The sequence below is a fragment of the Capra hircus genome, chromosome 11, assembly GCF_001704415.2.
Source record: "Capra hircus breed San Clemente chromosome 11, ASM170441v1, whole genome shotgun sequence".
In the NCBI taxonomy this organism is placed as follows: domain Eukaryota; kingdom Metazoa; phylum Chordata; class Mammalia; order Artiodactyla; family Bovidae; genus Capra; species Capra hircus.
The window spans coordinates 14,150,464-14,294,642 of record NC_030818.1 but is presented as its reverse complement, the minus strand read 5'-3'; the positions used below and the strand labels follow the sequence as shown (position 1 = coordinate 14,294,642).

At 40.3% G+C, this 144,179-nt stretch overlaps 1 protein-coding gene across 4 annotated transcripts; it reads left to right on the top strand.

Moving 5' to 3' along the window:
• Nucleotides 78,871–128,408, top strand: SRD5A2 (steroid 5 alpha-reductase 2). 4 transcript variants are annotated; one of them, XM_018055086.1, is made up of 6 exons: nt 78,896–79,195; nt 106,421–106,584; nt 116,184–116,285; nt 120,368–120,406; nt 126,213–126,367; nt 127,687–128,408. In XM_018055086.1, exons 1-5 carry the CDS (start codon nt 78,915–78,917, stop codon nt 126,347–126,349), a joined length of 723 nt encoding a protein of 240 aa, XP_017910575.1. In that variant the 5' UTR covers nt 78,896–78,914; the 3' UTR covers nt 126,350–126,367; nt 127,687–128,408. The 4 variants fall into 4 exon arrangements, with proteins under 4 accessions (XP_005686445.1, XP_017910575.1, XP_017910572.1 ...); XM_018055083.1 differs by having other exon boundaries at nt 127,568–128,408; XM_005686388.3 differs by lacking the exon at nt 127,687–128,408 and having other exon boundaries at nt 78,871–79,195; nt 120,368–120,518; nt 126,213–126,359.

Genomic DNA, 144,179 nt, shown 5'->3' with positions numbered 1-144,179 from the left:
TCTCCTCTGTCCATGGGATTCTCCAGGCAAGAATACTGGAGTGGGTTGCCATGCCCTCCTGCAGGGGATCTTCCCAATCCCAGGGTTTGAACCTGCATCTCTTATGTCTCCTGCATCACCAAGCAGATTCTTTACCCTCAGCGCCACTTTGGAAGCCCTTTCTTTCCTATAGCAAGCGGCAGTCCTGAGCTACTCTTCTTACAGCTTCTCTAACTGGAGGGGCTCTGCTCTGTTTATGACAAATGGAACCTGGAGCCAGTTTTCTCATTGTTCTGAAGGGAGACACGCAACCCTTTTCATCTGAAGGGCTTTGATGCCGTTCATTATGCAAACATGGAAAATCATGCAATTTAAGGAAATTTACTTCTGTTGTTGTGCCTGGTGCACAGCTTTGAATTCTCTTTCTGAGGTGGCTACTGGAAGGGACTTTCTGCTCCTGTGTTTCCCTGGAGGAAGATGTTTCATCAGCCCCTCCCCTCCTTTGGTCAACACCAGCAAGTAAACCCTCCAGTGTGATGCTCCATGTCCTGAAAGGGTCTCCTGTGTTTCAACTGCTTAAATCCGGATTACTGAACCTGTGTCCTGCTCAGGAAGGATTATTTGTGATGTTTCCTCTCAAAAGTCTTTCCTGCTTGTTTCTTCCTGGGATGAACTCCTCAACTTTTAGGTCAAAGACCAACTAAGTTTAAGTGCTTCAGTTTAAAATTATGCCACTATAATAAATTAAGATGGTGTAACAATAAATAAATAAAAGGGAAATTTAACTAAACAAATTAATTTAATTGAAAAGAAATACAATTAAATTCTGTAAAATTAAAATCCTGACTCTTCCCCTGAAAAGAAGAGAAGTAGAGGAAAGGTTTAATGAAGCCATATCAGGGCTCATGGTCAAGCCATTGTGTCCTCTTTCTCCACAAGAGCAGGACAATAGATATCTCTCAAGGCAGGAAAAGGAGGAAACCTGCTACTGTTCTTCTGTGGAGGTTAGTCAGTGATGTGAGGCAGAGAAATCCTGGGGAAGATGGAGAGGGCTATGGCAGGCACCATGGTATTTGGAATCAAAATGAGCCTGGTTTGAGTCCAGCTGTCCCACTTACCAGCTGTGGAAACTAAGTGTGAGCAAGTTAATGAGCTGCTGTGTCTCAGGACTCTTTTCTGGCAAAGGATAATAATCGTACCTTCTTTGTAGGGTTGTAGGAAGACAAAGACAGTGCTTGGAATATAGGAAGTGCAATATATGTTTTAGCTATCTAAAGGCCACGTGACCACACACGCATGTGTGCACACACACGTGTACACACGCGCGCGCGCACACACACACACACACAGAGTGAGAGAGAGTACATTTGACGTTTACCAAGAAGTTTGGGAAACAGCTCTCTTTCAGTGCTGCACTAGTCAGGAGACAGATAAATTATCCGTGGATCTTGTTAAAGTGAAGATTCCGAAGGACTGAGGTGGGCCTGAGATTTCTGCATTTCTAATAAGCTCCCACGTGAGGCTGCTACACCTCACCAGGGTCTGAGGACCACATTTTGAATAGCAAGATTGAGACAAGACACCAAAGTCCAAGGAAAATACGGGGAAGTTCTGGAATAGTTGCAAGAGGAGATGAGGAGTGGGAGAGTTGGAAAGAGCTATATCTGCTGCTTTCCTCTGCCTTACCTCCAGGCAGCTTAACTTAATGAAGAATCCCCAGAGACACAGACAGTTATGAAGTTTTGGGTTCCATCCTAGAGTTACTGAATCAGAATCTCCAGTGGAGGGTTTTGGTTGTCTGGATTTTTTTTTAACAAGCACCCTAAGTGCTTGTCTGTATCATAAGGCAAGCTTAAGAAACACTGACAAGAGTGTCAAGAACAAAGTCAACTTGCAACTAAAATCTAAAAGCTAGATGAAGACTTTGATTTGCAATGGAAAACTGAAAGTTACATGTGATATCAGCGAGGTTTTCCCAGGCATCTGTTTCTGTTTCATTGATTGCTTGAAGAAATTTTCCATTTTACTGAGTATTTAGTTAATGTTTTACAAGCGAATTTTACGATATTATGTTTTATGGCTTCAAGTCCAGAAGACAATAGGAAAACTTTGGAGATGAGAGAAAGTGGCAACAAAGAACTGGAAAGAGTTACCTGGAAAAATTTGAGTTCCTGAAAAGTGAGAGTTCCAGAAAGAAGAGTGCCATTAACAAAGGAAACATTAAATGCCTGCCACATGCATTGTGAAATTACTGAAACCTGGGTTAGCTCTGGGATTTAGTTGTAGTCTTTGAAAGTCAATGTTAAACTTTCAACACCAGAAAAGTGGCTCCAGGCATGCTTTGCAGTTAAAAATCCTGATTAATGGGGTTACCGATTTTATTGGGCCCATTTAGGGCCCACAGAGATGTTTTCAGTGTGATCCTGAGAACAACAGTAAGGTGAAGTATGTTTTCTACTTCAGAGATTGAAGAAGAGAGCTTGGAGCTCTTCTCCAAGCTCAGAATGGAGAGTTGGTCGCACAGGGAAACTCATCTTTGGATCTTTTGAGGATATTTGGTTTAAGCTCATTAAAGCTCAGCTGGTAGTAGATTCAACCTTAAGGTTTCCAAACATAGTTGTCATCTTCTGCTTTTCCCTAAATTTTTTTTTTTTACTGGGTAAAATACATAGCAAAATTTACAGTCTTAACCATTTTCAAGCAGGCAGTTCAACGGTATTAAATGCATTCATATTGTTGTGTAACCATTACTACCATCTGTCTCCAGACCTCTTTTCATCTTGCAAAACTGAAACTTTGGACCCATTAAACAATACCTTCTCTCCTCCTCCCAGCCCTTGGCATCCACCTCTGATCTTCTGTCTCTGTGATTTTGACTACACTTAAGTAACTCATTGGAGAAGACAATGGCACCCCACTCCAGTACTCTTGCCTGGAAAATCCAATGGATGGAGGAGCCTGGTGGGCTGCAGTCCATGGGGTTGCTAAGAGTCGGACACGTCTGAGTGACTTCACTTTCACTTTTCACTTTCATGTATTGGAGAAGGAAATGGCAACCCACTCCAATGTTCTTGCCTGGAGAATCTCAGGGACAGGGGAGCCTGCTGGGCTACTGTCTATGGGGTCGCACAGAGTCGGACATGACTGAAGCGACTTAGCAGCAGCAGCAGCAGCAGCAAGTAACTCATATAAGTGGAATCATACAGTATTTGTCTTTGTACGCCATCTTCTGCTTTTAAAGCAGGGAAAATTCATCTTGTACTTTCTCTCTATCGAGGTTTGCCCTTTTTCTCTTCCTCTCTTATCTCTATCTATATCAGTATATAATATATCATGCCCTCCTGAACTCTTTCCCTTGTCACTTTTTTTCTCTTTCCCCATATGCAAAACTTTTCAGATTGTTGGTGCAAAAGACAGATTAATCACATTTTTGCTTTCACAAACCTTAGTGTATATTTTTAGGGATTGCAAATCTTAGCGTATATTTTTTTTTGGTGGGGTGTTAATATTTTAAGAGAAGCATATTCTTGGCAAAGAGGTAAATCTCAGACAACAGTGAATAAATGAAAGATATTTATGTTTAGTGGATAGGGAGGGGTAGAGATAAACATTCCACTGCCCATGTCACAGCCTAGACCAACTAAATCAGAAATTTAGGGGGTAGGCTTTAGGCATCAGTGTTTTTTATAACTGACTCTAAAGTGTGACTAGGGTTGAGAGTCACTGTCTGAAGTAGGCAATAAGACAGTAACTCTAAGTTATGCCTGCTCATTAGAATCAACTGGGGGAGCTTTAAAAAATACCAGTACCATTTGCAGATGACATGATCCTCTACATAGAAAACTCTAAAGACTCCACCAGAAAATTACTAGAGCTAATCAATGAATATAGTAAAGTTGCAGGATATAATATTAACACACAAAAATCCCTTGCATTCCTATACACTAACAATGAGAAAACAGAAAGAGAAATTAAGGAAACAATTTCATTCATCATTGCAATGAAAAGAATAAAATACTTAGGAATAAATATACCTAAGGAAACAAAAGACCTATATATAGAAAACTATGAAATATTGATGAAAGAAAACAAAGATGACACAAATAGATGGAGAAATAGACCATGTTCATGGATAGGAAGAATCAATATAGTGAAAATGAGTATACTACCCAAAGCAATCTATAGATTCAATGCAATCCCTATCAAGCTACCAACAGTATTTTTCAGAGAACTAAAACAAATAATTTCACAATTTGTATGGAAATACAAAAAACCTCGAATAGCCAAAGCAATCTTGAGAAAGAAGAATGGAACTGGAAGAATCAACCTGCCTGACTTCAGACTATACTACAAAGCCACAGTCATCGAGATAGTATGGTACTGGCACGAAGACAGAAATATAGATCAATGGAACAAAATAGAAAACCCAGAGATAAGTCCACGCACTTATGCACACCTTATCTTTGACAAAGGAGGCAAGAATATACAATGGAGAAAAGCCGATCTCTTTAACAAGTGGTGCTGGGAAAACTGGTCAACCACTTTTGTAAAAGAATGAAACTAGAACGCTTTATAACACCATACACAAAACTAAACTCAAAATGGTTTAAAGATCTAAATGTAAGACCAGAAGGTATACAACTCTGAGAGGAAAACATAGGCAACTCTCTGACATAAATCACAGCAGGATTCTCTATGACCCACCTCCCACAGTAATGGAAATAAAAGCAAAAATCAACAAGTGAGACCTAATTAAACTTAAAAGCTTCTGCACAACAAAGGAAACTATAAGCAAGGTGAAAAGACAGCCTTTTGAATGGGAGAAAATAACAGCAAATGAAGCAACTGACAAATAATTAATCTCAAAAATATACAAGCAGCTCCTGCAGCTCAATTCCAGAAAAATAAATGACCCAATCAAAAAATGGGCCAAAGAACTAAATAGACATTTCTCCAAAGAAGATATACAGATGGTTAACAAACACATGAAAAGATGCTCAACATCACTCATTATCAGAGAAAGGCAAATCAAAACCACAGTGAGGTACCATCTCATGCTGGTCAGAATGGCTGCTATCCAAAAGTCTGCAAGCAATAAATGCTGGAGAGGGTGTGGAGAAAAGGGAACCCTCTTACACTGTTGGTGGGAATGCAAACTAGTACAGCCACTATGGAGAACAGTGTGGAGATTCCTTAAAACACTGGAACTAGAACTACCATACGACCCAGCAATCCCACTGCTAGGCATACACACGGAGGAAACCAGAATTGAGAGACAGTGTACCCCAATGTTCATTGCAGCACAGTTTACAATAGCCAGGACATGGAAGCAACCTAGATGTCCACTGGCAGATGAATGGATAAGAAAGCTGTGGTACATATACACAATACATATACACAGCTATTAAAAAGAATGCATTTGAATCAGTTCTAATGAGATAGATGAAAGTGAAAGTGAAGTCGCTCAGTCATGTCTGACTCTTTGCGACCCCATGGAAACTGGAGCCTATTATACAGAGTGAAATAAGTCAGAAAGAAAAACACTGATACAGTATATTAACACATATATATGGAATTTAGAAAGATGGTAACGATGACCCTATATGCGAGACAGCAAAAGAAACACAGAAATAAAGAACAGACTTTTGGACTCTGTGGGAGAAGGTGAGGGTGGGATGATTTGAGAGAATAGCATTGAAACATGTATATTATCATATGTGAAATAGATTGCCAGTCCAGGTTCGATGCAAAAGACAGAGTGCTCAGGGCTGGTGTGCTGGGATGACCCTGAGGGAAGGGATGGGGAGGGAGGTGGGAGGGGGGTTCAGGATGGGGATTCAGGATGTTGTACATGTACAACACATGTACACCCATGGATGATTCATGTCAATGTATGGCAAAAACCAGTATAATATTGTAAAGTAATTAGCCTCCAATTAAAATAAATAATTAATTTAAAAAAATCACAGTGTCTGAGCCCTGTCTCAGACCAATTAAATGAGAACCTTGGTGGAACAGAGGCTGGGCAATGGTGTTGTTTTGAAAATCCCAGGTAATTCTAATGTATTAATATAGCCAGCCAGGGTGCAGAACCACTGAACTAAAAGGTAGACATTCTGAGAAATTAGCAATAAGTTCACCATTGTAATCTAAAACAAGCTCTGTATCTGAATGCATGGATGAATTTTTTTCAAACATAAAATGCAATTTTGGTGTTTCATATATGTAGTTTCTGCTAACGGAAAAAAATTGGAATGCTATTATAAAACAAAGTTGTGAAAACAATATGACACTTGATTCTAAAGGACTATGGATGAGTAGTAGAGCAGGCCGTACTTATGTTGGAGTTTTAGAAATTCTTATTACAAAAATAATTCACTTTCAGTGTAGATCACTTAAAGACTAGACATAAGCAAATGATAATAAAAGTAAGCAGATATGACCATCCAACTTTTGGTGTGTATCTTTTATCTTTTTTCATTTTCATATTTAAATGCACATATATTGTACAGAGTTATAAAGTACTTTACTGTGGAGAATTTTGAAAATATATAAAAGCAGGCTTATTACAATAATGATCTTCCATTTCCCAATTATTTCATTTCTATAATTATCAAACCATGGTCCAACTTGTTTTATCTAAATCCTCTATCACTTCCCTTTATTCTGAATTGTTTCTTGAGCAAATCCAAGATATGATTTCATCCATAAATGGTTCATTTTTTCAGCTAACAAATTATGAATATTTTCTATATCAATAAATATTTCCCAATTGTTTCATTTCATCATGGGCTTCCCAGGTGACGCTAGTGGTAAAGAACCCACCTACCAATGCAGGACGCATAAAAGATGCAGGTTCGATCCCTGGGTTGGAAAGATCCCCTGGAGAAGGAAATGGCAACACCCTTTAGTATTCTTGCCTGGAGAATCCCATGGACAGAGGAGCCTGGTGGGCTACAGCCCATAAGGTAGCAAAGAGTCAGACACAACTGAAGCAACTTAGCACACATGCACGCATAGTATTTCATCACATGATTGCATCATTATTTATTTGTTGGACATGTATTATTGGACATTAAAGCTGTTCCTAATATTCATTATTAAAACAAACTTTTTATGAATATACTAGTCTTGGTGTACACTCTTGATTATTTAACAGACTCTTAGAAGTGGAACTGGTGGCTCAGAGGTTTTGCATGTTTAAAAAATTTTTTGACCCATTATATCAAATTGTCCTTCAGGAAGTTTTTACCAATGTATAGTATTTACTACTGGAACTCTATGAAATGTCCTTGCCCCCACCTCTTTGCCAATACCAAGTATTATTTCAAGAAGCCTTTGTGCCAATTTATTAAGTAAGAATAGTATTTTATTACTGCTTTAATTTGCAATAAGAATAAACCATTTTAGAGAAAAATTAAAAATGTTTTCAGAGTAATACATGCGTATGGTTACACGTGAAAGTCCCTATGCCTGACTTCCCCCAACCCACAAGCTTGCAGAGGCAATGAATTATTTTTGCTATTTCTTCCAGTGGCTACTCACATCTCCAAATGATTCAGTTTCTATTTCTTATTAATTATAGACATTTTCCGTTGGCTTTCTGTTACGTTAGTTGAGGATTTACATTTCATTCTCCATCTTGAGTATTTGTAACAGTATTTTTAAATTGTTTCTCTATCAATTACAAACCAAATTTTTAATTTCTTGTCTCATTAACCAGAGATCATTTATTTCATATTTGCTTGGTTCTAGAATTTGCTGTTTTTCTAGGAATTGTTTTCTCTCAGAACTTTATATGCGTTACTCCAATACTCTTGGCATTTGATGTTGCTTGTGAAAAATCCAGTATCATTTAAAATTTTGTGCCCTTTTTGGTGACATGTTTTGTTTTCTTTTCCTCACATTCTGGAAACATTTAGGATAAAATCTTTACCATTAGTAGAATTTTTTTTTTTTTAAATGAAGTGCCCTGAAGTTGATTTTTTCCTTTCAAATTGTTGGGCACTTGGTGGTCCTTAGAGTTCTGTGGAATGTGTAAGTTACATTTTCTCTGTAACTTTACTTCAGTTCTCTCATATTTTCCTTATTTGAACATGTGCCCCTAATACCTGCTTCTTCCTTTACCTTCAGCCTTTCTTAGGCATGAATGAGGCAAACAATCAGTATTTATAAATTGCCTCCTGGGAGGAATATAAAGCAGGAGAGACACATAATCTCTATCTAAACAAGTTGTACATTGTAACTATGTTATTTGGAGAAGTGCTTCAAAATTATCAAATGGCCATGATAAAGTAGAAAATTTCTTTTACTTGGGATAAAGGATTATATCATGTGAAGGTGCCATCTGAGTTGGAATATAAATATTAGGATGTACTGTTAGTGTGGTAAGATGAATAATATTTGGTACATGTATTTTCTCTTGCCCCAGTGAGTGATCCTGTGATAAAACAGAGGCCAAGGTTAACCATAACTAAAATATAATTAAATTCTCACAGGGATTCAGTAGATGTGGTTTTTGTATTATTTCCTGATGATCTGGCTTAGTTTGGAACAGAATGTAATGAGAGGGTGGTTGCCAATGCCAATAAATTTCTCAAATATTAGATGTCTTACATGAGCTTTGAAAGTGGCTGCTTCTTACTCTATTTGAAACTAACTGAGGTATGGCTGCATGTAATCAACTTTGATTTGCTAAAAGTAGACAAGAGGACATAACCAGCAGTCCCATGGTTATCATAAACATAACTTACCAGGAGGAGAAGGGGACAACAGAGGATGAGGTGGTTGAATGGCATCACTGATTCAATGGACATGAGTTTGAGCAAGCTCTGGGAGATGGGGAAGGACAGGGAAACCTGGCGTGCTGCAGTCCATGGTGTCACAAAGAGTCGGACATGACTGAGCAACTGAACAACAGCAACTTACCAAACTCAAGCTTCTGCAGAGTAAAAAGATAGGATCTGAATGCAAATGAAATGACACAAAATAAGCTGAATCTTCACTCATTTCCTTGTAAAATTTTAATCTATAATGATGTTTATTTTTATTATAAAATGTTTGATACCTAGGAAAATCTGTGTAACATATATGTAAACTATAACGTATGTTATTAAAGTGAGCAGCAATGAATCCAATTCAAGACCTAGAGCATTACCTGTACCTTGAAGCTTTCCATGTCCTTTTTCCTCTTGCCTCGTGTCCTGTCTCTCCCCACAAAAGTGAAAATGAATCTAGATTTTTATTTATCATGTTAATTAAATTTTTGGGTATGGAAAATAACACTAATACAGGACCATGTGTCTATCATAAGTATACCGCTTAAAAACTTATAAAATAAATGTCCATGTGATCATCACGTGGGTCAAGAAACAGAATATTGGAAGAACCTCAGAAGGCTTTCTGGGGCCCTCATTTTTGGTCTCATTTTGGTCTCATTTTTGGGTATTACATAAAATATGTAAGAAGCACATGAGAGACATGGGTAGAAATTTCTTTAGCACATGTGTGAAGCTTGACTAGCTCCATGCACATAGTAAACATAGTCATTTTACATTCTACGGTGATAGTTATTTGGAATTTCTGCTGTCTCTATATGTGGTCTATTATTTCTTTTTTTTTTTTTTTTAACCAAGTTAGATTTACTCCAGGAAGCAAGTATGGTTTAACAATAGAAAAATCACTGAATCTACTACATCATCTCAATAGCAGCAGCATAAGCGTTTGCTTAAGTTTGACATGCATTCATGATTTTAAAAAAAACTTTCAGCAAATTAAGAAAAAAAAAAAGAGAACTTTAAAAATCTGATAAATGTTATCTACATAAAACCTTCCTCTAAACTTGAGAAGATGACATCGATGTTCATGACTATCTGTTCAGCATAGGTGTGGGGTATTATTTCTACTGGTTCCATCTCATGACATCTTTTGACTATCTGATTATCTTTTATCCTGTGACTTATCCTGCAATTAAAAAAATTTGTAGAAATAATTTGAGACCCAGGAAGATGCTGTCTTCCTCTAAAGAGGATTCTGAAAGACTGATTTTGTTAGATTATGTTGGTATGGAGGAGAAGTAGCAATTTGGACTCACCTTAAACCTATAGGATTCAGAGTTTGAGACTGTATTACCCAGGACATTTAAAGTTGGTTTGCAGTCCATGTAAGGGCTTATCTGTTTCTAGTTTATTCTTCCTCCTGAGATGAGGACTTTGAAGATTTCATTCCAAGATAAGGGGTTGTTTCCCAAAGTTCTCACTCTTTGCATTCTTGGATTCTGACATCTGTACTTGACTCTTTTTTTTTTTTTTCCCCCCCTTTGGCTGCACTGCGTGGTATGCAAGATCTTAGTTCCCCCACCAGGGATGGAAGCCATACCTCCTACAGTGGAAGTGCAGAATCTAAGCCTTTGGACTGTCAGGGAAGTCCCTGTACTCTGCTCTTTCAAGGCTTCTTCAAACAGGACCATGTCTTTCACTTGTCACTTCCAGATTGATAAATGTTCCTAGGATGAAAGCAGCCCCAACTGGAGACCTCAATTTTCTGGGTTTCTGTTTTCTTCCTACATCTTGGTCCAGTAATTTTTTTTACTATCTTGTTAGCTCTCTAAAAAAGTTTTAAAAATATTTCACCACTTCTTTCTATCTGTTTTTGGTAGGAGGGATGGTCTGAATAACCCAGTCCATAATTCAAAAGCTGAAGTCCTAGTTTGCCTTTCTTTGTATTGTACCAGACAGGTTTGTATTTCTAAACAATGTAACTTTTAAAGTTCCATATAAAAACTTTTCTTGTGGTATATATTGTTCTAAAATGTGATTTTACACTCAACATTGCTTCTTGGTGTCATCCATGTTGATGGGCATAGCTCTAGTTTATTCACTTCCACTCTGATATAGAATTTTATTGTAAATATATCATTCTTTTTTTAAAATTTTTATTTTTACTTTATTTTACTTTACAATACTGTATTGGTTTTGCCATACATTGACATGAATCCACCACGGGTGTACATGCATTCCCAAACATGAACCCCCCTCCCACCTCCCTCCCCATAACATCTCTCTGGGTCATCCTCGTGCACCAGCCCCAAGCATCCTGTATCCTGCTTTGGACATAGACTGGCGATTCGTTTCTTACATGATAGTATACATGTTTCAATGCCATTCTCCCAAATCATCCCACCCTCTCCCTCTCCCACAGAGTCCAAAAGTCCGCTCTACACATCTGTGTCTCTTTTGCTGTCTCACATACAGGGTCATCATTGCCATCTTTCTAAATTCCATATATATGTGTTAGTATACTGTATTGGTGTTTTTCTTTCTGGCTTACTTCACTCTGTATAATCGGCTCCAGTTTCATCCACCTCATTAGAACTGATTCAAATGTATTCTTTTTAATGGCTGAGTAATACTCCATTGTGTATATGTACCACAGCTTTCTTATCCATTCATCTGCTGATGGACATCTAGGTTGTTTCCATGTCCTGGCTATTATAAACAGTGCTGCAATGAACAATGGGGTGCATGTGTCTCTTTCTATTCTGGTTTCCTTGGTGTGTATGCCCAGCAGTGGGATTGCTGGGTCACAAAGCAGTTCTATTTGCAATTTTTTAAGGAATCTCCACAGTGTTCTCCATAGTGGCTGGACTAGTTTGCATTCCCACCAACAGTGTAGGAGGGTTCCCTTTTCTCCACACCCTCTCCAGCATTTATTGCTTGCAGATTTTTGGATCGCAGACATTGACTGGTGTGAAGTGGTACCTCATTGTGGTTTTGATTTGCATTTCTCTGATAATGAGTGATGTTGAGCATCTTTTCACGTGTTTGTTAGCCATCCATATGTCTTCTTTGGAGAAATGTCTATTTAGTTCTTTGGCCCATTTTATGATTGGGTCGTTTATTTTTCTGGACTTGAGCTGCATAAGTTGCTTGTATATTTTCGAGATTAGTTGTTTGTCAGTTGCTTCATTTGCTATTATTTTCTCCCATTCAGAAGGCTGTCTTTTCACCTTGCTTATAGTTTTATTTGTTGTGCAGAAGCTTTTAATTTTAATTAGGTCCCATTTGTTTATTTTTGCTTTTATTTCCAGAATTCTGGGAGGTTGATCATAGAGGATCCTGCTGTGGTTTATGTTGGAGAGTGTTTTGCCTATGTTCTCCTCTGGGAGTTTTATAGTTTCTGGTCTTACATTTAGATCTTTAATCCATTTTGAGTTTATTTTTGTGTGTGGAGTTACAAAGTGATCTAGTTTCATTCTTTTACAAGTGGTTGACCGGTTTTCCCAGCACCACTTGTTAAAGAGATTGTCTTTACTCCATTGGAAATATATCGTTCTTTATTGGTTCTCCTATCAGTGAATATTTGGGGCTTCTACAACTTTTGCTATTATGAACAATGTTGTTATTAAATTTATATTTAATGAAACTATTTAAAAGAATTTATAAGTAAATGGAGAGATATGGCATGTTCTCCTATGGATAGTTCAGTTTAGTTCAGTTGCTCAGTCGTGTCCAACTCTTTGCGACCCCATGAATTGCAGCACAATTGGAAACATATCAGTTTTCCTCGAAATGATTTATAGAATCAATTTATTTCTAAAAAAAAACTCTCTAATGAAGTAATTTTTGCATTTAGTCAAAGATTATTGGTGGATATAAAACCGCTAGGTGAAAGTTTCTTCTTGTTTAGTTGCTAAGTCGTGTCTGACTCTTTGCAAACCCAGGGATGGCAGCTCGCCAGGCTCCTCTGTCCATGGGATTTCCCAGGCAAGAATACTGGAGTGGGTTGCCATTTCTTTCTTCAGGGTATCTTTCTGGCCCAAGGATTGAACCCAAGTCTCCTGCAGTGGCAGGTGAATTCTTTACCACTGAGCCACTAGGGATGACCAGAAAGTTGTTCAGGAACAGGATATTTACACAGTTGTCAAGGTATCATGCCACATCTTACTTGCTAATTGCAAACAATGGAGAGAACTGGCAGTCACTCTCCTAACCAGGAGAAAACTCATATTCATAATTATGAGATGATTTGTCATGAAGTGACTTGTGATGGGATGCAGTGTAAAGTACCCACCATTAACTGCAAAATATTTGTGCCAAAAGTTTTTAACCTGAATTTTAACCAAATTTTTAATCAAACCAAGTTTTTAACCAAATTTTTGAGCCAAATTTCTTATTTACAGGAAATATAGGAGATTGAGGAAAATGGGAAGCAACATTCTCCAGAAGTAATCAGACAAATCCAGAATTTGTGGGACAGTCTATTGGACAGCTAACCTGATAGCTATAAGAAGTCAATGTCATGAAAAAAATATTGGTGAGGAGTCTCTTCTGGAATACAAAAGACTTAAGAGATGTAACAGTCAAATAGGATGTGTACACCTTAACCGGACCTGGTCCAAAAAATACTAAAGTATAAACACATTTTTGGATAATGGTGGAAATTTAAATGTGGACCGCATATGAGATGACTGCAGGGAATTGTTAATTTTCCTAAATATTTATGGAGGAGGAGGCTCTTGTTTTTAGAAAATTAACACAAATACTTAAAACACATAATGCATGTTATTTTCAAATGTTTAGAAATGCAAATAATCTCTAAGAATATATCCACATATATAAGGAAAGCAAATATGGCTTATATTAAAAATCATTGAAATGAAATTGAATTCCTATGTCACATTACTTATACAAATCAATTCCAAATAGATTGAAAGTTTAAATGTGAAGGGCAAACTTATAGCAGGGTACAGGAGGATATATGACTTTAGGATAGGAAAGGTTTTCTTTGAAAAGATACAAAATCATTAACAAACAAAAGACTGAAATAAAGCTATGCTATTTAAGAATCTCTGTACATAAATCATTTAAGAATGAAGAGATAAAACATTAACTGGGTAAACTTATTTCCATATATATATCAAAATTAAAGGATAACAAAAACAAAATTTTAAACATTCTAAAAATCAGTTCAACAATCAACAAGAAAAGCAGCTGAAAGATGTGACTATTTGATAGATAGAGAGATGGAAAGAAGTTGAATGAACACTTACTTATTCCACAAATTTTTATTGAGTGTCTCTGTTCGGAGCCAAGTATGAGGTCATAGTAGTAAACAAAACAGATGAATAGCCTTGCCCTTGAGTGACTAATGTTCCAGTGGGTAGCTCTGTAAAGAGAAATAAGAATTCAAAACTGAAAAGGAAACTATGAGTCAATGCAGTTTGGTGGAATGAGTGTGGGCTCTATAGTCAACCCCCTGAATAGGATACCAGATTTTCCTCCAGCCAGCTTTTCCTCTGGCACCTTGTGCACATTTCTTTGATTCTATAACTTCTGTTACCTCTTCTGGAAAATGGGAATAATAATGGTACCCACCCTATCTATAGAGATAGGGTGAGAAACTTAGTGAGAAAAGAAAAGTTAGAACTTAGCATGAAGCCTGGTTGTAAAACAACCAGCAACTCAGTTTTTTTCTTTCTAGGGCAGGAAAAAAATCAGCTCTTCCCAACTGTGTGTCTCCTTTATTTTTACATGGAACACTTCATTTCTGGTCACCAAGCATGTGGAAGTTTGTGGGAGATGTGGAAGTTTGTCTCCACATCAAGTAAATCTCTGTGACAGCAGCTGGGTGTCCTGCAATTTAGCTCAATTCTGACACTGTCTACCTGGATGCAGCTTCAGATCCCACCGGTTAAGGGCTCATTCCAAGACTACCCCTCCCCCTCCACCACCATTCACCTGGAACCCTTCTTCAGACATCAGTTGCAAGCGCAGAAGCTCAGGTTATCACCTGAGCTGATTTACTACCTATAGAACTTTCCTCGGCTTTGACTAATTTGCTAGAGTGGCTCACAGAACTCAGGGATATGCTTACATTTACCAGTTTATAAGGAATATGATAATCCAGATAAAGAGGGTCCTGAGCTTCTGTCCTTGAGGAGTTCAGGAGCATCTCCCTACTGGTGTGGCTGTGTGCCCAGCCTGGAAGGTCTCTGATACCCCTACTATTGGGATGTTATAGAGGCTTCCTCGAGTGGGCATGATCAATTATTAACTCCCATTTCCAGTCCCTTGCCACTCTCTGGAGGAGGCAGTGTGGAGCTCAAAATTCCAAGCTTCTAACTGTGGCTTGGTCTCTCTGGTGACCAGCCCCTAGGCAGGAGCCATCCAAGAGCCCACCCAGGTCACCTCATAAGTGCCAAAGATGCTCCTACTGCTCTTAACATTTTGGAATTTACAAGCGTTTTGGGAGCCCTGTGTCAGGGATGGGATGAAAGATGGGTATTAGAACTATAGATGTTCCTAGTGTTTTAATCATTTAGGAAATTTCAAAGATTTTAGGAGCTCTGTGCAGCAATGGGGCACAAGACTGATATATATATAGTCTATTATTTCCCACCTGGTATATAATAGTCACTCAGTGCATATTAGATCTTCTTCTTAATCTTCTATTATTATTAATAATCCAACTAGAGATTATACCTCAATGAAATTCTGAAACCACACCTTCAGAACACTGGATCACACTTTGTACCACCAGTGCTGGCTACTCTGAACCTTGGATCCCACAGTTGCTCTGTCCCTGGAAACTCAACTGGTACTATGCCAACTTCAGCTACTTGGGAAAAAACCAACCATCCACTGATAGGGAAGGAAATTAATGAGCTCACTAATGAGGATATATAGAGTGAGAAGAAAATGTAGAGGAAAAAATATCTCCAAGAATGTCAACCTTTAAAGTGTGAGCAGAGGCAGTGAACCCCCCAAAAGACAATGAAAAGCAGCAGCAAAGAGCTGGGGAGACAACTCATAGAGTACTGATTTGGAGCAAAAGAGAAGAAAGAGCTTCAAGGAGGGGGCGGTTAACAGTACCCGAGGACACACACATGTCTTCTGGGTTTAGCAAGAAGGAGGTTGTTGGCAACCCTCCTGAAAATAGTTTGCAAGGTCGAGATGTGGAGAAGAAGGGGAACAGAAGCCAGATGACCATGGGCTGTGGAAACAGTGGGAGGCAGGATGGAGGCAGTGAGTGTAGACAACTCTCTCTACAGTGCTGGTGGGGAGGGGAAGGTGAGAACCAGAAGGACACAAACTCAACATGCCCAAGAAGTTTGTTCTGTTTTGCTTAAAGATGGGAGACACTGGATGATATTTAAACGCAGATGTGAAAGAACCTGAAGTAATGGAAAATATGAGAAATGGGAACAAGAGAGGAGTTACTGAGAAAGACGATGGAATGTTTATAGAGAGTCTACTGTGCTTTAGACACCTAGAGACACACCTGAAAAGGAAAGATAGTCCCCGATGTATACGAAATATCGAGTCAAAGCAAGTTATTTTCTCTCTCTCTCCTTTATCACCCACTCTCTCCTCTTTGCCCAAAGTAGTAACTTTTTGTAATTGGAAAAAATAGGAACAAATTTAATATTTTCAACCTGAAGCAAGTGTTACACTATGAAATATAATGTGTTAAGAATGTTCTTTTAAAAATATTTATTTTAATTAATTTATTTGGTCGTGCTGAGTCTCAGCTGTAGCACATGGGATCTGTTATCCTCACTGTGGCGTATGGGATCATTTCTTCAGTTTCGGTATGTGAGATCTAGTTCCCTGACCTGGGACTGAACCCAGGCCCAGAGCATCAGAAGAGTGCTGTCCTAGCCACTGGACCACCTTGTAAGTCTCTAAAGTATTAAGAATGCTTTACATGTTCTAAATCCTGAACACTTTTACTGGGGACAAGTTCTGAAAATTACACCTCCAATGGTAGCAAATAGTCGTGAACAGAATTAGGGAGGGGCACACAGGACTGGGTGGTGCAATCGTAAAGAAATCAGTCTGCCAGTGTAGGAGATACAAGAGGCTAGGGTTCAATCCCTAGGTGGGAAAGTTCCTTGGAGGCAGAAATGGCAACCCGCTCCAGTATTCTTGCCTGGAGAATTCCATGGACAGAGGAGCCTGGTGGGTTATATCCAGGGAGTCACAAGAGTTGGACATGACCGAGAGCACACAGTCACTCACACAGGAGACTGCAAAGGTAGTAAGAATGCTGTTTTTCTGAGAGTGGATGATAGGCACAGAGAAGCTAATTATATCGTTTTTCATTGTAGTTATTCTACTGTATGTGCTAGTTATTTAAGGAAAGCAGTTTCAAAAACTACTTTATAACAGAGCAGAAGATACATCTAGCGGATTAGGTTGCAGTTCTTAGGTTGGATGGTGGACTCATGACTGTTTGTTTCATATGCATACACATTCTACACATTTTATGTGTATCAAGTCTTACAAAATTCATCATTTAAAAAGTCAAGAACAGAGAAGAGCATGTCTTCTATAAACCTGGTGAAGATTATCAATCTGGAAAGCCTAACTAGGAAATTCCTGGTCCCGTGTGGGGGTGGGTTTACAGAGATCAAGAGGAATGAGTGGGAGGTTTTTGCTTCTGAGTCAGAGTTAAGCAGCCTTCGCATTGGCCTTTGTGCTTCACCCTTGGTTGCAGTGTCAATCCCCAAATACACAGAACTGGCTGAGAAGCAGAAGCACTGATGTAAGAACCGAGCAAATTTCAGGCAGCACACAGGTGCCAGCGGCAGGCAGCACAGCCAGCAGTCACATCAGGGCCGGAACGAAGAAGTAGGTGGTTGGGAATTCAAGAGGAATTGTATCAAGTGCTGTTTCTCACTCTCGCCTGTTTGGGGTAACTACTTGCCCAGGGTGTAGGGATGGAGGTGCTAGTTAAATATTCAGATTCCCAGGTCTCCAGACTTTCCACTTCATAGTCTCCTGATGACTTGGGTGTTTTAATAAGCACATTTAGGAAACACTGGCAAAGAAGAAAGTGCATCCTAAATCAGGGGATTTGGCCTACTCGCCTAATCCTCTACTGGCCCTCTGCTGAAATTGTTCACTTTGGTTTGTGTCTGGTGATTTCCATCCATGCTATGATTGCAAACTCTTTGGTAACATGTGGAGACCTTACTTTGGGTGGAAACATAGACTATTATAACACAAAAGAATCCTTTCAAGAGTCAGGGAACAGGACATCAAGTACCAACTATTTTCTAGATAGTGTGCTGGGCTTTTTTACATGTATTATCTGACTGATTTTCTCACAGCAACCTTAGGTAGGTACTTTTTATTCCTTTGCTACAGGAGAAAACTAAGCTCACATAGGTTAAGTAATTTATCCCACATTATGCATTGAAAAGAGACAAAGCTAAGATTTATTTGAATACTCTTGTTGACCTAATCTTTCCTTGGGAAAAGAAAGGTCACATTGCCTTTGAGATCAGCAAGACACTTCATTTTGGGGAGGAGGACACTGGAACAGAGAGGCATGAGACGACGTGCTCAAAGTCAGAAGGAGAGTTACGGTGGAGCCAGGATGGTATTCCATGACCCCTTGGTCCTGGTCTGGGCCCTTTCTCTGAAGCCAGGCAGGTGCCTGACTGTGGTCGGAGACCTGGATCAGGTGAGACACACTGGTGTCTCCAGCACAGAGTTCAAACCAGTGGAAGTGGCCCCCGCGCCGCCCCCTCTCCCCCACCCACCAGGAGGCTTGCACTTTGGACTGTATTATGCACTTCTGGGTCTGGTTCACCAGCCAAACTCAAGCCTGTGTCTCTCTCTGCCAAGATCTCAGACCTTTGAATTCTCTCTCTCTCATTTGCTATTTCCCTTATATGAGAATAACTAAGAAAACTACAGCAAAGCACATGTTTGTCAGAGTCAGATCTTTCAGATGAGTTTTTTTAAAAAGTTTCCCTTGAAATAGAAGGCAGACTTTCTGTTTTAATGGTTGCCTGTGAAAACTCACCTTATACTCACTGATAAAGCAGGGGGAAGGTTGCCAGGTGGGGACAGAGAATGTGGGGCAGTGACCACAGGTGACAAAGGACTCAGTGGCCAGCAGACTGTGTTCTTTGACCTGCCAAACAAAGGCGACTCCCTCTGGGCCACAGTTTGTGCCCAGCGGCCTCAGGACATGGGGTTGGGGGCTGGGCAGCACGGACCTGTATAATCCCTGCCCCCCTCCTCCTTGGCCCGTTTCACAGCCTCTCAGTGTTCTGGAAATAATATGCTCTGAGCTTTCTTCTTTCCCCATCTTCTGTCATGAAGTCCCCTCTACCCAGAAAGCTCTTGATTTTCTCTCTGATCAATTTCTATCCCTTCTTTAGAGCCAAGTTCAAATTCTGTCTCCTTCATAAATAGTTTTGCATTCTTCACATGCTCTGCCACTTCAGACCTTCAGTGCTTGCCGTTGCATACTGTTCTCTAAATGTTGCCTGTTTTGCATGACTTCCATTTCTGTTTTTGCTGCAGGATCCATAAGGACAGGAAATCCTGTCTTTTTCATCTTGTCCTCCTTCAGTGCCTTGCACAGCGCCTTTCTTGGCAACATTAATGATTACAAAACACTGTACAGAGCTTCAAACACCTGGATGGGCTTCCACCACCTAATTTCTGAGTGCCTTCTATTGGAAGAATCCCACTGTTACTTTTCTCACAGCCCTCAACTTCTTCCCTTCTTTCTGTGCCTATGCTTGCGGGCGGAGGGGTGGGGGGGATCCTTTTCAGCTAGTGGTCATTTTAGAGCACATGCTGGGTGTGGGGGCAAAATGAAATTATTTCTTTCTTGGTGAAGATTCATCTGGAACTCTGGAAGTGTATTTTCTGTCCTCTGCTGATGTCAGGGTTCTCGGACTTGGATTTCAATGGGGTTGAAAAATATCAGAGCAGTTATCTTCATGTGAGGGATGCAAAACTGTTTATGTGTATTTCTGTGCCTGAAGTTGGGGAACTGGTGAACTTGAAGGGGAAGCAAAGGTAATACAAGGAAGCCCCAGGGAGAGGGGAGAGGGGCTTCCCCAGCTCTCCTCCCCTGAGAACATCAGAGCCTTTATGGGGTCTTTGGGGAGAGAGTGGCAACGGGCTGAGAAGAATCTGGAAGGGCTTTAAGAGACATCTTGGGGGCAGGCTAGGATGAAGGGGCTGACACTGTAGTGGTTTTCAGAGAAGGGATAGTTTGGAGCAACTGCAACTAGAGGCTCGTAATCAGAGATTTGCTAATTTTTAGAGTGGAAAGTGGCTCAACCACTGAGTTTATCTTCGAAGAGGGTCTCTGGGACCCAGGCAGAAAAGGCTTGACTGGAAAGAGACTGAGAGGACTAATGAGAACATATGGCTGTAGGTGAGACGCTGACCTGGAAAAGAGAAACACCATAGAATGGTTATAACCTTGAACTCTGAATTTCCCTAATTTAAAGTAGTTTTTGCACCTGTGATCTCCTAACAAAGCCATGAAGCAGCTTGCAGATTGCACAGCTGATTGCTGGAAAGAGCCTGGTGAAGGGAGAACTGAGGGAGACAAACACCTGCTCATCACTGAGGGAGACAAACGCACTGATGAAGCAGAATACCACCCACAGTGGAAGTGGAATGACTTCACGATTGTCTGCGTCTTGTCTCTGGGTGGCCAGCTGTGCTGCAATGAGGTGGGCTCTTGAGGACTTGAGTGGGAACTGTCACTGACCTTCCCCAACAAGGGTCCTTCTACCCAGTGTCATTAGAGCCAATAGAAGGAGGCATATTTGATTCGGAAGCAAAGGAGTTGTATTCTTTGATCAAAGAATCGAGAGATACAAGCACATGCTTTAGAGAGGCATGTCTCTAACTTTCTGGCACTAGGAACTGGCTTTGTGGAAGACAATTTTTCCACGGGCCAGGAGTGGGGGTAGAGAGAATGGTTTTGGGTTGATTCAAGTGCATCACATTTATTGTACACTTTATTTCTAATATTACTACATCAGCTCCGCCTCAGATCATCAGGCATTAGATCCCAGAGGCTGGGCACCCCTGCTCTTTGTGGGGGGAGGGGGCAGAGCTCTCCTGGGGTGGGCGCAGCTGCAGTACTCAAGGCTCCAAATCCCAGAGCCGATGCAGCATCTCGGCACCCGCCCCACCCCCACACCATCTTGCAGGGAGGTATAGTTCACAGCGCTTCTGGCCCCTTGGAGCTGAGGTTTCGGCGCAGCCATTTTGCACTAGGAGTGCGGGTCTGAAGTGTCAGTGCCAGGCCTTTGCACACGGTTCCCTGTAAGCAAGTGGTACCAGACTGAGCGCAAAGGGAAAAAAAGTAGGTTAGACTTTATTTTATTATCCAGATTCTATTTTTACTTTCTGTTAGCCACTGATGTGCTTTGCTGGTGACAGGACTGTGTGTTGTGGCCCCCCCCACATTCTTTCCCACCTCTGTACCTGCAAATCACCTGAAATTCTCAGTGGAAGGTGCAAATCAGGATTAAGGTCTCTGTTAGAGCTTTTCCTGTGGTTTTCAGTGGTTGGACCTGGCCTGGGCTTTCTTTCCCAGCAGTGCCTGGCAGAGCTCTGCACTTGTCTCAGACCCCACGGTGACTGGTGACAGTCCCCTCAGGTCAGATTAATGTCAGATTAGACCGTGGCTTTCCACAGGCTTCTGGAAGGAGGAAAGTGGGAAGCCCAGCTCTCCCTGTGAGTGGGGAGTGAAACCTAGAGGTAATGGTGGAGGTGGGGCATCAATGAGATTGTCTTATTAATTTACTAGATCTGAGACAGGTGTGCAGATGAAAAGTGAGCCCTAAAGCAAACTTTTGGATTCAGAAATATTTTCATGTTTATTTGAGCAATTAAAAGGAAAATGCCTATTTAGTTCTTTGGCCCATTTTTTGATTGGGTCGTTTATTTTTCTGGAATTGAGCTGCAGAAGTTGCTTGTATATTTTTGAGATTAATTGTTTGTCAGTTGCTTCATTTGCTATTATTTTCTCCCATTCAGAAAATAATGTCTTTTCACCTTGCTTATAGTTTCCTTTGTTGTGCAGAAGCTTTTAATTTTAATTAGATCCCATTTGTTTATTTTTGCTTTTATTTCCAGTATTCTGGGAGGTGGATCATAGAGGATCCTGCTGTGATTTATGTCGGAGAGTGTTTTGCCTATGCTCTCCTCTAGGAGTTTTATAGTTTCTGGTCTTACATTTAGATCTTTAATCCATTTTGAGTTTATTTTTGTGTGGGGTGTTAGAAAGTGATCTAGTTTCATTCTTTTACAAGTGGTTGACCAGTTTTCCCAGCACCACTTGTTAAAGAGATTGTCTTTACTCCATTGTATATTCTTGCCTCCTTTGTCAAAGATAAGGTGTCCATATGTGTGTGGATTTATCTCTGGGCTTTCTATTTTGTTCCATTGATCTATATGTCTGTCTTTGTGCCAGTACCATCCTGTCTTGATGACTGTGGCTTTGTAGTAGAGCCTGAAGTCAGGCAAGTTGATTCCTCCAGTTCCATTCTTCTTTCTCAAGATTGCTTTGGCTATTCGAGGTTTTTTGTATTTCCATACAAATCTTGAAATTATTTGTTCTAGTTCTGTGAAAAATATGGCTGGTAGCTTGATAGGGATTGCATTGAATTTGTAAATTGCTTTGGGTAGTATACTCATTTTCACTATATTGATTCTTCTGATCCATGAACATGGTATATTTCTCCATCTATTAGTGTCCTCTTTGATTTCTTTCATCAGTGTTTTATAGTTTTCTATATATAGGTCTTTAGTTTCTTTAGGTAGATATATTCCTAAGTATTTTATTCTTTTTGTTGCAATGGTGAATGGAATTGTTTCCTTAATTTCTTTTTCTACTTTCTCATTATTAGTGTATAGGAATGCAAGGGATTTCTGTGTGTTGATTTTATATCCTGCAACTTTACTATATTCATTGATTAGCTCTAGTAATTTTCTGATGGAGTCTTTAGGGTTTTCTATGTAGAGGATCATGTCATCTGCAAACAGTGAGAGTTTTACTTCTTCTTTTCTAATCTGGATTCCTTTCATTTCTTTTTCTGCTCTGATACATTTCTCCAAAGAAGACATATGGATGGCTAACAAACTCATGAAAAGATGCTCAGCATCACTCATTATTAGAGAAATGCAAATCAAAACTACAATGAGGTACCACTTCACACCAGTCAGAATGGCTGCGATCCAAAAATCTGCAAGCAATAAATGCTGGAGAGGGTGTGGAGAAAAGGGAACCCTCCTACACTGTTGGTGGGAATGCAAACTAGTACAGCCACTATGGAGAACAGTGTGGAGATTCCTTAAAAAATTGCAAATAGAACTACCTTATGACCCAGCAATCCCACTTCTGGGCATACACACCGAGGAAACCAGAATTGAAAGAGACACATGTACCCCAATGTTCATTGCAGCACTGTTTATAATAGCCAGGACATGGAAACAACCTAGATGTCCATCAGCAGATGAATGGATAAGAAAGCTGTGGTACATATACACAATAGAGTATTACTCAGCCGTTAAAAAGAATACATTTGAATCAGTTCTGATGAGATGGATGAAACTGGAGCCGATTATACAGAGTGAAGTAAGCCAGAAAGAAAAATACCAATACAGTATACTAACACATATATATGGAATTTAGAAAGATGGCAATGACGACCCTGTATGCAAGACAGCAAAAAAGACACAGATGTGTATAATGGACTTTTGGACTCAGAGGGAGAGGGAGAGGGTGGGATGATTTGGGAGAATGGCATTGTAACATGTATACTATCATGTAAGAATCGAATCGCCAGTCTATGCCTGACGCAGGATACAGCATGCTTGGGGCTGGTGCGTGGTAATGACCCAGAGAGATGTTATGGGGAGGGAGGTGGGAGGGGGGTTCATGTTTGGGAATGCATGTACACCCGTGGTGGATTCATGTCAATGTATGGCAAAACCAATACAGTATTGTAAAGTAAAATAAAGTAAAAATAAAAATTAAAAAAAAAAAGGAAAATGCCTTTTTTTTAAAACAGGGAATTCTAATCCTAAAATGGTACAAATTGCATTTTCTAAAGTGTTACTCAGGCTTCCCAGGTGGCATTAGTGGTAAAGAACCTGCCTGCCAATGCAGGAGATACAAGAGATGCGGGTTCAATCCCTGGGTCGGGAATATCACTTGGAGGAGGAAATGGCAAAAATCAGACACGAGGAGGGAAAATATGTCTTGATAAGCTAGCTATGATAACTGGAAGTCACAGCCTATGCATTTGATGATGAATGAAACAAACACATAGTGTTAGATACTGGTGGCCTGACTCCCTAGTGCTCCCATGGTGCCTTTCTTGGCATCCTGGAGAATGCTGTGAAAAGAAGGAATAATTGGACCTGCATACCTAAGGAAGGGCTTCCTTGGTGGCTCAGCAGTAAAGAATCAGCCTGCCAATGCAGGAGACACGGGTTTGATCCCTGGGTGGAGAATATCCCTGGAGAAGCAAATGGCAACCCACTCCAGTGTTCTTGTCTGGAAAATTCCATGGGCAGAGGAGCCTTGCAGGCTACAGTCCCTGGCGTAGCAAAAAAGTAGGACATCACTTAGTGACTAAACAACAACCACAAATGTAAGGAAACTAACTGATGGGGGTGTGCCAGTATAGCATGGCACCCTCCCTGGAGTTTTCTTTCTCTATTTCTATCAGATGTGTAGAATCAGTACAATATTACACAGGCACTCCTCCCCATGCATGGCTCTGGGAGGCACAAATTTCCCTGAAAGCGATTTAGTTAAATAACAGCAACTTCCAAACAAGAGTTCCAATTTCAGTATAGTATAGTAACTGAGAGTAATTACATAAATTACAAACTTCTGGGCTAAGCTGACAATCCTGAAATCATTACGTAGATAACAAATGCCCATTAGGAGCACTGACCAGTCACGTCACTTCTTTAAAATTCTGTCAAAGATTGGTCACTGGGCACCTGTCACTCTGGTTGTGCAAGGACAGGAGAGCCTTCTGTAGTTGTTCCCAGTAATAAACCCCTGCAACATTAAATTTTTTTAATTGAAAAATATTAGCAATTGAAATGGACTTGAATGAAAACTGAAAGACACAATTGTCTAACAAAGATGAAAATGCCAAAAAGAAGCAAGAAGAGTTAACACTGGAAGTGAAATTTGAATCAAATATAAACAGAGTTCTAGAAGAAATAGCTGACTGGGGCTGTTGACACTACCACCATTCCTTCTGGATATGAGTTATGTCTTCACCAAGGCATAGAAAAGAATCTTGCTCTGTATCAGAGTCATTCAACAAGAAGGCAAGCACTATTTGAATTACTCTTGATAACTTATTTTTAAAACACATTGAACATTTATTTTACTTTTGCAGAACAAGAGTCCTAGTTAGTTGCTACCATGGTTGCTTAATTTAGACAAAAATAACCACATGTATCCACATGTGGCATGAGGCACATGAGGCATCCACATGTATCCATGTCTAGATGTCCAGACTGAATGGGAAACCAGTCTAATTGGCAAAGGTTTTTTTTTTTTCCCCCCACTTTTCACTCAAGGAAAATAGGCATTCATGTGCTATTTCTAGATGTATGAGTTGAGTATGAACCTGTGCAGGGGGATGTTGTGGGTACCACATTGCAGAGGGCCACAGTGAGGGTGACGTTCTCACACTGATAACCTTTTTATTTTTATTTTTTTATTTCTTATTTTTTTATTTTTTATTTTTTTAAATTTTAAAATCTTTAATTCTTACATGCATTCCCAAACACGAACCCCCCTCCCACCTCCCTCCCCATAACATCTCTCTGGGTCATCCCCATGCACCAGCTCCAAGCATGCTGTATCCTGCATCAGACATAGACTGGCGATTCAATTCTTACATGATAGTATACATGTTAGAATGTCATTCTCCCAAATCATCCCACCCTCTCCCTCTCCCTCTGAGTCCAAAAGTCCATTATACACATCTGTGTATCTTTCCCTGTCTTGCATACAGGGTCGTCATTGCCATCTTCCTAAATTCCATATATATGTGTTAGTATACTGTATTGGTGTTTTTCTTTCTGGCTTACTTCACTCTGTATAATCGGCTCCAGTTTCATCCATCTCATCAGAACTGATTCAAATGAATTCTTTTTAACGGCTGAGTAATACTCCATTGTGTATATGTACCACAGCTTTCTTATCCATTCATCTGCTGATGGACATCTAGGTTGTTTCCATGTCCTAGGCTATTATAAACAGTGCTGCGATGAACATTGGGGTACATGTGTCTCTTTCAATTCTGGTTTCCTCGGTGTGTATGCCCAGCAGTGGGATTGCTGGGTCATAAGGTAGTTCTATTTGCAATTTTTTAAGGAATCTCCACACTGTTCTCCATAGTGGCTGTGCTAGTTTGCATTCCCACCAACAGTGTAGGAGGGTTCCCTTTTCTCCACACCCTCTCCAGCATTTATTGCTTGCAGATTTTTGGATCGCAGCCATTCTGACTGGTGTGAAGTGGTACCTCATTGTGGTTTTGATTTGCATTTCTCTAATAATGAGTGATGTTGAGCATCTTTTCATGTGTTTGTTAGCCATCCGTATGTCTTCTTTGGAGAAATGTCTATTTAGTTCTTTGGCCCATTTTTTGATTGGGTCGTTTATTTTTCTGGAATTGAGCTGCAGAAGTTGTTTGTATATTTTTGAGATTAGTTGTTTGTCAGTTGCTTCATTTGCTATTATTTTCTCCCATTCAGAAGGCTGTCTTTTCACCTTGCTTATATTTTCCTTTGTCTGTGCAGAAGCTTTTAATTTTAATTAGATCCCATTTGTTTATTTTTGCTTTTATTTCCAGTATTCTGGGAGGTGGATCATAGAGGATCCTGCTGTGATTTATGTCTGAGAGTGTTTTGCCTATATTCTCCTCTAGGAGTTTTATAGTTTCTGGTCTTACATTTAGATCTTTAATCCATTTTGAGTTTATTTTTGTGTGGGGTGTTAGAAAGTGATCTAGTTTCATTCTTTTACAAGTGGTTGACCAGTTTTCCCAGCACCACTTGTTAAAGAGATTGTCTTTACTCCATTGTATATTCTTGCCTCCTTTGTCAAAGATAAGGTGTCCATATGTGTGTGGATTTATCTCTGGGCTTTCTATTTTGTTCCATTGATCTATGTTTCTGTCTTTGTGCCAGTACCATCCTGTCTTGATGACTGTGGCTTTGTAGTAGAGCCTGAAGTCAGGCAAGTTGATTCCTCCAAGAAATAGCTGACTGGGGCTGTTGACACTACCACCATTCCTTCTGGATATGAGTTATGTCTTCACCAAGGCATAGAAAAGTAACTTGCTCTGTATCAGAGTCATTCAACAAGAAGGCAAGCACTATTTGAATTACTCTTGATAACTTATTTTTAAAACACATTGAACATTTATTTTACTTTTGCAGAACAAGAGTCCTAGTTAGTTGCTACCATGGTTGCTTAATTTAGACAAAAATAACCACATGTATCCACATGTGGCATGAGGCACATGAGGCATCCACATGTATCCATGTCTAGATGTCCAGACTGAATGGGAAACCAGTCTAATTGGCAAAGGTTTTTTTTTTTTTCCCTCCACTTTTCACTCAAGGAAAATAAGCATTCATGTGCTATTTCTAGATGTATGAGTTGAGTATGAACCTGTGCAGGGGGATGTTGTGGGTACCACATTGCAGAGGGCCACAGTGAGGGTGACGTTCTCACACTGATAACCTTTTTTAGACAGAGTTTTACCTCTCAAAATTTATAATGTGTTAAAGTGTACTAAATAAATATTAGTGTTACTATGTTTCATTTTCTTATACAGTTATAACCAACAGTAAAGAAGTTTTAATATTTTGACATTGTTTAAAGCTTGTGGAACAATTTTAATTTTCCCATTGATTATTAAAATCATGTTGCTTGGTTTCAGCTTGCATAGCAATTTTTAATGGCCTATACTATTGGGCAAAATGAGCACTGTTTATTCTCTCTCTCTCTCTCACACACACATACACACGGTTGTCTTTGATTTGCTAACATTTTTAAAGGGGATTTTTTGCATTTATGTATATGAGAGATTGGCTTGTAGGTTTCATTATTGTTATTGTTGCTGCTAAGTTGCTTCAGTCGTGTCCAACTCTGTGCAACCCCATAGATGGCAGCCCACAAGGCTCCCCCGTCCCTGGGATTCTCCAGGCAAGAACACTGGAGTGGGTTGCCATTTCCTCCTCCAATGCATGAAAGTGAAAAGTGAAAGTGAAGTCGCTCAGTTGTGTCCGACTCTTAGCGACCCCATGGACTGCAGCCTACCAGGCTCCTCCTTCCATGGGATTTTCCAGGCAAGAGTCCTGGAGTGGGGTGCCACTGCCTTCTCTGGTTGTTATTGTAGTGACCATATCAGATTTCATAACTCACAAGTTGGAAAATATCTCCCTCTTTTTTTCTGGAACTGATTGTGTCTAAGATTGGTATTATTTCTGAAATATTTGGAAGAATTTACCAGCAAGGTTATCTTGTCCTAGAGATTTCTTTGTGGGGAGGTTTGAAATTAACAGTTCAATTTCTTTAAGAGATACCAGATTTTTTTTTTCTCCCTGTTTCAATTGTAGTAAAAACTTTCAATTTGCTTTTCTAGGAGTTTTTAAATATTTGTTTATTTGGCTGTGCCAGGTCTTAGTTATGACATGTGGGATCTAGCTCACTGACCAGGGATTGAACCCAGGACCCTTCCCTTGGGAGAGCAAGGAAAACCACCCCCTAGGAGTTTTTCATGCCATCTAAAAATTTAAATTGCTGATATAAGCTTATTTATAATACCCTCCTACCATTATTTTGATATTTATAGGAACTTCAGTGATATCTCCTTTTATAGTCATGATATTGGTAATTTGTGTATTTTCCCCCCAAGTTGCTAGAGGTCTATAAATTTTATTAAATTTCTTTTAAAATGTTTCTTGCAAAAACATTTGTAAAATCCAGTAGATTTTAAAGATTGTATTTTATTAATATCTAGTCTTATTTGGGGAAATTTCTTTTTATTCTTTTGGTTTAAGTTTGCTCTGCTTTAGCTATATTTGCAAGTTTTGATGGTACTGTGAAACTCAAAATACTTTCTAATTTCATTTGTGATTTCCCCTTTCACCCATGGGTCATTCAAAGTATTGCTGTTTAAATTTCAAGCATTTGGAGATTTTCTAGTTTAATTTTACTTTGATTAGAGTGCCAGGTAATTTCTTCCCTTTCAAATTTGTTAAGGCTTGCTGTTATGCATTGAATTGTGCCTCCCCAAAGATTTTGAGTGCACTCATCTCACATGCTAGTAAAGTAATTCCCAAAATTCTCCAAGCCAGGCTTCAGCAATATACGAACCATGAACTTCCAGATGTTCAAGCTGGTTTTAGAAAAGGCAGAGGAACCAGACATCAAATTGCCAACACCCACTGGATCATGGAAAAAGCAAGAGAGTTCCAGAAAAAACATCTATTTCTGCTTTATTGACTATGCCAAAGCCTTTGACTGTGTGGATCACAATAAACTGGAAAATTCTGAAAGAGATAGGGATACCAGACCACCTGACCTGCCTCTTGAGAAACCTATATGCAGGTCAGAAAGCAACAGTTAGAACTGGATACAGAACAACAGACTGGTTCCAAATAGGAAAAGGAGTATGTCAAGACTGTGTATTGTCACCCTGCTTATTTAACTTGTATGCAGAGTACATCATGAGAAACACTGGGCTGGAAGAAGCACAAGCTGGAATCAATATTGCCAGAAGAAATATCAATAACCTCAGATATGCAGAGGACACCACTCTTATGGCAGAAAGTGAAGAGGAACTAAAAAGCCTCTTGATGAAAGTGAAAGAGGAGAGCGAAAAAGTTGGCTTAAAGCTCAGCATTCAGAAAATGAAGATCATGGCATCTGGTCCCATCAGTTCATGGGAAATAGATGGGGAAACAGTGGAAACAGTGGCTGACTTTATTTTTGGGGGCTCCAAAATCACTGCAGATGGTGATTGCAGCCATGAAATGAAAAGACGCTTACTCCTTGGAAGAAAAGTTATGACCAACCTAGATAGTATATTCAAAAGCAGAGACATTACTTTGCCAACAAAGGTTTGTCTAGTCAAGGCTATGGTTTTTCCAGTGGTCATGTATGGATGTGAGAGTTGGGCTGTGAAGAAAGCTGAGCACCAAAGAATTGATGCTTTTGAAGTGTGGTATTGGAGAAGACTCTTGAGAGTCCCTTGGACTGCAAGGAGATCCAACCAGTCCATTCTAAAGGAGATCAGTCCTGGGTGTTCTTCCGAAGGTGAAGGTGAAGTTGCTCAGTCGTGTCCGACTCTTTGAGATCCCACGGACTGTAGTCTACCAGGCTTCTCTGTCCATGGGATTTTCCAGGCAAGAGTGCTTGAGTGGGTTGCCATTTCCTTCTCCAGGGGATCTTCCTGACTCAGGGATCAATCCCAGGTCTCCTGCATTGCAGGCAGACTCTTTACCCTCTGAGCTACCAGGGAAGCTCTTTGGAAGGACTGTTGCTAAAACTGAAACTCCAATACTTTGGCCACCTCATGCAAAGAGTTGACTCACTGGAAAAGCCTCTGATGGTGGGAGGGATTGGGGGCAGGAGGAGAAGCGGACGACAGAGGATGAGATGGCTGGATCGCATCACCAACTTGATGGACGTGAGTTTGAGTGAACTCCGGGAGTTGGTGATGGACAGGGAGGCCTGGCGTGCTGCAATTCATGGGGTCGTAAAGAGTAGCAAATGACTGAGCGACTGAACTGAACTGAACTGAAAGATTTTTAAGTCCTAATCCTCAGTACCTATGAATGTGACTTTATTTGGAAATACCATCTTAGCAGATTGCCAAATTAATATGAGGTCACTGGGGGGCCCTAATCCAATATGACTGTGTCTTTATAAAAAGGGGAAATTTGAACACAGACACAGAAACAAACCAGCACAATCCCATGTGGAGATGAAGGCAGAGATTGGGGTAATGCATCTACAAGCCAAGAAACACAAAAGATGGCCAGCAAACCACTAAAGCTAGGAGAGGGAGATGGAACAAATTCTCCCACATCGATCACGTAAGGAATCAATCCTGCCAACACCTTTTTCTGGTCTCAGACTTCTAGCCTCCACAACTGTGAGATAGTAAATTTCCGTTGTTTAAGTCATCCAGTTTGTGATACTTTGTTATAGCAGCTCTAGAAAAATAATATACTTGCTTCACAGTTCAGCAAATGTTCAATTTTGCCAAGTATTCCATGTATACTTGAAAAAATTTTAATGCCATTGTTGGGTGTAATGTCCTGTATATTAGTGAGGTTAAATTTGTTAATTATGTTATATGAGTCTTTTATAACCTTATTGATTTCTTGTATGCTTATTCTGTCAGTTAGCAAGAGCTGCTACTGCTGCTGCTGCTAAGTTGCTTCAGTCTTGTTCTACTCCGTGTGACCCCGTAGATGGCAACCCACCAGGCTCCCCTGTCCCTGGGATTCTCAAGGCAAGAACACTGGAGTGGGTTGCCATTTCCTTCAATGCATGAAAGTGGAAAGTGAAAGTGAAATCGCTCAGTCATGTCTGACTCTTAGTGACCCCATGGACTGCAGCCTACCAGGCTCGCCTGTCCATGGGATTTTCCAGGCAAGAGTCCTGGAGTGGGTTGCCATTGCCTTCTCCAGTTAGCAAAAGAGGTATGTTGAAATATCTCTTTATGATTTTAAATCTGTGGGCTTCTGTAATTCTGCAAAATTTTGCCTCATATATTTTATGCTATTTTATTGCATACATATATATTTAAGATTGTTCTATCTTCTTGATTAATTGCTCTCCTTTCATTGCTAAGTGTTCCTTTTTTTCTTGACATATTTTTTTGCCTTCTAGTATATTGCATCTGATATATGTATACTGAGTGCTTACGTATGTATCTTTTTCCAACCTTCCATTTTCAATCTTTCTGTCACCCTATATTCAAGAAATGTCTCCTACAAGCAGCATGTAAATTAAAAAAAAATCCAATGTGATCTTTTTTTGGTCTTTTAATTAGAAATTTAGTCAATTTTCAGATAATGGCATAATGGGAAAATTTGGGTTTATGTCTATCATTTCACTATTTGTTTTATATTTGATCTATCTGTTTGTATGTTCTTTATTTCCTTTCTTATCTTTTGGATTAATAAAAATTATTATTTCACCCCCATTGTCTTTATTAACTTGTTTTGAGTTCTCTTACTATTCTTTTAGTGATTACCATAGAGATTATAATACACATCTTTGAGTTATTGCACTCTAATATAAGTGATTACTTTTACCATTTCCTCAAAAAAAATAGTCTTGGAATACTTACTTTGATATAACCCCTTCCTGCTTTTGCATTGTTGTTGTCACATACTTTATTTCTCTCTAAATTTTAAACCCTACAGATTTAAATCTTAGTTAGTAAGGAAGTGTTAGTTTTATGAACTGATATGTGCCTCTTCTAAGCTTCACCTAGACTGACTGTAGAAAACTCATTGGTAAGTTGGTTCTTTTCCATTTACACCTGAAAACTTACCCTATTCACAGAACTTTTATTTTTTTAATTTTAATTTGACTTTTAAAATATTTATTTATTTATTTGGTTGCTCTGGGTCTTAGTTGTGGCATTTGGGATCTTTAGTTGAAGCATGCAAACTCTTAGATGTGGCATGTGGGTCTAGTTCCCTGACCAGGGATTGAACCTGGGACCCCTGCACTGGGAGCATGAAATCTTGGTCACTGGACCACCAGGGAAGTTCTTGGACTTTATTCACTCTAGCTCCAGAAAGTCTAATTTAAGAATTAAAAGACATAGGCGTCATTTCCCTGGTTTCATATACCTTCATTGTCCTGAAAAGTGGCATATAACTTTAAAACAGAGCTTAGCAGAGGCAGGAATTGCTGGCATAGAAATGCAATATAAGCAGTCCAATGCTGTGAGTGCTTCTTTGCACTTCTCCTTACTGGTCATGATAAAGTCAGAATGTTGTGGGGCCTCGGCCGATATTTTGTTCTTGGGACACTTGAACTGCTAGCTTTTCCTAAGGAATGTCCTGGTTTCTGCCTATATCACAGAAGGGCCCATATCATTGAAGGAGTTTACTATTCTGAAATACCAAGAATTTCTCTAATATTCTAAAATTGGGGGGAATTAGCCAGTTTATACAAGTAGAGATTTTTTCAAGATCTGTGCATATCCTCTATTACAATATTGTCCATTTAGTATGTTTTACTGAGGATTGAGGTAATTGCCTTTTGTTAAGAAATAGTTTCAGCATCATGTTGATGTATGGCAAAACCAATATAATATTGTAAAGTAATTAACCTCCAATTAAAATAAATAAATTTATATTAAAAAAATATTTTCTGGCTTGTGTTTTTTGAATGATCCCCAAATTTAAGAAGCTCTTATTTGTGCTTCTTCAAGGTCTTCCATGATACAACTCTGTCATCCAGATAAACTAGTCCCTTCAGGTAATTTGTGTCTCTGTCATTTCTTTCATTAGCCTCTTGAATGTTATGTGCTCACAGAATGCCTATATACATTTGTTCACATTAGTACAACCACACTGGACAGATAAAATGCATTTTCTGTTTCAGCCAAAGGAATATGAATGTGTGCTCTCTCAAATTCAGAGTTAAAGACATCTGATACTCCACTAGGCATCCTGTGCACAAACATGTAGTGTTGGTTTAATTTAGCACATCTATTTAGAATCAAGAATTCTATGAATTTCTATTTTTTAGAGTTTTGTGATAAAAAGAGGGGAATTATGTGGGCTGTGGGATTCAGAGATCATGCCACTGACAACCAGTTTTTTGACGAAAGTTGAAAATGAAAGTTTCTCAGTCGTGTCCTACTCTTTGCAACCCTATGGACAGTACAGTCCATGGGATTCTCCAAGCCAGGATACTGGAGTGGGCAGCCGTTCCCTTCTTCAGGGGATCATCCCAACCCAGGGATCAAACTCAGGTCTCCCACATTGCAGGTGGATTCTTTACCAGATGAGCCACCAGGGAAACCCATGTTCTTTGATGTCTCCTATTAAATCATTAATCTTGCAAATGGAAGTCTTAGACTACTTTCTCAATGGTTTGGGGCCTGTGGATGTTTCTGACACTGCTCTCCCCTCCTGGAGGGTAAAGACTACAACTTCAGCTGCCTCTCCAACCTCTTCTCCCACTCTTTTTGAGAATTTCCAAAATGAAACTTTAAAGTCAGATTCTCCCACAGCACTCTCTTAATGAGGGAATGGGGCTCAGGGTTTTTCCCCTTTCCTCTGACTCTGTCTTCTTAAGACATTATGATATACATAGAATTACTGTGTGATCTGTCATCAGAACCAATTTTGAGAGTTAACAAAAGTCCTCTCAATCATCATTCCAGGACAATATATGTGAACTGGGGATTTGTTAGCATTTGGCCTCTCTAGGCACAAGGCACATGCTAAGCTCATAGCTTGAGGAATCATCTGAGCTTCTGGGTCAAAACTTGAAAGGGGCCAGACTTAGTTCTAAAAAAAATGAATATTCCTGACATGCCTATTCAATGAAGAGAGGCCCCATGTGGTATCCACTTCCTTCCTATATTCCTTAGAAACCGCAGAGACCCCAAGTCTATCATAGCAAACCAAAGTATGGCTAGAGCAAACTTTGTTATCAACGCTGCAGAGATTCAATCCTTTTAAATTGTTCAGGGGATTTGTATCAGATTTGGGGAAAATTAGAAAATTATAGTAATTTGATACCTACTGTCCAGAGCTATAGAATATGGTATTATTTTGATTACATATTTTTATTGAGGCTCTATTTATCACCAGATAAGAAATTTTAAGATGATGTTTAATACTTTTTTAAAAATTTATTTTAATTGAAAGTTAATTACTTTACAATATTGTGATGATTTTTGCCATACGTTGACATGAATCATCCATGGGTGTTCATGTGTTCCCCATCCTGACCCTCCTTCCCACCTCCCTCCCCATCCCTTCCCTCAGGGTTATCCAAGTGCACCAGCCCTGAGCACCCTGTCTCTTGCATTGAACCTGGACTGGTGATCTATTTCACATATGATAATATACATGTTTCAATGCTATTCTCTCAAATCATCCCACCCTCACCTTCTCCCACAGAGTCCAAAAGTCTGTTCTTTACATCTGTGTCTCTTTCACTGTCTCGCATATAGGGTCATTGTTACCATCTTTCTAAATTCCATATATATGCATTAATATACTGTATTGGTGTTTTTCTTTCTGACTAACTTTGCTCTGTATAATAGGCTCCAGTTTCACCCACCTCATTAGAACTGATTCAAATGCATTCTTTTTAATAGCCTAGTAATATTCCATTGTGTATATGTACCACAGCTTTCTTATCCATTCGTCTGCCAATGGACATTTAGGTTGCTTCCGTGTCCTGGCTATTGTAAACAGTGCTGTGATGAACATTGGGGTACACGTGTCTCTTTCAATTCTGGTTTCCTCGGTGTGTATGCCCAGCAGTGGGATTGCTGGGTCGTATGGCAGTTCTAGTTCCAGTGTTTTAAGGAATCTCCACACTGTTCTCTATAGTGGCTGTACTAGTTTGCATTCCCACAACAGTGTAAGAGGGTTCCCTTTTCTCCACACCCTCTCCAGCATTTATTGTTTATAGACTTTTGGATAGCAGCCATTCTGACCAGCGTGAGATGGTACTTCATTGTGGTTTTGATTTGCATTTCTCTGATAATGAGTGATGTTGAGCATCTTTTCATGTGTGTGTTAACCATCTGTATATCTTCTTTGGAGAAGTTCTTTGGCCCATTTTTTGATTGGGTCGTTTATTTTTCTGGAATTGAGCTGCAGGAGTTGCTTGTATATTTTTGAGATTCTTTGTCAGTTGCTTCATTTGCTATTATTTTCTCCCATTGTGAAGGCTCTCTGTCTTTTCACCTTGCTTATAGTTTCCTTTGTTGTGAAGAAGCTTTTAAGTTTAATTAGGTCCCATTTGTTTTTTTTGCTTTTATTTCCAGTATTCTGGGAGGTGGGTCATAGAGGATCCTGCTGTGATTTATGTCAGAGAGTTATTTGCCTATGTTTTCCTCTAGGAGTTGTATAGTTTCTGGTCTTACGTTTAGATCTTTAACCCATTTTGAGTTTATCTTTGTGTGTGGTGTTAGAAAATGTTCTAGATTCATTCTTTTACAAGTGGTTGACCAGTTTTCCCAGCACCACTTGTTAAAGAGATCGTCTTTTCTACATTGTATATTCTTGCCTCCTTTGTCAAAGATAAGGTGTCCATAGGTGTGTGGGTTTATCTCTGGGCTTTCTATTTTGTTCCATTGATCTATGTTTCTGTCTTTGTGCCAGTACCATACTGTCTTGATGACTGTGGCTTTGTAGTATAGTCTGAAGTCAGGCAGGTTGATTCTTCCAGTTCCATTCTTCTTTCTCAAGATTGCTTTGGCTATTCGAGGTTTTTTTGTATTTCCATACAAATTATGATAGGGATTACATTGAATCTATAGATTGCTTTGGGTAGTATACTCATTTTCACTATATTGATTCTTCCAATCCATGAACATGGTATATTTCTCCATCTATTTGTGTCCTCTTTGATTTCTTTCATCAGTGTTTCATAGTTTTCTATATATATATAGGTCTTTTGTTTCTTTAGGTAGATTTATTCCTAAGTATTTTATTCTTTTCATTGCAATGGTGAATGAAATTGTTTCCTTAATTTCTCTTTCTGTTTTCTCATTGTTAGTGTATAGGAATGCAAGGGATTTTTGTGTGTTAATTTTATATCCTGCAACTTTACTATATTCATTGATAAGCTCTAGTAATTTTCTGATGGAGTCTTTAGGGTTTTCTATGTAGAGGATCATGTCATCTGTAAACAGTGAGAGTTTTACTTCTTCTTTTCCAATCTGGATTCCTTTTATTTCTTTTTATTCTCTGATTGCTTTGGCTAAAATTTCCAAAACTATGTTGAATAGTAGTGGTGAGAGTGGGCATCATTGTCCTGTTCCTGACTTTAGGGAAATGCTTTCAATTTTTCACCATTGAGGATAATATTTGCTGTGGGTTTATCAAATATGGCTTTTATTATGTTGAGGTATATTCCTTCTATGCCTGCTTTCTGGAGGGTTTTTTTTTATCATGAATGGATGTTGAATTTTGTCAAAAGCTTTTTCTGCATAAGATGATGTTTAATTCTTATCCTCCCAGGAGTTAACGTGACTATTGTACAGTCTTAGAGCTGTTGCTTTTCCCCAGCCTGACTGTAGGGCTAGACTCTGGTCATCAGAGAATGTTTTTCCCAGTAGCTATACCTCAGCCCAAGTTCACAAGGTAATTTTTTTTTTTTTTTTTAGTTTGCAAAAGGAGCACTTATACCACTACTTCCCTGACCTCTTATTTCACTCTTGGTAGATTATCTCCCACCCCACAAGAGTAAAAAGCTCTAATCTCTGGAAAAATTGAATCAGAGAGTCTTTCTACTTGAATATGTATGGCAAAGTGGAAATGCCAAACAGAAAGAAGCATGAATAATGAGTATCTGATTCCTATGATGAGACTAACATTACCTTTTTTTTTTTTTTTTTAAGTTGGCTCACAGAAAGCATCTCTTAGGCAGGAGTTTTGAAGAGACCTCTCTGGAAATATTAACATTTTCAGAGGCAATATAGTGGGCTAGTTACATGATCACTTCACCAGGAAGCTTTCCAACAATCATGTCCTGCTCATGCACCCAAGAACTCTTACTTACATTTTATACTGTGCCTTTTTCATGTATAAATGGAAATAAAAGAATCACTAGACATTTAAAAAAAAGGCCTTACTATAAAGGAAATCAAAACATGAAAGCAACAACAACAGAAATAATGAGCAGAAAAAGGACCTAGAGGAAAAGCGATAATGCAAGGGACACAGTCAAACTTCAAAGAAACTGTAATAAATATTATTAAAGAGGTACCAGAATTTGTTGCAGCAATAAACAATAACAGGGTGCTACATAAAAGCATAATCAGAAATCATGAATAACTCCTGGAAGATAAAAATAGGATAACTAAAATAAAACGTTCAGTGAAAAGGTTGGAAGTTAAGACTGAGGAACTATCACAGAGATAGAAAACTGAGACAGAGAAGAAAAACAAGATAGAAAAACCAAGGAAATTAGAGGATTAAATTATGAGGTCCAACATCTGACATACAAGTTGAAGAAACTGAACTTCTAAATTAATTTGAGGGAGAAGAAATTATTTTAAAATGTGAGAAAAACTGTAACAATTGAGGAATATGTGTCCAGATTTAAATGACTAAATGTCCCTGCAAGCAATAAAAATGATGGACCATGAGAAACATCAGTTTGAAGTTTTAGAGTATCACTCTAGGTGATGATTCTAAAAACTTTCCAGAGAATATAAACAGTCACAAGCAAGAGACAATGAATAAGAATAGTATTTTATTCTTAACCTCTTATTCTGTTTCTTAACCTCAACATTTGGAAAAATGAAGATTTGAATGAAAACAGAATTTTCTATTTGATCAACGTGTGAGGCTAGACTGAAATAAAAATGTTTTAAATTTAATTTTATATGCCAGTTCTCAAAAATTTTATTTACCATGTACATTTTGGGGCTTTCCCAGTGTCTCAGCAGTAAAATCCCATGGATGGAGGATCCTGGTAGGCTGCAGTCCATGCTAAGGGTCGGACACGACTGAGAGACTTCCCTTTCACTTTTTACTTTCATGCACTGGAGAAGGAAACAGCAACCCACTCCAGTGTTCTTGCCTGGAGAAACCCAGGGGCAGGGGAGCCTGGTGGGCTGCCATCTATGGGGTTGCACAGAGTCAGACAGGACTGAAGTGACTTAGCAGCAGCAGCAGTAAAGAATCCACCTGCCATGCAGGAGCCATAGGAGACAGAGGTTCCATCCCTGGGTTTGGAAGATCCCTTGGAGGAGGAAATGGCAATACACTCCAGTATTCTTGCCTGGAGAATCTCCATGGACAGAGGAGCCTGGCAGGCTACCGTTCATAGTGTCACAGAGTTGGACACGACTGAAGTGACTTAGTACATGCACACGTATGTACATTTTATTAGTAACTTACCAGAGAATGTGCTGCTTCACTGAAACAAGGGAATAAACCAAGAAAGAGGAAAATATATAGTATCCAGGAACTAGAGGATCCATTTTAGAACAGCACTAATGGGAAGTCCCAAAAGATAATTATGGAGCAGTCCTAGAAAAGCAACCTCTGCAGAGAGAAAAAAAAGTTTGGGAGGCTCTGGAAGGGTGTGTGCATGCTAAGTCACTTCAGTCATCTTTGACTCTGTGACCCTCTGGACCATAACCTACCAGGCTCCTCTCTCCATGGGATTTTCCAAGCAAGAATACCGGAGTGGGTCGCCATGCCCTCCTCCAGGGGATTCTCCCAAATGAGAGATTGAACCAGCTCTCTTGGATCTCTTGCATTGGCAAGTGTGTTCTCTATCACTACCACTACCTGAGAGGCCCTCTGGAAGTGTAGGGTGAGCTTAAGAGAGACAGAAAATGATATATTTACAAGAAAAACAAAGACGATCCAACTTCTATAGAATTGGAGACCCTGAAAAAGGAAACCAAAAATCGAAGCAGAAAAGCAAAACTAATATGTAAAAATTATAATTCAAGAAAAATCTCCTGAAATAAAAGGAAACACATTTAGCTGTTGAAAGGAACACCATGCTCTTGGGAAAAATTTTCTACTATAACTATCTCTAGTCACCCTGCTTATTTAACTCCTATGCAGAGTACATCATGAGAAACGCTGGGCTGGAAGAAGCACAGGCTGGGATCAAGATTGCCGGGAGAAATATCAATAACCTCAGATATGCAGATGACACCACCCTTATGGCAGAAAGTGAAGAGGAACTAAAAAGCCTCTTGATGAAAGTGAAAGAGGAGAGTGAAAAAGCTGGCTTAAAGCTCAACATTCAGAAAACGAAGATCATGGCATCTGGTCCCATCACTTCATGGGAAATCGATGGGGAAACAGTGGAAACAGTGGCTGACTTTATTTTTCTGGGCTCCAAAATCACTGCAGATGGTGATTGCAGCCATGAAATTAAAAAACACTTGCTCCTTGGAAGAAAAGTTATGACCAGTCTAGACAGCATATTACAAAGCATAGACATTACTTTGCCAACAAAGGTCTGTTTAGTCAAAGCTATGGTTTTTCCAGTATTCATGTATAGATGTTAGAGTTGAACTATAAAGAAAGCTGAGTGCCAAAGAATTGATGCTTTTGAACTGTGGTGTTGGAGAAGACTCTTGAGAGTCCCTTGGACTGCAAGGAGATCCAACCAGTCCATCTTAAAGGAAATCAGTCCTGAATATTCATTGGAAGGACTGATGCTGAAGATGAAACTCAAATACTTTGGCCACCTATGCAAAGAATGGACTCATTGGAAAAGACTCTGATGCTGGGAAGGATTGAAGGCAGGAGGAGAAGGGGACGACAGAGGATGAGATGGTGGGATGGCATCACTGACCCAATGGACATGAGTTTGAGTAAACTATGGGAGTTGATGATGGACAGGGAGGCCTGGTGTACTGCAGTCCATGGGGTTGCAAAGAGTCAGACATGACTGAGAGACTGAACTGAACTGATATAATGACATCCTAGTAGCAGAGTACCCTCAGTAGCCAGATTTTGGTTTATCAATACCATTTTTCATAGAAAGGAATAGGACACCTAAAACTGGGTTATACCTACTTCATCTGTCTTCACTAATCAAAGTTGTTTTAAGACTTGCATGTCCTCTAAGTGTGACATAGCCTAAACAATGTTTCCCCAAGTTGTTTTTTGGAAACTTGGAGTCAGCTGTGTCTAGTGCAGCTGAGCTGGTTAAGACTGGATGGGACCACCAACTCTTCAACTGGACTAGTGTGAGTGTCTGATTGATCACCCTTTGAATATTCAGAGGCCTGCAGCTTAGTTACACCTGCAAAGAATGTTAATTATGTCACCTTTTTCCAATCACCTTTCTCACACTTCCCACACCTCAGACCACCCCACTTATCCTGTTATCCCATAAATACCCCTACTTGTCTGTCTTTAGAAGTAGACTTGAGATTCATTGTCCTGTGTACCCAGTTAGCTGCCTTGCAAATAAATCCTTTTTTTGATGCAAACCTTGGTATCTCAGTCTTTTGGTTTGCTGTGCATTTAGCAAAATGAACCTGGTTAGGTAACAAATCTTGAGAGATTCCTGGTTTCAAGTCTGGGCAACAGAATATGTAAGATGATCCCAGAATAACTTGTTTTGTAGAAAGCAAGTAAGCACCCAAAGAGGAGTGGGATCATGTCTAAAGGACTCAGGAACAAGCTTGGAGGGCTTCCACTGGCTAAATTTGGGATAACCTGAGCATCAAAAAAAAAAAAAAAGAATTACTATAAATGATTAAAACATATAAACATGTAAAAGTCAGTTAATCTCTAATCATATTGAGCAGAATCCTAAACAATATAAACCTTGTTTACTAATTATTGAGGGTCAACTGCTATAGCAACTTCTTACTCTCGATATTAGTAATTACTCTCGATATGAGTAATTAAAGGGAAAGAGTCAAGTACACCTGTGGGACTTAACTACATTGTTTTGGTTTTTAAGCAAATGCTCTACTAAAGAATGCCGCCTAAAAACAAAAAGAGTTGAAAACTGGATAGTCACATATATCACTGCCCAGACCCAGGGTTGGTCCCCAGGGGAAAAATAAGAATTTACAGTGGAGGGATCTGGTAATCACCACCTTACCCCAATAATCAAATCAATATCCCAGTGGTGGGATAACTGGATGTCATATGCTATCTCTGGATGCAGGCTGAAACACACAGCATCACCTATGAAGTATTCTTGCTTAAAATGTTTAACTAGAATCTGATTAAGCCATTTGATCTAACTAAGAAATACAGAGGACACAGGAAAAAAATTAAAACCAGCAACTAGACATACCCAGAATGCAGCTATTCTCACTTAGAAAAGATTTCAGAGACACATTTGCCAAATGTAGGGTATGAGACTCAATTGTAGACTGATTTGAATTGACCAGCTATAAAAGGTATTTTGGGGGAGGGAGTAACTAGGAAATTCAAATACAGATTAGATATTCAGTCATTCTAGACAATTATCATGAATTTTGTTAGGTGTGAAAAATACTATTATGATCACATAGAAGAAACAGGTCCTTACTTTTCAAAAAGTGAAAGTATTAGTCTCTTAGTCATGTCTGACTCTTTGCTACCCCATGGACTGTAGCCCACAATGGTTCCCTGCCAATGGAATTTTCCAGGCAAGAATACTGGAGTGGGTTGCCATTCCCTCCTCCAGGGGATCTTCCTGACCCAGGGATCAAACCCAGGTCTCTTGCACTGCAGGTAGATTCTTTACCATTTTTAGCCACCAGGGAAGCCCTACTTTTCAGAAATACATCCTAAAATATATAGGGGTGAGATATTATAATGTCTGGTATTTACTTTGGAATACTTTAGCATAAGAAAACTGAAGCAAATATGGCAAAATATTAGCAATGAAAAAATCTAGGTGGTGGATATGAGTGTTCATGATACAATTTTCTTTTTCTGCTCTTCCATATGTTTGAAATTCTCAATAATAAAAAACATTCTAAAGATGTTTGACAAATGAAACATCTGGCTGTCTTTGTGTTGCTGCTGGTTTGTCTTTGAGATGAGTGGGGAGGAAACTGGAAGTTAATGGTTAGAGTGATGGGATTGTTCCATCAGTGAGGTGTGCTTTGAGGCCTTTAATCACAAGGTTGGAAAGTGACCAACAGGAAAACTGGCCAGGATGCAGATCACAGGGTGTGACACATAGTCTGAGGGCTTCTACCTCAATTCTATTCTGCCCTGAGGCTTTGAGTTCTGTCTTCAGTTCAGTTCAGTTGCTCAGTCGTGTCCTCTTTGCAACCCTGTGAATTGCAGCATGCCAGGCCTCCCTGTCCATCACCAACTCCCAGAGTTCATTCAAACTAACATCCATTGAGTTGGTGATGCCATCCAGCCATCTCATTCTCTGTCGTCCCCTTCTCCTCCTGTCCCCAATCCCTCCCAGCATCAGAGTCTTTTCCAATGAGTCAACTCTTCACATGAGGTGGCCAAAGTACTGGAGTTTCAGCTTCAGCATCATTTCTTCCAAGGAATACCCAGGACTGATCTCCTTCAGAATGGACTGGTTGGATCTCCTTGCAGTTCAAGGGACTCTCAAGAGTCTCCTCCAATACCACACTTCAAAAGCATCAATTCTTTGCCACTCAGCTTTCTTCACAGTCCAACTCTCACATCCATACATGACCACAGGAAAAACCATAGCCTTGACTAGATGGACCTTTGTTGGCAAAGTAATGTCTCTGCTTTGTAATATGCTATCTAGGTTGGTCATAACTTTCCTTCCAAGGAGTAAGCGTCTTTTCATTTCATGGCTGCAATCACCATCTGCAGTGATTTTGGAGCCCCCCAAAATAAAGTCTGACACTGTTTCCACTGTTTCCCCATCTGTTTGCCATGAAGTGATGGGACCAGATGCCATGATCTTCATTTTCTGAATGCTGAGCTTTAAGTCAACTTTTTCACTCTCCTCTTTCACTTTCATCAAGAGTTCTGTCTTACTAGGGGTCAAACTGTCCTGGATAGTCCTTTAAGCAGCGGAGCAGTCATTCAGATTGACTTACTATGATCTTGGGTCTCCCCTATGACCCATTAGGGAAGTTCAGTTGGGATCAAGTATTGGTCCGCTACCTCTGTCTCTGAGAATCATTTATCCACATGTATTTGTGTCTCTGGCCCACTAGAAACTTGGGGCTAAAGAGAAGACATGAAGCTCCTTCCAGACCTGAATCATTCTGTCTCTCCTTGACACCAAATTTCAGGGAAATAGAGAAACAGTTATTTAAATAGTTGATATTCTAGTTTTTAACTTTAGTTTTAAAATACAGATTCACTATAGAGCCTAGGTCTCATCATTCTGAGTTCATACTCTTCTTTTCTGCTTTTTAATGTATTTTAATTTGATAAATTTGACATGTTATAGCTTATACATTTAAGGTGTACAGTGTGCTACTTTAACACATTTAGATATTGTAATATGATTGCCACTGAAGCAGTATTTATCACATCATTATAGCACAGTATTACTGTCTATATTCATTATACTGTGCTATGGTTTATTTACTATTTATTACTAGTTTGTACCCTTAAACACTGTCAGTCTTATCCCCCACACTTCCATCCCCAGGTAACCACCACTGTTTGTTTTTTAACAGGTTTGATTTTTTTGGAGCCACACATAAGTGATGTCTATAGTACTTGTCTTTTTCTGTCTGACTTATCTCACCTACATAACATGCTCAAGTTCATCTATGTTGCTGCAAATGGCAGGATATTTTCTTTTCCCATGACAGAATAATATTCTATTGTGTATGTATGTATCTATATCACATCTTTTTAATCTATTCATCCATTGATGGACATTTGGGTTGTTTCCATATCATAGTTATTGTGAATAAAGCTACAATGAACATGGACATACATATATCTTGTTGAAATCCTGTTTTTATTTCCTTAGAGCATATACCCAGAAGCAGAATTGCTATTTTGTGTATTATACCTATTTTTAATTTTTTGAGGAATCGCTATATTGTTTTCCAAAGTAAAACTATGGTGAACTAATTTATATTTCCATCAACAGTGGATAAAGGTTTCCTTTGCACAACATCCTCACTAGCACTTGTTGTCTCTTATCTTCTTGCTGATACCCATGCTAATGGGTGTGACGTGATACCTCATTGTGACTTTGACTTGCATTTCCATGATGATTAGAGATGTTGAGAATCTTTTCATGTGCCTCTTGGCACATGATTTTTGCTTTTGTCTGTGCCTTTAGTGTCTTGTCCAAAAAATTCTTGCCAAGACCAATATCAATAGGCTTCTTGTCTATGTTTTTTTCTAGGAATCTTATGGTATCAAGTACTTTTTTTTTTTAAAGAATTATTTATTTGGATGCATTGGAACTTAGTTGTGGCATGTTGCTCTGAGGCATGTGGGATCTTAGTTCCCTGACCAGGGATTGAACCTATGTCCCTTGCATTTCAAAGTGGATTCTTAACCACTGGATCACCAGGGAAGTCTGGGTATCAGGTCTTATGTTTAAGTTAGTGATCCATTTTGTAAATTCTTTTCAACTTATCATACATTCTATTCAGTTGCTACAAATTCTTTGCCTCCATCCAGATCCTTCCCTGGTGCTACAAGAAATTTTTTAGATGTTTTCACACTACCCACTGTGCAGCCTGATTCAAAAAACATTTAAAGGACAAGACTGTGTTTTACTTGGAAAGTGGGGGTTGTTACAGCATTAAACAGTTACATGGGGCAGCATATGCAGAGAGCAAATGGTTATGACTGCTGATATGAGAGGGTGCTTCTGAGAAAAGCTGAGGCTGGCTGAGCCTTCAGGTAGTTTCTTGGTGGGATCCTCACATTGTAGTCAGTATTCAGGTGCAAGAAACTGGTTTTGTCTGTGTTTCCAGAAAGCGCGAGACTTTCCAGGCCCAATTCACCCAAGTGAAAATCACAAGAGACTTCTGGAAAACCAGGATGCTTTTTTTTTTTTAACTTTCAGAGAAGGACATGCTTGTCCAGAGACCCAAATATTTGTGTCTGTATTGGGGGACATCCTCTCCCTGAAGGACAGAGAATCAAAGCCATCCAAGCATTTTGCCTGGTGAATTTTGAATCAGAGAAAAGGATGTTGGGTATGGGAGGGAAGATTACCTTAATGGGATCAAAGTATCCACCCACCCAGCCAGTTCAGTGTCTTCACTTATCTCCTTTGTATCAGGTAGGATTCTCTCTCTCTCTCTCTAGTCGCTAAGTCGTGTCCAACTCTTGCAACCCCATGGACTGTAGCCTGCCAGGCTCCTCCATCCATGGGATTCTCCAGGCAAGAATACTGGAGTGGGTTGCCATTTCCTTCTCCATAGGTGGAATTAACATTTTCCAAAGCTTGTTATTCAGTTCCTTTTGTTCACATATGTTATTACAATTGATTAGATAACAGGTTTTCTTTCCCCCTTCAGCTTACTATTACCTTGATTGGATTCCTAATTCATTCTTCCTTCTTTGATCAAGCATTCATCAAGGTAAAGACATCATTCATTTCATGAGACTTTCCCTAGTTCAACTTCTAGATGGTAACTTAGTTACCATCAGCCATGAAATTAAAAGACGCTTACTCCTTGGAAGGAAAGTTATGACCAAACTAGATAGTACATTGAAAAGCAGAGATATTACTTTGCCAACAAAGGTCCGTCTAGTCAAGGCTATGGTTTTTCCAGTGGTCACGTACGGATGCAAGAGTTGGACTGTGAAGAAAGCTGAGCGCCAAAGAATTGATGCTTTTGAACTGTGGTGTTGGAGAAGACTCTTGAGAGTCCCTTGGACTGCAAGGAGATACAACCAGTCGATTCTAAAGGAGATCAGTCCTGGGTGTTCCTTGGAAGGAATAATGCTGAAGCTGAAACTCCAATACTTTGGCCACCTGATGCAAAGAGTTGACTCATTGGAAAAGGCCTTGATGCTGGGAGAGATTGAGGGCAGGAGAAGAAGGGGCAAGAGAAGATGAGATGGTTGGATGTCATCATCAACTCAATGGACATGAGTTTGAGAAAACTCTGGGAATTAGTGAAGGACAGGGAAGCCTGGTGTGCTGCAGTCCATGGGGTTGCAAAGATTCGGACACGACTGAGTGACTGAACTGACTGATGTGGAGTAAGACTATCCATAGAAAGCACATATAATGGCATATGCCCTTGGAACAATAGCTAAGCGCAAGTGGGCATCTAGGGTCATTACTCCTGACTTGAGGCACATGGATGTGAAGTGAGGTGAGATAGTAGAAGGTGATAATACCCAATATATCATAAATTGGTGGAGGAGCTCACACTGGAATTTGGAAACGTATCCTAGCATCTTTTTGGCTCCAAACTACATTCCCAGAAGATGGAAATAGGTTAGGATTTCTCATGGTTAATTAATAGTCAGGAAAACCAAGATGAGGGCTAAAGGAGACCCATGTAAACTTAACTAAGCATGTGAGAAAGAGGTAAAACATCTTGACTATGGCTCTACAATGGGTCCCCTCAGCATCCTGGCACTCAGTACCATAGTCCACCTGGCCTCTCAGGTGTGCTGAAATCTCTGTTGGCCTGACATCAGGTACAATGAGATGCCAAAGGGTGTTTGAAACCCAGCATCAGCTTTTATCCTTCGTGTATGCTCTTCCTGACTCATCTCTGCCACCAGTCTACTGGCTTTGGTTAGAAATCTTGTTTTTTGAAAGAAAGACCCACATTATGAAACAGTAGCTGCCTTTGTGCTTTGAATGTGCATTTTCCCTGGGTCCAAGCCAGGCTCTGTCTTTAGACACAGAAGAGTGTGAGTTACTTTCTAGACAAGAACCATCTGACGTCAAGCCCTTCTCTGTCAAGTTCTGCTTGAGGTTTGAACTCAGCACCACAAGTTCTGATCAACATCAAAGGTAGAAAGGAGGTTCAAGGAAAGGTTTATTGGAGAAACAACAAGGCCCACTATCAGGGCCCCAAATAGCCACAGGCTTTTGTTGAAGAAGTCATAACGACCTTTTCTGATGAGAAAGCTTGTCCAGATTTCTGATGTCTGACATGGGCCTGGGACTATGAGCCCAGTGCTTGAACTTGATTTGGTTCAAGCCACTTACTTCTAGGATTCTGCCAGCCCACAACAACGTTTTCATTGGGGTTCATGTGGTGTCAGTGTTGGGTCATTAACTGTTCTTTGTAGAATGGGAAATACTTGCTTTTATTTTGTGATTATATCTATCTATTATTTTTATTTCATAATATTTTCTTGTATAAACCTTATGACCCAGCAATCCCACTGCTGGGCATACACACCGAGGAAACCAGAATTGAAAGAGACATGTGTACCCCAGTGTTCATCACAGCACTGTTTATAATAGCCAGGACATGGAAACAACATAGATGTCCATCAGCAGATGAATGGATAAGAAAGCTGTGGTACATATACACAATGGAGTATTACTCAGCCATTAAAAAGAATACATTTGAATCAGTTCTAATGAGGTGGATGAAACTGGAGCCTATTATATAGAGTGAAATAAGCCAGAAAGAAAAATACCAATACAGTATACTAATGTATATATATGGAATTTAGAAAGATGGTAACAATAACCCTGTATGTGAGACAGCAAAAGAGACACAGATGTATAGAACAGTCTTTTGAACTCTGTGGGAGAGGGAGAGGGTGGGATGATTTGGGAGAATGGCATTGAAACACATATAATATCATATAAGAAACGAATCGCCAGTCTAGGTTCGATGCAGGGTGCAGGATGCTTGGGGCTGATGTACTGGGATGACCCAGAGGGATGGTGTCGGTGGGGGTGGGGGGAGGGGGAAGGTGGGTTCGAGATTGGGAACACGTGTACAGCTGTGGTAGATTCATGTTGATGTGTGCAAAACCAATACAATATTGTAAAGTTAAAAAATATATATATATATATATAGTAATGGCAAATATTAGTTTAAAAATACTGTATTCAATCAGCAAAGTAAAAGGCAATTCTTGGGCCTTGATTTTCAAAAATTGAGTGTAATTGGTGAAATTTCAAAGTGTAGGAACCACTTTTTTTGGTGTTCCAAGGAAAGATAGATTTCCCAGAAGCATGGGACTGGGAAGAAATGTTGTTTAGAAGAGGTGTGTTTAGTAATTTTCTGGTATTACTAGAGCTAATCAATGAATATAGTAAAGTTGCAGGATATAAAATCAACACACAGAAATCCCTTGCATTCCTATACACGAATAATGAGAAAGTAGAAAAAGAAATTAAGGAAACAATTCCATTCACCATTGCAACGAAAAGAATAAAATACTTAGGAATATATCTACCTAAAGAAACTAAAGACCTATATATAGAAAACTATAAAACACTGATGAAAGAAATCAAAGAGGACACTAATAGATGGAGAAATATACCATGTTCATGGATCAGAAGAATCAATATAGTGAAAATGAGTATACTACCCAAAGCAATTTACAAATTCAATGCAATCCCTGTCAAGCTACCAGCCACATTTTTCACAGAACTAGAACAAATAATTTCAAGATTTGTATGGAAATACAAAAAACCTCGAATAGCCAAAGCAATCAATCTTGAGAAAGAAGAATGGAACTGGAGGAATCAACTTGCCTGACTTCAGGCTCTACTACAAAGCCACAGTCATCAAGACAGGATGGTACTGGCACAAAGACAGACATATAGATCAATGGAACAAAATAGAAAGCCCAGAGATAAATCCACACACATATGGACACCTTATCTTTGACAAAGGAGGCAAGAATATACAATGGAGTAAAGATAATCTCTTTAACAAGTGGTGCTGGGAAAACTGGTCAACCACTTGTAAAAGAATGAAACTAGATCACTTTCTAACACCGTACACAAAAATAAACTCAAAATGGATTAAAGATCTAAATGTAAGATCAGAAACTATAAAACTCCTAGAGGAGAACATAGGCAAAACACTCTCAGACATAAATCACAGCAGGATCCTCTATGATCCACCTCTCAGAATTCTGGAAATAAAAGCAAAAATAAACAAATGGGATCTAATTAAAATGAAAAGCTTCTGTACAACAAAGGAAAATATAAGCAAGGTGAAAAGACAGCCTTCTGAATGGGAGAAAATAATAGCAAATGAAACAACTGACAAACAACTAATCTCAAAAATATACAAGCAACTTCTGCAGCTCAATTCCAGAAAAATAAACGACCCAATCAAAAAATGGGCCAAAGAACTAAATAGACATTTCTCCAAAGAAGACATATGGATGGGTAACAAACACATGAAAAGATGCTCAACATCACTCATTATTAGAGAAATGCAAATCAAAACCACAATGAGGTACCACTTCACACCAGTCAGAATGGCTGCGATCCAAAAATCTGCAAGCAATAAATGCTGGAGAGGGTGTGGAGAAAAGGGAACCCTCCTACACTGTTGGTGGGAATGCAAACTAGTACAGCCACTATGGAGAACAGTGTGGAGATTCCTTAAAAAATTGCAAATAGAACTACCTTATGACCCAGCAATCCCACTTCTGGGCATACACACCAAGGAAACCAGAATTGAAAGAGACACATGTACCCCAATGTTCATCACAGCACTGTTTATAATAGCCAGGACATGGAAACAACCTAGATGTCCATCAGCAGATGAATGGATAAGAAAGCTGTGGTACATATACACAATGGAGTATTACTCAGCCGTTAAAAAGAATTCATTTGAATCAGTTCTGATGAGATGGATGAAACTGGAGCCAATTATACAGAGTGAAGTAAGCCAGAAAGAAAAACACCAATACAGTATACTAACACATATATATGGAATTTAGGAAGATGGCAATGACGACCCTGTATGCAAGACAGGAAAAAAGACACAGATGTGTATACCGGACTTTTGGACTCAGAGGGAGAGGGAGAGGGTGGGATGATTTGGGAGAATGGGAATTCTAACATGTATACTGTCATGTAAGAATCGAATCGCCAGTCCATGTCTGACGTAGGGTGCAGCTTGCTTGGGGCTGGTGCATGGGGATGACCCAGAGAGATGTTGTGGGGAGGGAGGTGGGAGGGGGGTTCATGTTTGGGAAGGCATGTAAGAATTAAAGATTTTAAAATTTAAAAAAAATAAAAAATTAAAAAAAAAAAAAAGAAGCCGGTCATAACAATCACGCAGGAAAAAAAAAAAAAAAAAGAAGAGGTGTGTTTAAAGCTCCTTGCTTCTAGATTCATTCAGCTCTTACTTCCCACATGCACTGTTTCTCTTTAGACCTCATCTGCCCTTAGATTGACCCAGTTTCCTTCTTGTGTGAATCTGCTTCTCCAAGAACACAGTGAACTTGGCCCAGCAGAGCTGTGGTCTGTGTCCACCCTCATAGCTTATGTCCTTTGATGTTTGCACTTCCGCCTGACTAATGGCCTGTCCATTCTCCTTCAAGACACAGAAGGGATGCCTCCTGTTCTTCCTAATGATATTTCTGGCTGAGCACTAGGGAGAAGGATCACATTAATACTTAATGTGTCCCATGGAACAGATTCTAATTTGGTGATATGATTCAACAGCACTGTGCAATCCTCAGATATCTTCCAGAAGGATCTATAACCATCCTCTAAAAATCCTAAGTTATTATTCAAGGGTTTCCAGAAAAGAAAAATTTTAGTTGAGGCTTGATATCACCTGGGAATGGTAACCCACTGGCATGGCTTAACAGAGTCAAATAGCCCCCTATCATAAAAGAATTTATTTGATCATCTTTATTATCTCATCAATCATATTAAAAGATCCTGAGGGGATGAGATAGTGGCAGGTAGTTTTTCATGTAGGAATGAGACGCAATTTACATTACAGTGTCCCCTTCTCAGTAGCTTTGGTTTGCATTCTGGGTACAGGAAGTTGCTGAAAAAAATCACGGAGTGTGTGTGTGTGTCTAAACACAAGGAGGCAATGTAATTTCTGAATAGAAGGACAGGATCTAAAATAAGACATTACATGTGTCAAAATGTATGTATTAAAGGCGTTAGCCACAAAATCTGGCCTGCTTCACAATTCTGTCCAGGGCTAGCTCTTAGGGTGTGGAGGCTGTGAGGCTGGGTAAGAGTCAAACTGAAGCCCCGATACCATATGTCTAAATATTTAAGAGTTATAAATCAAGCCAATGAACTATTAAATAAGATATTCTGTCTTTCTAGCTTGAAAAATACAGAGTTGATCTTCATTATTTGTGGATTCTGGGTTTTCAAATTTGCCTCCTCACTAAAATTTATTTGTAACCCCCAAATCAGTATTTCAGCACTGTCATGGTCATTCACATATATAGAGCTGTGAACATTTAAAGTTGCCCAAAGTGCATATTTCCAACTGAGGTTGAATAAGGCAACACTCTGCCTTCTTTTAAAAAAAACTGAGATATAATTGACATGTAACAAATTTGTTTATACGAAACAACTTCAGGCCTACAACATAAGGATGCAATATATTTGTATGTATTGTGAAATTATCACAATAAGTCAAGTTAATATCCATCTCAAATACAGCTATAGTTTTTTTCTTGAAAGATTGAAAAATCTACTCTCTTAGCAACTTTTGAATATACAATAAAGTATTATTAACTATAGTCACTATGCTGAACTCTATATTCACAGGAATTATCTATAACTGAAAGTCTGTGCCTTTTGACACTTTCACCCATTTTGCCAATCCCACACACCTAACTTCTGGCAACCACCAATCTATTCTCTGAATCTATGAACTCCTTTTTGGAAAAAAAATCCGTATATAAGTAAGATTAAATGTCATTTCTCTTTCTCTGACTTATTTCACTTACCATTATGCTTTCACATCCATCCATGTTATTGCAAGTTTTCCTTCTTTTTATGGCTGAATAATACTTCATTGTATATGTGTACCATATTTTCTTTACCCATCCATCTTTCAGTGAACACTTAGGTGTTGCCATATCTTCAGTTCAGTTCAGATCACTTCAGTCGCTCAGTCGTGTCCAATTCCTTGCGACCCCATGAATCGCAGCACGCCAGGCCTCCCTGTCCATCACCAACTCCCAGAGTTCACTCAGACTCACGTCCATCAAGTCGATGATGCCATCCAGCCATCTCATTCTCTGTTGTCCCCTTCTCCTCCTGCCCCCAATCCCTCCAGCATCAGAGGCTTTTCCAATGAGTCAGCTCTTCGCATGGGGTGGCCAAAGTACTGGAGCTTCAGCTTTAGCATCATTCCTTCCAAAGAACACCCAGGACTGATCTCTTTTAGATTGGACTGGTTGGATCTCTTTGCAGTCCAAGGGACTCTCAAGAGTCTTCTCAAACAACACAGTTCAAAAGCATCAATTCTTGGGTGCTCTGCCTTCTTCACAGTCCAACTGTCACATCCATACATGACCAGTGGAAAAACCATAGCCTTGACTAAACGGACCTTTGTTGGCAAAGTAATGTCTCTGCATTTGAATATGCTATCTAGGTTGGTCATAATTTTTCTTCCAAGGAGTAAGCAGCTTTTAATTTGATGGCTGCAATCACCAGCTGTAGATATTTTGGAGCCCCAAAATAAAATCTGACATTGTTTCCACTGTTTTCCCATCTATTTCCCAAGAAGTGATGGGACCAGATGCCATGATCTTCGTTTTCTGAATGTTGAGCTTTAAGCCAACTTTTTCGCTCTCCTCTTTCACTTTCATCAAGAGGCTTTTGAGTTCCTCTTCACTTTCTGCCATAAGGGTGGTGTCATCTGCATATCTGAGGTTATTGATATTTCTCCCGGCAATCTTGATTCCAGCTTGTGCTTCTTCCAGCCCAGTGTTTCTCATGATGTGCTCTGCATACAAGTTAAATAAGCAGGGTGACAATATACAGCCTTGATGTACTCCTTTTCCTATTTGGAACCAGTCTGTTGTTCCATGTCCAGTTCTAACTGTTGCTTCCTGACCTGCATACAGGTTTCTCAAGAGGCAGGTCAGGTGGTCTGGGATTCCCATCTCTTGAAGAATTTTCCACAGTTGATTGTGATCCACACAGTCAAAGGCTTTGGCATAGTCAATAAAGCAGAAGTAGATGTTTTTCTGGAACTCCCTTGCTTTTTCCATGATCCAGCGGATGTTGGTAATTTGATGTCTGGTTCCTCTGCCTTTTCTAAAACCAGCTTGAACAACTGGAAGTTCACAGTTCACATATTGCTGAAGCCTGGCTTGGAGAATTTTGAGCACTACTTTACTAGCGTGTGAGATGAGTGCAATTGTGTGGTAGTTTGAGCATTCTTTGGCATTGCCTTTCTTTGGAATTGCAATGAAAACTGACCTTTTCCTCTCCTGTGGCCACTGCTGAGTTTTCCAAATTTGCTGGCATATTGAGTGCAGCACTTTCACACATTATCTTTCAGGATTTGAAATAGCTCCACTGGAATTCCATCACCTCCGCTAGCTTTGTTCGTAGTGATGCTTTCTAAGGCCCACTTGACTTCACATTCCAGGATGTCTGGCTCTAGATGAGTGATCACACCATCATGATTATCTGGGTTGTGAAGATCTATTTTGTACAGTTCTTCCGTGTATTCTTGCCACCTCTTCTTAATATCTTCTGCTTCTGTTAGGTCCATACCATTTCTGTCCTTTATCGAGCCCATCTTTGCATGAAATGTTCCCTTGGTATCTCTAATTTTCTTGAAGAGATCTCTAGTCTTTCCCATTCTGTTGTTTTCCTCTATTTCTTTGCATTGATCACTGAGGAGGCTATCTTATCTCTCCTTGCTATTCTTTGTAACTCTGCATTCAGATGCTTATATCTTTCCTTTTCTCCTTTGCTTTTCACTTCTCTTCTTTTTACAGCTATTTGTAAGGCTTCCCCAGACAGCCATTTTGCTTTTTTGCATTTCTTTTCCATGGGGATGGTCTTGATCCCTGTCTCCTGTACAATGTCACGAACCTCCGTCCATAGATCATCAGGCACTCTATCTATCAGATCTAGGCCCTTAAATCTATTTCTCACTTCCACTATATAATCATAAGGGATTTGATTTAGGTCATACTTGAATGGTCTAGTGGTTTTCCCTACTTTCTTCAGTTTAAGTCTGAATGTGGCAATAAGAGTTCATGACCTGAGCCATAGTCCACTCCCAGTCTTGTTTTTGTTGACTGTGTAGAGCTTCTCCATCTTTGGCTGCAAAGAATATAATCAGTCTGATTTTGGTGTTGACCATCTGGTGATGTCCATGTGTAGAGTCTTCTCTTGTGTTGTTGGAAGAGGGTGTTTACTATGACCAGTGCGTTCTCTTGGCAAAACTCTATTAGCCTTTGCCCTGCTTCATTCCATATTCTAAGGCCAAATATGCCTGTTACTCTAGGTGTTTCTTGACTTCCTACTTTTGCATTCCAGTCCCCCATAATGAAAAGGACATCTTTTTGGGTGTTAGTTCTAAAAGGTCTTCCATATCTTAGCTATTGTAAATAATGCTGCAATGAATATATCTATCCTTTCAAACTGATGTTTTTGTGTTCTTTGGATAAATAACCACAGATGAAACAGCTTGGTTATATAGCAGTTCAATTCTTAATTTTTTGAAGAATTTTCATACTGCTTTCCATAGTGGCTGCATCAGTTTACATTCCTACCAATAGTGTACAGGGATTCCCTTCTGTCCAACATTTGCTATTCTTTCCAACATTTGTTAGTTCTTGTGTTTTTTATAATAACCATTCAAACAGGTATGAAATGAAGTCTCATTGTGGTTTTATCCTGTATTTCCTTGATGGATAATGATGCTGAACATCCTTTCATGTGCTTGTTGGCCACTTCATATGTTTTCTTTGAAAAAATGACCATTCAGATCCTCTGCCCAGTTTTTAATTGGCTACTTTTTGTTGTTGTTGTTATTTAGTTGTACAAGGTCTTTATATATTTTGGATTTTAACTGCTATTGGATATATGGTTGCATATATCTTCTCCCAGTCAGTAGGTTGCTGTCTTTGTTTTTTGCTTTTTTCCTTAAAATTTTTTTTATTGGAGTATATTTGCTTTAAAAGGTTGTGTTAGTTTTTGCTATACAGCAAAGTGGATCAGTTATACATATATCCATTCTTTCTTAGATTCTTTTTCCATATAGGTCATTACAGAGTATTGAGTAGAGTTCCCTGTGCTGTCCAGTAGGTCCTTGCCTGCATGCTAAGTCGTTTCAGTTGTGTCTGACTCTTTGCAACCCTATGGACTGTAGCCCACCAGGCTCCTCTGTCCATGTGGATTCTCCAGGCAAGAATACTGGAGTGGCTTGCCATTTCCTTCTCCAGGGGATCTTGCTGATCCAAGGATCAAACCCATGTCTCCCTCTCTTTTTTTTCTTTAATATTTATTTGGATCGAACCCATGTCTCCCTATCCCTTGCTTTTTTTTCTTTAATATTTATTTGGCTGCACCAGGCTTTAGTTGCAGCATGCGACTTCTTAGCTGGGGCATGTGGGATCTAGTTCCCTGACCAGGGATCAAACCCAGGTTCCCTGTAATGAGAGTGAGAAGTTTTAGCCATTGGACTACCAGGAAGTTCCAAACCCATGTTTTTATGTCACCTGCATTGGCAGGGGGATTCTTTACCACTAGTGCCACGTGTGAAGCCTTATTAGTTATCTATTTCATATATACTGCTGCTATTGCTAAGTCACTTCAGTCGTGTCCGACTCTGTGTGACCCCACAGACGGCAGCCCACCAGGCTTCCCCGTCCCTGGGATTCTCCAGGCAAGAACACTGGAGTGGGTTGCCATTTCCTTCTCCAATGCATGAAAGTGAAAAGTGAAAGGGAAGTCACTCAGTCATGTCTGACTCTTAGGGACCCCACGGACTGCAGCCCACCAGGCTCCCCCGTCCCTGGGATTCTCCAGGCAGGAACGCTGGAGTGGGTTGCCATTTCCTTCTCCATATATAGTAATGTGCATATGTCAATCTCAATCACTCAATTTATCCCTCCCTCTCTTCCCCCCCGGTGACTATATGTTTGTTTTCTACATTATAACTATTTCTATTTTGTAAATAAGTAATCTGTTTCATTTTTTTAGGTTCCAAATATAAGCAATATCATATATTTGTCTTTCTCTGCCTGACTTCATTTAGTATGATAATCTCTAGGTCCATCCATGTTGCTGCAAATGGCATTATTTTATTCATTTTTATGGCTGTGTAATATTCCATTGTATATAAGTATCGCATCTTCTTTATCCATTCATTTGTCAATGGACATGGTTCCTTTTTCATTTTGATTATTGTTTCCTTTGCTGTGTAGAAACCTTTTACTTTATACGGTTCTAATTTTTTTAAATTGTTGCTTTTGTTTCCCTTACTTATGAGTCAGATCTAAAAGATATTGCTAAGAATGATGTAATTGAAGTTATCACTGATGTTCTCTTCAAAGAATTTTATGGTATCAAGTCTTTCATCCTAGCCTTTTATTCATTTTGAGTTTTTTTTTGTGTTTGCTGTAAGATGTTGGCCTAGTTTTATTCTTTTGCATGCGACTGTTCAGTTTTCTAAACTCCATTTTTTTTTGAGAAACTATCCTTTCTCCATTTAATTTTTTTGCTCATTTGTTGCAAATTGTTGTTGTTGTTCAGTTGCTAAGTCGCCTCTGACTCTTTGTGACCCTATCGACTGCAGCACACCAAATTTCCTTGTCCTTCACTATCTCCCAGAGTTTTCTCAAACCCATGTCCATTGATTAGATGATGCCACCTAACCATCTCATCCTTTGTTGTCCCCTTTGCCTCCTGCCCTCACTCTTTTCCAGCACATCAGGGTCTTTTCCAATGAGTCGGCTCTTCGCATCAGGTAGTTGAAGTATTGGAGCTTCAGCTTCAGCCTCAGCCCTTTCAATGAATATTCAGAGTTGATTTCCTTTAGGATTGACTGGTTTGGTTTCCTTGCAGTTCAAGGGACTCTCAAGAGTCTTCTCCAATACCACAGTTCAAAAGCATCCATTCTTTGGTGCTCAGCTTTCTTTATGGTCCAACTCTCACATCCATACATGACTACTGGAAAAACCACGGGCTTAAGTATATGGGCCTTTGTCAGCAAAGTAATGTCTCTTCTTTTTAATATGCTGTCAAGATTTGTCATACCTTTTCTTCCAAGGAACAAGCATCTTTTAATTTCATGGCTGCAGTCACCATCTGCAGTGATTTTGGAGCCCAAGAAAATATATTCAGCCACTATTCCCATTTTTTCCCCATCTATTTGTGATGAAGTGATGAGACTGGATGCCATGATCTTCATTTTTGAATGTTGAGTTTTAAGCCAACGTTTTCACTCTCCACTTTCACTTTCATCAAGAGGCTCTTTAGCTGTAAATTAATTGTCCATACATGTTTGGGTTCATTTCTGGATTATAAAATTCTGTTCCATTGATCTGTGCTTTCTTTCTTTCTTTTTTGATCTTCCAGTACCATACTGGGCTTCTCTGGTAGCTCAGCTGGTAAAGAATATGCCTGCAATGCAGGAGACCCGGTTCAATCCCTGGGTTGGGAAGATCCCCTAGAGAAGGGATAGGCCACCCACTCCAGTTTTGTTGAATTTCCCTGGTGGTTCAGATGGTAGAGAATCCACCTTCAGTGTGGGAAAGCTGGGTTCAGTCCCTGGGTTGGGAAGATCCACTGGAGAAGAGAACAGCTACCCACTCTAGTATTCTTGCCTGGAGAATTCCATGGACAGAGAAGCCTGGCAGGCTACACTCCATGGGGTCGCAAAGAGTTGGGCATGACTGAGTGACTTTTGCTTTCATAGTACCATACTGCTTTAATTACTTTAGCTTTGTAGTAAAGTTCAAAATCAGGAAGCATGATACCTCCAGCTTTGTTCCTCTTTCTTAAGATTGTTTTGACTATTCAAAATCTTTTGTGGTTCTATATAAATTTTAGAATTATTTTCTGGAACAAATTATTTGTTAGAAATTTGATAGGGATTGCATTGAATTCATAGATTTCTTTGGGTAGTATGGAGGTTTTAATAATATGTGAATTCCTCTAATCCATGAATAATTTGGGTCTTATTAAATTTCTTTCATCAGTGTCTTCTGGTTTTCAATGTACAGGTCTTTTACCTCTTTGGTTAATTTTATTCCTAGGTATTTTACTTTTTTGATGCAATTGTAATGGGATTATTTACCTATTTTTTCTTTCTGATAGTTCCTTATAATAGTATAGAAATTGCACAGATTCAAGATATGGATTTTGTATCCTGTGACTTTACTGAATGTCTTGACTAGTTATAACAGGCTTTTGAATCTTTGGTGTTTTCTATGTGTAGTATTATGTTATGAAGACAGTCATATTTCTTCCCTCCCAATTTGGTACCTTTTATTTCTTAATCTTGCTTGACTGCAGTGGCTAGGCCTTCCAATATTATGTTGAGTGAAAGTGGCAAGAGTGGGCTTCCTTATCTTATTTCTGGTTTTGTAGAGGAAATGCTTTTAGCTTTTCACCATTGAGAATAAGCTGCTAGCTGTGGGTTTGTCATGTACGGCCTTTAATATGTTGAGGTACATTTGTCTACATTCACTTTCTTGACAATTTTTTCATAAATAGATGTTGAGTGTTTTTCTGCATTTATTAAGATAATAATATGATTTTTATCCTTCATTTTGTTACTGTGATGTGTCATGTTGATAATATTTCAGATTTTGAACCATCTTTGCATCACAGGGGTAAATCCCGTTTGACCATAGTGTATAATCCTTTCAATATGATGTTGAATTTGTCTTGCCAATATTTAACTGAGGATTTTCGTGACTATCTTTTTTGGTGGTGTCCTTGTCTAGTTTTGGTATCAGGGTAATGTTGATTTGTAAAATGTGTTTGGAAGGTTTCCCTCCTCTTCTTTTTTGTGAGAGTTTGATAAGGATAGTGTTAAATTTTTGAAGATCTTACGGAATTTGCTAGTGAAGCTGTCTGGTCCTAGTCTTTGTTTTTCTTCTAATCCAAGACCGTGTGTTTGTGCTCGGTCATGTCTGACTCTTTGTGACCCCATGGACTATAGCCCACCAGGCTCCTCCGTCCATGGGATTTTCCAGGCTAACATACTAGAATGGGTTTCCACTTCCTCCTCCAGGGGATCTTCCAGGCCCAAGGATTGAACTCATGTCTCCTGCATTGGCAGGTGGATTCTTTACCACTGAGCCACCTGGGAATCCAAGAAATTCCACTTCTTTGAAGCATCTTCAGTTTCCTTCACCAATGTCTTATAGTTTTCAGAGTATAGATCTTTTACCTCTGGTTAAATTTATCCCTAGGTATTTTATTTACTTTTTGATATGATTTTAAATGGGATTTTTAAAAACTTTCTTTGATATTTCATAATTAGTATATAGAAATGCAACAGATTTCTATATATTATCTTGTATTCTGCAACTTTGCTGAATTCATTTATTAGATATAGTAGTTTGTGGGTGGAGACTTTAGGGTATCTATATAGAATATCATGTTATTTGTGTATAGTGACAGTTTTACCTCTTCTCTTCCAACTTGTATACATTTTATTCCTCTTTCTTGTCTGATGGCTGTGGCTAGAACTTTCAATACAATGTCAAATAGAAGGGGCAAGATAGGACATCCTGTCTGTTTTATGTTTTTGATTTGTGGTTACCATGGGGTTCATATATGTTGACCTATAATTATATCTACTTTAAACTGATAATCAGTTAACTTCAAACACATTTTATAAGATCTACATTTTTTTCTATCTTCCCCCACATTTTGCGTTTTTTATGTTATATTTTACATTTTCATGCTTATCCCTTTATTGTTTATTGTAGTTATAGTTGATTTTACACATAGATTAATAAATATATTTTCCTTTTCTATTGGAATTTTCCCTTTCTTGCAGATTATTGCTTCTTTTTCATTTAGAGAAGACCATTCAACATTTCTTTTAGTTTGGCATTGCTGACTTCTTTAGGTTTTTGCTTGTCTGAAAAATATTTATTTCTCCTTCTATTCTGACTGATAATTTTGCTGGGTAGAGTGTTCTACCCCTTCATGGGTCCAGCTTTGTCATGGTGAAGGGGCTCAGAACTCAATGAAGCTATGAGCTATGCTGTGCAGGGCCACCCAAGATGGACAGGTCTTAGAGAAGAGTTCTGACAAAAGATGGCGTTTGGAAGGAAAGCCATGACAAACATAGACAGACATCTCTTTGCCAACAAAGGTCCAAACAATCAAAACCATGGTTTTTCCAGTAGTCATGTATGAGAGGTGGACCATAAAGAAGGCTGAGCACTGAAGAATTGATGCTTTCAAATTATGGTTCTGGAAAAGACTTTTGAGAGTCCCCTGGACTACAAGGTGATCAAACCAGTCAATCCTAAAGGAAACCAACCCTGAATATTCATTGGAAAGACTGATGCTGAAGCTCCAATACTTTGGCTACCATCTCTTTGGCAAAGAGCTGACTCATTGGAAAAGACCCTGATGCTGGGAAAGACTGAAAGCAAAAGGAGGAGAGGGAGGCAGAGGATGAGATGGTTAGATAGCATCACTGACTGAATAGACATGAATTTGAGCAAGCTTCAGGAGATAGTTTGCTCAAACTCATTTGGAAGCCTGGTGTGCTGCAGTCCATGGGGTCACAAAGTGTTGGACACGACTTAGCGACTGAACAACAGGATTGTCCTAGTGTGAAGGTTTTTCACACTGTCAGGACTTTGAATGTATCATGCCTCTCCTTTCTCGCCTGCAAAGTTTCTGCAAGTTATCAGCTGATAGCCTTATGGAGGTTCCCTTGTATGTGACTCTTTGTTTTACTCTTGCCGCCTTTAGAATTCTCTTTCTCTTTAACTTTTGCCATTTTAATTATGATATGGCTTGACATGGATCTGTTTTGGGTCATCTTGCTTGGGACCCTCTGAGCTTCCTGTTTCTGGATATCTGTTTCCTTCTTTAGGGTTGGGACATTTTCAGCCATAATTTCTTCAAATACATTTCGACATTCTTCTCTCTCTATTTTCCTTCTAGAACCCCAATACAGTGTGTCTTGATGTGTGTCTTTTTGAGTTCATCTTTTTCTGAACTCTCTGGGCTTCCTCGATGTGGATTTTTGTTTCCTTCCCTAGATTAGGGAGATTTCAGCTAGTATTTCTTCAAGAAAATGTTCTGGTTCTCCTTTATCATTTCCTACTGGAATCCCCATAATGTGAATATTATTCCACTTGATGATGTCCCCAAAGTCCCTTAAAATATCCCCACTTAAACTTTTTTTCCCATGTTTTTGCACTGTTTGGGTGGGCTCCTTTGTTTTGTTTTCCAGCTCACTGATTTATTCTTCTACCACATCTGGTCTGCTGTTAAACCCTTCTACAGTATTTTTCAGTTCAGTTACAATTTCTGTTTAGCCTTTTCTTATATTTTCTCTCTTTATTGAAATTATCACTATGTTCATTAACTTTTCTTTTGTTGCTGTTCATCAATTTTTTAAAACAAAATGAGTGTTTTATGAAGTACTCTTTAGCAGGTAGATTTCTTATCTCCATTTTATTTAGCCCTTTTTCTGAGGTTTTGTCTTAATCTCTTGAATTGGACATATGTCCCTCTATTCTCATTTTGCCAGATTTTCTGCTTCCATGTATTAGGTATATCAGCTTTTCTCTCAGTCTTAAAGCAGTAGCCTTATTTAGGAGATGCACTGTGGGGGTGAGAGGTGCAATCTTGCCTGGCCACCAGAGCCAGGTGCTCAAGGAGTGTCCCCCACACGTGCTGCATGTGCGTTTGTGCTGTTTTGGGGCTATGGCTGCTGCTGTGGTGCATTGGGGTATGGGACTGATCCCAGAATGGCTGTGGGGGCCAAGTCACAGCTGTTGGGATGTACTGGTGGGTGGAGCTTCCCCCGGACCAGTTGGCAGGACTCAGTCATGGCTGCTGCATTGTGCTGGTGGGTGGGGTTAGCCCCTGAATTGGCTGGGGGCCTGCCCTTGCCTGCTGTGTATGCTGGTGGGCCTATCCATTGAGCTGCTGTAACATGTAACCAGGGCCCAGAAGTGGGCAGGACTCTCAGTGGGGTACACCCACTCACACTAAGAGATTAAAGGGAGAATTTCAAAATGATATAAGATGCTTCTATTTTTAGCAAGGTATCCTGAGATGGCAAAAATGGTCCTGCCAGTGTCTCAGTCTCCAGGAATCATTTCAACTGGTTTCTACCTCTGGCTGATGTTTCGAGATTACTAAGTGGGTGTCCTTTACCTTTGGTCCATATGCTTCTCAACTTGGTGTTTCTATCCTGAAAGACAATGCTGTGACAGCGCTACACTCAATATGCCAGCACATTTGGAAAACTCAGTGGTGGTCACAGGACTGGAAAATGTCAGTTTTCATTCCAATCCCAAAGAAAGACAATGCCAAAGAATGCTCAAACTACCGCACAATTGCACTCATCTCACATGCTAGTAAAGTAATGCTCAAAATTCTCCAAGCCAGGCTTCAGCAATACGTGAACCATGAACTTCCAGATGTTCAAGCTGGTTTTAGAAAAGGCAGAGGAACCAGAGGTCAAATTGCCAACATCTGCTGGATCATGGAAAAAGCAAGAGAGTTCCAGAAAAACATCTATTTCTGCTTTATTAACTATGTCAAAGCCTTTGACTGTGTGGATCACAATAAACTGTGGAAAATTTGTCAAGAGATGGGGATACCAGACCACCTGACCTGCCTCTTGAGAAACCTGTATGCAGGTCAGGAAGCAACAGTTAGAACTGGACATGGAACAACAGACTGGTTCCAAATAGGAAAAGGAGTACGTCAAGGCTGTATATTGTCACCTTGCTTATTTAACTTCTATGCAGAGTACATCATGAGAAATGCTGGGCTGGAGGAAGCAAGAGCTGGGATCAAGATTGCCGGGAGAAATATCAATAACCTCAGATATGCAGATGACACCACCCTTATGGCAGAAAGTGAAGAGGAACTAAAAAGCCTCTTGATGAAAGTGAAAGTGGAGAATGAAAAGGCTGGCTTAAAGCTCAACATTCAGAAAACGAAGATCATGGCATCTAGTCCCATCACTTCATGGGAAGTAGATGGGGAAACAGTGGAAACAGTGGCAGACTTTATTTTTGGGGGCTCCAAAATCACTGCAGATGGTGATTGCAGCCATGAAATTAAAAGATGCTTACTCTTTGGAAGGAAAGTTATGACCAACCTAGACAGTATATTCAAAAGCAGAGACATTACTTTGCCAACAAAGGTCCATCTACTCAAGGCTATGATTTTTCCTGTGGTCACGTATGGATGTGAGAGTTGGACTGTGAAGAAAGGTGAATGCCAAAAAATTGATGCTTTTGAACTGTGGTGTTGGAGAAGACTCTTGAGAGTCCCTTGGACTGCAAGGAGATCCAACCAGTCCATTCTGAACGAGATCAGTCTGGGTGTTCTTTGGAAGGACTGATGCTGAAGCTGAAACTCCAGTACTTTGGCCACCTCATGTGAAGAGTTGACTCATTGGAAAAGACTCTGATTGTGGGAGGGATTGGGGGCAGAAGGAGAAGGGGATGACAGAGAATGAGAAGGCTGGATGGCATCACCGAGTCAGTGGACGTTAGTTTGACTGAACTCTGGGAGTTGGTGATGGACAGGGAGGCTTGGCGTGCTGCGATTCATGGGGTCACAAATAGTCGGACATGACTGAGCGACTGTACTGAACTGAAATGAACCGAACTGAACTGATACTGGTTTTAGTGGTTGGGTGAATTTGCACACGAGGCATTTAAGAGTGGGTTTTTCTAATCCCTGTAATTTTCTAACTTTTCTGAGTGTATACCTCATTGGTTTTCAAAGCCAATTGTTTTGGAGGCTTATCTCTCCTGTGTATGATCTAGAGGTTGGGGTGCCTGATATGGAGTTTGAATCCCTCAGTCTTCAGAGAAGAGATCTCTGAGGAGTGATCATTTTTGATTGTGAATCACCACAGTTGGGATAAGCCTTTCCCTTGGCAAGATCATCCCTCTGCCTCTTCAATGTGTCTCAATTCTGTCCTTTTACACTTTCTTGTAGAGGCTCTGTTCATCTAGTTTCCAAGTCTCTTTCCAAGGGAATTATTCCAAATGTAGTTGTAGATTGGTTGGGTCCATGGGAAGAGGTGAGTTCAGGATCTTCTTACATTACCATATAGAGCCCTCCCCTCAGTGATTCTTTTCACCATGAAACACATTAAGTAAATGCCATAAAGAAGTAATACTTCATTATGATTTCAGGCAAAGACTCATCAATTTACTTGACAGAACAGTTTGCAATCAGAAAATTGCACATGGAACAGATTTGCACAACTTATTTGGAAGTGCCCCAAACATTTTGCCTTATGTACATATGCTAAGGGTTACCCCAGTGTCTCAGTGGTAAAAGAATCCATCTGCAATGCAGGAGATGCAGGAGACATGGGTTTGATCCCTGGATTAGGCAGATCCCCTAAGAGCATGGTAACCCCCTCTAGTATTTTTGCAGGGAAATCCCATGAACAGAAGGGCTTAGCAGGCCACAGTCCATGGGATCACAAAGAGTCAGACACGAATGAAGCAACCCAGCATGCATGCACATATGCTAAGCAAGAAGGGTGAAGAAGCAGCGTGATTCTCTAGTCTCCTGTATATGTGTATGATTCCATATGTTTCAAAATGTTCTTATACTTAGTTTTTATTTTATTTTGTTCCAATTATATTTTTCTTTTCATTGTTGAGTACATTTTGAATGTAAGATATCCACATTCCATCAAATGTTAAAATATTTATGAACATAACGATGCAGAAAGAAAACTCTGCCTTCCAAGCTACACCAACTACCACTTATTATCAGTTTTTCTTTTCCTTCTTTAGTGAGTACAATAAACCTTCTTTAAATTGCATTGCAAGTACACATTTTATTTATTCTTTTAAAAATCATTAAATATTGGGAACTCCCTGGTGGTCCAGGGGATAGGACTCCTTGCTTCCCCTGCAGGAGGCATGGGTTCAATTCCTGATTGGGGAACTAAGATCCTGCAAGCTTCATGGCATGGCCAAAAATTTTTTTTAATGCTGTATATTGTGTATATAATGTTACTTCAATATGAATTGACACTTTTTTGGTGAAATTATTTGTGTATTTTGGCTTGAAGTGTATCTTGATTTTTCTTATTGAAATTAATGGAATGTTTACCCATTTAGCATCTTCTCAGTTAGTAGGCTTTTGAAGAATGAGTTAAAGTTGTTATATGATAGAATCCACTGCAATGCAGGAGACCCTGGTTTGATTCCTGGGTTGGAAAGATCCCCTGGAGAAGGGATAGGCTACCCACTCCAGTATTCATGGGCTTCCTTGGTGGCTCAGACACTAAAAAATCCTCCTGCGATGTGGGAGACCTGGATTTGGTCTCTGGGTCAGGAAGATCCCCTTGAGGAGGGCATGGCAACCCACTCCAGTATTTTTGCCTGAAGAATCCCCATGGACAAAGAAGTCTGGAGAGCTACAGTCCATGGGGTCACAAAGAATCAGACACGACTGAGCAGCTAAGCACAGGTGACAGATAGATGTCCTGATATTTTTGTTTATAATGATTTAGCTACTCTATAACAATAATCGTTAGAACTAAGAAGTGAACTCTTCCCCTGCACTGCAAATACATGAAGTTATATAACCACAACTGATTCAGACTATTGTACAGCAGAAACCAACACAACATTGTAAAGCAATTATCCTCCAATTTTAAAAAAATCAACAGACATGAGTAAGAAAAAAAACCTGAAAAAAAGAAGTTAGTTATACACAGAAAAAATTGAGTTATAATTTATATATATTAGTTGGTCAAGTGTAAAATCGCAAAGTGTGTATTAAATAGAAATTTAAAACCAGTTATCTGATCTATTAGTTTTGGTTGCCAGTGTTCAGTATTGTTTGTTGGTGGTCAACATCCAAATCCCTCCCTTCTCTGATCTCCTTTCCTGGACTGGCCTGAAGAACATTCCCTTGCTGTTAGGGTTCTGGACATGATTTAGGTTCTTCCAGTGAGAGACACTCCCCTGAGGCTTAGAATATGAAAGGGAGATGGTCAGCCTACTTGTCCTGGTGGTGGCCATGTGAGGGCTCTGCAAAGCAAGCCTTAGTAGCTGCCAGAACCTACTTTCCACTGTGTGTTCACCAGCTTCATGGGACATGTTAAAATGCTGATGGTGGTTTCCAGTCTTCTGCATCTCAGTTGCAGTGGTGTGACTATGAAGTCAGTAGTGAGGTGATTTTGAAGCCTAGTAGCAATGTCTTGAATTTACTCCAGCCCCTTCCAACAATTTTTTCATTCCCTGTGTGACAAATCTTTCTGCTAGAAATAATTCAAGCAGTTTCTATTTTCTGCACTAAACTGTGACTAACTTCCATCCCAGCAAGTGCATGCACATACGCACACCCCATGTAAACTTTAGTTCTTGTAGGATTATCAATGAAAGCTTCCTGGCCACAGCATGGTCACATGATGTACTCCGTGAAGGGTACATGATGTACCTTTGGAGAGTGTTTCTTCTAGGAACATGACTTAATCAGTGGTTGAATTCTTTTAGGGGAGTGATCCCTTCATAGAGGAATCTACTTCTTATATTGCAAGAACTGCTGCTGCTGCTGCTGCTGCTAAGCTGCTTCAGTTGTGTCCAACTCTGTGCAACCCCATAGATGGCAGCCCACCAGGCTCCCCCATCCCTGGGATTCTCCAGGCAAGAACACTGGAGTGGGTTGCCATTTCCTTCTCCAATGCAAGAAAGTGAAAAGTGAAAGTGAAGTCACTTAGTCGTGTCTGACTCTTTGTGACCCATGGACTGCAGCCTACCAGGCTCCTCCATCCATGGAATTTTCCAGGCAAGAGTACTGGAGTGGGGTGCCATTGCAAGAACTAAGGCATAGCTAAATCTGGAGCTGCTGGAATATCCTGCCTGAGAATGAAGCAGAAGAAAGCAAAGCTATTAGATGATGAGTGGAAGAGTCTAGTGATGATGTTTGGAACCCTGGATCCAGGGCTGAAGCTACCTTTGCTTGAAGCTACCTTTTGGACTTTCCAATATGAATATAAATATATAATATATATATATGTCTTGCTTAAGCTAGTTTGAGATTGGTTTCTGTCACTTATATCTTAAAAACTACTGCTGATTATAGTATTATCATACCTATTTTACTAATGTAGAAAATCAGTCTCAGAAAGGTTATCAGAGGCTCAAAGTAATACAACTCAATATTATGGTAGGGGAAAGAACTCATGTTTAGTTGCAAGTCTATTATCTTAACAGTTATGCTGTACTGCTTTTAAGGAGCTCACATTATAACAGAAAATATGGCCATGTGAACAGAAACTTGTGGGAACTGTGGCAAGTGATTTAGTACAGATGCAGAAAGTACCATGAACACATGGAAGAGAGAGAAATTCTTTCTGGAAAAGATAGGAAAGGTCAGTGTGAGCTAGGTTTGGAAGGATGCTTAGGAATTTCCCAAGCAGATAAGATGAATTTTGGTGTTACATAAATAAGAATTCCTGAATCTAAAAATTTAGATACTTCTGAGGCAGTTCCGTCTGTTTGTTTTAGCTCTTCTATTATGACCCAGCAATCCCACTGCTGGGCATACACACCGAGGAAACCAGAATTGAAAGAGACACGTGTACCCCAATGTTCCTTGCAGCACTGTTTATAATAGCCAGAACATGGAAGCAACCTAGATGTCCATAAGCAGACAAATGGATAAGAAAGCTGTGGTACATATACACAATGGAGTATTACTCAGCCATTAAAAAGAATACATTTAAATCAATTCTAATGAGGTGGATGAAACTGGAGCCGATTATACAGAGTGAAGTAAGCCAGAAAGAAAAACACCAGTACAGTATACTAACACATATATATGGAGTTTAGAAAGATGGTAACGATAACCCTGTATGTGAGACAGCCAAAGAGACACAGATGTATAGAGCAATCTTTTGGACTCTGTGGGAGAGGGCAAGGGTGGGATGATTTGGGAGAATGGCATTGAAACATGTATAATATCATATGTGAAATGAATCGCCAGTCCAGGTTCGATGCATGATACAGGATGCTTGTATCCTGGTGCACTGGGATGACCCAGAGGGATGGTATGGGGAGGGAGGTGAGAGAGGGGTTCAGGATGGGGAACACGTGTACACCCATGGTGGATTCATGTCAATGTATGGCAAAACCATTACAATATTGTACAGTAATTAGCCTCCAATTAAAACAAATAAATTTATATAAAAAAGTAAAAGTTAGTTGCAGGGGAAAAAATAAATAAAATGCACAACCTCTGAAATAAATAAATAAATAAAAATTTAGATATTTATGCCATTCACTTAATTGTATAATCTGCCTTTTTTTAATCTTACTTTATTTTATTTTTTTTAATTTTTATTTTTACTTTATTTTACTTTACAACACTGTATTGGTTTTGCCATACATTGACATGAATTCACCACGGGTGTACATTTCTCATAAAGCTCTATAATAACAACAAAAATCAAAATATTAGTTTCATTGGTAAAGTTTCCTTGGAGAACACAACCTTGACCTGTAACCCTATCAGTAACCCTATTAGACCTGTAACCCTATTAGACTAACTAATACTTTTCTCTTGGATTGAACTGGCTTACCCAGAATAAAGCGGGGGAGCAAAAGTACTTCAAGTCTTCCCTCTTTCAATTACAGTGCCAGAGCTTGTCTCTATAAGCAACACTTAGAAGAGAAAAGATTGCTAGTGTTACAGTGAGGGCTGCTGTGAAGACAAGGGGCAGGACCCCAGACTGCATGTGCGTTTACCCTCCCCCAAATCTCACACTCCTCCCTACCAGATACCTAACATTTGTGTGACTTTTTGGCTAATGTTTTTGAGATTCGCCCACATTATTGTATATATGTTTCCTTTGCATTGATGAATAGTGGTCCAAAGTATAGCTATACCACAATTTTTTTTTTTAATTCATTCACCTGTTGATGAACATTTGAGTTGCTTCCAGTTTTGGACTATAATGAACAATGTTGCTTTAAACACTCAATTACATGTTTTGTGTGGACACGTGTTTCCTTTCTTCTTGGGTAAATACTTAAATGCGAGGAATTACTGGATCACATGATAAATGTGTGTTTAACTTTATAAGGTACTATATACTGTTTCCCAAAGTGGTTGTACTATTTTACACCTCAGTGTATGAGATTTCAAGTTGTTACATATCCTTGTCAACACTTGGAATTTTCACTCTTTTAAATTGTAAATACTCTTGTGGGAATGTAGTAGTATCACGTGTTTTAGCTTACATCTTTCTGATGACTAATAATGTTGAGCATATTTTCATGTGTTTATTGCATATTTGTAGATCTTTGTGAAATGTCTATTAAAATATTTTGCCCATTTTAGTTGTGCTTTATGTCATCTAATGATTGAATTGTAAAAGTTATTTATGTACTCTGGATACAATTCCTTTGTTAAATATATGTATGGTAAAAATGTTTTCCAAGTGTATGGCTTGCCATTTAATCTTCTTAACTGCATCTTTGGAAAAAGGAAAAAGTTTTTAAACTTGATGAAGTTGATATTTATAATTTTTCTTTTATACTTCACTTTTCAGAGTGTCTTGTTTAAGAAATCTTTATCTAACTCAACGTCACAAAGATTTTATGCTGTGTTCTCATCTAGAATTTTATTAGTTTTAACTCAAACATTTAGATCTATAATCTGTTTTAAAAGTTGATTTTCTATATAATATAAGGGAAGAGTTGAGGTTTATTTTTTCCATAGAAAGATTCAACTTTCCAGCACCATTTTCTCTATTGAATAGCTTTAGTAACTTTTGTTGAAAATCAAACTATAATACAAATATACAATATTTGAAACAGTATGTATGGGTATTAAAATTGACAGACCTGTGGAATGCAACAGCAGGCCCAGAAATAATCTTCTGCATATACGATCAACTGATATTTAACAAGGGAGACAGCACTCAATTGGGAAGGGACAGTCTCTTTAATAAGTGGTGCTGGGAAAGCTGGAAATGCAGAAAAATTAAATTGGACACCTTTATTATACTACTCAAAAATTAACTTGCAGTGGGTTAAGGACTATAACATAGGACCTGATGCCATAATTCCTAAAAGGAAACAGGGAAGAAGCTTCTTGACATGAATCTTGGTAATTATTTTTTTTTTGATATGACATCCAAAGCACAAGCAACAAAGAAAGAAAATTAACAAATGGGACTATATCAAACAAAAAGTCTTCTGCACAGCAAAAGGACCAATCAACAAAATGAAGGCAACATATGGAATGGAGAAAATATATGCAGCTCATATATTGGACAAAAGGTTAATATCCAAAATATATAAAGAACTCACACATCTGTGAGTTCTTTATATAAATCAGACAACTCAATTAAAGAATGGACAGAGCAACCAAATAGAAATTTTTGCAAAAAGAAATACAAATGGCTAATAGACAAATGAGAATATGCTTAACATCACTAACCATCAAGGAAAAGAAAATCAAAACCATGATGAGATATAACCTCACACCTGCTAGAATGGTTATCATCAAGAAGAAAAGAGATAATAAGTGTTGGCAAATATGAGGAGAAAAGGGAACCCTTGTACACTGTTACTGGGAATGTAAATTAGTTTAGCGACTATGGAAAACTGTATGGAGGGTCCTCAAAAATTAAAAATAGAACTGTCATAAGATCTAGCACTCCCACTTTGGGGTATATATACTAAAAGTATGAAAACTGGATATCAAAAAGATATCTGCACTTCTATGATTTTTACAGCATTATTTCTGTTTTATCAAATTTGGAAATATATCAGCCATGATTTCTTTGCCTACTTTTAATGTCCTCATCTGTCTCTCTTGTCCTGTCTGTTACATTGTAGAGATTATGGGTTCTATTATTTTTCTCTTATGAATATCATTCCCTTTGTTTTAGATGGTAATTTCCTTGGCTGGGCTTGAACTTCAAATTTTGTTTCTCCTGTCTCCACTCAGAACTTTTGTCTTCAGCTGAATTGCTTTGAGTCTGTTCTTCATGTGAGCAGATGCAGTAGACAGAATTTGTGAATTCCTTCTCTGGCTCTTTGCTTCCCAGGAATATGGTAGGTTTTTTCCCCACGTGTCCTTGTTGCTGCTGTGTAGACTAGTCAAATTGCACTTAGTCTAGGCTAAGAGCATCAGAAGAGGCACTTATGCCTATAGCTGTCCACATCCCCCTTCCATGTGAACGCAAATGCCCCATCAGTATCTGCTGCTCTTTATTCTCCAGTACCTTCAGGTAGTTTTTCCTCTTAGATTTTTATCATTGCTTTCTGCTGTGTGTGTGTGTGCATGTGAATATTAGTCCATCATGATGTCTGGCAGCAAATCGCCCTATCTTCGTTTTTGAAGGATATTTTCATTGGATATGAAATTCTTGATTAAAAAATTTTTCTTTCAGCGCTTTAAATATTTCATTGTCTTCTGGCCTGCATATTTTCTGAGAAATCTGTTGTACTTACTGCCTTTGCTCCTATATGTCCTTTCTTCTGGCTACTTTTAAGAGTTTCCCCTATATGACTGGTTCTCAGAAATTTGGTTATAATATACCTTGTGTAATTTGAGTGCATGTGTTCATCTTGGTTGAGGTTTATCAAGGTTCTTGAATCTGTAAGATGGAGTTCTAATCAAATATGGAAAGTCTTCAAATATTGTTTCCTCCTTTTTTTTTTTTCCATCTCTCTTCTTTTTATGGGATTCTATTACATATAAGTTAGACTTTTTGATATCGTCCCACAGGCCACCGAATCTCCATTTATTTCCTCCTCCCCCTACAACCCCAATATAGTTTTCTCTGTGTGCTTTCTTTTAGATAGTTTTTATTACAAAGTCTTCAAATTCATTAATCTTTTGTTGTGAAATGTCTAACCTATGATTAATCACACCCAGGGAATTTTTCACTTCCAACTTTTTTCATTGTTATTAATATAAATTCCATTCTCATATCTTCCATTTATCTCATTATGCTCATTTAAGAAATCCTTAAATACATATTGAGTATACTTAAAATAGGTATTTTAGAGTATTTGTCTGTTAATCCTATATCTCTCATTAGTAGGTCTGTTTCTATTGATTGGTTTTCTTCTTGGTTATGTGACGCACTCTTTTTGCTTCTTGACATATGTGTTCAGTTCAGTTCAGTAGCTCAGTCGTGTCCGACTCTTTGTAACCCCATGAATTGCAGCACACCAGGCCACCCTGTCCATCACCAACTCCCGGAGTTCACTCAAACTCACGTCCATCGACTTGGTGATGCCATCCAGCCGTCTCATCCTATGTCATCCCCTTTCCCTCCTGCCCCCAATCCCTCCCAGCATCAGAATCTTTTCCAATGAGTCAACTCTTCACATGAGGTGGCCAAAGTACTGGAGTTTCAGCTTTAGCATCAGTCCTTCCAAAGAACACCCAGGACTGATCTCCTTCAGAATGGACCTGTTGGACCTCCTTGCAGTCCAAGGGACTCTCAAGAGTCTTCTCCAACACCACAATTTAAAAGAATCAATTCTTTGGCACTCAGCTTTCTTCACAGTCCAACTCTCACATCCATACATGACCACTGGAAAAACCATAGCCTTGACAAGATGGACCATTGTTGGCAAAGTAATGCTGCTTTTCAATATGCTATCTAGGTTGGTTATAACTTTTCTTCCAAGGAGTAAGCATCTTTTAATTTCATGGCTACAGTCACCATCTGCAGTGATTTTGGAGCCCAAAAAGATGAAGTCTGACGCTGTTTCACCATTGATTTGCCATGAAGTGATGGGACCAGATGCCATGATGTTCATTTTCTGAACGTTGAGGTTTAAGCCAACTTCTTCACTCTCCTCTTTTACTTTCATCAAGAGGCTTTTTAGCTCCTCTTCACTTTCTTCCATAAGGGTGGTGTCATCTGCATATCTGAGGTTATTGATATTTCCCCCAGCAATCTTGATTCCAGCTTGTGCTTCCTCCAGCTCAGCATTTCTCATGATGTACTCTGCATAGAAGTTAAATAAGCAGGGTGACAATATACAGCCTTGACGTACTCCTTTCCCTATTTGGAACCAGTCTGTTGTTCCATGTCCAGTTCTAACTGTTGCTTCCTGACCTGCATATAGGTTTCTCAAGAGGCAGGTCAGGTGGTCTGGGATTCCCATCTCTTTCAGAATTTTCCACAGTTGATTGTGATCCACATAGTCAAAGGCTTTGGTATAGTCAATAAAGCAGAAGTAGATGTTTTTCTGGAACTCTCTTACTTTTTCGATGATCCAGCAGATGTTGGCCATTTGATCTCTGGTTCCTCTGCCTTTTCTAAAACCAGCTTGAACATCAGGAAGTTCATGGTTCACATATTGCTGAAGCCTGGCTTGGAGAATTTTCAGCATTACTTTACTAGTGTGTGAGATGAGTGCAATTGTGCAGTAGTTTGAGCATTCTTTGGCATTGCCTTTGTTTGACATATGTGTGGTGAAGAATTAAATTTATCCAAAGAGTGATCGAGTGTTTATGCTAGCCACTTGTGGATAACCTCTAAACCCTTGGGATGAAGAATTTGGTTGGTCTTTCCCCGTTTTGTAAAGTGGCCTCTAAATCCTTGGAGTTTCCTGAGTAATAAGAGTATTTTGCTATTAATGGAGGCCCTAATAGCTTATACTAAGTAGATGACTCAGAATGAGGGCTGGCCATGCCAGAATGACCAACAGTGTGATTAGAAGGTTAGCATTTTGAGCCACATAATATCAGCCTGACCTCTGAGGAGCCAAGTGGGCTGGAAATTGAGTTCAGTCACCTGGCCAATGATTCAACTGATTGTGAATGAAACCTTACTGAAAAATACGGACACCAAAGCTTGGATAAGCTTTCTTGGTAGGCAAGACACTGCATATTGTTACACATTGATGTACTGAGAAGGCAGTAGATCCTGAGTCCATGGGGAGAGGACAAGAAAACTTCATGTTGAGACCCCCTCCCCCTGACATAATCTCTTCTTTTGACTGGTTCTGATTTATGTCTTCTTGCTACAATAAAGCTGTAATCATCAATATAGTGCTTTCCTGAGTTCTGTGAGTTGCCCTTGTGAATTATTGAACCTGAAGGATTAGTGGGAACCCCCACATTGTGGTGAGTTGTTCAGAAGTATTGTGGTCTGCAGACCCCTGAACTTACTTGTGTCTGAAGTGAGGGCAGTCTTGTGGAGGGCTGTGTCCTAAACCTATGAAGTTTGGCTCAACTTGCGTAGTTGGAATTGGAAGTCAACACAACATGTCTAGCAACTTGGGGCATGCTGAATATTGTGAAGTCTACATTGTCACTTGTCTGTTTTAACTATCTTCCTTTAAAGAGGGTTGGACCTTGTTAAATTACTTGTTACTCATCTTGATCTTTTGGGGGAATTGATTTAACATTTTGTTAGGAATGTGGTCTTCACTTTAAAAATAAATTAATTCTATCACTAAAGCATGACCTTCTGGGATCACTGCTGAATTTTCCAGGTGATTTCTCTTTCTTTCTCTGACACACACACCAGCCATACCCCAATTGCCTCTTACATCAAGCTCTCATACTCTGGACCATTATTCCCCTGTCCTAATCACCCCAGTGCCAGGTACCAGACAAATAGAATTAGCCCCTACAATCAAGAGCACAAGGAAAATATTCAAACTAGCCAATCCTAAGCCTGCTTCCCTAACCCTGTCGGCCCTTCCTGAAGAAACCTCAATAAAAGATCTTGTGCACATTTTCCTCTCACTCCCTCTGCCTCCTGACTGATCCTGAGTCTTCCCTGTATGGTGTTGTGTGGCTTGCTGTGTCTCCCGTTTCTAGGGATTGGTGAGTATAAACTTCCTTCATGATGATCATTTCCGTGTCTGCCAGATTAAAACAAACCTTCAGTAGCACTAAAACACACAAAAAGTAAATGCTGTATGATTATATTTATGTAAGTTTCAAAAGCTTGCATAAATAATTATGGTGTTACAAGTCAGGGTGGTAGTTATTCTGAGAGGGGACGTGAGGAGGCCTGACAGGAGCTTCTGTTATGCTAGTAATCAATTTCCTGATTTAGGTGCTGGTTGCAAGAATGTATTCAGGTTGTGCCAATCAATCAAGTTGTCTGTTTCGAATTTGGGCACTTTCTTTGTGCATGTAATATGGAGCAGTTACATTGTTGGTTCCACTCTGCCTCTCCCCACATCCCTGTCCTTTGCAGTATAACTGCAATGCTCTCCTACTCTGACCTTGGAATCCATCATGTGACTTGATCTGGACAATAGAACAAATAGAAAGTAACAGTGCACTAGCTTTTGGCCTGAGCCTCAAGAGGTCTTGTGTGTTTCTTGTCCTTTTTTTTTTTTTTTTCCTCTTTATTTATTTATTTATTTATTTTACTTTACAATACTGTATTGGTTTTGCCATACATTGACATGAATCCGCCACGGGTGTATATGAGTTCCCAATCCTGAACCCCTCTCCCACCACCCTCCCCATGTCATCTCTCTGGGTCATCCCAGTGCACCAGCCCCAAGCATCCTGTATCCTGTATCAAACCTAGACTAGCGATTCATTTCTTACATGGTAGTATACATGTTTCAATGCCATTCTCCCAAATCATCCCACCCTCTCTCTCTCCCACAGAGTCCAAAAGTCTGTTCTTTACATCTGTGTCTCTTTTGCTGTCTCACATACAGGATTATCATTACCATCTTTCTAAATTCCATATATATGCATTAGTATACTGTATTGGTGTTTTTCTTTCTGGCTTACTTCACTCTGTATAATCGGCTCCAGTTTCATCTACCTCATTAGAACTGATTCAAATACATTCTTTTTAATGGCTGAGTAATACTCCATTGTGTATATATACCACAGCTTTCTTATCCATTTGTCTGCTGATGGACATCTAGGTTGCTTCCATGTCCTGGCTATTGTAAACAGTGCTGTGATGAACATTGGGGTACACGTGTCTCTTTCACTTCTGGTTTCCTTGGTGTGTATGCCCAGCAGTGGGATTGCTGGGCCATTGTCCTTCTTTGCTTCTGTTATTGACATTGTATAGATGTGATGGGGCTAGCTCACTTATGCTAGGATGAGAGCCATGTGGAACAGAGCTGTCTCAGCTAAGGTTCTCCATCCAAACCCAGCTTGGAGCAGGCCTCTCTCAGTTGCAACACAGATGAATGAGTGAGCATAGTTAAGATCAGCCTAGCTTAGCCGAGAACTCCTGACCTCTATCTGATTCCCAGATGCGTGATCTGACGATAATTGACTTCTACAACAGTTTGTTATGCAGCAAAAGCTGACTGACACAGTAGTGGAATAAAGTTGATGAGAACCAAAATTGGGCAAAGTTGTAAGAAGGAAGAATTGAGACAGGAGAAATTTCATTAAAAAAAATTATTCCATCAAATTGGGCTTGAAATGTCACATTACCTATTATCGTGATATGGTATGGTACCAAGAAATCTAGTTTCCCAGTCTGCAAGCCAGCCTCCAGGGAGGCTCTGGCTGTACTGAACAGACAAGAGGAAACTGGGAACACACAGGGAGGATCTGGGTGTGGATGGAGGAGAGTGGAGGGAAGATAAATGAGTTTATTTTGGGGTAGGGTGGAATTTGAGGTCTCTGAAGGAAATCCAAGTGGAGTTGTCCAGCAAGGAGGAAATGCAGATGAGAAGCTCCAGTCTTTGCTGGAGATCTAGATTTGAGAGTTCTCAACTAGAAGATAGTAAATGAGGAATCTGGAACTGGATCTGGAAAGCCAATGCAGACACAACTCTAGGTAGCTGTGAGAGCTGACGTCTGGTCACTCCATGGACAGGTCCTACATGGTGATCAACTGAAACTGCAGCATAATTACAATTTACTTTTTAACCTAACAGGAAAGAGATAAATACCTCTTCAGCAAGCAGAGGGCTCCCTGTCACATTAAAGCATTACCATACACCAGGAATCAGGAAATAGCCTCAAGCTGAACAGTTGAAACACTGTGTACCTTTCATTGGAATACCTTTTAGGAAATGGCAGGAGTGGATGGAGAAATATGAATGGGGCTCCTGAGAGGCAGTTAGTGGGAGCAAAGGGAGGAGGAGGAAGAAAGCACCCAAGAAAGCAGGTTGAGGGAAAGAGAAAGATTGGGGTGGAGCCTGAAGTAGGGACAAGAGGAGAAAATTAATAGGGATGAAGCAATCAAGGCAGGTGGGACAAGAAGACAAGAAGATAAACAGTAGGTGGGAAGAGGAGGCCACCCTGGGTAGAGGAAACTGGGTTAAAAAAAGAAGGGGAAAAAGGGAGCACAAAGCATATGAAGAATGCAGTCAAGGAAGCCTGGGTCTGGAATCAGAGATGGGAAAAAGATACATATATATATTGACCATGCCCAGTGGCATGCTGATTTAGTTTCCCGACCAGGGATCAAACCGCTGCCCCCTGCAATGCAAGTGCACAGTCCTAATCACTGGACCACCAGGAAATTCTCAGAGAAGGGAAGAAGAAACAGATAGTGAAGGAAAGGGTGAAGGATGAGAGAAGCGCGGCAGACAGAAGGGAGAGAGAGAAAGAAATGCGTCTTAGGAGTTCAGAGCGCAGTTGCCCTTCGAATGGCAACATTATGTGGAACTCCATTCATCACGTTAGATGAGAGACTAGCCTCTTTAATGCAGAAAGACCGCGGAGGCAGTAGAGATGGGGAGAGGCTGGTAACTATCTGGGGGCAAGGCGGTGCGGAGGGGTCACTAACCAAGGAACTCGGCTCCGAGACACAGAAAGCCTGGGGGATGCAGGAAGTGCCCGGATGCTGGGCCCAGGGTCGAAGGAAGGATGCAGGGCTGAGTGGAAGCAGAACCAAGGAGCACACAGAACCGGAGGAGCTGGGGAGACCCTGCTGCTAATGGTCAGTGGGTGGGGGTTGCGTGGCGACCACACAGTGTGTGTTACGGCCACAGAATCACCCTGGCTAACTCGTACCTGTGTTTTTCTCTTATTTCCTAGTCTCAGAAGTTGCAACTTCAGAGGTTGATGGGTGAAGAACAAATCTTCAAAGGGCGCTTAGAAGCTGAGAAGGGTGGCAGACGATGAGAGGGCGCGCTAGAGGGCGAAGGCGCTAAAATGAGCTAATAGAAGGGCCCAGGACACGACGATGGCTCCACGAAAGCCTTCGTCCATTCTCAGCCTGGCTGCTTCCCAAAGTGCCAGCCTTGCGAAAGGGGCATCGCTGCGAGCCTAGCCAGGGCTGACCGCACCGGGATGGGAGGTAGGATGCAGGGGCGTGAGCCAAGGCCGAAGGGGCGGACGCGGGGTGGCGTCTAGCTCTCCATAAAGGGACCGTGGGGGCCTCACTCTCTTCTGCGCTGCTAGCCGCCACCGGCAGGGAACACGGAGCAATGTCTGTTCGCTGCCAGCAGAGTCCGGTGCTGGCAGGGAGCGCCACTTTGGCCGCTCTGGGGGCACTGGTCCTGTACCTCGCGGAGCCCTCCGGCTACGGGAAGTACTCGGAGAACCTGATGCCGGTGGCTATCCGTCTGCCCGCCCGCGCCGCCTGGTTCCTGCAGGAGCTGCCCTCCTTCGCGGTGCCCGCGGGGATACTCGCAGGGCAGCCCAGCTCTCTTTTGGGTCCGCCTGCGACTGTGCTTCTGGGCCTCTTCTGCGCACATTACTTCCACAGGTAGCGTTTTCCTTTGAGAGCGCGGAGTGGAGCGCACCGCCAGGCTCCCGGCGTCCAGGAGCACAGCGCGCGGGGCGCCTGGAGGATCGCAGAGGGGAGGTGCGGGCGGCTGTAAGGAGTGCGGGGCCGGGGGAGCGTCTGACAGAGCAGGGGCTGCGGGCCGGACGCGGGCTGGGGGAGAAGCGATCGCGGGCAGACGCCGCCTCCGCTCTCCACCGCTCCGAGCGCTTCTCAGGTCTGCTCCGTATCCTTCGACTGCGCTGGGGGAAGAGCGGGGCGGGAGGCGACCTGGAAAGCTCAAGCTGGGCAGAGCGGCTGGCCCAGCGGTAACCTCTCCGATTCCGCGCGATCCCGTGTTACCTGTGGCGTCTTGCCCATCTCCCCTTCTCATTCCTTCTTCACCTTTCCTTTACAGGGTGCGGGCGGGCTGGTTTTGAGGTCTTGAGGGAGCCCAAGTATTGGCATTTCCCGAAGGAAATGTAGCTCAGAGGCTCTGGATCAACTTATCTCGGCAGGGAGATGGGCAGAGCCAGACTTAAATGGTGGGAAAGAGCATGCAATGGGAACCCCCGGGCCTGAGAAGTCCCACTTCTCCGGGCCCACGGAAAAGGGAGCGCGCTCACCACCAACTCGCTTCATGTTCCCCTGGTACATAAGTGTTAATGAGTTGAAGTTAACTTAATGTTCTTCTGAATGAAAAAAAATCCCAAGTTCAGCAGAAATTTACCTTCTGGTCTGAGACGGAAAGAAGGAAAGAAACCAAGGGATTTCCGGATTTGGCGAATGACTGCTCAAAAGAGACTCTTAGGGAAAGGAACAAGCGCTTGATTCAGCTGCCCACCATGCCTAGTCATTTGCCACCTGCAGTCCCATTGAGCCCCGTTGTAACCTTGTGAGATATGCATTTACTGTGCCCATTTTATAGACAAAGAAACTGAGGCTGTTTAAGGTTAAGTGGCAGAATGAACATGACACAGCTAGTGCCCAGCCAATTTAAAATAGCCTGCGAAACTCCGTGGCTCAAGACCTTCCCACCATGTTAAACGGGTAGATACTCTGCAAGGAGAAAACAGAATTCATAGAGAAAAGTTGCCAAACCAAACCAAGAACTGGAACAGAAGCACAGCCTTTTTTGAATAGAGAATTTATGGGATCAAAAAATCAAGGAAATCTAGGTTAGGCATTAGGGTAAACAATTTGTCTCAAAGCTGAAAGGCATCCTCCTCTCTCGTAATGGATCATAAGGGAAAAGTGATGCCTCATTTTGGGAAAAGGAAGTGAAGAACAAGTTTTAAACTGTCTTTTCTTATAACCTTTTCTTATCCTCTGGATCTTAAGCAGATTTAATATTTATGCAATTTTAACTGAATTCTCACTCTTTTAACAATTATTGCCAAGCAGCCATTTTATAAATGGTTGTCCTTTTTGGATTTTATTTTACCCAGATTTAAGTGGTTTAATTTGCACAGAAAGAAAGACATTAGATGCAGAAGGTTAGAGACCAGTTTTTGATTTCGCTTGTTTTCTGAAAGCATATTTAACAGAAAAAATGTGATTTTTATCAGAAAGTTACTTTTAGCACCATAAACAATATTTTTATGAATTCGTTTCATCTTGCAGTAAAGCTTAGTGTTTTCGACAATCCTTTTAACAAAGAATTTTAGACTTGTTTTTAAAGCCAAAAAGTACTTTGCCTTAATAAATTATGACAAGTACATTAAAAGAACCAAGGAAGTAATTACTCATAAGATGAATATCGACATACTGTTCATCTTATTCAGGGGAAATTTAAAATGTAAGTAAAGGATCTGGGGACTAAGTCTGCCTGCAGGAAAATTCCCACTGAAAACACAACTCTGGGTGAATGAGTTGTCCCTAAGGAATGAAGATGTGATGTTTTGTACATCATTCCCCTTGTGTGAACTCTTTGTTTGAGTCCACTGGACTATTGAATCTGTTATCATTTTGAGTGCTTACAAGGGGTTTCTCCAAGCACTATTTGAGTTATCTATAGTCCTCATGCCAGCCCATTAAGGAAGTTCTATTATCACCTCCATTTTGCAGGTGGGAAACTGGGGCCAAAAAATGATTAAATAACTTGCCCAAGGTCACACAGTAACCAGGGAGCTAGGATTTAGGTCCATGGAGTTTGAATCCAGAGCTCAGGCTCTTAGCTACCACAATAAACTGTTTTATATTTGTTCTTGCTGTCTTGTTCTTGCCTTTTAAAAGACTATATTTAGGTTTAAAGTTAGTTTTTAAGTTATAAAAGTAATGAATAGAAATTATGAAAAGTACAAAAGTAGAAAAATTTCAATAATTTCAGCACCTGAGTACATTAATTGTTAATGTTTTGGGACATTTCCATCAAGGCTTTAATTTTTCTTGGTAGATTTTTATGCATGCTTGCTATATTGAATATATATAGATTTTAGTTCTACCTGAGTACTGTCCATAATAAAAATTTCCCACATTATCACAGAATCTTTATAAATATCATCTTAGTGGTTGCTTGTTACTTCACTTATCCTAAAAACAATCATTTATCTATCCATTAATTTATAGTTTTTAAAATAATGTAAATAATTTTTACATAAACATTTTATTAAATGGGACAATTTGTCTTTTTGTTTAGGCTAGGTTAAATAAGGCTATGATGTACATTTTGGCATCTAATATTTTTTCAGAAGTCAGGACCATTCTTTTAGCCAGGATTCCCAGAAGTGGTTCAAAGATATGAGTATTTTGGCTTTAAGTTTTAAAAGTCATTTGGGTTGATAGCGAGGGCACATTAAAAAAAAAAGCTCCAGACTGTCTTGGTTTTATCCTGTCCTTTGCATAGCTATGATACAGAGAATATGATGGAGGAAAAAGTGTTCACAAGAAGGCTGGATTATCTGTGGCTTAGACTCTTCTGCAAAATGTCCTTTGGGGACTATTCAGAAAGCAATATGTCCCATAGGATAGAAGGTGAAACTCTTTGTACCTTTCTCCATACAAGGATGACATACTATAATGTGAATTTCACAAGGGCATAGGTGTTTGTCTCGTTTGTTCATGGCTGTGTCTTCGTGTAGAAAGTGCTGGTACGTAGCTGGTAGTCACTAAAATTTGTTGAATGCATGAATGAACTCTTTTTCTGACATCAGTAAAGGCAGTCAGAAATGTGGGAGAGCTAGCAATTACTTAGGAATCATTGCTGAGATTGCATGGCCAGGTCAACTCAGATCATTCTCTTCCCTTCAGAATCTATTGTTGTAGATATTTGGATGGTTTAGCTACATGAAAATGACTGCTGTGTAAGCATGTTGCCTAATCCCACGTCTAAAGTTGTTTAAAGTCAGAATTTTCTCACCTCTTGTTGACCTTGATTATAGCCTGAAATGATACTTTACCCCTAATCCCTGATTGATCATTTTCTCAACTTGCCATGGTGTTTCATGCAATAGTCATCATACCACCTAAGCCTGGGGGAAGCTGAAGTTTTTTCAAGACTTGGGTGTGAGCTTGGTGCTTAGATGAAAAAGAAAAATCTCTTTTCAAAAAAAGGTGACTATTTTGTAAAAAGTTGATGGCAATTTGACCTTCCATGAGGCATGTCCAGAAGCAGAGGGTAATGCACACATTAGAATCTATTTGAATTTGGAGAGAACTTTTCTGTAGTTTAGATGCTGAAACTAATGATGTTTTCTATTCAGCCAAGTACAATGAGGGCTTCAGTAAAAGGTCTTTTTGCTTGATTGTTCGGTTCATCCTCCAGGGCATGAATCCTCCATCCTTCAAGACTCAAATCATCACTTCCTCCAAGAAGCCTTCTCTGAGTCCTTTCTCCTTTTGTAAATCAAGATGTGGTACCATTTCTTGGGCTTTCCCAGCAGCCAGGGTGGCCTTCCCTGAGGCACTTCACACACTTGATCCTAATTCTCTGTTTTAAAGAAATGTCACATTTGTCCAGGCTCCTCATTTCATAGAAGCAGAGGACCACAGAGTTTGGTCAGTTAGGGGCAAAGAAGGGACTGGGACTTGAGCCTCCTGTGCCCTGTCAGTGCTTCCCCAATCTCGTGACCTGGACACGTCTCAAATATCCAGAAGTAATCAAACCTTGTGAAGGAAATTAGTTATTGGCTGAAAATCAGAGCGATGATTAATGTGGACATTGGAAACCATCTTAACAAATCTCTCCTTTTACACACTGAGAAGAGAGGCCCGCATGGAATAAACTGAATTCCTGTGGTCACTTAATCATGTGTTAAGGACATTCATGAGGCATAATTTGGATCAATTAAGATTAACTGAGAGATTCTTTAAAATGGGGGTCAGCAAGCTTTTTCTGTAGAAAAGCTAGATGGTAGCTATTTGAGGCTTTGCAGTCAGAAAATCTCTGCTACAGTAGGTACTCAACACTGCTATTGTAGCATGAAAACACAGACAGTATGTAGAGAAGTGAGTGCGGTAATGTTCCAGTAAAACTTCATTGACAAAAACAGGTAGTGGGCTGTATTTGGCCTGTGGGTCGTATTTTGCCAGTCCTTCCTTAAGAAAATCATGAGTAGCATAGCTTTACATTTAGTTCTCTGTTAAATTATATCATAAAATTGTGTTAATCCTGTATAAAAGCAGTGGACATAGTCTAGGAAAATTCTGCTACCTTTTAATTGGAATTTGGTAGTAAATCTCATTTTCTGAGGATTCCTGGGTTCTGAGTCCTTTATTTGAACCTTTGTGGGAAATAGTAGGAGCCTTGGAGTTTACATTCTAAATGGGGTGACATCATAAGCACATCTGAAATATATACAGCCATGTTTGCCAGAGACGTAAACAAGGTTTAGAGATCGTGACCACTTTTATCACATTGAAGAAGGGACCAACTTCTTACTCGTTTTAAGTCTAATTTAATGTCACTTAAAAGAACAATCATGATAAGGAAACAGCAATCCTTGTTGGTGAAGTGATGTATATGAAGTTACATGGTGAGGAAGGGGCAGAGTGGGGCTTGAACCTGGGTCTCCCAATTCTTTTTCAGAGTTCCACTAGCTCAGAACTGTGCTGGGCCCTAGGGGGAACACACAAAAGAAGTACACTAGCTGGTCCTTGCCCTCCAGTAGGAAGGCAGGAAAATGCATCGTAGTGTGTCTGACACTCCATCTGGTGTGAAAGCTTGGTGGTGGCAGTGTCAGTGTGAGAGGTCCAGGACGGGTGGGAAAATGCAAATTGAGGGACATGTGGTCATGCTGCTGAACGTGCTGAGGTCTCTGATGCCTGTCTCAGTGTGCAGATAGGTGGGTGGGTTTTGAGGAAGCCCAATAAATAATGACACCCCTCTTCCCCACCTAGGTTCATAGTCAACTAAGAGACCCAGGAATTAGGCAACTAGAGACAAATTACCACCCTTATTAGTGGTAAAGCTGGTTTGGGGCAACATGGTTTCCATTTTGGATCTTAACACTGCCCCTCAGAAATACTCAGCAACAACGATGGCTAACTACCACAGGCCTTACGCAGGAGTGCCTGTTCTGGAAAGACAGCAGAATGAGAGAAGGCCTGAGCTGCAAACATTCCTTGAGAGGTCCTGCTTTCAAATTTATCATTTATTCCTCCTTTCCTGAGAGGAAATACGTGAGGGGGAGTGGAAAGGCCAGGAGGGATACTCAACTGAAGGGCCCTCAGTAAGCATGAGGGGGAACATGAGTGTTTTCTGTTACCAGGTAGACCACGAAAATTGTCTGCCTATTGATTTTTGCCAGAGCCTGGCAAGTTGGTTCTGGAACCTGGGGCCCTTCCCATCTTGCTTTTTGACTCCTTGCCACATATGGCAATGAGGATATCAAAGGCTGGATTCAAGATGTTTAAAAAGTTGCTGTGCTCAACCCAACAGCCTTTGAGGAGACTCAGCTTAGCATAGGAGCTCTAAATTTTAAAACCCTCTGAACTGGGGCCAGCAGTGCAATTTGCCTTCCATTTGGTTATGGAAGGGGGATAAAGGAAGGAGAAACCAACATTTATTGAGCTCCGGGTGTTCCTGGAATTATGTTATGTGTTTTATATCAGTTATCTCATTTTGTCCTTGAGACAATTGCTGTTATTAATGTGGTTTCACAAATAATTGCGCTCTGCCTGATTGTGGTGATTGGTGGGAGTGAAGGGGAGTGATGAGCAAGCACTTAGCTGGTCCTTAAAGGATGGTCTATTCCCAGGTTTGTGAGTGGGAATGAGACGTTCAGTCAGGGAAAGGGGGCTGTTTGGTAACCTAGGACTTAAAATTGCCCTATGTGCCATGTGTGCTCCAGCTTAGAATACATCTCCTCTTTTTAATATCAAATCTCTCTTTTATCATGCCATAATATCTGATCCTACTATCCAAGCCTTAAATCAGTTCTGGACTCTTTTCAAGATTCTCCCGTTATAATTACTTCATGTTGTCAAGGCTGATCCTAAAAGTTACTGTGAAGAAAGTAAGGTCATTTGCTTTTGACAGTTTTCCTATTTGACAGTGAAAAATCCCAAATCCTTTTCTGTGTGCATTCTTTGTTTCTTGCTCCTGCCTCTATCTGTCCTCTGTCAACAGCACTGCTTGGTCTCACTTCAGTCTCCCAGTGAATGTTCTTTACTTACTAAAAGTTCCCTATCTGATAAACAAATCTAAATCCTAGTGTGTTAGGTCCTTTGTTTTCTTGTTATTGAATTTTGAAAATTCTTATATATTCTAGATACAAGTTCTTTACCAAATATGTGCTTTGAAATTAGTTTCTCCTGGTCTGCATGACTTTTCTTTTTTCATTCTCTTAACTGTATCTTTTGAAAAACAGAGGTTTTTAATTTTGATGAAGTCCAGTTTTTCTATTTCTTTTCATGCAATTAGATCTAAGAAACCTTTATCTAGTCTAAGGTCACATAGATTTTCTCATAAAAGATTTATTGCTTCAGGTTCTACATTTTTGTCTATGACCTATTTTGAGTTAATTTTTATATAGGGTTAGAAATATGAATCAAAGTTCTTTCTTTTGCATATGGATAGCCGATTGTTCCAGTACCAATTGTTAAAAATACTTTTCTTTCTCTAATGAAATTGCTCCCGCACCTCATGATATGAACAAATACTCTGCTAAAGAAAACATATGAACGGCAAATACAAACAGGGAAAGATGCTCAACATCATTAGTCATTCAGTTCATTTCAGTTCAGTCACTCAGTCGTGTCTGATTCTTTGCAACCCCATGGACTGCAGCACACCAGGCCTCCCTGTCCATCGCTAGCTGCCGGAGTTTACTCAGACTCATGTCCTTTGAGTTGGTGATGCCATCCACCCATCTTGTCCTCTGTCATCCCCTTTTCCTCCTGCCTTCAATCTTTCCCAGCATCAGGGTCTTTTCCAGTGATTCAGTTCTTTGCATCAGGTGGCCAAAATATTGGAGTTTCAGCTTCAGCATCAGTCCTTCCAATGAATATTTAGGACTGATTTCCTTTAGGATGGACTGGTTGGATCTCCTTGCAGTCCAAGGGACTCTCAAGAGTCTTCTCTGACACCACAGTTCAAAAGCATCAATTCTTCAGTGCTCAGCTTTCTTTATAGTCCAACTCTCACATACATACACATACACATACACATACAATCTCACATCTCACATCACATGTGATGTCACATGACATTAGTCATTAGGGAAATGCTAATCAAACTACAATGGGATACCAGTATGTTTCCATTAGAATGGCTACATTAAAAAGACTAAATGTACCAAGTGCTGCTGAGGATGTGGAAGACTAGAACACTTATACATTGTTGATAGGAATGTGAAATGGCAATCTCTTTGGAAAACATTTTGAAGTCTCTTAAACAGTTAAATATAAACATACCATGTGACCTGCCCATTCCATTACTAGCTCTTTTTCCAAGCAACACAGAAGCATATGTTGACACAAAGACTTGTATACAAATGTTTCTAGCAGCTTTATTTGTAGTAGCCAAAAACTGGAAACCACCCAAACGTCCATCAAAAAGTAAATGAGTAAACAAACTGGTATAGCCAAATAATCGAATAGTACTCCATCATAAAAATGAATGAACTATTGATGTGAGCTACAAGGATGAAGCTCAGAATAATTATTCTGGGTAAAGAAGCCAAGCAAAAAGAGAGTGCATGCTTTATGACTCCATTTGTATACAACTCTGTGAAATCCAAACTCATCTACGGAACATGAAGGACATCAGTGATTTCCTGGGGACAAAGGGAGAGACAGAAGGGTGAGATTACGAGGAGGATGAACAAAATTTTGGTGGAGATGATATGTTCATTATTTTGATGTCATGACTGTTTTAAAATTTATCAAACTGCATGCTCTAAATATGTGCAGTTGATTATTAATTATATCTCAATGAAGATTAAAAAAACTATAAGTAGACCTATGAAAAAACTGTGTGTATGTGTGGTTTTGTGTCACTGACAATTGTTTAGACTTTCTGTGAGGCGATGTTTAACAGTAGCTGAATAGCTGTTCACTTTCTTCCCCCAGAAATTTCACTTGGGGAGGATACTCAAGGGAAATAGTCCAAAAGAAAGAAACAATTTACATAAAATTATGGTGTTATGGTTCACAACTGTAGAATACTGGAAGTTACTTAAATGCTGTACTATTAAGGGCTGATTGTAACTAATATGATTGAATATTATGTATACTTCAAATCTGTGTCTTGGATCTGTGTCTGATGAAAATAAGTATAATGTAAAAGGTCATTTAGTGAAGAAATAGTGCAAAATGAATATGCTCTGAGAAATCCCTATCAACACTTATGAATTAATATATTAATTAAAGTGATATGAATAGCTGATAATTTTGGTTTATAGATTTGTATGTAATATTTTCAAAGTGTTTAATGGTATAACTCTCACTATACCTAATAAGTAATCAGAGAAGGCAATGGCACCCCACTCCAGTACTCTTGCCTGGAAAATCCCATGGACGGAGGAACCTGGAAGGCTGCAGTCCATGGGGTCACTGAGAGTCAGACACGACTGAGCTACTTCACTTTCACTTTTCACTTTCATGCATTGGAGAAGGAAATGGCAGCCCACTCCAGTGTTCTTGCCTGGAGAATCCCAGGGACGGGGGAGCCTGGTGGGCTGCCGTCTACGGCGTCACACAGAGTCGGACACGACTGAAGCGACTTAGCAGCAGCAGCAGAACTATACCGAATAGAAGGAATAATACTGACATCATGAGATTTTAAGTTACCTTGCTAGCTATATAGTTAAATGCCAATAGAGATCAAGACATTTCTACAAGAATGGATAAACACAAGGTCCTACTGTATAGCACAAGAAACTATTAATATAAGCAATATCTTGTGATAAACCATAATGGAAAAGAATATAAAAAAGAATATATATGTGTATAACTGAGTCATTTTGTGGTACAGCAGAAATTAACACAACACTCTAAATCAACTATGCTTTGATAAAATGATAAATTAAAAGGAAAGATCTTTCTACAAATAAGCATTGCTTTGAGGGGAAAGTCACCACTATGTGATCTCCCCCAATAAGCCACTATGACATCACTAACTTCTAAAATTGTCATCTTTCATTTTGACCCTTTGAGTTAGGGTATTGAAGATTCCTTAAAATGGAGTTGTGTTTAAAATTGTTGTTCTATTGCTCAGTCGTTCAACTGTGTCTGACTCTTTGTGACCCCATGGACTGCAGCACACCAGGCTTCCCTGTCCTTTACCATCTCCTGGAGCTTGCTCAAACTCATATCCAGTGAGTTGGTGATGTCATCCAACCATCTTGTCCTCTGTCATCCCCTTCTCCTCCTGCCTTCAGTCTTTCCCAGCATCAGGAATTTTCTAATGAGTCGGCTCTTCATATCAGTTGGCCAAAGTATTGGAGCTTCAACTTCAGCATCAGTCCTTCCAATTAAAAGCAGAGATTTTTGTAGTTTGGTTGAAATCCATCATATTGATATTTGTTTCTATTTGTCTCTCTGTTATTCGTTCATATTTTCCCTCTATCTTCCATCTTTTGAATTGAGTGTTATTTTATTCCATTTTATATCACCATTTACTTTCAAGTGATATTACACTACTTCATGTATAGGAATATGAAATAATATACTTCCATTTCTCCCCTGTTGACCTTTATGCTGTTGTATTTGTTTTACTCCCACACATGCCATAAGAATCTTCAACATATTGCTCTTATTTTTGTTTAAACAGTCAATTATCTTTTAAAGGGATTTAAATGATAAAATCACGTATTTGCCATTTCTGATGTTCTTTACTTTTGAATGTTGATCTATATTTCTATCTTATTTTTTCTTTTGCCTGAAGAATTTAACTTTTTAGGACAGTTTTTTTTTCATATTTTGAATATCTGAAAATGTCTTTACATCTCCTTTATTTCTGAAGGTATATAATTCTAGATATAACATTCTAGATTGCAGCTATTTACTTTCAGTACTGTAAATATGTTGCTCCACTGTTATCTTGCTTACATCATTTCCAAAAAGAAACCTGTCTTTTCCCTGATCTTTTTCCTCTTTTATGAAACTGTCTTACAGATCACTGATGCTTTTATCATTTTTTAAGATTTTTTTTTCGGTGTGTTTCTTTTGGATAGTTTCTGTTGCTATTTCTTCAAGTGTACAGTCTTTTATTCTGTGATATCTTATGTATTGTTAATCCTGTTTCCAATCTCAGACATTGCAGTTTCCATGTCTAGAAGTTCGATTTTGGCCTTTTTTGCTATTTTCTATGTCTTTACTTAATTTTACATACATATGAAATACAATTATAATAGCGGTTTTAATGTCATTGTCTGGTAATTCTAACATCTGTGTTTTCCTGCTTCTTTGCATGCCTCGTAATCTGGACAGAGGAGCTTGGTGCCCGGAGTCAGAAAGAGTCATGACTGAGCAACTAAGTACAGCTCGGCACATTGTACCTTGCTGGCTATTGCATATTTTTGTATTCCTATAAATATTCTTGAGCTTTGTTCTGGGGTGCAGTTAAGTTCCTTTGAAGTAATTCGGCCCTTTCAGATCTTGATCTGATTTTCTAGGTACTTCTAGAAGAGTGCTAGTGCAAGAGCTAATTAATTCTCTCCTCTGATCCAAGGCCTTGTTGAGTACTCTACCCAGTGTCCCATGTATCTTTTCATTCTGGCTGGTGGTGATGGGCTCTATTGCTGGACCATTCGGAATGACATCAGAATCCCTATAAAACTGGGCTACAGTGTAAAGTCAAACAACTAGAATTAGAAAACCACAGTTTTGTTTTTGCAAACAACGAGAAATATAGGATACAAAGTTGTAGCTTAGAGAAATGATGTATTTGTGTCCAACAGTGAACATGTCTTGTCCTTAGCTTAACTTGGTAAGCTTGCTGAACTTTGTACTTCAAGGTGAAAACCACCCAACGTCACAATTTACAATTTGTTATTTTGGTCATGGTCATTTATCATGAGTGGCTGAGCAGGTGTGTTTACACAATGCCAAAACACACACCAAACCTGTCAACTTAAAAAGAAGAGATAAACTAGTTATTCAAATTAATTGATTAGTTACTCAGGTCAAGAGATCCATCTGGGTCTATTAGTACACTAAGATCTTGATCTTAGGAACAAACAAACAAATAAATGAATAGGGTCAGTGGTCTGTAGCCTGTCTCTTGTAGGAGGTTGTACCTCAATGATGATTACTCATTCCATCACTCAGAAGAATCCTCAGTTTCTTAAAACTTTGGTAATTAATTGGCTATTCAGACTGAACTTCTGTTTTGATGTAGAGGCAGAAAGAACGAGGAAAATTGAATGAATGAGCAATTCCAAGTTCTCTCAATACTACCCAGGACAAAAATATTAACAGACAATATAAATAGGAAACTTAAAAACGGTATACTATGTTTTAGGTCTTCATGAGCTGGTCATCTCAACATTTTTCATAATTTTAATATATCTATTGGATCATGACCACCAGATAATTCACACCAGATGACATTTGCAAGAGGTTGACAATGGAATCTATCTGTTCTGGAATTTTTCCCATGGTACAACCCTTATGAAAAATGATCAACCATTCTACTGCAGGGGGAAAAAAGTAGTTTTATTGAATTGAGGCCCTTAAAAAATACTCTAATTTCTCTATGTGTACATTTGGAGAAACCAAACATCTGGTCACTGCCAAAAGTTTGTTAAATTTGCCATTGGAGGTATGAAGTCAGTGGTTTTTAACCCTGGCTACACGTTGGAGTCATCTGGGGCGATTCTTAAGTGCTGCTGAGGCTCCCAATCCTATGCCCTTGATCCTGAGTTATTTATCTTCAATGTGCCTCTTCACCTTTAGCATTGGGTGATTTGAATATGCAACCAAAGGTGAGAGCCTCCAATGTAGACAAATCCCCGTGAAACTGGCATTTTTTCGTACAGTGAATGCAATAGAGCAAAGTGCTCAAGAACATAAACTCTGAAAATAGTTCCCTCTGGACTTGGATCTCAACTGTGATATTTCATAGCTGTACCAATTGGGGCTAATTTAATCTCACTGTGCCTTAGTTTCTTCATCTGCACAGAGGATGATTACAATATTACCTATCTCCTAGTGTTGCTGTAAAGATTAAATGAATTAATATGTGCAAAGTACTTAGAACAGTACCTGGAGCATAGTCAGCGCTGTATAAATATTAGTTGTATGTGGTTCTTTGCTGGCAGTTCCCTTATAGGATGTCTGAACTGAAATTAGTCATCTAACAAGGTGACTAGTTCCCTGTAGTTGCTATAATAAATTACCACAAACTGGATGGCTTAAAACAACAGAAATTTTTTCTGTCATCATTCTGGAGGCCAGAAGTCTGAAATTTTTCTCTCTTGTCCTTTTGGAGGCCAGAAGGCATCAGCTGGGTTCCCTGTGGAATCTCTAAAGGGAGATCCTTCCTTGGCTCGTTAAGCTTCAGCAGTTGCCTACATTTCTTGGCTTATCTATGTTCTATCTTCCCATTGCCTTTTTCTCTGTGTATCTTTCCTCTCTTCTGCTCCTTTCTTGTGTAAGGATACGTGTGACAGCATTTAGCGTCTATTCAGATTATCCAGGATAGCTTCATCTTCTCAAGATCCTTAATTTAATCTCATCGTTTGCCATGTAAGAATATTCACGCTTTTGCTATAATGAAGTAATAGTCACAAATTCTGGGGAGTACGGCATAAACATATTTTGGGGGCCAGCATTCAAACCACAACTCAAGGTCCATAATTAAACATAAGCTTGGATGGCATGCACCACAGACTCATTCTGAATTTAGTCACTTTTGCATTTGACCTGTACTTCCCACTCTCTAAGATGTCCAAAACCATTACTCACATTAATAGGTAGCATCTGAGTCTATAGACAAGTGACTGTTCATCATTTCTTGGGAAGCACTTGGGGAAGTAGGCCAAGGGCTCAGAGGACTGGTTGGCCTAATGCTCTTTGGCGTTCAGAAAGGCTCCTACAAGGAAAGGCCTCTTGGTGAGTTCTGCTCCAAGAAAATAACTTTGGGGAAACTCTATTTTATGATCAAATGCAACTCAAAACCTTCACCAATTCTGGCTTTAAATATGGAAAAGTTCGATGCTCATTTTACAAGAGAACAGTGTGGTGTTGTATTAATCAGTACTCTTTCAGTTTCAAGTGACAGAAAATTCAAGTAGATTTAAGTAAAATCTGAATTAATTACCTTTCATGACTGGAAAATTCTAACTTCAGGTCCAGATTGATTTAGTGGTTCCAAAGATACCATGAAGATCTGGTTTCTCTCTGCAGCTGTTGGTTCTACTTCTTTTACTGGCTCTGTTTTCAGGAAGGCTGTCATTTGGTGGTAACAAGACAACTGCAGCATCTAAGAGTGTATATCCTCCATGGGGTCACAAAGAGTTGGACATGACTGAGCGACTAAGCACATCCTCTCAGATCCAGGGCATGTGGAAAAGAAGAGTTTTAGAAAAATCATAAGCCAAACCTTATTGGAGTTTATATGCCCGTCTCTGATAAAGCCAGTGTAGTAGGGTTATCCTTGTTCTGATTGGCTGAGAATGAACCTTTTCACAGAGTAAGATGGGAAGGAAGTGGGTCCCTGGTGGAGAACCAGGGTAGTTACCTAAGGAGGAAGAATGAATGTTGGGTGACAGACGCCAACGAATGACTACCAGAGACGCAACAAGATCCTTGGACTAAAATGACTGAAAAACCAAACATGGATTCTTTTGAAGGGCATGTGGAATTTTTTTCCAATTGGATATTTTGATCTTAATTTTCCTTTCCAATTAGAAATGAGCGAGTTGTTTTGAAGCAGAAGACCTTCTTTTAAATCTCATTTCTGCTGTCCCTTTGTAACTGTGTGGCCTTAGGAAAACTACCACACCTCTGTAAGCTTCGTATTCTTCACTGGCCTAACAATAGTAACACACACACACACACACACACATACACACACACACTCAGAATAAATACCTTCTTCTCAGGACATCAGGGTGCATTAACAGAATAAGCCTACGTAAACACAATTTGATTGGTATCAAAAACACATCTGCCCCAATAATTCTTTCTGCAGCCTTGAAATATGTCTGAAATCCTATCATTCAAGTATTTTCTTTGGTTTAAGGCAGTGTATCTCCAGAGAGCTAGGTAAAGAATTCCAAGCAATTTTCAAAAATTCCAAGGAAAGATAACAGGAAATCTTGAGTCACTGACTACTCTTTATCTGCCACTGCAGATGGTGACTGCAGCCATGAAATTAAAAGACGCTTACTCCTTGGAAGAAAAGTTATGACCAACCTAGATAACATATTCAAAAGTAGAGACATTACTTTGACGACTAAGGTTCAGTAGTCATGTATGGATGTGAGAGTTGGACTGTGAAGAAGGCTGAGCGCTGAAGAATTGATGCTCTTGAACTGTGGTGTTGGAGAAGACTCTTGAGAGTCCCTTGGACTGCAAGGAGATAACCAGTCCATTCTGAAGGAGATCAGCCCTGGGATTTCTTTGGAAGGAATGATGCTAAAGCTGAAACTCCAGTACTTTGGCCACCTCATGCGAAGAGTTGACTCATTGGAAAAGACTTTGATGCTGGGAGGGATTGGGGGCAGGAGGAGAAGGGGACGACAGAGGATGAAATGGCTGGATGGCATCACTGACTCGATGGACGTGAATCTGAGTGAACTCCTGGAGTTTGTGACGGACAGGGAGGCCTGGCGTGCTGCAGTTCATGGGGTCGCAAACAGTTGGATACGACTGAGCGACTGAACTGAACTAAAGAGGGGATGAGCCAGAGAAAGCCACCTGTGAGATGATTTTTGTTACTACTTGCAAGGCAATCATTAAGACCTTGAGAAAAATGCTTTCTCTGTCCTTCCACATCTACTTTAGGATTCTTGCTTCACTATTTCTCCTTTCACTCAGTCAGGGCCTTCATGTCCTCTAGGGATACCCAATACCATAGGGAACCTCCACAAGGAAAATCTCTATCTAGAATTCTCCTTTCCCCAAGTGTCTCAGGTTGTGAAATGACCTCTCTTCTCCATAATTGCAATTCTCATTTTCACACTGGAGCTGATGTTAGGTAGGGTGAGTGGCATCTGATTACTATTTGTTAAAGTATTTATGAAAAGCATGAATGAGGGACAGGCTCAACTTTCTTTCAGGGATAATACTGATATTTCATCTTCTATTTTGGTATAAGAGTTTTTGAGAAGGATACTTGGGTCTTTTTCCTAGTCACCTAGAATCGGTTACAAATATTCTCATAACAGATGCTAACTCCCACTTCTGAGAGATTATTGCCCATAGGTTTTAGGTGTCACTTAGAAGTTAATAGGAAGTAGAGCACCCTGAGAAAGTGGGACAAAAAAATGGGAGGTTTCAATAAAAGAACTGGAAAGAAAAGATTTGAGACTGGGGGATTTGCAGGAAAAATAAATCTTTTGGGATATGGCCACGTATGTCTGTGTCATGCATGTCTGGAATCCTGAGAATGGGGGAGGAGAAAGAGGGAAGCAGCAGGAGAGGGACCCACAGGGGATATATTATGAGCAAACAAAGACTAGGGCTCAAAGATCATTTTCACATTGTCTTAGGCTGGCCCTTGGCTTTATACAGAGACACTCTAATGATATATTTCCTTGGTTTGGAAAGAAACACTTAACTGTTAAATTCTAATAAGTGCCAGTTACATTAATCATACTGTTTAATTCTTTCAACAACTTTCTGAGTTTGGTTGTTATTATCCTTTTATAAATGGGAAACTGAGCTTCAGAGGAGTTAAGTTGCCAAGATCATTGTGGTAGTTGAAAATATATATCTCTAAATTTTTTTGATGTGACTTCCTTTAAAAGTTGGTACCAAAGAGAGAGTTAAGAGAGAGTTCTTTATGTATTCTAAATTCTAGTTCTTTGTAAAATATGTGGTTTGCAGATATTTCCCCCAATTGTGTAATTTATCTTTTCATTCTCTTAACAGGGTCTTATGAAAACCAAAACTTTTTGGTGAAGTCCAGTTTATGAATTTTTACTTTTATGGATAGTTCTTTGAGATGTTCTATAGAGACAGTTGATGGACGTGAGTCTGAGTGAACTCCGGGAGTTGGTGATGGACAGGGAGGCCTGGCGTGCTGCGGTTCATGGGGTTGCAAAGAGTTGGACACGACTGAGTGACTGAACTGAACCAAACTGATAGAGACAATCGTGTCATTTTCAAACATGAACAATTTTATTTCTTCCCTTCTGATCTGTATGCTTTTAACTTTTTTCTTGCCTTATTGCTCTGATTAGAATTTCCAGCACTTTGTTAAATGGGAGTAGAGAGATAAGACATTTTGTCTTCTTTATGATCTCAGAGGGAAAACATTTAGTCATTGATCATTAAGTACAATGTTAGCTGTAGATGGACTTTATCAAGTTCAGCAAGTTTCTCTTTATTCCTATTTCTCAGTGTTTTTATCATTAGTGAGGGTTGAATTTCATCAACTTTTTTTACAATGATTGACATGATCATAATATTCCTTTTATTTTTCTGTTAAAAAGTTGAATTGCATTGGTTGATTTTGAATATTGAACCAGTCTTGCATCCCTGGGATAAATCTTACTTGCTTGATCATGTTGTATAATTATTTTTATACATTGTTGAGTTCTATTCCTTAATAGTTTGTTAAAAATTTTCGTGTCTGTAATCATGGGTTTTAGTAGCTCGTAATACTTTTTTCTTTGTACTGTGTTTGTCTGGTTTTTGTGGTAGAGTAACATTAGCCTTATAAAGTGAGAAGATTGAGCAGAATTAGCATTAAATTATTTTTAAATGTTTGGTAGAATTCTCTTGTGAAACTTTCTGGGCCTGGAGGGTTTTTTTTGAGGAGTTTTAAAGTTATGAATTAAATTTCCTTAATAGCTATAGGGCTAGTCAAATGGTCTATTTCATTAGGGCAAGTTTAGATAGCTTGTATCTTTCAGGGATTTAATCCATTTCATCTAAACTGTCAAATTTATGCATGTATCATGGCTTCCCTGATAGCTCAGTTGGTAAAGAATCTGCCTGCAATGCAGGAGACCCTGGTTTGATTCCTGGGTCAGGAAGATCGGTTGGAGAAGGAATAGGCTACCCAATCCAGTATTCTTGGGCTTCCCCTGTGCTCAGCTGGTGAAGAATCAGCCTGCAATGTGGAAGACCTGGGTTCAATCCTTGGGTTGGGAAGATCCCCTGGAGAAAGGAAAGGCTGCCCTCTCCAGTATTCTGGCCTGGAGAATTCCAAGGACTGTATAGTCCATGGGGTTGTAAAGAGTCAGACAAGACTGAGGAACTTTCACTTTCACATAATTATTCATAGTATTTCATTAATATCCTTTTGATGTTTGCAGGTTCTGTTTCTTTCCTGATTATGTTTTCTCTTTTTTCTTTATTAGTCTCTTTAAAGGTAAATTTTACTCATATTTTCAAAGAATTTGTTTTATTGCTGTTTTAATATTTTGAATTTTATTGATTTTTTGCTCTTATCTTTATTATTACCTTCCTTTGGATTTATCATGCTCTTTTTTTCTAGGATTTTAAAGTAGGGGTTTTGAGACCTTTCCTATTTTCCATTGTATGTATTTAGTACTACACAGTTTTCTGAGAGCACTGATGAGACGTGGCCAAATTCTGGAAATATTTTGGGGTAGAGCTAGTAGAATTTGCTAATAGGTTCTATGTGGATTATGAGAGAGAAAAAGAGAGAGAGAAGGGGAAGAAGTCAATGATGATTCAATGTCTTCAGTCCAAGCAAGTGGAAGAATGAACTGAGATGGGGCAGGTTCAGGGGTATGCAGGTTTGGGGATGAGTGGGGAATCAGGGGTTTGGGTGTATTAAATTTGTGAAATCTTTTCAACTGAATGTCTAGTAGGGAGTTGGCTATATGAATCTGAGTTCAAGGACTGCAGACATCCTGCCTGGAGGCATGTATTTGGGAATTGTCATATTATAGATGATAATATTAATAACCGGTATGAGTCTAGATGTGATCATATCTACAGGGCTATAAATAAAGACAGAAAGAGTCCTTAGCCCTGGGGCACTCCACGAATTAAAAGTCAAGGGAATGAAGAGAAACCAGCAAAAGAAAATGAAGAGAAGTCAGTGAGGCAGGAGAAGAATCAAGAGAAAGTGGTGTGCTGGAAGCTGAACGAAGACAGTGTTTACAGAAGGATGGAGTGATCAACTTGTCAAATAAGAGAGCTGAAAATTGGCTCTTAGAATTGAAAATATGGAGGTCTCTGGAGGTCTCACCAAGATCAGTTTCTGTTGGGGAGAGGAAAGACAAAAGGAGGAACAGACATAGACATGGCAAGTGTAGACAACTCTTTTGAGGAGTTTTCCTGTAAAAGAAAGCAGGAAAATGGGGTAGTGGAAAAAGGGGGAGATGGAGTTGAGGATGGAGTTATTACTATACATAACAAGTAAATATATACATGGAAGCCTTGTATTTTATATATAGAATTTGAATTCATTTTGATTGACAATGAAATCTAAAATTTCATAAGTGAAAAGTCTTCAATAGGCTTGATAATCTCAGCAATAGCATTTATGTTTGAAGAAGACTTAGTCAAATATGAGATGGTCTATGCAAGATGTATAATTTTAAAGTTTTTTTCTTTAGTTTAATTTGGATGTGGAATTTCAGTTAACCCTTTCCAATAAGCATCCCCCCAAATGAATATTTACTTAGCAGTGATAGAAAACTTTATATTTACATAGTGCTTATCAGACTTTGATTCAGAACAAACACAGAGGAATGAAAATTTACAATAAAAAGTGTAGGAGGGAATTAAAGTGAAAAGGTTCCAAACCCCAGGGAAACTGAGTCTCAGGTCATGCTGGGATCTGAAGGTATAACTCCCCTGCAAACCTCCATAGCACTAATGCTCAGCCTCCTGGGTGTTCTCTCCTCCCCTCTTCATTGTGCTTACCACTTTCTGTACTGAAACTCTCATTTTAGACTGTTCCCAGCTTTCCAAGAGCAAAGTTTTTCCAATCAGAATGATTTGATTTATTCTCTAGGACTCCTGGCTTTCCAGAGCTTTTTGCCTGTGCAGCTAGGTTGCATTTACCAGTCACTGTTGCAGTTGGGTGGCGCCAAAGGAATGAAAGTGGGAGTAATATGTGCTACTTCTAGTCTGCAGTCTGGCCCTTAAGAAAACCTTTACACAATCCTCCATGCTGTTTTTGTCTGCTGGCCAGAGGAAGAAGATGCCCTGAAAGAGCCTGGATCTTCAGTGATTATGAAGCAAAGCATTGTGAAGAATGAGCTTTTAATATATGGAACCTCTTGGGAGTTGTTTATTATAGTAGTGAGCCTGTCCTGAGTAATATATACTCCTTTGGATGAAGTGTGATTGAGTTTTGACTTTCCGTTCAGATTCTTAGAAAGTTCAGAAGGGGGCATACATGGTTTAAAAGAGTGGATACATGGTTTAACTTGGAAAATGGCTGCATGCGCTATGTCCTGGGTTTTCAAAAGGCAAGGACTTTGCCTTTGGGCCTGTTTTGGGAGTACTGATGGCACTTACAGTGCCACACTGGGAGGCCAACAACTTTTTTTTTTTAAATAGCCTTTCTTTAGCCTTTAGAACCACTATACATACACATATCATTATGGTTTTGATGAAGTCCAGTACATCTATTTTTTTCCCTTCTTGGCTTTTGAAGGATCATTTTCCCTGGTAAAAAATTGACAGTTGTTTTTTTTTTTTTTTTTTGTCAGACTACTGAATATGTCTTTCCATTGCCTGCTTGCCTTCATGATTATTCTATTGAATGTGATGAGTTTCTTCTCTATTGCTGTTTTCACGATTTTCTCTTTATCTTTGGCTTTCATCAGTTTAACCGTGATACACATAAATTTTGATACCTGTTCAGTGGCATTCACTGAACTTCTTGTATGTGTTGATTGGTGTTTGTCATCAAATTCAAAAGTTTTTGGACATTACTTCTTCAAATATTCTTTCTGCCCCTTTGTCATTATTCTCTCTGTGTCCTACAGATTTCTGAATCTCTGTTTATTTTTCTCTGTTCCTCAAACTGGAATAATTCAATTAAACTGTCTTCAACTTCATTGATTCTTTCTTCTGCCTGCTCAAGTCTACTGCTAAGTCCCTCTAGTGAATTTTTCATTTCAGTTGTTATACTTTTCAAGTTCAGATTTTTATTTGGTTCCATTTTATAACATCTATCTCTATTGGTATTCTCTATTTGATAGTCTCTCATTCTTATAAATTCATTTAAGTCTTTAGACATGGTTTCTTTTAGCTCCTTGAACATATTTAAAATAATTAATTTAAAATTTTTGCCTAGTAAATCCAGTGTCTGCTCTTCTCAGAGACAATGTTAGTTGGTTGCATTTTCCCCTATGAATGGCTCATAGTTTCTTGTTTCTTTGAATGTTCCATCGTTTATTGTTGAAAACTATAATACTATGTAACTACTCTGGAAATCAGATTCTCTCTGCCTCCTAAGGTTTTTTGTTGTTACTGTTTGCCTGGTAGCTTTTCTGAACTTATTCTTTGACGCCTTTGTCTTCGTTGATGTGGCTGAAGTCACTACTTGGTTTTCTTAGTGACTAGTTAATGATCAGAGATTTCCTAAAACACCTGAAACCAAAGTCTCCCAGTCTTTGCCAAGGTCCTCTGTGTGCATCTTAGAGAAGTCCTCTAACAACCACCCATGTAGTTTACAATTCTGCTTTGGCTTCACTTAGCACTTGCTCAGACCTCAAAGTCAATCAGAAGTGAGAGCTTAGGAAATTTTCAGGTCTTTTAAAAGATATTTATTTATTTATCTGTGGCTGTGCTGGGTCTTCACTGCTGCACGTGGGCCCTCTCGAGTTGCAGTGAGCAAGGGTTGCTTGCAGTGGCTTCTCTTGTTGCAGAGCATGGGCTCAGCAGTTGTGGGCTTCATTGCCATGTGGCATGTAGAATCTTCCCTAATCAGGGATCAAACCAGTTTCCTCTGCATTGGCAGTTGGATTCTCAACCACTGAACCATCAAGGAAACCCCAAGTCTTCTTTTAAGCATATGCATGATAATGTATGATATTATCAAAGCTTCTATGGGCGTCTCATTTCTCAGTCTTTCCTTTTAAGCTTTTTGATTAGTCTAATATTGTCCCACCTGTTATCTACTGCCTCAGGCCACTGTGGTGCTAAAATATTTTAAAAAACACTCCCCAAATCCAGAAACTTTTAGCACTGGGTAAGTCTGAGGGAGGGGGACTAAAGATAAGTCTTTTAAGTGGATTCTTCACCAGGGAACCACCAAACAAGTAAGATAATGACTTCTCTTTGGAAATGAGGCTTTGAAAGACCTCAAGCCCTGTTTTGCTGTCTCCAAACCCAGGGATGGATGCTGTTACTTTTCAAGGCTGTGCAGAGCTGGAAAGGGGAAGATGGGATTAAGGTCAGTTAAAAATACCACAAAGCTTGTTATCCTTCCTGAGATTCAATCTTTTTCTTACTTAAATGCTCCCTGTGTTGCTGCAAGCCTTGGTTGGTACCCAGAGCTCTTGAACAGTGTGGCTGTTAGGGGCACTGATCCTCCAAGCAATTGAAAATCCATGCATAACTCATAGGCAGTCCTCCATGTCCACGGTTCCCCAGTATATGCCATTCCTCCTTATCTGAGGTACTGCATCCATGAATTCAACCAACCTTACATAGTGTAGTACTGCAGGATTTACTAGTGAAAAAAATTTGAGTTGACCCAGGCAGTTCCCACCCCCATTGTTCAAAGGTCAACGGTATTTCTAACATTTGGGAGTGTGCGTTTAACAAGTTGGTTTTAAAGTTCACATGGAGAATAAACAATGAAGGGCATCTTGAAAATCCTTAGGAAGAGTAATGGTATAAGAATAGCCCCAGCCAGTATTAAAATATATTTTATTTAAAAAAATATTTATTTATTTATTTGTGGCTGCACTGGGTCTTTGCTGCTGCAGATAAGCTTTCTCTAGTTGTGGCCAGCAAGGGCTACTCTTCATTGTGGTGTGTGGCCTTCTCATTGTGGTGGCTTCTCTTGTCATGGAGCATGGGCCCTAGGTGTGTGGGCTTTAGTAACTGTGGCACACAGGCTTAGTTGCTCTTTGGCACGTGTGGGATCTTCTCAGACCAAGGATTGAACCTGTGTCCCCTGCATTGGTGGGCTTTCCTGGTGCCTCAGATGGTAAAGAATCTGCCTGCAATGCAGAAGACCCAGGTTCCATCCTTGGGTTGGGAAGATCTGCTGGAGAAGGGAATGGCTACCCACTCCAGTATTCTTGCCTGGAGAATTCCATGGACAGAGGAGCCTGGTGGGCTACTGTCCATACTGTCCATGGGATCACAAAGAGTTGGACTTGACTGAGGAACTAACACTTTGACTTTCACTTTTCCCTGCATTGGCAGGTGGATTCTTAACCACAAAACCACCAGGGAAGTCCAAGACAAATTTTAAAAGTACAATTATTAAAAGTGTAGTACTGACTATAGATAAATCAATAGAACAGAAACATGAGTCTAGAAGAGGGACCAATGTGTATGATAAATTCGTGTATAGTACCAATGACAGTGTGTGTCTGTGAGAAAGAGATATTTAGTATATTTACTAGCATTAGGAAAAAAATTAACATTGTACAGGAGGTGGTGACCAAAATCATCTCAAAGAAAAAGAAATGCAAGAAGGCAAAACTGTAGTCTGACGAAGGCTTACAAATACCTGAGAAAAGAAGAGAAGTGAAAGGCAAAGGAGAAAGGGAAAGATATACCCAACTGGATGCAGTGTTCCAGAAAACAGCAAGGAGAGATAAGAAAGCCTTCTTAAGTGAACAAAGCAAATAAACAGAGCAAAACAATAGAATCGGAAAGACTAAAGATCCCTTCAAGAAAATTAGAGACAAAGGGAATATTTCATGCAAAGATGGGCTCAATACAGGGAAGAAATGGTATGGACCTAAAGATGCAGAAGATATTAAGAAAAAGTGGTAAGAATACACAGAAGAATAGTACAAAAAAGGTCTTAATGACCCAAATAACCATGACATTGTGGTCACTCACTTAGAGCCAGACATCCTGGAATGTGAAGTCAAGTGGGCCTTAGGAAGCATCACTACAAACAAAGCTACTGGAGGTGATGAAATTCCAGCTGAGCTATTTCAAAGCCTAAAGGATGATTCTCTTTAAGTGATGCACTCAATATGCCAACAAATTTGGAAAACTCAGAAGTGGCCACAGGACTGGAAGAGGTTGGTTTTCATTCCAATCTCAAAGAAAGGCAATGCCAAAGAATGTTCAAACTACCGCACAATTGCACTCATCTCACATGCTAGCAAAATAATGCTCAAAATTCTTCAAGCCAGGCTTCAGCAGTATGTGAACTGAGAACTTCCAGATGTTCAAGCTGGATTTAGAAAAGGCAGAGGAACCAGAGATCAAATTGCCAACATCTGTGGGGTCATAGAAAAATCAAGAGAATTACAGAAAACATCTATTTCTGCTTTATTGACTACACTAAAGCCTTTGACTATGTGGATCACAACAAACTATGGAAAATTCTTCAAGAGATGGGGACACCAGACCACCTGACTGCCTCCTGAGAAACCTGTATGCAGGTCAAGAAGCAACAGTTAGAACCAGACATGGAACAATGGACTGGTTCCAAATTGGGAAAGGAGTATGTCAAGTCTGTATACTGTCACCCTGTTTATTAAACTTCTATGTAGAGTACATCATGTGAAATGCCAGGCTAGATGAATCACAAGTTGGAATCAAGATTACCAGGAGAAATATCAGTAACTTCAGACATGCAGATGATATTACCCTAATGGCAGAAAGTGAAGAGGAACTAAAGAGCCTGTTGATGAAGGTAGAAGAGGAGAGTGAAAAAGCTGACTTAAAACTCAGCATTCAGAAAACTAAGATCATGGCATCCAGTCCCATCAGTTCAGTTCAGTTCAGTTCAGTTGCTCAGTAGTGTCTGACTCTTTGTGACCCCGTGGACTGTAGCACGCTAGGCCACCCTGTCCATCACCAACTCCCAGAGTTCACTCAAACTCATGTCCATTGAGTTCGTGATGCCATCCCACCATCTCATCTTCTGTCGTCGCCTTCTCCTCCTGCCCTCAATCTTTCCCAGCATCAGGGTCTTTTCCAGTGAGTCAGCTCTTCGCATCAGGTGGCCAAAGTGTTGGAGTTTCAGCTTCAGCATCAGTCCTTCCAATGAATATTCAGGACTGATTTCCTTTAGGATGGACTGGTTGGATCTCCTCGCAGTCCAAGGGACTCTCAAGAGTCTTCTCCAACACCACAGTTCAAAAGCATCAATTCTTTGGTGCTCAGCTTTCTTTATAATCCAACTCTCACAGTCTCATACATGACTACTGGAAAAACCATAGCTTTGACTAGATGGACCTTTGTTGGCAAAGTAATGTCTCTGCTTTTTAATATGCTGTCTAGGTTGGTCATAACTTTCCTTCCAAGGAGTAAGCGTCTTTTAATTTCATGGCTGCAATCACCACCTGCAGTGATGTTGGAGCCCCAAAAAATAAAGTCAGCCACTATTTCCCCAGTGATGGGACATCACTTCATATCAGATAGATGGGGAAAAATGGGAACAGTGGCAGAATATATTTTCTTAGGCTCCAAAATCACAGCAAACAGTGACTGCAGCCATGAAATTAAAAGATGCTTGTTCCTTGGAAGAAAAGCTATGACAAACCTTGACAGCATAATAAAAAGAAGAGATATCACCTTGCTGATAAAAGTCCATAATAGTCAAAGCTATGGTTTTTCCAGTAGTCATGTTCAGATGTGCGTGTTGGATCATAAAGAAAGCTGAGCAATAAAGAATTGATGCTTTTGAACTGTTGTGCTGGAGAAGAGTTCCTGAAAGACTCTTGGACAAGAAGGAGATCAAACCAGTCAATCCTAAAGGAAATCAACCCTGAATATTCATTGGAAGGACTAATGCTGAAGCTGAAGCTCCAGTACTTTGGCCACTTGATGCGAAGAATTGACTCACTGGAAAAGACCTTGATGCTAGGAAAGATGGAGGGCGTGAGGAGACGGGGGTAACAGAGGATGAGATGGTTGGATGGTATCATCAGACAGAATGGACATGAGTTTTGCAAACTCTGGGAGATAGTGAAGGACAGGCGAGCCTGGCGTGCTGCAGTCTATAGTGTCAGAAAGAGTCAGACACAATTTAGCAACTGAACAACAATGGCAATGCGTGACCCAACCAATGGCAACGTGTGTCAGTGGGAAAGAGATATTTAGTATATTTACTAGCATTAGAGGAAAAAATTGCATTTGATTCTTATCTAACTTCTTGCAACAAAATAAATTCCAAAGGTTTAAACATAAAGTGAAAAATCATTAAAATAATGGGAAAATAATCTTTGAATACATAAAACACTATGAAAGCAACCCACATATGCATCAAAGTAAAATAGATAAATACATGTGATATATTCTCACACATGACAATAATATACAACAATGAAAATTAATTAACTATAGCTACACACAATGACATGCTTCAGTCTTAGAAACGTAATGATGTGTTTCCTTTCATATGGAATTAAATGTGAGCAAAGTATATTTTAGGGGTGCATGCAAATGAGGCAAAATTGTAAAGAAGCAAAAGACATGATTATTACAGGAATCAGGGTGGTGGTTACCTCTTGTGTGATGGTGGTACTGTTAACAGGAAGGACCTATAGGAGGCTTCTGGGTGTTGGCCATGTTCCATTTCTTGACTTGGTTAATGACTTTATGGGTGTATATTTGATAGTAATTCATTAATCTATTAATATAGGTTTATAAACTGTATGATGGTTATATTGCACCATCAAGGGAGAAAAATAAAAAGCATGATGTAGTTTGATGTTTGGTATTTAGCATTATATCTTGGGCAAATTTTTATTTTGAAGTTATTTTTATTTTTTAATGTCCTCCTGGATTCCCCTATATTCACAGTTCCTAGCATTTAGAGGAATCTCTTATTTATTTTTCTCTAGAGGATCTGCAGCCCACTTTCTGGGGAATGCTATAATACCAGGAGTTAAATAATACTAGAGAGACATATGGAAAGCCGTATGATTGTATGGCTGCTATAAAAATTCCATTGCACTGCTGCATGGGATAAGCCTGGCTCTATCCTCCTCCAATACAATCTGGATTTCACTTCTAGATCTATACAAGATGATTTCCAGTTCTGGGTTTACAGGATTGAATTTATTAATTTATAAAGATGAAATTTGCCTTTCAAAGCTGTTGTAATGATGGCTACTATGAATTTTAATGAAACAAGACAAATCATAGCATAGATGATTGCTCTAGAACCAGCTATTACAAGTCCTGGTGGCTTACATGGTAAAGAATCTGCCTGCAATGTGGAATACCTGGGTTCCATCCATGGTTGGGAAGATCACTTGGAGAAGGGAATGACAACCACTCCAGTATTCTTGCCTGGAGAAATCCATGGACTGAGGAGCCTCGTGGGCTACAGTCTATGGGATCACAAAAAGTTGGACACATCTGAGCTACTAACACACATAGAACTAGATATTAATAGTAATGTCTCTCATTGCATACATTTAAGGGAAATGGTTTTTAAAAATGGGTTTAATGTGATTGTCTGTTGTTTCATCTCATTGCTTGATATCTTTTTAACAATGGATCCTGACCTTTCTCCCCCGTATACCCCAGGACATTTGTTTATTCACTGCTCACTAGAGGGAGGCCGTTTCCAGTTGTATTCCTTTTCAGAGGCTTTGTCTTCTGCATGGGAAATGGACTCCTCCAAGGCTACTATCTGGTTTACTGTGCTGAATACCCTGCTGAGTGGTACACAGACATACGGTTTAGCCTGGGTAAGTAAACCTGACTGCTTCTAACCCACACCCTAGTTAACACCCTAGTTAATGCCTCTTTCTACAGGCTATATCACCATCACTTCTCCCCATCCTGTTATAATAAACACTCAAGGATTCTATTCCCCTTCCCCTACCACAACCATCTCCGCACTGGTCTTTTCTCTGTACAGAAGCCAGAGAGATCTTTTAAAAACACTATGGCATTCCCCATCTCAAAATCCTCCAATGCATTTCTGTTACTCTCAAGATAAAATACAAATTCCTTACCACTGCCTGTGAAACCCAAATGTTCTTGATCCTGGCCTGACTTCGTTTCCTATCTCCATCCATCTTGTTCACTGTCCTGTAGCCTCAGTGGCCTTCCTGCTGGACCTGAAATGGTCAGGTTTGTCCTGGCCCAGAGCTGCTCTATAGACTACACCCTCTGTCTGAAATGCTCAACCCCTATATACTTGGGGAACGTGTCCTTCCTTTTATTTAGGTCTCTGTCAGTTCACATCTCTCCATTGAGACTTTCTTGACCACCTATCTAAAATAGTAGAAAACAATGATCCTTGAATAATTTTCATTATCTGCAAGAGGAACTAAAGTTTTTTTTTTTTTAATAAAGTAAGGGTTCAACTGTTTGTGCATTATTCTTGCTCAAAGGAAAAAAGGCAGAGATTATCTTTAGTCCTTCTCTTTACATCACGCATCTTCTCTCCATCAGCTTAGAACAGCTCCCTCTAGTCCTAAAACATGTGTCAACTGAGCTCAGTTCTCCATGACCACACTAACTTCATCCTGGTCTGAACAAGGATGGCCTCTTGCCTGGACTGCCACAGTGACCTTTAAATTAACCTTCCTACTTCAAGTCCTGGCCTTCAGTAGCCCCTCCTCCACACAGCAGTCAGAGCGAACATTTGAACACACGGATAGCCAGAGCATTGGTTGTATGAATACTGGTATTGCACACAATGGAATATTCTGAAGCCTCAGAAGAATAACCAAAGCAAAATGAAAGCAAAGAATGTCTCTTTTTCATGTGGAGACACCTCTAGAACACATGGTTAAGTAAAAATAAAGTGTGCATGGTGTATACACCATGCTGCTTTTTGTGTAGAAATAGGACACTCTTTGTGTGTATTTAAAAGTGGAAGAGGAAATATTGGATTGATTAAAAAAAGAAACTATTTTTTAAAAAGAGTATCTCTAGGGTTTAGAGTAAAGAGAACGGGATGGTGGGAAGAAATCTTCTTTTAAGATAGCTTTGTCCTTTAAATCATGAAACTTCATAACTTAATTAAAAATCCACATGAAGTTCCTCAACATTGAGAACAAATAAATAAATAAATGTACCTAATTGTATGGTTATTAAACTGGTACCATAACCACACAGGGAAGTGATTTATGCCAATTTGTAGGAAATATAGAGAATAAAGAAATAAGTTAAATGCCACCATGAGGAAATAAGCCAGTCTTATCTAGCAAGGAGGACATTTGAGGGACCGCTGTCCAGTCTTTGAGGAGTTTATCCAAGATAGTGGGGTAGAAAGACATGCACTCATCTTCTCCTGCAAGAGCCCCAAAATTAAAACTTGTGGCTGAGCAACCATGGGCAGGAGAATGTTGGATCCCACCAAAAAAAGATACCCCACGTCCAAGGGCAAAGGAGAAGCCCCAGAAAGATGGTAGGAAGGGTGAAATCGCATTTAGAATCAAACCCCATATCCACCAGAGACACTTGGAGGGCTCAAACAAAACCTTGTGTGCACCAGGACCCAGAAGAAAGGAGCAGTGACCCCACAAGAGACTGACCCAGCCTTGCCCGTGAGTGTCCAGCAATCTCCAGCAGAGGTGTGGGTCAGGGGTGGCCTGCAGCAGTGTCAGGGGCACTGAGTGTGGCAGTGCTTGCACGGGACCTTTTGAAGGAGGTCACCATTATCTTCATTACCTCCACCATAGTTTGGTCTCAGGTCAAACAACAGGTAGGGAACAGAGCCCCACCCATTAATAGAAAATTGGATTAAAGATTTACTGAGCATGGCCCTGCCCATCAGAATGAGACCCAGTTTCCCCCACAGTCAGTCTCTCCCATCAGGAAGCTTCCATAAGTCTCTTATCCTTATCGATTAGAGGGCAGTCAGAATGAAGACCAATATCACAGAAAACTAATCAAACTGATCACATGGACAACAACCCTGTCTAACTCAATGAAACTATGATCCATGCCCTACAAGGCCATCCAAGACGGACCGGTCATGGTGGAGAGTTCTGACAAAACGTGGCCCACTGGAGAAGAGAATGGGAAACCACTTCAGTATTCTTGCCTTGAGAACCCCATGAACAGTATGAAAAGGTAAAAAGATAGGACACTGAAAGATGAACTCCCCACATTGGTATGTGCCCAATATGCTACTGGAGAAGAGTGGAGAAGTAACTCCAGAAAGAATTAAGATATGGAGCCAAAATGAAAAAAAAGCCCAGTTGTGGATGTGACTGGTGATGGGAAACAAAAGTCCGATGCTGTAAGGAACAATATTGCATAGGAACCTGGAATGTTACGTCTATGAATCAAGATATATTGGAAGTGGTCAAACAGGAGATGGCGAGAGTGAGCATCGACATTTTAGGAATCAGTGAACTAAAATGGACTGGAATGAGTGAATTTAATTCAGATGACCATTATATCTACTATTGTGAAGAATCCCTTAGAAGAAAAGGACTAGCCATCATAGTCAACAAAAGAGCCCGAAATGCAGTTCTTGGATACAATCTTAAAATGACAGAATGTCTCTGTTTGTTTCCAAGGCAAACCATTCAATATGACAGTAATCCAAGTCTATGCCCCAACAAGCAATGGTGAAGAAGTTGAAGTTGAACAGTTCTATGAAGAGCTACAAGACCTTCTAGAACTAACAACTAAAAAGTGTCCTTTTCATCATAGGGGACTGGAATGCAAAAGTAGGAAGTCAAGAAATACCTGGAGTAACAGGCAAATTTGGCCTTACTACAAAATGAAGCAGGGCAAAGGCTAACAGAGTTTTGCCAAGTGAACGCACTGGTCATAGCAAACACCCTCTTCCAACAGCACGAGAGAAAACTCTACATGTGAACATCACCAGATGGTCAATACCAAAATCAGATTGATTATATTCTTTGCAGCCAAAGATGGAGACATTCTATACAGTCAGCAAAACAAGACCCGGAGCTGACTGTGACTCAGATCACGAACTCTTTACTGAAAAATTCAGACTTAAATTGAAGAAAGCAGGGAAAACCACTAGACCATTCAGGCATAACCTTATTATACAGTGGACGTGACAAATAGATTAAAGGGATTAGATCTGATAGAGTGCCTGAAGAACTATGGATGGAGGTTTGTGACATTGTACAAGAGGCAGAGATCAAGACCATCCCGAAGGAAAAGAAATGCAAGAAGGCAAAATGATTGTCTGAGGAGGCCTTACAAATAGCTGAGAAAAGAAAAGAAACTAAAGGCAAAGGAGAAAAGGAAAGATATACCCATCTGAATGTAGAGTTCCAAAGAATAGCAAGGAGAGATAAGAAAGCCTTCCTCAGTGATGAGTGCAAAGAAATAGAGGAAAACAGTAGAATGGGAATGACCAGAGATCTCTTCAAGAAAATTAGAGATATCAAGGGGACATTTCATGCAAAGATGGGCACAATAAAGGACAGAAATGGTATGGACCTAACAGAAGCAGAAGATATTAAGATGAGGTGGCAAGAATATACAGAACTATACAAAAAAGTTCTTCATGACCCAGATAACCACAATGGTGTGATCAGTCACCTAGAGCCAGACATTCTGGAATGCAAAGTCAAGTGGGCCTTAGGAAGTATCACAATGAACAAAGCTAGTGGAGGTGATGGAATTCCAGTTGACCTCTTTCGAATCCTAAAAGGTGATGCTGTGAAAGTGCTGCACTCAATATGCCAGCAAATTCGGGAAACTCAGCAGAGGCCACAGGACTGGAAAAGGTGTTTTCATTCCAATCCCAAAGAAAGGCAATGCCAAAGAGTGCTCAAACTACCACAAATTGCACTCATGTCACACGCTAGCAAAGTAATGCTCAAAATTCTCCAAGCCAGGCTTCAACAGTATGTGAACTGTGAACTTCCAGATGTTCAAGTTGGATTTAGAAATGTCAGAGGAACCGTAGATCAAATTGCCAACATCCGGTGGATCATCAAAAAAGCAAGAGAGTTCCAGAAAAACATCTACTTCTGTTTTATTGACTATGCCAAAGCCTTTGACTGTGTGGATCATAACAAACTGGGGAAAATTCTGAAAGAGATGGGAACTCCAGACCACCTTTCCTGCCTCCTGAGAAATCTGTATGCAGGTCAAGAAGCAACAGTTAGAACTGAACGTGGAACAGCAGACTGGTTCCAAATCGACAAAGAAGTACGTATATTGTCACCCTGCTTATTTAACTTATGCAGAGTACATTGTGTGAAATGTCAAGCTGGACAAGGCACAAGCTGAAATCAAGATTGCCAGGGGAAATATCAATAACCTCGATACACAGATGACACCACCCTTATGTCAGAAAGAGAAGAAGAACTAAAGACCCTCTTGATGAAAGTGAAAGAGGAGAGTGAAAAAGTTGGCTTAAAACTCAGCATTCAGAAAACTAAGATCATGGCCTATGGTCCCATCACTTCATGGCAAATAGATGGGGAAACAATGGAAAACAGTGAGAGACTTTATTTTCTTGGGCTCCAAAATCACTGCAGATGGTGACTGCAGCCATAAAATTAGAAGATGCTTGCTCCTTGGAAGAAAAGCTATGACCAACCTAGACAGCATATTCAAAAGCAGAGACATTACTTTGCCAACAAATGTTCATCTAGTCAAAGCTATGGTTTTTCCAGTAGTCATGTATGGATGTGAGAGTTGGATTATAAAGTTCAGTTCAGTTCAGTTCAGTTCAGTCACTCAGTCGTGTCCAACCCCTTGCGACCCCATGAATCGCAGCACGCCAGGCCTCCCTGTCTATCACCATTTCCTGGAGTTCACTCAGACTCACATCCATCGAGTCCGTGATGCCATCCAGCCATCTCATCCTCGGTTGTCCCCGTCTCCTCCTGCCTCCAATCCCTCCCAGCATCAAAGTCTTTTCCAATGAATCAACTCTTCGCATGAGGCGGCCAAAGTACTGGAGCTTCAGCTTTAGCATCATTCCTTCCAAAGAAATCCCAGGGTTGATCTCCTTCAGAAAGGACTGGTTGGATCTCCTTGCAGTCCAAGGGACTCTCAAGAGTCTTCTCCAACACCACAGTTCAAAAGCATCAATTCTTCGGCACTCAGCCTTCTTCACAGTCCAACTCTCACATCCATACATGACCACAGGAAAAACCATAGCCTTGACTAGACGGACCTTAGTCGGCAAAGTAATGTCTCTGCTTTTGAATATGCTGTCTAGGTTGGTCATAACTTTTCTTCCAAGGAGTAAGCGTCTTTTAATTTCATGGCTGCAGTCACCATCTGCAGTGATTTTGGATACCAAAAAATAAAGTCTGACACTGTTTCCACTGTTTCCCCATCTATTTCCCATGAAGTGATGGGACCGGATGCCATGATCTTCATTTTCTGAATGTTGAGCTTTAAGCCAACTTTTTCGCTCTCCTCTTTCACTTTCATCAAGAGGCTTTTTAGTTCCTCTTCACTTTCTGGCATAAGGGTGGTGTCATCTGCATATCTGAGGTTATTGATATTTCTCCTGGCAATCTTGATTCCAGCTTGTGCTTCTTCCAGCCCAGTGTTTCTCATGATGTACTCTGCATAGAAGTTAAATAAGCAGGGTGACAATATACAGCCTTGACGTACTCCTTTTCCTATTTGGAACCAGTCTGTTGTTCCATGTCCAGTTCTAACTGTTGGTTCTTGACCTGAATACTGATTTCTCAAGAGACAGGTTAGGTGGTCTGGTATTCCCATCTCTTTCAGAATTTTCCACAGTTAAGCACTGAGAAATTGATGCTTTTGAACTGCAGTGTTGGAGAAGACTCTTGAGAGTCCCTTGGACTACAAGGAGATCCAACCTGTCCATCCTAAAGGAAATCAGTCCTGAATATCCATTGGAAGGGCTGATGATGAAGCTGAAATGCCAGTACTTTGGCCACCTGATGCGAAGAGCTGACTCCTTGGAGAAGACCCTGATGCTGGGAAAGATTGAGGGCAGGAGGAGAAGGGGACGACAGAGGATGAGATGGTTGGATGGCATCACCTACTCGAGTTTGAGCATGCTCTGGGACCTTGTGATGGACAGGGGAGCCTGGCATGCTGCAGTCTATGGGGTCGCAAAGTATCGGCAGGACTAAGCAACTGATCTGAACTGTTCAGTCTTTTTAAGAAGTCAGTGTCCTGAAAAAAAATAAAAGGTAGGGATCTGGGCTAAATATAAATGTCCTTAAAGGATGTAATGACCAGATGTTAGATGTGTGCCTATTTTGAACTTTGGTTTACACGAATCAGCTAGAAGCAGAGTTCTGGGGATATCATGGAAACTGAAATATGCTGAGGTATTACATAAGATGAAGATCTCAAGGATATGCACCAAGGTGTTTATTGGCGGTAGGAACAAAGTGTCTTGTTTTTCTTATCTTTGCTAACAAGCATTTCATCTTCCAAAAGACATATGTACTTCTTTTGTAATAAACTGACATCAGATCCTATTCTCCCCTGCTTAAAACCTGCCAGTGGCTTCCTGTTGCTCTTAAAAATCTGAACTTCTCACCATGGCCCATAGAGCCCAATGAAATTTTGAAATTATCACCCTATTCTCATCTCCTCATCCCCCACCTCCCTCCATCTAACTTAAAGCATTAACTTCAGCACCTTCCTTCTGTTTCTTAGACATACTAAACCTATACTATCCTTAGGACCTTTGCATCTGTTAGTTCCTCTACCAGAAAGCTCTCCCCGCAAATACTGATCTTTGTATTCTCATTATTCAAACAATAGGGCAGATGCCAAATCTTCAGAAAAGCTTTCCATATTGACCTCATCTAAAGTAGAGACACCTCCTTCCCACCCCAATTCACTCTCTGTTTCATCATCCTACTTTGATTTTCTGCTTTGTAGTGATATGTGATTTAAATTTTTTCATTTTTTATTTTATTATTATCATTTTTAATTTACATTATTTTATTCATTTGAATTCACCTTGGATTTATTTATTTTTTTAATTTAAAAATCTTTAATTCTTACATGCGTTCCCAAACAGGAACCCCCCCTCCCACCTCCCTCCCCATAACATCTCTGTGGGTCATCCCCATGCACCAGCCCCAAGCATGCTGTATCCTGCGTCAGACATAGACTGGCGATTCAATTCTTACATGATAGTATACATGTTAGAATGCCATTCTCCCAAATCATCCCACCCTCTCCCTCTCCCTGTGTTTCTCCACTGAAATGTAATCTTTATGAGAACAGACACCTTGACTGCTTTTCTTACTACTGCATCCCTAGTGTTTAAGACAGTGCTTGGTACCTAGTAAGAACTCAGCAAATGTTATTTGAATAAATGAATGAAAGAGTAAACATGTGAATGAATCTCATATTATCCTTGTAAGATAGGTGCTATTAGAATCTACATTTTACAGATAAGAAAGCTGAGGCTCAGAGAAGTTAAGTGACTTGTCCAGGGACACACAGACATCAGATCGAAGGTGCCTGCTTTTTCATTGCTGTGTGTGCTATTCCGCCCCTATCCCATCCTCTGTGCTCCCTCCACTGGTGTCCCTTCCCTCCAGGATAATAATCTTTTGACTAGACAAGATTGAAAATGATTGTTTCATATCATAGCAAGTGAGGTGAGAGTAGATGTGACTGCTTTTAATTCAAATGTTCTTGCTTTTTGCCTGTTGTAATTTGATCAGCACACATACACTTGGCTGAGAGCTGGGCTTGGGGATCTATGGCATAAGACCTAACATACACAGTCCTGGCTCTCCTCATCTCAGACTTTTCTGTGCCTGTGAGTGAGGAAGAGGAGTGTGCAGTGTGAAAATCGGTTTGCTAGGTGCCAAGCTCTCTAACTACTTCCACAAGAGTAGATATATCAGTCAGTAGTACTCTGAGCAATAAGTCACAGAAAATCAACTCTTCAGTTCAGTTCAGTCGCTCAGTCGTGTCCGACTCTTTCCAACCCCATGAATTGCAGCACGCCAGGCCTCCCTGTCCATCACCAACTCTCGGAGTTCACCCAAACTCATGCTCATTGAGTCGGTGAGCCCATCCAAACATCTCATCCTCTATTGTCCCCTTCTCGTCCTGCCCTCAATCTTTCTCAGCATCAAGGTCTTTTCAAATGAGTCAGCTCTTCACATCAGGTGGCCAAATTACTGGAGTTTCAACTTCAACTCAGTGCCTCCAATGAAAACCCAGGACTGATCTCCTTTAGGATGGACTGGTTGGATCTCCTTGCATTCCAAGGGACTCTCAAGAGTCTTCTCCAAAAGCATCAATTCTTTGGCGCTCAGCTTTCTCTCACATCCATACATGACCACTGAGAAAACCATATCCTTGACTATATGGACCTTTGTTGGCAAAGTAATGTCTCTGCTTTTTAATATGCTGTCTAGGTTGGTCATAACTTTCCTTCCAAGGAGTAAGCGTCTTTTAATTTCATGGCTGCAATCACCATCTGCAGTGATTCTGGAGCCCCCCAAAATAAAGTCAGCCATTGTTTCCTCTGTTTTCCCATCTATTTGCCATGATGGGACTGGATGCCATGATCTTAGTTTTCTGAATGTTGAGCTTTAAACCAACTCTTAGTAACTTAAATAATCAAGAATTTATATTTCTCACATAACAAGATTGTCCAAAGGTAGGTGGTTTCTGCATTCCTTCAGCTGCTTCCTGGTGTCAGTAAGATCCCAGGCACTTTCTGCTCCACTGTTCTGAACATATTTATCTCATGTCCTCGTGACAGTCACCACATGGTTGCAAGACATTTCCTGTAGCTCCAGGCATCACACCTAGCAACGAAGAAAGAGGGAGGCAGTAGAGGCACTGGTCCCACCTGCCCCCTTTATCAAAAAGCAAAAGAGTTCCAAAGAAACCACCAGAAATCTTTCCTTTATACCGTCTCAGCAGAACTAGGTCACAAGACCTCTTCTCAGCCTTCCAGCCTATAGAGTGGGGGTGGCCAAGGAGGAGGGATTCGAATTGGTGGTTAAGTTTGCTGACCATGGTTTGATTGTTTTTGAATGAGCTGAAGGCTTGCTGTTTATTCATTCATTTATTTGCTTATGTACTTATTTGTTTAAATGTTGGATGATGGTGGGGGCTCCCTCTCCTCTCTCACTCATCTCTATCACCTGACACTGCATTTTCAGTCTTTTGGCTTATGAAACAGCATAGCTCTTTCATTCAAATTTGGGACCAGGGTACGTTGCTCCCTCCCTCCTTTCTTGCTTTAGTAGCATTCTTAGAATATGAGGTCAAATGCCCTTCCCTTCACTTTTTAGAAAACAACCAAACCAAACCAAACAAACGAAAAAATCCAAACCACAAAACACTTTGACTGTGAGAAAACACCAAAAACAGCACACATGGTTAACTTCTCCCTCTCTTCTTTGCCAAGGTGTCTTCTTATTCATTTTGGGAATGGGAATCAACATTCACAGTGACTATATACTGCGCCAGCTCAGGAAGCCTGGAGAAATCACCTATAGGATTCCACAAGGTAATGTCTCCCCTACCCTCCAGATTCTCACTCTTCCTTGAGAGCCTGTCCCAGGAATTTCACTATGAGTAACAAAAGAGAGGGCACAGATGATGCAATCTATCCCAGCAGGTCCCTGACTTCTCCCCCATGTCCCCTCCTGCCCCACAATACATTTGTGTTCCTGGTCTGAACCTGAAAGAGCAAGAGAAGAGCCCCCCGGAAGGTTCATGGTCATGATACCCTCAGTGTGGGGAGTGTGGGGTTTGGGGTCGGGTGGAAGTAGGCAGTCACTTAGTTGCTGTTTATCATGCACTGTATTAGGGTTCTCCAGAGAAGTAGAACCAAGTGAATATAGGCTTCCCAGGGGGCTCAGTGGTAAAGAATCCACCTGCCAATGCAGGAGTCACAGGAGGACAGGGGTTTAATTCCTAGGCCTGGAAGGAGGAAATGGCAACCTCCTTGATGAGGCAATGGCAACCTACTCCAGTATTCTTGCCTGGAAAAATCTCACGGACAGAGGACCCTGGTGGGCTATAGTCATGGGGTTGCAAAAGAGTCAGACATGACTAAACACACACACACAACAGATAAAAAAAGAGATTTATTATAAGGAATTGGCTCACATGGCTGTGGAGGTTGAGAAATCCCAGAATCTGCCATCTCCAACGTGGACTCCCCAGAGAATAGGTAGTGTAATTTCTAATTCTCAAGGCCTGAGAACTAGGAGAGCTTCCGTGTAAGTTCCAGTCTGAGTGCAGGAAACCAATGTTCAGCTCAAAACCGGAGATCGAATTCTCCCTCAGCCGATTTTTGTTTTGTTCAAGCCTCCAGACGATTGATGCCTCTCAATCTGGGGTCTGGGCGTGGGGTGGGGAGACAATCTGCTTTACTCAGTCTGTTGACTCAACTGTTAATTTGATCCAGACACTGTCACGGACATACCCAGAAATAATGATCAATCAAGTATCTGGGCACCACAAGGCCCAGTCAAGATGACACAAGAAATTAACAATCATTTGTATGTAGAGTGCAGATCTTTCCTAGGTTAGCAAATAAAGCCATATCATGCACAACCAACACATTTGTCCTCTTCAAGAAGTCTCACTAGACTTAACTAGTGAGTACTCAGGGGGTAGCATTTGTTTATTTCCTGCCACTTGTGTGTTCTTAAAGATGTAGAGAACCATATTTACTTCATCAAAACTTAGGATGGGAAGCCTTACAAGTGCATTTTCAGAGATAAAAGTGCAGAATATTTGAAGGTCTAACTGTTCCCAAGTAACCAGGGTGTGAGGTTGACATATAAGCAGGTGGGAGTGAATTCACCCAAGTGATTCTCCAACTTTTTTAGGTGAATATTTGTGTAGGTCAGTGGCTTCTACCCTTTTTGATGTAAATACAACCCTTTGCTACTAAGTCGCTTCGGTCATGTCCGACTCTGTGTGACCCCATAGATGGGCGCCCACCAGGCTCCCCCGTCCCCAGGATTCTCCAGGCAAGAACACTGGAGTGGGCTGCCATTTCCTTCTCCAATGCATGAAAGTGAAAAGTGAAAGTGAAGTTGTTCCTATCAGGCTCCTCCGTCCATGGGATTTTCCAGGCCAAAGTACTGGAATGGGGTGCCATTGCCTTCTCCGAAACACAACCCTTTATTTACATTTAAAAATTACTGAATTATAACATAATGTTAGCACATACTAATATCCACTGATTAATCTATGATTAAAAAATAATGACAAAGCTAACTTTGAATTCAGCAACACTTAAATGAATTTGACTGTGGCTAATGCTTTTTTTTTTTTTTATAATACAAGAAGATTTTATTAGAGTGAGGGTCAACATCTTATAAATAGTGTTGTAATAACAATTTGATTAATGATTATAATAATTTGGGAAAAATATTCTCTATCTAACATAAGTCAAATCATTTCCAAAGCATTATGAAAACTGACTCAATGATATAACTCAAAGAAAGTTATAATGTTTATCAGCTACTTGAGCTGGAATGATTTTTTTTTTTTAATTTAAATTTTTTATTTTTTTTAAATTTTAAAATCTTTAATTCTTACATGCGTTCCCAAACATGAACCCCCCTCCCACCTCCCTCCCCACAACATCTCTCTGGGTCATCCCCATGCACCAGCCCCAAGCAAGCTGCACCCTATGTCAGACATGGACTGGCGATTCAATTCTTACATGACAGTATACATGTTATAATTCCCATTCTCCCAAATCATCCCACCCTCTCCCTAATGCTTTTGAACTGTGGTGTTGGAGAAGACTCTTAAGAGTCCCTTGGACTGAAAGGAGATCCAACCAGTCCATTCTGAAAGAGATCAACCCTGGGATTTCTTTGGAAGGAAAGATGCTAAAGCTGAAACTCCAGTACTTCGGCCACCTCATGCAAAGAGTTGACTCATTGGAAAAGACTTTGATGCTGGGAGGGATTGGGGGCAGGAGGAGAAGGGGATGACAGAGGATGAGATGGCTGGATGGCATCACTGACTCGATGGACGCGAGTCTGAGTGAACTCCGGGAATTGGTGATGGACAGGGAGGCCTGGCGTGCTGCGATTCATGGGGTCGCAAAGAGTTGGACACGACTGAGCGACTGAACTGAACTGAACATCCTCTCCAGAGAAGACAATGGCACCCCACTGTAGTACTCTACCTGGAAAATCCCATGATGGAGGAGCCTGGTAGGCTGCAGTCCATGGGGTCGCTAAGAGTGGGACACGACTGAGCGACTTCACTTTCACTTTTCACTTTCATGCATTGGAGAAGGAAATGGTAACCCACTCCAGTGTTCTTGCCTGGAGAATCCCAGGGACGGGGGAGCCTGGTGGGCTGCCATCTATGGGGTCGCACAGAGTCGGACACGACTGAAGCGACTTAGCAGCAGCAACATCCTTTCAGTATCTACGTCCAACAAAAACAATACTGTAGGCTGAAGTATACTATTTGCTATATTCACAGACTATTTATAGACCCTTTGCAATCAGCCAGTAGTTCTTCCTGGGGCCTGGGGAGTTATAGGCCAGGAACCGCTGATGCAGTATCATCCTTAAGGAAGATAATTTTAAGGGTCTTTTATTTTTTAAGTCTTCACTCAGTAACTAGACAAATAGAGAAGAGCAGAGAAAATTCTTGAAAGCTAGATTGTCAAGATTCGTTTCCAACAATTGGGTTGGCCAAAAAGTTCATTTGAATTTTCCTGTAGCATCTTACAAAAAACCTGAGTGAACTTTTGGCCAACCCAATATTAAGTTATATTAGATAACAGTTTAAAAATAAAATATTCTTTGTATAAGTGTGGGAAAAAAAATCATTTTGGGTGAAGCTTTCCCAGGTTAGTGTGGGGCAGAAATATTGAATGCAAATGTGTTTCCTATCATTAGAAACGTGTTGATTTATAGATACAGTTTAGAGATCAGAAATAGTGGTTGGATAGAAAAGGAAACCTTTAAAATCGATAGAAATAGACTTCACCAGTCTCCAGGAGGGAAAAACCCTGCAGCTCCCACTCTGAACTTAAACTTGAACGGAGTGTACTGCTTTGCAGAAGTGGGAGGGCAAACACCAAAGGAGAATCGGGCTGCCGCTCACTTCAATCCAGGCTTTTATTATTTTCACACAGTGTGCTGTTTCACTTTGTGTGATGGTGGACCTGCTGTGGGCTGAGGCAGTGTGGGTGCCCCGGGAAGGACTGAGGTCAGAGGTGGCTGGAAATGTTACTTAATAGAATGAAACAAGCCCCGACCTCCTGCACCTCATCCCTCCTCCTTTCTCATCCTTCCCTGAGCCAGTGGTCCAGCAGTTGCCAGAGGTCCGGATGGAGCCCGTCCAGTGATTCAGGTCACTCCTCATCCTTCCAGGATGTTCTGAGGACTACAGGATGCCGACACTGTCTTCCCTTCTCCCCAAGAGGATTCCACCAAACTCCCCTGACCCTGCAGGCGGTCTCCAGCCCCGCCTTTGACCTAGGTGCCCTTATGTGTTTTGGAACAAAGCAGAGGGGTTCTAACATGGCAATAATGAAGCGCAGGTGACTGACTTGATTCTTCCGCGCGCAGGTGACTGACTTGATTCTTCCGCACGCAGGTGGCTTGTTCACGTACGTTTCTGGAGCCAATTTCCTCGGTGAGATCATTGAATGGATCGGCTATGCCCTGGCCTCTTGGTCCCTCCCAGCGCTTGCATTTGCGTTTTTCTCACTTTGTTTCCTTGGGCTGCGAGCTTTTCATCATCATAGGTAAAATTTTCAATTAAGGCGGCAGCATCCACATAGCTTTCTTCTCCAGACAGGCTTTTCTTAAAACACGGAGTCAGATGTAGAAACCGAAAAGATTTATTTTTTAACAAGGTAAGGTTGACACGATAACCCAGATGGGTCAATTCTGACGTCTCAGGTTTTCACTGACGTTGGAATTTAGCTGGGTGGCAGCAGCAGTGACACTTTTTACCTTTCTGTGAACAAACACAATTCCACAAGGACAAGGCACAGAGGCGACTTGCGAAGCCATGTGCCTGTTGCAGAAGGCTTCCCAGACAGAAGCACTTGGTTTCCCCGGGAGGTAGTTGACCGGGCTCTGTGGCCACCTATCAGGCTTATCTGGCGATGGCTGCTGTTTGGCTGTGGGCTACAGGTAAGAGTCAGGAGGTACAAGGGATGCTTCAGTTCACCGTGGCCACACTCTCCAAGTGTGTTCCATGGCTGGGACACCAGGTCGCACTTTCCAGAGCTTCCCAGGCAGTTCTGAGGCACAGTTTGGATGGAGAGTCAATGGGGAAAAGCACTAGCTCTGAGCCTTGTGTGGCTGCTATTTTTAATTCTAGGTTTGGTGCTAACAGTTCAGGTAACCACAGAGCCCTGGAAACTTGAGAATTCTTTTCTTGGAGTCTGCGAATACACCAGGGTTTATTCTGGTACTCTCCTCCTTCCCCTGCCCCCACCTTCTATAGATCATAACCCAGGTCATTGCTGGCTTCCTGGGAAGATCAGTTCAGTTCAGTTCAGTTGCTCAGTCATGTCTGATTCTTTGGGACCCAATGAACTGCCACACGCCAGGCCTCGCTGTCCATCACCAGCTCCTGGAGCTTGCTCAAACTCATGTCCATTGAGTCAGTGATGCCATCCAACCATCTCATCCTCTGTCTTTCCCTTCTCCTCCTGCCTTCAATCTTTCCCAACATGAGGGTCTTTTCCAATGAGTCAGTTCTTCCCATCAGGCCAAAGTATTGGAGTTCATCTTCAGCATCAGTCCTTCCAATGAATATTCAGAATTTTAGGAATGACTGGTTGGATTCCCCCTGCAGTCCAAGGGACTCTCAAGTGTCTTCTCCAACACCACAGTTCAAAAGCATCAATTCTTTGGTGCTCAGTTTTCTTTATAGTCCAACTCTCACATCCATACATAACTACTGGAAAAACCATAGCTTTGACTAGATGAACCTTTGTTGGCAAAGTAATGTCTCTGCTCTTTAATATGCTGCCTAGGTTGGTCATACCTTTTCTTCTAAGGAGCAAGCGTGTTTTAATTTTATGGCTACAGTCACCATCTGAAGTGATTTTGGAGCGCAAGAAAATAAAATCTCTCACTGTTTTCCATTGTTTCCCCATGTATTTGCCATGAAGTGGTGGGACCATATGCCATGATCTTAGTTTTCTGAATGCTGAGTTTTAAGCCAACTTTTTCACTTTCATCAAGAGCCTCTTTAGTGCTCTTTCTATCAAAAGGATGGTGTCATCTGCATATCTGAGGTTATTGATATTTCTCCTGGCAATCTTGATTCCAGCTTGTGCCTTGTCCAGCCTGACATTTCACATGGTGTACTCTGCATATAAGTTAAATAAGCACAGTGACAATATATGTACTTCTTTCCTGATTTGGAACCAGTCTGTTGTTCCATGTCCAATTCTAACTGTTGCCTCTTGACCTGCATACAGATTTCTCAGGAGGCAGATAAGGCGGTCTGGTGTTCCCATCTCTTTCAGAATTTTCCACAGTTTGTTGTGATCCACACAGTCAAAGGCTTTGGCATAGTCAATAAAACAGAAGTAGATGTTTTTCTGGAACTCTCTTGCTTTTTCCATGATCCAACGGATGTTGGCAATTTGATCTCCGGTTCCTGTGACATTTCTAAATCCAGCTTGAACATCTGTTGAAGCCTGGCTTGGAGAATTTGGGGCATTAGTTTGCTATTGTGTGACATGAGTGCAATTGTGTGGTAGTTTGAGCATTCTTTGGCATTGCCTTTCTCTGGGATTGGAATGAAAACTGACCTTTTCCAGTCCTGTGTCCACTGCTGAGTTTCCTGAATTTGCTGACATATTGAGTGAAGCACTTCCAAAGCATCATCTTTTAGGATTTGAAATAGCTCAACTGGAATGCCATCACCTCCACTAGCTTTGTTCATAGTGATGCTTCCTAAGGCCCACTTGACTTCGCATTCCAGAATGTCTGGCTCTAGGTGAGCGATCACACCATCATGGTTATCTGGGTCATGAAGATCTTTTTTGTATAGTTCTTCTGTATATTCTTGCCACCTCTTCTTAATATCTTCTGCTTCTGTTAGGTCCATACCATTTCTGTCCTTTATTGTGCCCATCTTTGCATGAAATGTCCCCTTGGTCTCTCTAATTTTCTCGAAGAGATCTCTGGTCATTCCCATTCTGTTGTTTTCCTCTATTTCTTTGCATTGATCACTGAGGAAGGCTTTCTTATCTCTCCTTGCATTTCTTTGGAACTCTGCATTCAAATGGGTATATCTTTCCTTTTCTCCTTTGCCTTTAGCTTCTCTTCTTTCCTCAGCTATTTGTAAGGCCTCCTCAGACAATCATTTTGCCTTCATGCATTTCTTTTTCTTAGGGATGGTCTTGATTCTTGCCTCTTGTACAATGTCACAAACCTCCATCCATGGTTCTTCAGGCACTCTGTCTATCAGATCTAATCCCTTTAATCTATTTGTCACGTCCACTGTATAATCATAACGAATTTGACTGAGGTCATACCTGAATGGTCTAGTGGTTTTCCCTACTTTCTTCAGTTTAAGTCTGAATTTTTCAGTAAGGAGTTCATGATCTGAGTCACAGTCAGCTCCGGTCTTGTTTTGCTGACTGTATAGAGCTTCTCCATCTTTGGCTGCAAAGAATATAATCAATCTGATTTTGGTGTTGACCATCTGGTGATGTCCATGTGTAGAATCTTCTCTTGTGCTGTTGGAAGAGGGTGTTTGCTATGACCAGTGCGTTCACTTGCAAAACTCTATTAGTCTTTGCCCTGCTTCATTCTGTATTCCAAGGACAAATTTGCCTGTTACTCCAGGTATTTTTTTACTTCCTACTTTTGCATTCCAGTCCCCTATAATGAAAAGGACATCTTTTTTTTGGGTGTTAGTTCTAGAAGGTCTTGTAGGTCTTCACAGAACTGTTCAACTTCAACTTCTTCACCATTGCTTGTTGGGGCATAGACTTGGATTGCTGTGATATTGAATGGTTTGCCTTGGAAATTAACAGAGATCATTCTGTCATTTTTGAGACTGTACCCAAGAACTGCATTTCAGGCTCTTTTGTTGTCTATGAGGGCTACTCCGTTTCTTCTAAGGGATACTTGCTCACAGTAATAGATATAATGGTCATCTAAGTTAAATTCACCCATTCCAGTCCATTTTAGCTCACTGATTCCTAAACTGTCAATGTTCACTCTTGCCATCTCCCGTTTGACCACTTCCAATTTACCTTGATTCATGGACCTAACATTCCAGGTTCCTATGCAATGTTGTTCTTTACAGCATCAGACTTTACTTCCATCACCGGTCACATGCACAACTGGGTGATGTTTTTGCTTTGGCTCTGTCTCTTCATTCTTTCTGTGTTTATTTCTCCTGGGAAGATAGGGTCAACCATTTGGTGTGATACCTGTGTGGGACACTTTCCGGACTGTGTCATCTGCTGGGGAATTCTGGGAACTGCAGGAGCTAGACCCTTCTGTGGACAGAGGAGCCTGGCAGGCTATAGTTCATAAGGTCACAAAGAATTGGACATGACTGAAGAGACTTAGCATTCACCTACTGGTCTAGCCTAAAGCTTTACCAGCTTCCACCTCCCTCCGAATCCTTGCACCTGCAATAGGGTGGGGACAAAAAGTTAAGCATCACTGAAAGTGAAAGGAATACACAGTAAATTGCTATCAGGCTTTAAAGACAAGTTTCAGGTCCCTTTTCTGGAATGGGGCTAGAGAAAAGAGAAAGCCTGTTGTTCCTGGACACATAGTGGGGCAGGGAGTGGGGAGGATGCCCAAAGGGAGAATGGGCTTGGAATCAGGACCCTGAAGGAAACCTTTAGGCTCCTACATAGGCATTTTATTACAGCTAATGGTCAATTTCATAGTCTTGAAGGCTTAACTAGGAATGGGTTCTTTTCCTTGGAATGGGATTTATGCAGAAACCTTCTAGAAATGAATGAAACAGCAACTCTCCTCATGACTTATTTCTACCCCCTCCTGGGCTTGGTAGAGAAGGGCACCGGTGGGGTCCTCAGCCTGGAAGGGGGTCAGTGAAATAATTCTGCCCCATTCAGGTAGGCCTGTTGCCCACCCTGGAAGGACAGGGCAGCAGTCAGTAGAAGACTGATAAGTATGGACTGTGCTGGGCCTGGTCAGGGGGGGCGGCAGTTCTACCAGAGGGTTCTAGCTAGCACAGCAACAAAATCCAAGCTGAAGCCCTGTCCTGCTGTGCTGGCTGCTTCAGAGGGAAGGCTGGAGGGCGCCACTTTTATAAGGCTGCCTGGGGTTTGTGAAAGGCAGCTCAGCAGACCCCACAGCGCTGCATGGAAAACCAGCCACCTCCTGCGACATATTAGCACTGTTTGTCCGCCGTTTCAAACTATGATATTTGAACAGAGTGTATTAGTTTAATTATAGCTTATGAGCCTACCAGCTTCAACTAGTTAAGAGAACAGCCTGGTCACTTAAAGAGAAAGCCATTTTTACAAGATGTATTAGTCTCCCTTGACTGCCCAAAGAGGAACTAACTGAGTGGCTTAAAAAACAGAAATGTATTCTCTCGCAGTTCTGGAGGCAGACGTCTGAAATCAAGGTGTGGGAGGACTGCACTCTCTCTGAAGGCTCAAGGGCAGAGTCCTTCTTTGTCTCTTCCCAGCTTCTGGCAGGGACAGGCATTCCTTGGTGTTCGTGGCTTGTTGCTGCATCCCTGTCATCCCTGCCTCTGTCTTCACAAGGCTTTCCCCCACTCTGTGTCTGTCTCTGTGTGTCTTCTCCCCCTTCTCATGAGAACACCAGTCATATTGGATTAAGGGCCCCCCTTGCTCCAGTAGGACCTTCTCTTAATAAATTATATCTGCAAGGACCCTGTTTTCAAAATAAGGTCACCTTCTCAGGTACTGGAAGTTCGAACTGCAGCCTATGTTTTAGGGGACACACAATTCAATAGACAATACAAGGTAACATTTTTTTTTTCTTTTGGCATTCCCCCAGGCCTTGTGAAGGGATATTTTACCTGGGAACCTGACCAGTTCTCTAGAGCTAACCTTGACCATGCTCTTTGGGATCTCTTGCTCCTGTATGCCTCAGCTGAATCCACCGAGTACTTCTTTCTGGCTATTATATATTCTTTACTGGGTAAAATATACATAACAAAATTTCCCATTTTAACCATATGAAATCTATAATTCAGTGGCATCAGGTAGGCTCACCATGTGGTACAGCCGCTACTGCTGATCTCTGGCTCCTGTTTTTATTTCCCAACATGAGAAGCTTCAACATTTGCAAGAGATAGGATGCTGGAGGGAGGAAGAAAATAGACAGATGGAAAAGTTAGGCCCCGAATAACTGCAGGCTGACTTGTAACAGGGACTTCAAACAGATCAAACCTCATCCAGTGACCACTGCTTGATTGTATTTATAATTATTCCTCTTTTGTCTTTTAGATTCTACCTCAAGATGTTTGATGACTACCCCAAGTCTCGAAGAGCCCTCATTCCATTCATCTTTTAAAGAAACCAGAGAACAAGGGAACAAAGCTCCCACAGTCCTGTTGAAAAGCATCGAGCTGCTGAACCTGTAACTCTTAAAGTCGCACCATGTATGTGTAATAGTAGTGTGGTGTCCTGGCAGCTGGCCTGAGGAGTCTGCATGGGCCCCCCTGGTGTGTCCTCCCAACCCCCTGGGGGTCTCTGTGCTGCTCTCCTGTTGAAGAATAAGGCCCCACGTTTTAATGCAGAGATATCTGCTTCTTAGCTATCCCTCCTAGAAAGTACAAACTTTCCAATGTGTTTTTTTCTTTGAATGACCCAAGTACATGTGGCTTTATACCTACTCTATATCAGTGTTAAGACTTTCTGCAGTCGAGAAAGCTTTGAATTGAGGGCATTGCTTATAGAATTTATTAAAGGTGCACATTTGACTCGGAGAAGGCAATGGCACCCCTCTCTAGTACTCTTGCCTGGAAAATCCCATGGACAGAGGAGCCTGGTAGGCTGCAGTCCATGGGGTCGCTAAGAGTGGGACACGACTGAGCGACTTCACTTCCACTTTTCACTTTCATGCATTGGAGAAGGATGGCAACCCACTCCAGTGTTCTTGCCTGGAGAATCCCAGGGATGGGGGAGCCTGGTGGGCTGCCCTCTATGGGGTCGCACAGAGTTGGACACAACTGAAGTGACTTAGTAGCAGCAGCAGCAGCACACATTTGACTCCTGTACAAATTAACAGCAATTTAAATTCTGAAACTGCACAGACCCAGAGGAATTCTCCTCCCAAATGAAAACCTACTCACCTCTCCCTTTTCCTTAGTTAATTATGAAATATGTGAAATGATTAAGTAGACTTTGAGCAGAGGAACCCTCTCTTCATTCTTCTGCTGAAAATGCAACAATACATTAACCTCATTTCAAATTTGTATGTTGTCTTAGTGCCTCTGTCTTCCTGAAGATTTTGCAGTCCCCATTAGAGATATCATGCATAGGCTAACACAGATAACTGATGTGGATTTTATCAAAGGTCAGGTTTTAATGACCACAAAGAAGAAGAGATGGCTCTGGTTGACCACAGAGGGAGAAAGTATTTTGCATATAGACTGCAAACTCTCATGTGTTTGGAAACTGATGTGTATATGTGCTTAGCTGCTCAGTCGTGTCTGTCTCTTTGTGACCCCATGGACTATAGCCCGCCAGAGGACAGAGGACAGGGATTCTTCAGGCAAGAATACTGGAGTGGGTTGCCATACCCTTCTCCAGGGGATCTTCCCAACCCAGGAACTGAACCCAGGTCTCCTGCATTGCAGGCGATTCTTTACCATTTGAGCCACCAGAGAAGCCCTGGAAACTGGTGGAAATAGACAAATAATGAGTGTCAGACAATGGAAAGTACTGAATTAGAGTGTACGCTGTTTCCCCTGACCAGACGTGTACAGTGATGGTGAAGCATCTCAGAAGCAGCCAGCATCTCTTCCCTTCTGGAGTTTCTGCACCACAGTCCCCAGGATCTGTTCAAGAAGGAATCCCCAAGAGGCGCCTTGAACCTCAGTCTTTAGAAGTCCTGGGAGACGAGGCTGGAATTCACAACCAGAGGGACACCTCTAGGCAGACAACCTGCTTTGTTTGGCCCCAACAGTGTTTTAACATAGTTTGGTTTTCTTTTTCTTTTTACATTAAAAGTTTCAAAAATTTAAAAATTAGGAGGTTTTTTCATTTTCCAGTTTCTTTTAGAACATTGGAGAATCTGGGCCTGTGGAGCCTGCCAAGAACTGGGACTGGTCAGCTGGTAGACATCAGAATTTGCAACCTCAGTGGAGGGGGGGTCACCCTCAAGTGGATGCCAAAACTTTGGGCTCTCTAAGGAAGGGACTGAACCCTCCTAATCAGAATGCATGATGATATCTGTCTCTGTAGGTCTAGGTTTGTATCCAGCATTGGTAATCTTGAGCAAATCTCTTTGAGAAGTGAGCACCAGTTTCATCAGATGTAGTGCTAAGTGCAGAAATTCACTAGATAAAATACATAGGACACTCAAAAGATCTGAAAATGTATATGACTGAAAAATATAAATTGTAATCATTTACATACATGTTTTGCTGTTTAAATGACTCTCGAATTATGGATAAGTAATTTTTTAAAATTAAAAGACCCCCAAACTTATAAATATTTAAGGCGTTGAGCTGTGTTTGTTCCCTTTTATTCTGTGTTTCCCCCCCCCCCCTCGAGTGTTGCTTCCTTTCTTTCCTTCTCTATTTTGCCAAATTGAAACTCAGGGCCCTGAGCTGAAAATAAAAGAGAAATATGACTTATAGAGCTTGTCAACTACAGCTGAGAACTCCAAGCGGGTACAATAAAGGTGCAGGAGAATGTACTAAGGCTGGATGCCCCTCCAGGTGTTCAGGAATACACAGAGGAGTGGGGAAAACACACTCAGTGAAGTCAGTCTTAAGGTGTAGCTTGGCCTCTGTGAAATGACTTCTGGTTCTCTCTGTGACACTTAAAACTGCCTTTATGAGATCCTTTATCTTATCACTATATATAATACCCAGACCAGTCCTTGATTTGTAATAAATGCTCAATGCTGCTGCTGCTAAGTCGCTTCAGTCATGTCCGACTCTGTGTGACACCATAGACGGCAGCCCACTAGGTTCCGCCATCCCTGGGATTCTCCAGGCAAGAACACTGGAGTGGGTTGCCATTTCCTTCTCCGGTGCATTAAAGTGAAGAGTGAAAGTGAAGTCGCTCAGTCGTGTCTGACCCTTCGCGACCCCATGGACTACAGCCTACCAGGCTCTTCCGTCCATGGGATTTTCCAGGCAAGGGTACTGGAGTGGGGTGCCATGCCTTCTCCTAAATGCTCAATAAATGGTAGCTATTATTTGCTCAGTGTGTGCAATCTCAGGACGAAACTGCTCTTCAGCAGTTTCATGTTCTTGCCACTAGAGGGTGTTCTTTAGAATTTTATTTAGGACAACTGATTTATTATACTTAGGTCTAATACACATGTTTGAAATTTAAGAAACTCTTATAATTACAGTTTACAATGATTTCTTAATTTAAATATAGGGTAGAATTAACTTCATATAATTTTATTTGTTTTTAGATTTTTTTTTGATGTGGACCATTTTCAGAGTCTTTATTGAATTTATTACAATATTGCTTCCAGCGTATGCTTTGGTTTTGTTGTTGCTGTTGTCACTGTTTCTCATGCTTTGGTGTTTTCGGCTTCAAGGCATATTGGCTCTTAGCTCCCTGACCAGGAATTGAACTAGCACCCCCGGCACTGGGAGGGGAAGTCTTAACCCCTGGGCCCCCAGGGAAGTCCCAGCTTCATGTAATTTTAAATATTCTCTTGATAGCCGAGGTATTCTCAGTGCTCTAGGGCTATTGCTTTCAACTCGCTTTCTCTGTTTAGGTCTAGGATATGCATGCAGACGGAATACAATAAAAGTCTCATCCCTAAACATATTTCCCTTCTCTCCTAACACTGAAGTGCAACAAAAATATGGTTATTTTAGGTGGAGTGTTTTTTCTTTTCAAATCAGGGCTAAAATAGGACTGGCTTAGTTAACCAGCTACTCTGTCTTGCTCTTCCTGAAAGGTTCATGGAGGCAATGTTTTCCTACTGACCTGTAGGAGGTGTTGTAATGTTTTGTTTGCTTTCTGAGTTAAAGAGATAAAGCACATTTAGGACACCAGCTAGTCCCACCCCTTCGTGTTACAGATGGAGACACTAAAACCCAGTGTTAAATGCCTTCCAAGGTGGTTTTATCTTGTCCGTTTAAGGGTCAGAAGTCTTTTTTTCTTCGTTAAGCACAGCAGGCTTTTATAAGAGAGACCCAGCAGAGCCTTCCTAGATAATTTAAGGCCTGAACATACTCGGCGATCGCTTATCGATGCTTATGATGTGAAAATGGTGAGAAGTGGGGACATAGTGTTGAATTAGACATTATTCTTGCCCTTTACGGGCTGATTTCTGAAGAGCTACTGCAGGAGAAAAATAGCCAGAGCTTAACTGCAGTGCCGCAGTTCAGATGCACAGATTGTTATGGGCTTTGAGGGAAACTGTTCCCCTCACTCTGTGGGGAGGATCCAGCTGCTGCCCTTATCTTGAACCTATTTGATAAAATGAAGGTGCAGGAGAGAAGACACGTGTGTTCAGTAAATGTCACAACTTTCTCCGCTCCCTACACTTACTTTCACATGGAACAACATCGGCTCTGCCTTGTTCAGAAGGAGAAAAGACTGCTAATGAGAAGTTTGTGATTAAATAGTGATTTAGGTGGTTTAAACTCCTTCAAAAACCAATTAATAAACCTATGATTTTACTGTCCCACAGTTTTGCAATCACTGTCTTGACTTCTCATGGTAACCTCATGACAACTCGCCAAGAAGCAAGGGAGAAAACTCTCGGCTTGAGAAGGGATGGATTTGTGAGGAGTCATTTCCTTTCTTGCCCAGCTTTTTGATTATCTACTAAGCTGTGGGCTGAGGTCCAGGCATGGAAAATACGCAGGGTAACAATACATGTAAAGCAAAACCTTCTAGAGAAGGTTGCTGATTGTTTTATAGCATCTATACTCTCCCATGATAAAAGAGGCATGGTGCCAGACAGTCATGTAGGTGCTTGGGTGATTTAATAGCCATTGAGTAGATTTAATTTCTAAACAAGAGATTCACTCTTTTTTCTATAAGTCCACTGAGCTGTATCGTGTCCTTTTTCTCCCCATTAACCACAGCTTAGGGTCTGGATGAGTGAAATATTCTTTGGGAAAAGGCCAGAGTATGTACTATACCATATTAATGCCTTCGTGGGTACAGGGCTCGGCTTTGCTCAGTGTAGTCAGAGTCCAGGTGAAGGATTTCCATCATCCTCTCCACCTGGCAGGCTGGCTGGGAGGAGGGGAGAACAGAGAGAGAAAGCGGAGGGGGGCGGAGAAGGTAGGGTTTCCTGGGAGGAGTGGGCTGGAAGTGGGGCATGGTTGACAGGGAAGTGAGGCAAATGGTCCTGGGAGTGGGGCCTTCTGACAGAATGGTTTCCTCCCTTCCCTGGTGTCCAGGTCTGTATAATCCAGATCCTTGCCTTATCCTCCCAGGGGAAAAAAAATTCCCTCCGAGAGAGAAAGTAAGCCCTTCTCAGAGCTCCTTTTTTATAAGGGAAGAAGCTGAGTTTCTTAAAACATAAGCCATATGGCTGTGCCTCGAGATAAATAGTTTAATTGTATTTCTGTCCACTCACCTCATAAAGATGGTTTTAAGTCTGCGGAGCAGTGTCACTTGTCAGAAAGAGGTGAAGGAACTGTTCCGAGAAGCGCGTGGCAGCATCCAAGTTCTGGGAGGCCAGTGTGGGGAGAGGACAGCAGCCAGAGGAACGAGAGTGGGCAGGTTTTCCTTCGGCACTGTCTTTGTTTTCCTTTACTCCAGAGGCTCCGAAGAAGACGATCCTTTTGTGGTGCATTTTTCAGCACTGACTAGAAAGCAAGTCGGAGAAGGCAATGGCACCCCACTCCAGTATTCTTGCCTGGAAAATCCCATGGACGGAGGAGCCTGGAAGGCTGCAGTCCATGGGGTCGCTGAGGGTCGGACACGACTGAGTGACTTCACTTTCACTTTTCACTTTCATGCATTGGAGAAGGAAATGGCAACCCACTCCAGTGTTCTTGCCTGGAGAATCCCAGGGACGGGGGAGCCTGGTGGGCTGCCGTCTCTGGGGTCGCACAGAGTCGGACACGACTGAAGTGACTTAGCAGCAGAAAGCAAGTACCATAAAAATCAATTAAATTTTATTAATCCATTAATCCATTAATTCATTTTGTTACTTAATTCTTTAATGTAAGATTCTTACACTATAGAGGTATAGACATAAACTGTGTTAAGTTAAAGATACATATTGTACAAGCTCTAGGGCAACAATTTAACAAAGAGATATAAATAATAAACTAATAGAAAAAATGAAAAGTAATCACAAAAAACAATTAATCCTTAATCCCCAAATAACACAGGAAAAGTAGAAGAAATGAAAACAAAGGAAAAAAAAACAGAAGGGAAAAATAGCAGATAGTGAGATGGTATTTGTGGGGAGCCTGAGAAGGGTTTGGAGCACATCAACTGAGCCCTCACTATGTCACATTATGAAACTAGAGATGAACTTTAAATATGGGCAAAACCCTCAACATATTTTATTGAAAATTTGAGATAGAAAAATGTAAAAGAAGAAAACAAGTCCTGTAGCCTTCTGTACAGTAGTCATTTGGACTCTAGGGGCTCTACCTAATCCTTATCTGGTCTTCTTAAATGCAACTGAAGTCTACTCTTCACTGACATATGATGCATTCCTATTCTGAAATTTGTAGGTGCTAGGAATGCTCTAACTCTCCACCCCCTAACTTGGCAACTAGCAGGATTACCAGCAGAGCCTAATGTAGCTGAAACACCACCACACTTTGTCAACTGTTCTAATACACTCTCCTCCATCCTAAAACCCATAGAAATACATTAGGTAAAAGATTTGTTCTGTCCTGTGACAAATCTGCCTTGATAGATTCATTATCTTGCTTTAGCCTGTAAGCACTGTAAGGAAAACCCAAATGCCTGGTGATTGCTGAAGACACATCATAGCAAATTTTTCATTCATTAAGCGAATTTATACTGAGAAAACTGGATATCTACATGCAAGAGAAGGGATTTGAATCCTTACCTTGTAGAACAAACAAAAATTAACTCAAAGTGAATCATAAAGCTAAGTGTAAGAGATTAAATTATAAAACCCCATAGAAGCAAACACAGGAATAAATCTTTATGATGTTGGATTAGGCAGTGATTTCTTAGATATGATGCCAAAAACACAAGGAATATTAGAGAAGATTGGCACCTGAACTTCATCACAATCAAAATCTTTTGTACCTCAAAGTTCAATTCAGTCGCTCAGTTGTGTCTGACTCTTTGGGACCCCACAGATTGCAGCACGCCAGGCCTCCCTGTCCATTACCAATTCCCGGAGCTTACTCAAGCTCATGTCCATTGAGTCGGTGATGCCATCCAACCATCTCATCCTCTGTCGTCCCCTTCTCCTCCTGCCTTCAATCATTCTCAGCATCAGGGTCTTTTCCAATGAGTCAGTTCTTTGCATCAGGTGGCCAAAGTATTGGAGTTTCAGCTTCAGCATCAGTCCTTCCAATGAATATTCAGGACTGATTTCCTTTAAGATGGACTGGTTGGATCTCCTTGCAGTCCCCGGGACTCTTAAGAGTCTTCTCCAACACCATAGTTCAAAAGCATCAATTCTTCAGCTCAGTTTTTCTTTCAAAGAACACCACCAAAAAGTAAAAAGGCAACCCACAGACTGGGTTGTCAGTCATATATCTAATAAGGGGCTTATATCCAGAATATAAAAACCTCTTACAGTTCAATAATAAAAGGACAGATAACCTAATTAAAAATGGACAAAGGATTTGAAAAGACATTTCTTTAGAAAAGATATTCAAATGCCCAAAAAGGACATAAAGAGAAGCTCAACATTATTAGTCATTAGAGAAATGCAATCACAATCACAATTAGATGCTTTTCACACCCACTAGAACGATGATAATAAAAAAGGTAATAAATCAGAGCCCTTAAACATTTGCTGGTGGAAAGATAAAATGGTGCAGCGTCTTTGGAAAACAGTTTGGTGGTTCCTGAAATGTTCCTGAAAATGTTAAAGATAGGTTACCTAATAATTCAGAAATTCTATTGTTAGGTATTTACCTTATTTTAGTTGGGTTAAAGCAGCAAGTAACCCGAAAAGACAACTGATTAAATACCTTTTGGCAGGAATTAGTTTGACTGAACCCTTTCCACAGGGTTGCAGAGGAGGAACCCAAAGAGAGGAAACACTGAGCAGTGCTTGGAGTGCCCTCTGGTGGGGACTGTTTAGAAGTGCAATAGGTGCTGTGGGCACCTGGGGACTGGGAAGAGAATTAGGGCACCCCTGGACTGGGAAGAGAGGCCAGAAAAGGAGCAAGGGGTAAATCTTAAGGGAGAGAGATTTGACTAGCTATAGGAAGACAAAGAACCTGGTTGTTAGTTCCCCATCGCTGGAGTGTTTAGGAAGAGAATGGAAGATAATTTGGGGAAAGGTCAGGTTGAACAGAAGCTAGGGTTTCGACTAATGTTCTCTAAGCCCTCTTCAGAGTTTACGACTCTAAGTGCTAGGCTGCTCCTGCTGCTAAGTCGCTTCAGTCGTGTCCGACTCTGTGCGACCCCATAGACGGCAGCCCACCAGCCTCCCCCATCCCCGGGATTCTCCAGGCAAGAACACTGGAGTGAGTTACCATTTCCTTCTCCAGGGCATGAAAATGAAAAGTGAAAGTGAAGTTGCTCAGTCGTGTCCGACTCTTAGCGACCCATGGACTGCAGCCCACCAGGCTCCTCCATCCACGGGATTTTCCAGTACTGGAGTGGGGTGCCGTTGCCTTCTCCGAAGTGCTAGGCATTGGAGACAAAATTCCTGGTTGACAAATTTTGCTGGGCTAACCTGGCTTACAGTTCCAACTGGTACCTTAGGAAATCAATCTAGCTCCACCTAGTAGCTCTCAAGGCATCAATAATTCAGTTGCATTGGGCTTTGAGTCTAATACCTGGATGTGAGTGGATGGAAAAATGCAGGGCTCAAGGAGTTTACCCCAGTTCCAGGGAGAGCCTTATCTTCTGGAGCACCAAATTCTGGGCAACAGCTACAGACGTTCTGCCTACAGAAGTGGGGTTAGTACTCCCACACACTTGCACTACTTGCATTTAAAGGAACCAGTGGAGAAAAGAATGGAGAAACTGTGATAGAGGAGAAGCAGCTAAGAAAAATACGGGTGACTTGATTATGTTAATCACTTTATTAGACAAATTTTTCTTTTTCATACATTTTTAGGAGAAAGAAGAACGTAAGAAAGCAAAATGGTATTAGAGATGTTTTTTCCTTATCAACTTGATAAGGAAACATTTATTTACAAAAAACTGCCTCTGTTCTGAGTATAGGTATGATGAGTTTGCTATACATCAATGAAACTGCAACTCCAATCAAGGTACGGAATCTTTCCTCATCCTAAAGATTCCTTATGCCACTTTGTAGTCCACTCTCCCCTCCAACCCTAGTCACAGACAACCACCGAAGTGATTTTCTTCACCATAGTTTTGTTCTTTAGTCTCTAAGTCGTGTCCAACTCTGCGTAGCCCCACAGACTGTAGCTCCGCAGGCTCCCCATGGGATTATTCAGGCAAGAATACTGGAGGGGGTTGCCAGTTCCTTCTCCTGGGTATCTTTCTGACCTAGGGATCAAACCCGGGTCTCCTGCATTGCAGGCAGATCGATTCTTTACTGTCAGAGTCACCAGACTGGTTGGATGACAGCAAGTGAGCCCATCCTTCTGAGACTGTCTGCCTGTGTGCAGAGCTGTGTCCACCTCTTTGTCATTTGCATTTTATCCGAATGGAATCCTACAGGATGCACTCTGCTATGTGTTGATCTCTTCACTGGGCATCACAGGGCAGCCATGAGACTCATCCATGTGCTTGTGTGGATCAGCAGAGATGAGGACCATTCCACTGTTTGGAAGCATCTTTATTTCATCTTCATTCTTGAAAAGCACTTTTGTGATATAGAGAATTCTTAGGAAACAGTTTTTGTTTTTTAACTGTCAGTGCTGCAAAGATGTTTTTCACTGTATATTGACCTTTCCTGATGAGAAGTTGTGATCATTCAAGTAATTGTTGAATGCTATGTTTATGTGTCATTTTTTTGTTTTTTAGAGATCATACTTCCTGATTTTCTCTGTATCTTTGGTTTTCAACTGTTTGAGAAATGATGTATCTAGGTGTGGTTCTCTTCAACTTTATCCTGTTTGAGGTTCATGAAACTACAGAATTTTTAAATTTAAATTATTAACTAAATTTTGGAAGTTTGGGCTGTTATTTCTTCAAATACTTTTTTCTGCTCCCTTTTCTCTCCCTTCTTTAACAATTATACATATATCAACCTTTTGAAATTGTTCCATATATCCAAGAGGCTGTGTTGATTTTTTCCTGTTGTTTAGATTGTATACTTTCTATTGATCCATCTTTAAATTACAGCCTTCAGAGGAAAGTCACAAAAAAGGGGACGTTATTGTTTTCCATTGCGTTCCTTGCAACAGATTTCAACTCTCCTCCAAAACTTGCCTGCTTTTGTTACGTCTCTAGAGTCTCAGGTAGTTGTTTTTATATTTTGTCCAGACTTTACAACTCTTATTTCAGCAAGTTCAGGTTTTCAGGTCATTTTGCAATACAGTAAGCAGAAACTAAAGGTAGTATTTTACCTTGAAGTTAGCATGGGTTTAACCCAACCACTCACAATTTATACAATCATTTTCACAGATGGCTCTCAATGAACTAATAATAATAATAATAATGACCTAAGGTCTGTAAAAACAGTTAAAGATTTAAAACTATTCCTTATATCACACTTGTTAATGAAAAAAAGATCTCATACATTTTCAAGAACTCAAATTTCAAAGAACTCAAATCATTTTCACTGATTTTACTCCTACTTAACTAGACTCTCAATGCCTTGGCTTCATTATCAGTTTTTTTTAAAAGTTAGACTATCCTGGTCTGCCCTGAAAAGTATCCTACAGAGAAAAGAAATGTTCCTTGCAAAAAGGTTGTGTGGTTAAATATATGTGGAATCTGTAGGATTAAACAAAGTTGAATAGGGTTCTTTCCTGCAGTATTTTTCAAAGCCTTTAATATGTTAATACATATTCTGTGTTTTCAAAAAGAGGACAAGATATTACTTATTTTTGCTTTTGTCTCAAGCTTTAATATGGCTTAGTGTGCCACTATCACTGATTCTGCCTTTGTTTAAAACCTCGATATTTTGTTCACAATAAATTTTTGTACATTGCTTTGTTCTTTAAATGCCCTTTAAATGTTCTTAGTTGCCCAGAATATTATTTATATTGATTGCTGAGTTTTTTTGTGCCCTCTTAAATTTTGCAATAGAAAAGCAAATGCCTGTTTCACCTCATTTGCTTCACTCTAGTCCTGGTGCCAATAGCAGCTGAATTGATAGATTTCTATTTACCATTTACTAACAAGGCTTTGTATTTCCCCAAATGTGGAATCAAACAGACTTCTCAGTTTACAAGATTTTCTAACAGCTTATCTTATGAACCCCTTATCCTCTTTTTCTGTACTTTACCTCCTCTGGTCACATGGACATTCAGCACTCAGTTACCTCTTGGAGTTTTTGTTCCTTTTTGCTTCTTTCCTGTCCAAACTGAGAATACCTCCCCCACGGCATTTATACTCCTCAGCTAACCCAACTCTTCTTCCAAATCCTGCTCCAGTCTCACTCCCTTCTTTCAAGTTCCCCAGACTCCCTCCCTTTGCTGCTTTTTGTTCATGCATTCCCCAGTGGTCCCACACAGCCTGGTCATGATTTATGTCCTGTCTAGGATGGTTTCTTGACCATTTCATGGATGCAAGTCTTGTCCCCTCTGAGGTCCAGAGCCTGTGTCTCACACTTCAGGATCCTTTTAGCACAAAGCACTATGTGAAGCTGTACAGGTCTCAGTAACTGCTATGGTGATAGACTGCTTCAGAATTCCCTCAATGCACTCTTCTTCTCTTAACTCTCTGATCTTTTTCTTTATCTGAGTTTCAGGTAGAGAGGATTATAGTTTGATATCTGGGTACACAACAGAGTGGTCACCACCACAAATCCAGTTACCATCTGTCACCGTACAGTTGACCCCCTACACTCATTTTGCCCACGCTCTAACCTCCCTTGTCTTCCAGTAACCACGAATCTGTTCGCTTTATCTACCTTAGTTTTTATTTCTTTTGTTTATTCATTTGTTTGTTTTAGATTCCATATATGGGTGGAGTCATAAAGTATGTGTCTTTCTCTGTTTGACTTATTTCTCTTCACGTTTTATCTCCAAGGGTCCATTCATGTTGTTGCAAATGGTAGAACCTCATTCTTCTTTTATGGCTGAGTCCACTCTCTATGCATTCCACATTTTCTTTATCCGTTCACCTGTTGATGGACACCTATGTTGTATCTGTATTGTGGCTATTGTAAAAAACCCGGCAGCGGACATAAGGGTGCATGCGTCTCTTTGAATTGCTGCTTTCATGTTCTTCAGATAAATGCATACCTATTTCTGTTCTTCAGAAGTGGAATCGCTGGTAGCTCTCTTCTTGATTTTTTGAGGAACCTCCACACTGTTTTCCATAGTGGCTACAACAATTTACAGTACAAATAGCAGTTGATGAGGGTTCTCTTTTCTCCATATCCTATCCAACATTTGTTATTTCCTGTTTTTTTAATAATACTAATAGCTACTCTGACAGGTGGGAGGCCACATATCACTGTGGTTTTGATTTGTATTTTTCTAATAATTAGTGATGTTGAAGATCTTTTCATATACCTGTTGGCCATATGTATGTCTTCTTTGGAGAAGTGTCTATTTAGATTCTCTACTCATTTTTAAATCTGGTTGTTTGCGTTGAGTTATATGAGTGAGTTCTTTATATGTTTTGATATGAACTCCTTATTGGATATATGATTTGCAAATATCTTCTCCCATGCGGTAAGTTAACTTTTCTTTTTTTGACAACGATTTCCTCCTCTGTGCAGAAATTTCTAGTTTGATATAGTTCCATTTGTTTATTAGTGCTTTTGTCTTCCTTGCCTTTGGAGTCAAAAATATCAGAGAGATGGATGTCTATGCTTATGTTTTCTTTTGAAAACATAGTTTTCAAACATCTGTAGTTTCAGATCTTAGCTTAATTATTCATTTTGAATTAATTTTTGTGTACAGTGTAATATAGTCGCCTTCTTTCATTCTTTTGCATGTGGCTGTCCGTTTTTCTCAACACCATTTATTGAAGAGACTATCCTTTCCTTATTAAATGTTCTTTGATCTTTGTCATATATTAATTTTATATATGTATGGGTTTATTTAGGGCTCTCAATTCTGTCCTCTGATCTGTGTGTCTGTTTTTGTACCAGTGCCATCAGTTCAGTTCAGTCACTTAGTCGTGTGCGACTCTTTGAAACCCCGTAGATGGTAGCACGCCAGGCCTCCTTGTCCATCACCAACTCCCGGAGCTTGCTTAAACTCATATTCATTGAGTCAGTGATACCATCCAACCATCTCATCCTCTGTTGTCCCCTTCTCCTCCTGCCTTCAATCTTTCCCAGCATCAGGGTCTTTTCAAATGAGTCAGTTCTTCGCATCAGGTGGCCAAAGTATTGGAGTTTCAGCTTCAGCATCAGTCTTCCAATGAATATTCAGGACTGATTTCCTTTGGGATTAACAGGTTTGATCTCCTTGCAGTCCAAGGGACTCTCAAGAGTCTTCTCCAACACCACAGTTCAAAAGCATCCATTCTTCAGTGCTCAGATTTCTTTATGGTCTGACTCTCACATCTATACATGACTACTGGAAAAACTATAGCCTTGACTAGACGGACCTTTGTTGGCAAAATAATGTCTCTGCTTTTTAATATGCTGTCTAGGTTGGTCATAACTTTCCTTCCAAGGAGCAAGTGTCTTTTAATTTCATGGCTACAATCACCATCCGCAGTGATTTTGGAGCCCAGAAAAATAAAGTCAGCCACTGTTTCCACTGTTTCCCCATCTATTTCCCATGAACTGATGAGACTGGATGCCATGATCTTAGTTTTCTGAATGTTGAGCTTTAAGCCAACTTTTTCATGGCTGTGATGGTGCACAAGCATGGCCAAGAGGAGCTACCCCAGATCCAAGGTCAGGGGCAGCGGCTAGAGGAGTTACCCCACATCCAAGGTAAGGAGCGGTGGCTGCGCTTTGCTGGAGTGGCCGTGAAGAGGTACCCCACGTCCAAGGTAAGAGAAACCCAAGTAAGATGGTAGGTGCTGAGAGAGGGCATCAGAAGGCAGACACTGAAATCACAGTCACAGACAACTAACCAATCTGATCTCATGGACCACGTTGAACACTGCCATACTCAAAACGTACCCAGAGAGATTAACAATCAGGTTTTTGAACTTTGAAGGGACAGGTGAATTCTTTTTTTCTCTTTCTTTTAAAAAAATTGCAGATTATTTCTATCTCATAAATTGTATCAAATGGAAAGCTATACATCTCATTTTATGAGGCTAGAGTAACCTTGCTATCAAAATTATAAATTGTATCTTTAAGTATAGATACAAAAATCTCAAAGAAAATGTTTGCATATCATATATTTATTTATATCATATGTCACAAGAAGAGGGATTATTCCACAAATACAAGGATGGTTCAACATCCAAATCTACTAACATAATTCTTTACATTAACAGATGAAGGGAAATGCTTTATGATGATATAAATAAGTGCATGAAAGACATTTGGGAAGTCAATATTCATCCATGATTAAAAATAAACTCTTAACAAACTAATAAAAGGAAACTCTCTCTTAATTTGACAAATGAGCTTGAGTGCGTGTTAAGTAGTTTCAGTCATATTCAACTCTTTGTGACCCTATGGACTGTAGCCTACCAGGCTCCTCTGTCCATGAGATTCTCAAGGCAAGAATACTGGAATGGGTTGCCATGCCCTCCTCCAGGGGATCTTCCTGACCCAGGCATCAAACCAGGCATTGAACCTCTTAAGTCTCCTGCATTGGCAGGTGGGTTCTTTACCACTAGCTCCACCTGTGAAGCCCCAATTTGACAAATAATGCCTTTTGAATACTACAGAAAATGTCACACTTGAGAGCTAAGACTCAGGAAGAAGAGAAGTGTGCTTGCTTTTACAATTCAATGTAGTATTAGAGGTTATAGCCAGTAATGTAAAATAGGAAAAAGCATAAGATGTAAGAACTGAAATGGAAAGCACAAAGCCATCTTTATTTACAGATATATTATTGTTCACATAGAATTCAAAAGAATTTAAATACAATGAGTAGAAACAAAAAAGAGAATTAAGCAAATTTGTTGGTTAAAAGATTTACATACAGAAATTAATAGCTTTTATTTACACTAGGCATAATCAATATTTAATAGAAGAAAAAGGCATTAATAGTAATAACAAAACTCAAAAGACATTTAGAGATAACTCATTAAAAATGAAAGATGTATGAGCCCTTTATAGAGAATATTAAAAAACAAATTGAAGGCCAAATTATATCTGAGCAGACACAGAGATATACTGTGTTCCTAGATAAGAAGACTAAAATGTATGAACATGTCAAGTGTCTGCATTCAGTTCAGGTCAGTCGCTCAGGCGTGTCCGACTCTTTGCGACCCCATGAATCGCAGCACTCCAGGCCTCCCTGTCCAAGTGTCTACCTATCACTTCATAAATTCAGGGCATTTTTGGTAAAAATGGCAACAGGAGGTTTTTAGAATGATTTTTCATGAAGGTTTATGGAATGATTCTACAATTTATAGGAAACAAACAAGAAAAGACCAATATGAGGGAAGACAATTTTGAAGAAAGAGTTTAGGAGACTTTCCTAAGCAGAAATAAAACTTATTTTGAAGGTACATCTATTAAGGTAAGCATGCACAGAGTTGGGGAGAAACAACTAGGCTACTGGTATAGGATGTGGACCCTGAAACATAAATTCATGATGATGATGGTGGTGGTGGTGATGATGCCATTTATATATATATATATAATCAGAAATGGCAGTTCTTATAAATGGGGGAAAGATGAGCTCTTTAAAATAAGTATCTAGTTATTATATTCGATAATCACAATGACTTAAAGAAACCAAATATATTGAAAGTGCAAATGAAGTTTAAAATGTAAATAAAGTGATTTTAAAATTAAAAAAATAAAATAAAATACTTTTCTAGGACAATCGAGTAATTGCCCATTTGGAAAAAAAAATGGATTCCTAATTCACTTCATACAAAAACATTACACATGGATTTAAAGTCTAAATGTGTGAAAGGTAAGTTTTAGAAGAAATTATAAAATAATAATTTCCATGGTATTTCATGGAGCTTTATGGAGTGATTCTAAAATTCATAGGAAACAAAAAAGAAAAGGCCAATATAAGGAAAGACAATTAAATTGTTTATTATAATTGGAGGCTAATTACTTTACAATATTGTGGTGGTTTTGCCATACAGTGACGTGGATCAGCCATGGGGGTACATGTGTCCCCCTGTCCCAACCCCCTCCCCCAACCTCTCTCCCCATCCCATCCCTCTGGGTTCTCCCAATGCACTGACTTTGAGTGCCCTGTTTCATGCATCGAACTTGGACCCAGCAATCCCACTGCTGGGCATACACACTGAGGATACCAGAATTGAAGGAAAGACAGTTTTGAAGAACATGTTTAGAAGCCTTTCCTACGCAGAAATAAAAGTTATTTTGAAGGTAGTGATACTAAGGTAAGCATCCAGCAGTCATGTACGGATGTGAGAGTTGGACTATAAAGAAAGCTGAGCGCCGAAGGATTGATGCTTTTGAACTGTGGTGTTGGAGAAGACTCTTGAGAGTCACTTCGACTGCAAGGAGATCCAACCAGTCCATCCTAGAGGAAATCAGTCCTGAATATTCATTGGAAGGACTGATGCTGAAGCTGGAACTCCTATACTTTGGCCACCTGATGCAAATAATTGATTCATTGGGAAGGACCCTGATGCTGGGAAAGATTGAAGGCAAGAGGAGAAGGGGACGACAAAGGATGAGATGGCTGGATAGCATCTTTGACTCAATGGATGTGAGTTTGAGCAAACTGTGGGAGATAGTGAAGGACAGGGAAACCTAGTGTGCTGTGGTCCATGTGGTTGCAAAGAGTCAGACATGACTGAGCGAATGAACAACAATAGAATAATATATTTATGAATTTGAGATAAAAAGAAATTTCTTTTTATTTAGAAAGAAATTTCTTTTAAAAATCCCCCCAAAAGTATAAGAAATAAAACAATCGATAACTTCTTAGCTTTTTAAAAACACCCGTCAACTTCTTCAAAATAAAGATAACATAGAGAAAGTAAAAAGATAAGCCATAGCTTGGAAGAACATATTTGCAATGAATATATCTGATCAGGAACGTATGCACCAGTTTCACAAATCAGTACTCCCCAGTGACGAAGAACTTACACAGGCAATTCATGGAAGAAGAAAGCTAGAGGTTCAGCTTCATTACTGATTAGGGAAAAACAAGCAAAAATGAGGTACTTTGCAATTATCAAGTTTTCAAACACTAAAACAAATTCAAAACTGAATTGTTGGCAAGGAGGTGGAAAAATGGAAACTTTCGTACGTTCTTGCTGGGAGTGAAGTTGGGACAATCACTTCAAAGGGTGATATTGCAGTACTTGGTTAGGTTACTTTGCTTATATTCAGTTCAGTTCAGTCGCTCAGTTGTGTCCGACTCTTTGCAACCCCATGAATCGCAGCACGCCAGGCCTCCATGTCCATCACCAACTCCCGGAGTTCACTCAGACTCACGTCCATCGAGTCCGTGATGCCATCTAGCCATCTCACCCTCTGTCGTCCCCTTCTCCTCCTGCCCCCAATCCCTCCCAGCATCAGAGTTTTTTCCAATGAGTCAACTTTTCACATGAGGTGGCCAAAGTACTGGAGTTTCAGCTTTAGCATCATTCCTTCCAAAGAAATCCCAGGACTGATCTTCAGAACGGACTGGTTGGATCTCCTTGCAGTCCAAGGGACTCTTAAGAGTCTTCTCCAACACCACAATTCAAAAGCATCAATTCTTTGGTGCTCAGCCTTCTTCACAGTCCAATTCTCACATCCATACATGACCACAGGAAAAACCATAGCCTTGACTAGACGGACCTTAGTCGGCAAAGTAATGTCTCTGCTTCTGAATATGCTATCTAGGTTGGTCATAACTTTTATTCCAAGGAGTAAGCATCTTTTCATTTCATGGCTGCAGTCACCATCTACAGTGATTT

Coding starts and splice junctions, on each gene's coding strand:
- SRD5A2 (XM_005686388.3), top strand. CDS start 78,915: ATGTCTGTTCGCTGCCAGCAGAGTCCGGTGCTGGCAGGGAGCGCCACT. Junction 79,196..106,420: donor TGCGCACATTACTTCCACAG/GTAGCGTTTTCC, acceptor CGTATACCCCAG/GACATTTGTTTATTCACTGC. Junction 116,286..120,367: donor CACCTATAGGATTCCACAAG/GTAATGTCTCCC, acceptor TTCCGCACGCAG/GTGGCTTGTTCACGTACGTT.